A 139,721-nucleotide genomic window follows, 5' to 3' on the forward strand; every position below is an offset into this window, starting at 1 on the left:
ACGTTCACAGTTTGTGACAAATAACTGACTCCCAGCTGAGCCATGTAGTTTCTTAGGATGACATTTCTTTTCTCCTGCAATTTTCTGTGTTGCCTGGAATTAATCGTCTCACTTCTTCACTTGTTTCATTTTCTTTGTAGCTGCGACTAACCCTTCCCTCCCCTCCAATGACTCTTCATCGTGGTTCTCCCCAAGGGCAAGCCCGTCCTCCCAGAAGCCCTTCACCTGCCTGCTGCATCTAGCCGGGGGGGGGGGGGGGGGGGGGGGGGGGGGGGGGGGGGGGCCTCTGCTGTCGCACTGTCGTCTTCACTCTCCTGTGTCACTCTCCTGTGTGGAACGCCCCGCCCCCTGCTCCTCTTTGCGGCAGAGTATTTCCCTTACCCAAAAGGAAGGATTTTACACGTACACACTCTTTTGCACTTTGCTTTTCTCACTGACTACGTCCAGGCCGTTGCTGTGTATCAGTTCAGCGCAAACGTCCTCTGTCTTTTGTTACCGCTGCACAGGACTCCACTGTTATGGATGTGCTGTGATTTCCCTGTTTTTGTTTTTGAGACAGAGAGAGAGAGCACGAGCAGGGGAGAGGGGCAGAGGGAGAGAGAGAGAATCTTAAGCAGGCTCCATGCCTAGAGCAGAGCCCGACTTGGAGCTCGATCCCACCACCGTGAGACCTTGACCTGAGCCGAAATCAAGAGCCCGATGCTTAACCGATTGAGACCCCCGGGTGCCCCTGTTCTGTGATTTCTTTAGCCAGTCTCCCGTGTTTGGGCATTTACGTTGTTTCTAAAACTTTGCTACTATAAATGATGCCGGAAAGCCTTGTGTGTATGTTTTTTCCCATATTGTTGGGGAGGGTGATATTCGGGGGAAATTCTAGAAATGGGATTGCCAGGTCTTGTTTGTTGGCCATTTCCCAGTCCTTCAACACAGGGGCCGTTTTGGACTTCCAACAGCTAGGGGAAAACTTTACTCACTTCTGACCCCAAACGTGCTGGAATGTTCCCCACAGCAACCAATTCTCCAAGTCTCTGTTCACCGACGAAGTGTCCTACCACTCACTCACATCTGTTCTGACCCCAACTCCCCAGTTCGTGCGGACCCCACGGGTTGAGGGCTCGGTCCCACAAAACTAGCCCCCCCCCCTTCAGATACCTATCCTTGGTCCAGGCCTCCCACCCTTCTGACCCAGCCAGCTGTATATTGGGGATTTCCGGGCCTCAGGTTTGATAATTTCCTAGAAGGGCTCATAGAACTCAGGGAAACACAACCCTTCGTACCGCTGGTTTATTATGAAGGATACAATGCAGGAGTGGTTAGATGGGGGGTACAGGGCAAAGCATGTGGGAAGAGGGGTGAAGCTTCCATACCTTCTCCAGGCTCAGCCGGCCCCTCCGTGTGTTCACCAACCTGGAAGTTCCCCAAACCCCTCTGCTTAGGGTTTTAATGCAGCTTCCGTTACATAGGCACCGTCCGTTAAATCGCGGGCCATTGGTGATTAATTTAATCCCCACACTAGGCTCTCTCCCCAGACGTAGGGGTGGGTGGGATTCCATCCTGAGGTTGGTCCCTCTGACAGTCAATCTCATCCTCCCAAGAGTCACCTCATCAGCATACGCTCAGCACAAACTCCTTTCACACCTCCCGCTCAGGAAATTCCCAGGGTTTTAGGAGCTCAGGGTTCAGAACCTGTGGCAGAGACCAAATATATATTTCTCACTATGTCACATCAGCCACGTGTGAGAGGACCTGTTTCCTTCCCGCAGAGCCTCGCCAACAGACTACGGGTCAAGCCTTTGAATTTCTGCCAGTCTGATAAACGAGAACTATGATGCCGGCGTGGGTTTAATTTGCATTTCTCAATGCGTGGATTGAACGTATTTTCAGATCTTTAAAGGCCATTTTCAGATCCTTTTCGGTGTGTGAGTCAAGCGTGTCCTCGTGCCTTTGTGCGCTTTTCTGTTCTTTTTTTTTTTTTTTTTTTTAGTTTTAATTTTAATTTTTAAAAATTTACATCCAAATTAGCATATCGTGCCACAGTGAATTCAGGAGTAGATTCCTTAATGCCTCTTCCCCATGTAGCCCATCCCCCCTCCCACACCCCCTCCAGGAACCCTCTGTCTGTTCTCCATATTTATGAGTCTCTTCTGTTTTGTCCCCCTCCTTGTTTTTATATGATTTTTGTTTCCCTTCCCTTATGTTCCTCTGTTTTGTCTCTTAAAGTCTGCATACGAGCGAAGTCATATGATTTTTGTCTTTCTCTGACTAATTTCACTCAGCATAATACCCTCCGGTTCCATCCACGCAGTTGCACATGGCAAGATTTCATTCTTTTTGATTGCCGAGTAATATTCCATTGTGTGTGTATATATATATATATATATATATATATATATATATATATATATATACCTTCTTTATCCATTCATCCATCGATGGACATTTGGGCTCTTTCCATACTTTAGCTATTGTTGATAGTGCTGCTATAAACATGGGGGTGCATGGGGCGCCTGGGTGGCGCAGTCGGTTAAGCGTCCGACTTCAGCCAGGTCACGATCTCGTGGTCCGGGAGTTCGAGCCCCGCGTCAGGCTCTGGGCTGATGGCTCAGGGCCTGGAGCCTGTTTCCGATTCTGCGTCTCCCTCTCTCTCTGCCCCTCCCCCGTTCATGCTGTGTCTCTCTCTGTCCCAAAAATAAATAAATGTTGAAAAAAAAACCAATTTTATAAACATGGGGGTGCACGTGTCCCTTCGAAACAGCACACCTGTATCCCTTGGATAAATGCCTAGTAGTGCTATTGGTGGGTCGTAGGGTAGTTCTATTTTTAGTTCTTTGAGGCACCTCCGTACTGTTTTCCAGAGTGGCTGCACCAGCTTGCATTCCCAGTGCGCTTTTCTAACAGGGAAGGATTGTGGCAGAAAAAGATGCTGTCTAGGGGCCCATGTACCCTAATGTTTATAGCAGCGCTTTCAACAATAGCCAAATTATGGAAAGAGCCTTAAATGTCCATCAAGTGATGAATGGAGAAAGAAGATGTGGTTTATATACACGATGGAATACTACTTGGCAATGAGAAAGAATGAAATCCGGCCATGTGTAGCAACGTGGATGAAACTGGAGGGTATTCTGCTAAGTGAAATACGTCAGTCAGAGAAGGACAGATATCATATGTTTTCACTCATATGTGGATCTTGAGAAACTTAACAGAAGACCATGGGGGGAGGGAAGGGGAAAAAAACAGTTACAAAGAGAGAGGGAGGGAGGCAAACCATAAGAGACTCTTTTTTTTTTTTTTTTCAACGTTTATTTATTTTTGGGACAGAGAGAGACAGAGCATGAACGGGGGAGGGGCAGAGAGGGAGGGAGACACAGAATCGGAAACAGGCTCCAGGCTCTGAGCCATCAGCCCAGAGCCGGACGCGGGGCTCGAACTCCCGGACCGCGAGATCGTGACCTGGCTGAAGTCGGACGCTTAACCGACTGCGCCACCCAGGCACCCCCATAAGAGACTCTTAAATACAGAGAACAAACTGAGGGTTGATGGGGATGGGGGAGAGAAAGGGAAGTGGGTGATGGGCATTGAGGAGGGCACTTGTTGGGATGAACACTGGGTGTTGTATAGAAGCCAATTTGACAATAAATTACAGTAAAAAAAAAAAAAGACGCTGTCTTTGTTAAAGGTACACGCTCAGCTGCTTTAAGAAAGAGGCCCACAGCGTAGCAGTGTGGTCAGACCAAGATCATTTCTTTCTCTCTCTCTCCTTCTTAATCTGCCCCCTGATATATGAAATGACTAGTATGCTATTATTATAGAAAGGAAACTGGGGTAGGGAGCAGTCAGTTAATTTGTCTGGAATCTCCCAGCAGTAATGAGGGAGCCAGGACAGCCTGTTTCTGAGCAATACTCTTAAGTCGCTATTTTATTCTGCTTTCTGGATCATGTTTAGGTATTTCGAGATCTTGTTTCGCTTCCTGAGACCAGAATTGCCTTTCCTCTACCACATAAATCTGTTTTTCAACGTTCAGACATATGACGTTCATACACTTTTGCGGAAATGTTGTCATGTTTCCCAGTGAAGGACGGCCTTCCCGCAGAGGCGCTGTCTTATGGACCACTCAGTCACCTTCCAGTTCCCACACGGCCTGGCTGTTTGGTGGCTGCGACTCCTGTCCTCCTCCCTTCCCTGTGCGTCCTTATAATAACCCCCACTACCCAAATAACTTCAGTGTGGCTCAGGTCCTCGATACTTTGCAAGATCCAGAGCTCACCTCCTTGTGTGTGAGGCTGGGGGTCTGGCCTTTGTCTCGTGCATGTTGATGTGCCATGAAGTGATCTGGGCTGGGGGAAGCCAGGAGCAGCCCCGTGACTTAGAAGCATCCTTAGGTAGCAGGCGGAGGAGAGGAGAAATAAGGAGGCCCATGCGAGACCTTAAGAGTGGGAGGAGGCAGCAGATTCTAGGGATGTTTGGGAATTTGGGAAGTGACAGGTCACAAGGAAGTGGAGAGAAGTCTAGGGTGGCCTTCGGGTTTCCTGGGTGGGTTGGATGGTGTCATCAGTCAAGTTAGAGAGAAGGGATGCCTGGGTGGAGCAGAGAAGACATTCTTTTGGGGGTGCTGGATTTAGGCTCCTGAAGCACCTCTGGGTGCAGGTGTCTCATGGGCAGCTGTGTGTGAGCTTGTGAAGCTCAGACGAGAGAGGTCTAGAGGCAGATTTGGGAGGCATGGGGTATGGGGGAGAGCCACGACTAAGAAGTGGGAGTTAATGTGGAAGTTGAGAGGGTCAAGAATGGAATTGTAGGAGGGGCGCACGGGTGGCTTAGTCGGCGGTTCAGCCGGTTAAGCGTCTGACTCTTGGTTTCGGTTCAGGTCATGATCTTGTGGTTCATGGGATTGAGCCCCAAGTCGGCTGACAGCATGAAGGCTGCTTGAGATTCTCTCTCTCTGCCCTTCCTCAGCTCACAAGTGTGCACTTGCTCTCTCTCTCAAAATAAATAAATAAACATTAAAAAAAGAAAAAAGTGAACTCTTGGGACCTCATCAAAATAAAAAGCTTCTGGGGCGCCTGGGTGGCTCAGTCGGTTAAGTGGCCGACTTCGGCTCAGGTCATGATTTCGCGGTCCGTGAGTTCGAGCCCCATGTCGGGCTCTGCGCTGACCGCTCAGAGCCTGGAGCCTGTTTCAGATTCTGTGTCTACCTCTCTCTGACCCTCCCCCGTTTATGCTCTGTCTCTCTCTGTCTCAAAAATAAATAAACCTTAAAAAAATAAAAAAACAAAATAAAAAAAAAACAAAATAAAAAGCTTCTGCACAGCAAAGGAAACAATCAGCCAAACTAAAAGGCAACCAAAGGAAGGGGAGAAGATATGTGCAAATGACACATCAGGTAAGGGTTAGTATCCAAAATCTATAAAGAACTTATCAAACTCAACACCCAAAAAACAAATAATCCGGTGGAGAAATGGGCAAAAGGCATGAACAGACACTTCTCCAAAGAAGACATCCAGATGACTAACAGACACATGAAAAGATGTTCAACATCACTCATCATCAGGGAAAATACAAATCAAAACCACAATGAGATACCACCTCACACCTGTCAGAATGGCAATGGCTCACATTAACAACTCAGGCAACAACAGATGTTGGCGAGGATGCGAAGAAAGAGGATGCCTTTTGCATCGTTGGTGGCAATGCAAGCTGGGGCAGCCGCTCTGGAAAACAGTACGGAGGTGCCTCAAAGAACTAAAAATAGAACTACCCTACGACCCAGCAATTGCACTACTAGGCATTTATCCACGGGATACAGGGGTGCTGATTCGAAGGGACACATGCACCCCCATGTTTATAGCAGCACTATCAACAATAGCCAAAGTATGGAAAGAGCCCAAATGTCCATCGATGGATGAATAAAGAAGATGTGGTATATATACACAATGGAATACTACTTGGCAGTGAAAAAGAATGAAATCTTGGCGTTTGCCACACGGGGATGGAACTAGAGTATGTTATGCTAAGCGAAATAAGTCAGAGAAAAACAAATATCGTGTGGCTTCGCTCATATGTGGAACTCAAGGTACACAACAGATGAACATAAGGGAAGGGAAGCAAAATTAATTTTAAAAAAAGAGAGGGAGGGAGACAAACCATACCTAAGAGACTCTGAAATACAGAGCACAAGCTGAGGGTTGTTGTGGGGCGGGGGGGAATGGGCTAAATGGGCCATTGGCGACTGGAGGGCCTTTGTTGGGATGAGCACTGGGTGTTATAAGTAAGTGATGAATCAGTAAATTCTATTCCTGAAAAGAAGAAGAAGAAGAAGAAGAAGAAGAAGAAGAAAAGTCGGTCAAGAATGGAATTGTGGGAGGGGCAATTGGGTGGCTCAGTCAGTTAAGAATCCAACTCTTGATGTTGGCTCAGGTCGTGATCGCACAGTTCGTGAGCTCGAGTCCTGGGTTGAGCTCTGAGCCTGGGAGTCTGCTTGGGATTCTCTCTCTGCCCTTGCCCTCCTTGTTGTCTCTTTCTCTCTCAAAATAAATAAATGCACTTTTAAAAAAGGGTGGAATTGTGGGAACTCGCTGACCTTTATTGAGTTTCTGCCAGGTGCCAGGCACCAAGTTAAGGACTTCCTTTTTATGCCTTCACGTCCTTTAATCCTCAAACAACCCCAATAGGTGGTATTGTTATGATATGTGGCATTAATCATGCCCTGATACGGGTGTTATTATCATAGTCCCCTTTTCAGGATGAGCACACGGGTTCTGCCTCATTAAGTGACTTGCTCGAAGTCTCGAAACAACCTGGTGGCAGAACCGATCACCTGCCAGTCCCTTTGTACGTAGTTTACACACAAATTACACTTAGGTGGGAGGTGCCCAGAGGACAGAGGGGCTCTGCTTTCCTGGTCTCACCCCTGCTCCCCCGGACCTCGTCCCTTCCATTGGATCAGCGCTGTCCCTTTGAGACACAGCTGCTGTGTCTAAGTATCTGATCTCATGGTCCTGGGTACGTCTGACTCCCCCGGACGTTGGGGCCGTTTGTGTGGCTGGGTCAGGCCTCCCTCTGCTTTGGCCAGAGCATCACATTTTTGTTTTTCGAATGGGAGTTTCTTCGCCATCTGCCCCACCTGCCTCTCCAGATGGGTCTTGGGCTGTTCGCCCTTTGCTCATGCGCCCAGAATCCCTTTCCTCCCGGTGCTGCCTGCAAACCTCTTGCTCACCCTTCAAGGCCCAAGGTAAATGTCACCTCACCTGTGATGCCTTCCCCTGCGGTTCCAGACTTCTTCCCGTTCCCCCTGTGCTCCCACAGAACTCGGTACGCACAGCTATTAGGGTAGTCATTGCCCCCAGCTGTAATTGCGTGTCATGTGTGTGCAGCAGCCGCTCCAAAATGGGGGTTGCCCATTTGTACCCTCTTTGTGTCACCCTTTGTTCCGAGAGCGTGTGCATGGTGTCTGGGACAGGTGGGGGCTCAGTCAATGCCAGTGAAGGAGCGGCGGGGTGGCTAATCGCCCAGGCAGGGGCCTCCCCACCTGCACCTTCCGGGCACAACCTCTAGAGGGCAGTCTCGCACCACGCGCCGCTTCTCCAGCTCCTGCCCAATGGCTGCCTTCCCATCCTTGGCAACTGGACAGGCGCAGGTGCCCACCGTTTGTCCAAAGCCATCAGGCCACTCTGCTCTTACAAAAGACCTTTATAAGTACCTGTTTTCACGCACTGAGAGAAGCCCAAAGGGTATCTTTGCTTTTATGAAAACAAGTGAAAACAGCCCTCGCCCAGCGTTAGTTTTGCGGTGAGCTGAGAAGTCTGTCGAGGCAGCGAGCACCCCCAGCAGCAGAGTGGCCCCGCCAAGCTCCCCGGTCCCTCCCAACCACCCTCAGCGTCCCACCACCAAGCCTCCAGAGCTCTGCCCTGACTGTGGGCATCTGCGCTTTATCTCCATTTGTTTTGTGCCTCCGTTTGCAAGAAGTGCCCTAAGGTATCAGAAAGGCGGAAATTCTCCCTATAAATTACTGCTAAGGGCGTCTTCCCTTTATGACATTTTGGCTTACAGAAGGTTTCATAGGATCGTTCCACTTTTGGATAGTGGGGAGAAACCTGTAGATAGATAGATGATAGATAGACAGATAGATGATAGATAGATGATAGATAGATAGATAGATAGAGGATAGATAGATGATAGATAAATAGATACATAGATAGATAGATGATAGGTGGAAAGACCGATAAGACGCATGTGGTCCAAATGGGCTCTGGAGTTGACAAGCTCTGGGACCCAGGATCTAACCAACCCGGTTTAGGCACTGACTAGGGGTAAAGCATGGGAAAATGCGATTGATTTCAAAATGAAAAGAGGACATTGCAAAACGGAAACTCATAGTTAAGTGAATGGCTGCCAAACAGATGGCCACAGAACACCAACCGATCAACTGCAACCCCACTTGTACAGAGGGTGGAGATAAACACATCTCACGTGGGATGTGTGAGGGCATCTTAATATTCTTGACATGAGGAAGGCGCTCCTGAAGTGTCAAGGGCCCTCCCTCCATGCCCTCGAAAAGGCCCCGGGGAGGGAGGAAACCCAACGGAGTGTTCTGCGGAGGCCCAGACTGCCCGCCAGAGGGCTCCGGGGGCTGCTCGTGAGCTCAGCCGCCGAGTGGCCGGCCGGGCCGGGGTCCCCTCTTCCTGCGAGGGCTCTACCGCCAAGCCCCCGGAAGATAAGGGTCAGGAACAACGGCTGCCCCCCACCCCCATCTTGCTTGGTCTTGAGGTAAGATTTAAGAGGGGTGGTATTTCCTGCACTTAAAAGTTCCTCCGCTGGGGAGATGCCGAACAGGAAGAGGTGCTGTCCCTTCAGCCTTCAAGGGGCAGAAGGGACAGGAGGCAAGAACAGAACTGAGGGGGGGCGCCTGGGTGGCGCAGTCGGTTAAGCGTCCGACTTCAGCCAGGTCACGATCTCGCGGTCCGTGAGTTCGAGCCCCGCGTCGGGCTCTGGGCTGATGGCTCAGAGCCTGGAGCCTGTTTCTGAAGCTGTGTCTCCCTCTCTCTCTGCCCCTCCCCCGTTCATGCTCTGTCTCTCTCTGTCCCAAAAATAAATAAACGTTGAAAAAAAAAATTAAAAAAAAAAAAAAAAAAAGAACAGAACTGACGGTCTAGGAATTCGAGTCCGAACCGGTCGGCGTCGGGTAGGGGACACAGGTAGGCTTCTGGGAAGAGGCAGCATTTTGAGGTGGCCTTGCCGGCCGAGTCAGCATCCCACAGGCAGTAGGTGGGATGGAGCAGGACGGAGGGAAAGGGAAACCCCAAGGCATGTCCTTCGGGCCTTACAGAATTCCTGCGGTGTTTTGGTCTCCAATCTATACACGAGGGGACTTCGTGTATTTTTGACAGAGAGAGTGGTAGCAGGGTGGCAGGGGAGGGGGCAGAGAGGGAGGGAGACACGGAATCCGAAGCAGCGTCCAGGCTCTGGGCTGTCAGCACAGAGCCCGGCGTGAGGCTTGAACTCGTGAACCGTAAGATCATGACCTGAGCCCAAGTGGGATGCGTAACTGACTGAGCCACCCAGGTGCCCCCACAAGGGCCACTTGCTGAGCGTTCACCTCCAATGACACCCTGTGCTGAGTCCCTTACCCATAATATTGTCTCATTTAATCCTCTCAAGAACCCTAATGAGAGGGAGAGGTTATTGGATTCGTTTTACAGACGGGGAAACTGAAGTTCAGAGAGGTTAAGGAAGTTGCTGAAAGGATTCAAGGCTGACTTCAAACCCATGCTCTTTATGTTCTAAATGCTTTACACATGTCAACTCATCGAGCTGAAGCAAAGACTGTCACGACCATTGCCAAAGGGGGACACCAAGGTAACTTGCCTAAGACTGTGGCCGGGAGGTCTGGTTCCAGGGTCTGGGCTCTGGACCACGAAGCTCTGCTGGCCCGAGTGCTCTCTGGAGACACAGGTATAGGGTTGTCAAAACTCAGGGCCAGTGACAGACCCCGTGGGGCAGAGAAGGGGCAGGACAGATGTGGCCGTGTGGGAGGCAGGGAGGGGAGGTAGGAGCGGAAGGACAGACCGACCACAGGAGACACGGGGTGTTTTCCTCTGCGGTTTGCTCGCTAGGAATTCAACGCTGAGTTCCCGTCAACACTACTGAATGCATAATTCCCCCCAAATATCTCTTCCTTAAAAGGTCTTTTGCTGGGGCACCTGGGTGGCTCCGTCCGTCCGTCGAATGTCTGACTTCTCCTTTCCGCTCAGGTCACCATCTCGAGGTTCGTGGGCTCGAGCCCCGCGTCAGGCTCTGGGGTGATGGCGTGCAGCCTGCTTGGGACCCTCTGTCTCCCTCTCTTTCTGCCCCTCTCCCCTGCTCTCTCTCTCGCTCTCAAAAAAAATAAAAATAAAATAAAAATAAATAAAGGCGTTTTGTTGAAGTGCTTTTTAATTAGCAAATACAGCCACGTTGAAATAGGGGCTCCTTTGTCTAGGGCCATACCACCCTAGATCTCGTCTGCCAGATCTCGTCTGAAACAGGGGCTCCTTTTTCCCTTGGGACCAGGGCTGCTGGTTCGCTGGAGCTTTCCTGAATGGCTCTCACGGTCCCCCAGTTCCGGTTAGGAAACCTCTTTGTTGAGAGCAGGGCAGGGCTGTCCAGGGGCAGTGGCTGGTGTGGACGCGGTCAGAGATTGAATTGAGTGATGGGAAGGAAACCTTCCTTGGCCCTGGCTCTAAAATATGTGTTTGGGTTCTTTGGGACCCGTTGTAGGTTTCCTGGGTCAAAGGGGAATAAAGGCGGGTTTATGGAGGTGAATACTGCAGGGAGACGCAAAGCGTTAATAATTAAGCATGGGGGCTCTCAAGTTGGACTGTCTGAACTCAGATCCCAACTCCGTTACTGTATGACCTTGGGCAATTGACTCAACCTCTCTCAGCCTGGATGTCCCGTCTGGAAAATGGGTACATTAATGATCTCTTTAATCATTAATTGTTCATACGTTAACGATTCATGGTTTGTTGTGGGGATTGAAACGACCAAATACAAAGTGCTCAACACAGTGCTTACCATACACGCATTCGAAGCCCACGATTTTGCTCAGATCAAAAGGAAATATTATGCGGTAGATGGGGAACAACAACAAAAACAGCCCCATTGTGCGGGATGTATTAACAGAGACGGATGTCTGTCGGCTACAGGAGGAATTTCCCAACAACAAAGGATGTGAAGCCCCGAGCAAACAGTAAAAGCTCCTTAGTTTCTTCTCAAGGGCGATTTTTCATCTCAGGGGTGGTCACTTCTGGAGGCAGGGGACTGGAGGGGTTGCCCTGGTGACGGGCGCTTCCTGAATCCGCGGCAGTTGATAAACAGACGCTCCGTTTGGCAATCGCCCGGGGTTTACACGCAGGAGACGGAGCTCTGGCCTTGCCAAGATGCCCATTTATAGCAGTTTCCTAGACCCGAGTACGTTTCTGTTTTACAAGTACCCTTTGCCGCCCTGCCTAAGTCTCCCCACTGCTTAACAGTAACAGTTGATTTTCTGGGGCCGAGTGGAGGCTGTGAGCTGCAAAAGCTCCCAGAAGGCAGATGGGAAGGAAGGGAGAGGTGGGGTTGGGTGGGACGGCAGGACGGGTCCCCCTGATGGGGATGGCGGACCCGGCTCTGGGCGGCTGTAGGAGGATTTGTCCCGACTTGAAGGTAGGCTGGAAAGCCTGGCAAAGAAAGAGTTACGGGGCGGGGAGGTGGGGGGGAGAGACGTGGTGGGGGGAGGACCCCCCCCCCCCCAGCCCGGCCAAGCAGTTCTTATCTTTGGGAAAGTTTCAGGGTCATTGTCATTTGCAGGGAATTTCCTGGACTATGAACTTTTATTGCAGAGAGGACGGAATGGCTGGTGAGAGGAAGTTAGGCTCAGCTCCACACCCAGCCCTCCCCCTCTCCCACAGCGGGGATTTGCTGTTTCCCCAAACAGGATAGTGTTACAAACCTAAACCCTGGTTCTAGCCCCACCCTTGGCCCCCCGCTGTGTCACCTTTCCTCCCCCCCCCCATCCTCATCCTCATTAAGCCTTGGCTCCCTCCGCTATAAAAAGGGATAGATAGAGGCATCTGGGCAGCTCAGTAGGTTGAGCTTTCAGACTCCTGATTACCGCTCAGGTCGTGATCCCAGGGTCACGAGTTCGAGCCCAGCGTCTGGTTCTGCACTGACCGCACAGAGCCTTGCTTGGGATTCTCTTGCGCCCTCTCTCTCTCTCTCTGCCCCTCCCCTTCCCCCCTCTCAAAATAAATACACTCTAAAATAAGATAAAAAGGGCTTACAGGACTGACTTACAGGAAACACTCAATGTGTGTCGGTTTTAAATAATGTCATAATAATAAACGAGGCGTCCGGGGGTCACAGATTAGCACAGAGGGGAAAGAACAGACTGGCAGAGTCTGTCCCTGTTCTTGGAAGCTGATTAGAGCAATTGGAAAATGCCTTTGCCAGCCAATGTGCGGAGCAAAAACACAAATATTGGGAACGATTCCTAGTTAGGCTTTGCACTATATTTCGTCACATTTCTGCATTGGTTTTTCTCTTCCTCATCTATTTTGAGATGCTGTTCAGATGAAGATGTGTCTCCCAGGGTTCCTTCATGGTGACGGTGGGAAGCAGCTAGTCGGGAAGCAGAGGGGGGCAAGCCAGACATTTGGCTAGACTCTGGGCCCACTGGCGGATACCGGGGGAATTGACCATTTACATCCAAAAGCACAGAGGGACCCGCGGGGATTGGATTGTGCCGGCTGAAGCCTGGGCAGGATCACTGAATTCAACACGAGGCGGCCAGCGTTGACCGGGTACCCGAGTGTTCACCAATCCGGGAAGGCTTCCAGATGGAGGCGGTTCTCCTTGTAATTTAAGAGAGTTTAGTAGCTCAGGCAGAAGCTAGAGGATTTAAAAAGGAAAGAGGATACATGCTGAGCAGCATTGAGGAGGAAGCGCCTCTGCCCTGGGGGCTTGTAGAGAGCTTCTTTGGGGGGGGGCATGGGTGGGGGGGGGGAGACCATGAGGCGGTCCGAAGTGGGAGGGCAGAGACAACACCTCCCTCCCGGAGCAGATGTTGAGGATGGATGACAACGGATGTGAAATATTGACCCGGGGAAAAGCGCCTGGTGTTTGTTCAGGTCAAACAGGTGCAGCAGCTTCCGTGGGAGGAGGTGAGGAAAAGTGTCCCTGGTCAGGAGGGTCACACTCCCACAGGCTTGCAGGGGGCGGGGGGGGGGGGTGGTAGCCTCACCGAGGTCCGGAACTCAGGCCCCCCAGCTGGGGACAGGCCCTCAGGGAGGACTGGGAGAAGGATGCTTACAACAGGAATCAAGGCAGGTGCCTACACGCATCCATGTGGACACACATGTGAATGAACGGTCTTTTTTTTTTTTTTTTTTAAGCTCATGGAAAAAACCGGATGGAAATGTGATTGTGTTTGCTTCATAGAACTATACTTGAACTTCTTAAAATGTGATTTGTTTTTTAATGTTTATTTGTTAAAAAAAAATTTTTTTAATGTTTATTTTATTTTTGAGAGGGAGACAGAGTGCGAGCCGGGGAGGGGCAGAGAGAGAGGGAGACGCAGAGTCGGAAGCAGGCTCCAGGCTCCGAGCGGTCAGCACAGAGCCCGACGCGGGGCTCGAACCCACGAACTGGGGGATCATGCCCTGAGCTGAAGTCGGACGCTCAACCGACTGAGCCACCCAGGCGGCCCAGAGCATATGTGGGTTTTTTAAATGGGAGAAAGTAGACGTGTTTGCATGTCTGTTCAATTCCCAAAGGTGTCTTTCCAGCCCTACCCTCCTAGTATTTGACCCTATTGGGTGAATTCCTTTTCTGAAGCTGTTTCCTCGCTCGCCTTTCAGCCTGCCACTTCTCTCCTGGCTTTTCTTCCCGTCTTGGATGACTGCCCACCCCCTATGGTTGATGTTTTTTGGGGTCCCCACCGTTTCCATCTCCCCTGCCCAGGCTAGTGCCCTCGCCGTGCGGTTTCAGCGAGACTGCCCTATGTCAACAATGACTTTCGTCTCCGGCCCAGCCCTTTGCCGACACATTTCTCCCACTGCCTACTGACTGTCCCCACGAGTCCCTCAGAGTCAGCATGCTTAAAGCTGAAATTCCCTCCCCGCAAGCCCCTCTTTCTTCTGTGTTGTCTACCTTGGTGGCCTGGGTCAGAACCCTAGTACTTATCCTTCCCTACCGTCCGGGAGTGGGTTGAAAGGTGCCCCCTCCCCGGAAAAGAGACGTCCATGGCCCCGAACCTGTGACCGTTACCTTATATAGCTAGAGAGCACCGCCTTATATGACAAAAGATGTGATTATCTTTTATCTTGGACTATCCGGGTGCCCCCTAAATCCAGTGACAAGTGTCCTTAAGAGACGGGCAGAGAACACACACTGAGGAGGTACTGTGACCACGGAGGCAGAGATTGGAGTGAAGCCACAAGTCAAGGAATGCCAACAGCCACTCAAAGAACGGACTGTCTCCTACAGCCTCTGGGAGGAGCGTGGCCCTGCCCACACCACCTTGGGTTTGCACATCTGAGGGCTTCCAGAACCTGAACTGCGAGAGAATAACTTTCTGTTGCTTGAAGGCACCCGATTCGCGTTCGTTTGTTACGGCGGCCCTAGCAAATTAGTAGGCCCTCATTCTTTGGCATCTAATGGGTCACAAAAATCCTGCTGGTTTCAACTCCTTAAATAGCTCTAGTTTGGGGGGCGCCTGGGTGGCTCAGTGGGTTAAGCATCTGATTTCATATCGGGTCATGATCTCGCCGTTTGTGAGTTCGAGCCCCGCGTCGGGCTCGGTGCGGGCAGCTCGGAGCCTGGAGCCTGCTTCCGATTCTGTGTCTCCCTCTTTCTCTGCCCCTCCCCGCTTGTGCTCTGTCTCTGTCTCAAAAATAAATAAAACATTAAAAAAAAAATAGTTCTGTTTTTTTTTTTCCTCCCATGTCTATCTCCAATCTGGTCCAGGCCTTGACTGCTCTCTTGAACCACTGTGGTGGGTGGTCTCCTTCAAAAATAGAGATTAAAAAGGATAATAAAAATTAAAAAAAAAAAATAACAGAGTAGCTGAAAAACCCAGGCCTGCAGATAGCCACCATTCTACATTATGCGGTCCGGGCGGCAGAGTCAGCTTCTAGAATGAACGAGAAGTGTGGAGTCAGAGGCAGAGGAGCAGGATGAGCCGATAAGGGAAGTTAGTTCTGGGCCGCCTAGAGCTCCAGCCCCGGATGCTGGGAGTCCTGAAGCCTGGGATTCTGAGACACTCCTATACCCACCTTGCTCCCGTCTACCCTCACTCCTGTCTCCTGAGCTCCGATGAGCGTGTTAGACATGATCCACCTAGATTACAGTCTTCTGGGACAGAGGCTGGTCCCTTTTTATATTCTAGGGCTTTTGGTTCAGAGTCCTTTGCATTCTGGGCCCCTTCTCTGACTTCCCTTCTCCCTCGCCCTGTTTAGAGACCCTCAGAATACAATCCGGTTTTTGCCTGCCATTTCTGTCCCTCAACCTCTTAGGAGACATCACTAACTTAGGCTTCGATCACCCCTTCATGAACACTCTGGTCCCGCAGCCCTTACTTACGTCCTTACGTTGGTGCGACGGCTTCCCTTTTTCTCTGTCCTGAAATTGCTTTCGGGGGTGGCCGTCTCTTTTCCCCGTCAGATTAGGAGACCCCCGAAACCTGAGACCCTCCGCCAGCAGTTGAAAGGGCTCCCCGAGGACAGAGGGAATGTCTTCATTAATCTCGTAGATACCTCAAGGGAAGAACTTTTCTATTTTTTAAAATCCTGGCCCTGTGCTAGTTCTGCCCACCGTGGGTGCTCAATAAATGTTGATTGACTGAGTCAACAATAGACCGAGTCCCCAGAGTGCCATGTGCTTTCTTTCCACAGGGAGAAAGTAATAACATTAGGCAGAGCAGGCTGGATCCCTTAATATGATTATCTGAAATTTGTGGCTGGTGACTCTCTCCCCCAACTTTATTGGGGACATTCATCTCCACAGAATAGATATTCCCAGAGACCACTAATGCTGCCGGCCAAATGGTGGGCTACTATTAAATGCCCTGACCCCGTTCATCTTGATTCCACCACCACCAAAGCTGCCGCCTGCCTCCAGCCCAAGGTGGGGGGGAGAACCCAATACCGTTGTGGCAGCGGGTGGTACCGAAATAAGCATACTTCGAACCAAGTTCAATAATGTGGACCCAGCTCCCTAGCTGTACTCAAGGTATTCTACCGTGAACCCGCGCATGACCTTCGCAAGCTTTTTAACCTTTGAAGAATATAACAGCTCGAGACAGAATTCGTAGAGCACACCATTCACCCATTTAGAGTGTGTAATTCAGGGGCGCCTGGGTAGCTCGGTCGGTGAAGCGTCCGACTCCCGCTCAGGTCATGATCTCACGGTTCGTGGGTTCGGGCCCCGCGTCGGGCTCTGGGCTGACCGCTCGGAGCCTGGAGCCTGCTTTGGATTCTGGGTCTCCCTCTCGCTCTCTCTGCCCCTCCCCTACTCTTATTCTGTCTTTCTCTCTCTCTTAAAAAATAAACATTAAAAAAAATAATAAAGTAATTCAATAAAATAAAGTATGTAATTGTGCCACTATCTGCACAATAAATTGTATTATTTCAGAGAGAGGGAGAGAGTGCAGGGGAGACGGGCAGGAGGAGAGGGAGAGAAAGGATCCCAAGCAGGCTCCACACTCAGCACAGAGCCCGACGTGGGGGCTTGATCTCGTGACGCTGGGATCATGACCTGAGCTGAAATCAACAGCGGGATGCTCAACCGACTGAGCCACCAGGGCGCCCCTTAAATTTTATTTTATTTTAATTAATTTATTTTAATGTTTTATTTTTATGTTTGAGACAGAGAGAGACAACATGAACGGGGGAGGGTCAGAGAGAGAGGGAGACACAGAATCTGAAGCAGGCTCCAGGCTCTGAGCTGGCAGCACAGAGCCCCACGCGGGGCTCGAACTCACGGACTGTGAGATCGTGACCTGAGCCGAAGTTGGTCGCTCAACCGCCTGAGCCCCCCCAGGCGCCCGTTAAATTTTATTTTTAAGTAATCTCTATACTCAATGTGGGGCTCAAGCTTCCAACCCCGAGATCCAGAATCGCGTGCTTTACCTACTGAGCCAGCCAGGTGCCCCTCAATTCCTTTTTGCTCCCAAATAATATCTCCTCCTCTAGACAGGCCGTTATGTCATTCGCCCACTCGTCAACCGATGGGCATTTGGGTTGTTTCCATGATGGGCAAGTTATTGCTCCACGTTTCAACTTCTTCCTCTACAAAAACGGGAGTTCAGAGCCATTTCAGAGATTACTGAAAGCATGCGTGGAATACGCGAACGCGGCCCAAACGATAAAGCGCTACATGCAGGTAAAGACAATTATATTCATATTTATAGGAGGTCAACTAAGGAGAGCGCTGGGGCTCGCCTGACTTCCCCGAGTGTGTGGCCCCCTGTGGGTCACCTCAGGGGAATTAGGTGAGTGTCTCTTTGGGTTTGATCCCCACGGGAGAGTCCACTTTGCGTCTTTTTTTTTTTTCTAGGCGGGGGACTGCAATCGCTCAGCCGGGGCGGCTCATCGCATTGCCATTTGTTGCTAGGAGACCAGCTTAGAGCGGGCTCGGCTCGGTGCAGTCCCCGGGCCACTGCAAGAAAACCACCCGAAATCATAGAATGATATTTAAACATCAGGGCAGTTTCATTTCATCCCAGGGAACAGGGCTGAAGCTACAGGTGTTCTTAGGGCCCCAGGCTCTCGGACGGCCTCGCCAACACTCACGTCACGGATTTTCACTAGCTTTCTCTTACCACGCTCTCGCACACACGTGTGCCGGGTGACGGAAGCGTGCTAAAAAGTGCAAAAACATCTTCGTATTAAGACCAAGAGCAACTGAGTTAGGAGGGGAAACTGGTTGCCATGATGGGTACGACGATTCTAAAACCCAGTTGGGCTCTAAATACCGTTTGCCCCCGTAACTTCCTGCTATTTTTTGGCGGGGTATCTTACGGCTCTAAAACGAGTTGGGTGCAAGGAGGTGAGAGGGGAAAGGCTGGGGTAAGGAGTGGGTTATAGGAGAATGATTGTTTCCTTTCACCAGGAGCCGCCTGCAGCATAATTTCCCCTTCAAATCCTCGGTAAGAGCAGCTGGGGATAACGAACAGTGGTTAAAGATGCTTTGTTTTACGTCCAGCAAAAAGGATCATTAGCACCTTTTTTTTTTTTTTTTTTGGGTATTCACTGATTTGGATCATGTGCACCACTGCTCTTCGCCATTCATGTGCTTAATTAAGAGCTGATGAGCGCAAAATAAAGGAAATCGCGGCTCTCCGCTGGAACTATCTGGGGAGCGGCAGAATTTCTGCAGCAAGGAAAGGGGTCTGCCCGGAAAACCGTGTTACCACCTCCCCGTTACGTTTCTCTGCCAGAGCTCCTCTTCATGTCACATTGGAACCTTAAGGGGCGAAAGGCTGGGCGTCCAAGAGACAGCTCGTTGAAATGCTGGTAGGGGAGGAGGAGAAGCAGGAGTACAGTTTCATGTTGGTTTTATCAAAGGAGAAATACAGACAAGGAGCGGTGACCGGGGCAATATAGCTGGTCTAGGGCCGAACTCCAATCATGCAGGGAAAACCCCGGAAGGAGGCTGGCTCAACCTCACTCGTGACATCATGTCTTACATCATTCTGAGGTTTTTGTACAAGTCTCTATGGTGACCCGCTGGTGGCCTGCCTGAGAGTCCTTTCCATTTGTTCCGTCCCTGGAGGGGGGAGAGAAAATGGAATTGCTTTCTTGTAGTTCAATTAGGCAAATCTGGATGGAGGGACTAGAACCTGGTTCGCGAAGAGTGCCCGAGTCCACACCGTTCCCTTTCAAAAAGTGCACGGAAAGCTGGAACAAGAAGTCAGAGCCCTAGATTTCTCAAACTAATGCTCCGTCACCTTGCTCTCCGTCTCAAGACAAGGGCCGGGACACTTTTGTTGACTAGTTCAGACAAATGAAGAGAAATCACTGCTGGGGCCTACAAGTCCCATAGGCCTCTTGGTCACCCTTTTCTCCTAAGCTTAGAAATAAAAGACCGCAAACTCAAATTACCAAATTGAAGTTACCCACGTCCCTGCAACAGAGGACTAGTTTATTTTTAGTATTAAAGAGATTAATAGCTCTCATTATTCTGACATCTCCAGATTCAAAACTCACCTGCTCAGAAAGTTGCAAACCCAGTTTCTAACAGGTCCTACTAATCATTACGAAAGGACTTACAACAATAAAAGTTACGTGCATAGGAAAGGTCGAAGAGTAGAAAATGCCAAACAGAGGTATCCAGAGAGAAAGAAGGCCTGTGATTGAAATAATACTTTTGTGTCCAGGGTTCAGGAATAAGATGCTTCTGCTGGGAGCTGTGAAACCTTTGGTCTCCAAATTGGATGACCGAGTTCTCTGCAGTGACATTTTTGCCCAGTTTAATGCCATCAGTGGGAGGAAGGGACCTGAGGAGGAGGAGGAGGAGGAGGAGGAGGAGGAAATTCTCAACCTCTGCTCAATCACCAGCCGCAGGCTTAAGACTCAGAACTGAGTGCAAAACCACTCAAGGCCTGACCTTGAAGGGCGCTGGGACAACTCGGAAAATGAATCACTTAGTACTCGAGTCAAGCCGGTCAGTTCCGTCCCAGGGCCCTTGTGCTGGAGACCCTCGGAAGGCTGGGCACCAGAGGGGAGAGCAGGCCACGGCTAGTTATGGGATTTAAAAGGTAGTTAGTAACCCACAAGGATGGAAGTAACAGCCCTCACCACATAATCAGCATGACTCCACCCTTAGGGCAGCAGGACTGCGTAAATCCCTAATAATTTCACGTTAGGCAGGGTCTTGGGTCGTAACTCCAAGTAGAAGCTATAGGTTCTACTCTATCAAAATCTATGTACGGTATAGATCCAAGAGGCCGGAACACTTAGAGACTGTGGCAGAACACATGGTCTTCGAAGATCTGCTTCTCTTTTGCTGGGAAGGTCTTGTCACAAATCGGACAACTCAGACAGAGGGGCTGTGGGCGTTGCTGCTCCGAGGTGAAATCAAGAATGTCGCCAGCGAAGTCGGATTTGCAGGTGGGGCACTTCCTGACGGCGAGCTGGGAGGAAGGGCAAAGAGGTCAGCACAGAGGCAAGCTCTAGGTAACAGGGGCCACGTCCCGTGTTCTACTAGATTCTCAGCACGGAGCATAATGCTTGGCCCACGGCAGGTGCTCAGGAAACGGACGACGAACGAACCGATTCACGTTTGGAGGCCCTCCCTGGGGCTTTCTCTACCCCAGGGGTGAAAGGACTCACTAGTGCTAAAGCGGTCAAAGAGCTTCCAGCCCAGAAGGCACACGGGACATGCCCTGTTGCACCGGCTGCCTTGTTCGCATCTCCTCCCTAGTTCTGGTACCTCCGCTCACGGGTGGAGATCTACCCGCCAGAAAGCTGGCGGACGAACCGGGCTTTCTTCTCCCTGCCTCGACAGGCTCACTCAGCTTCGGGTTTGGACCCAATCGATCCAGCTGATTTCCGGAATTATCAAAACGAACCAGGCTCCCTACGCTTCTCCCATGAACTTGAGCAGGAAGGGACATTTCTCAAGGATTTGACGTGGGCACTCTCATGATTCACGTACTTACCAGGCTTGGGGCAGAACTTTCCTGGATACCTGAGGATAATAACAAAGATTTCATTCAGTGAAAGAAATACCATCCCCAGGTTCTCCAACCGTGATGCAGCGGCTGTTTTCTGTAACTCTCTTTGTCCCCCTTTCTCCCCACTGCGTCTCTTTCTCTCGCCCATGTACCATTAACTTCCGACAGAGGGGATCTAGGTCGATGATAAAGGGAAAAGAGGAAAAAATAATGAAGTGGCATTTGGGATAGCCATGCATATTGCTATACAGTCAGAAAAAACAAATAAACCTCAGTATGGGAAACACGAGATTTTAATAAAAACAGCCACGATTTAGTAAGGAAACAACTTGAGAATGGGTTTGAAGACTGAATCCGTGCAAACAGGTATTTTTAAAGGAAAGGCTTCGAGAACAGTTTTTAAAGAGGAAAACAAAGGTATACCCCTGCCTGCTGTAAAGATTTGACTGGGGCTCTTAAGAGAACACGGCTGCTTTAAACTGCCCACGAAAAGGCAAGGAGGTCTTCTATTGCTTTTGGAGACAAAGGAGGAGAAGTTCCCTGTTCCCTCGTGCCTGGCAAGGGCACTCTGACCCCTCAGTCCTTGAGTGACAAGACTGGTTTTCACCCCCACTTCTGTCCTCCAAACCACCCCGGGGTCTCTGTGGTGCACGTTCCTGTTACCCTCGGTCAGGCCATCGAGGTGGCCGCCATAACTGCCCATTCCTGGGTGGCATACCCCACCTCGTGTGCTTCCATTTCCAAACCTTAATTAGCTTCCTCAGCTTTGTGTGTGTATATCTTCTACACAGAGACATTTCTCTGATTTATATATTTGGAATATAGCCACGGGACTCAATTTGTGTCTGCTGCCTCTAGGCGAATGATCTGATTTGCGTCTTCTAGATTCAGATTTATTTCTCAATTAACACTTCTCGCCTGGCAATCCTTCTATTGGGTCCTCAGCTTCTGCCCAGCAAGTCTTAACAATGAGACTGGTCTTAATTAGCATCGCAGGCCAAAAAGAATTTTAGTGGGGGGAAAAGGATGCGGGCAGGGGCCTTCGGGCTCAAACGGCAGTTGTCTCTTACCGGAATAGGGGTTTCCATAGATAAGGGCCGGGTTTTGTCCTGCACCTCCTTGATCTGAAGTCGGCACTTGGTATGGCAAGGAGTCAAAATCCAGACCCATGTAACTCAGCAATCTGCTGTTCTCCCTCTTCAAAAGCTAGGGACAGAACGTTGGATAGAGAGACATATTGAAAGACGACGACAAAAGAATGGCCACAAGCGAGTGGAGAGGGGACTGCCCGCTTGGCAAGGCGGGAAGGTGGGAAAGAGGTAGCTCTCGATGAACAGCGGGGCACTGGGGGGGGTCCCGGGAAATGATCATTTGTAATTCTTCTCCAGAGAAAGCAGGGGCCTCAACACACCGAAGATCTCAGTTCTTTAGACCTGAATTGAAATATACGCTGCATTTTGTTTAGATGAACTCAAAAAAAAGAATTTTAAGCCTCTAAATTACATACCAGCTGAGGTGGGGTACAAAAGTTGGGTGCCTACAGGAGGGCGGCAGGAGCTATATTAAGGTTGGAGCTGTTGGATGCTATTGAGGGTAAAATGGTTCTTTTGGTCTCCGTCCCACCTTCCCAGAACGATTTTCTTACACAGTGTGAATACTCATCTGATATGACTTTCCCGTCTTCATGTTTTATCCTTTCAGATGGATACACCAATAGAGAGAGAGAAAGAAGGACAGGAGGGAGGGAGGGAGGGAAGAATGGGAAGAATGAGAGAGAAGCAGCTACGAGGAGGACAGACAGCGTTTAAAGCTCTTATAATTAGTAAACTGCCCCTTGACATCTTAAAAGGGCTTTACTATCGGTTCTTAACCAAACTTTCAAATATCAGATCTTGGGGTGCCTGGCTGGCTCAGTTGGAAGAGCACGGGACTCTTGATCTCAGGGTTGTGGGTTCGAGCCCCACAATGGGGGAAGAGATTACTTACAAAAAAAAAAATCTTAAAAAAAAAATCAGATCTCTTTCCCTGTTGCAAATTGTGTGTCCTCCCTTCTTCCCATGAGCCTACATGGGAAAACAGAGACTGCAAAGTCAAGGTGTATTCATCTAAATCAAGAGGATGAGAATAACAAGACCGGAAACAGACTCCAAAGGTCCCTACAGTACTGAAAGGGGCATAAATGGCGTAATCAAAGCCAGAAAAGATCACTTGGAGGCACAGCCCGGGAGGGTTTCGGACAGGGGAAAGATGGAGAACCACGGGAGGTGTGGATCCAGGAGTAGAAGCCAGAATGCACGGACACCTTTGATGCAAGAGCAGGAAAGTGCCTTTGTGTGCAGCTTCTTTTTAAAAAAAAAAAAAGTTTTGGGGCGCCTGGGTGGCTCAGTCGGTTGAGCGTCCGACTTCGACTCAGGTCATGATCTCGCGGTCCGTGAGTTCGAGCCCCGTGTCGGGCTCTGTGCTGATGGCTCAGAGCCTGGAGCCTGTTTCGGATTCTGTGTCTCCCTCTCTCCCTGCCCCTCCCCCGCTCATGCTCTGTCTCTCTCTCTCTCTCTCTCTCTGTCAAAAATAAACATTAAAAAAATTTTTTTTAAATAAAAAAAAGTTTTAACTTACTGTGCTTAATAATCTCTACACCTAAGGCAGGGCTCGAACTCACAACCCCGAGATCACAAGTCCCATGCTCCTCCGACTGAGACATCCAGGCACCCCCAAGGGCAGTTTCTTTACTGCCCTCAGTCAACAATAACTTGTGTTTAACTCACAGCAGAAAATAAATGTTGGTTGAATGAATGAATGAATGAGGGCACGAATGAACGCACAGCATTTTCTTAAGGGCCCACCAAGGGTCCAGCGATAGTACAGACCATCACTTCTGCCCTGGTTTAGTGGCAGAAAAAAAGGAGAAAGTTGTGCTGAAGGAAAGGGGTCCCTCAACTAGCACAAAAAGGACATAGGATATGATTCCCCAAAAACAATACCTACGATAGGTATGAAGTTAAGAGTAAAATTAATTTAGATCTTGATCAAGGCTGTTCCTTTCTTGTTGATTCCTGCCACACCAAGCGAGTTTCGGTTGGGGAACCAAGAGAGAGTTCATGGGAGGTGAGGAAACCAGATTAAATTTGCTCTCAGGAGCAATGGTCTCACCCACTGTCCCAGAAAGGGCTCTTTTATTTACCTCTTGGTCACCACATCTCCGGGTCACCCTGCTCCCTCCCCTTAAAACCTTGAGGTTTTCGCCCTCCGTACACACTCACATCATTTTCTCTTTCCAATCTCTCTTTCTCTTTCTGCAGAGCATCATATAAAATCTTGTTCTCACTCAGTTTTCTTGACAGGCCAGCGTTCTCGTCCTATCGATAATAAAAAACAATTAGGGTTAGGATCACATACTGTCATCTGGATCCCAAGTGGGGGAAAGCGAGGGGCCTGTAGAGGACCTGCTTTCCCAAACTGGTGGGACTCGGGGGTGGGGGGGGCAAGGGAGCTGGGGCGCAGAGGAGGAGACGCAGGCGGTGTCGACTTACAGAGAAGCGACTTAACAAGGTGCTGGGAGGCCTGGGCCGGCATCGAGATGCCGATTTCTTTTGGGTTAGTGGCAGTGAAAGCCACCAAAGATGGAAAGGGTGATAAGCTTGGGAAGAGCCTCCAGACGGACTTATCAGGATTAGGGTTGGGATTGGGACTTATCAGGATTGGGACCGCACCCAGCCACGGAAATGAGCATCTCTGTCTCGCATGAACATCTCACTCAAGGCGGCGCGGGGCTGGCGCGGCCTCCTCCCAGGGAGGACGGGCCTCTGGGCTCAAGTAACACGGAGGACGAAGGAACCCTGGAAGGCATTCCTCCGCGGCCACCGGGAACCCAGGCTGAGGTCCTGGGCTTCCCAGGATGATGACCTGACCTGTGTTCAAACACCCCACAAAGGGTAGGCTTGCTCCCACCTCCTGCCTCCACACACACACACACACACATGCACACGCCTCACAAAGACACTTAAGCTAGTCCTATCAGTTGCGTTTTTGTTTTTGTTTTTTCCAAGATTTTTTTATTTGAATGCTGGTGCCCGGACGGCTGTGTGCTTCTAGCCGGCCCTGAGGTAGTAATGCGGGAGGGACTACCCGACGACAGTGCTCGCTGCTGGCTCCTGGCTCCCCATCCCCATGGGCTCTTGCTGGCTCTTGTGGTCCTGCTTCACTTCCTCAAAAGGCAGAAATAAGAAAGGACTATCTGAGTCTACGCAGACACCTGCTCGGTGGTTACAAAATCCTTCCCTGAGATCTGTGGCCTGTGGCTGAGCTGGGGGCCGAGATTTCGGGGGGAGCCCCAGACTGGTTTCTGGCCGTCCACGCCTCTTTTTAGCAAGAGATTTTTTTTTTTTTTTTTTTTAGAAATGTCTCTCCTGAACAAGGATGGACAGTCCTCTGGGCTCTGGGCTTGGTCTAAGCACCACAAACCTTCACACCCCTTGCTGCCTGGGCCCCTTATTTCCGTCACCTACCAGCGCAGCAGCCCTGAGTTGCCTGATCTGTTTGTGGAGGCGTTGACACTCTTTGTATTTCTCTAAGAAACAGGCTTTCCCGGCCTCTACCTTTGCCTGGAGGCGCTCTACCTCTTGTACTAACTGCTCCTCCACTGTCGTTGTCTTGTTCCTAGGCTCCTGAAGCATAAGATACACGGTCCTCATAGTTAGGGTTCCTTGGGATAGGTGGGGAATGAAGAATGGAGCGCCTGGGTCTTGGAAAACACTCCCCGAAAACCCAGGGAACCCACACCCGCCACAAGGACCTTCAGACCCCTGAATGGCCACAGGTCGTTTAAACGAGCGATTCCTGGGGTGCCTGGGTGGCTCAGTCGGTTGGGCGTCCGACTTCGTCGGCTCAGGTCATGATCTCGCGGTCCGTGAGTTCGAGCCCCGCGTCGGGCTCTGTGCTCAGAGCCTGGAGCCTGCTTTATATTCTGTGTCTCCTCCTCTCTCTGCCCCTCCCATGCTCATGCTCTGTTTCTCTCTGTCTCTCAATAATAAATAAGCGTTAAAAAAATTTTTTTTAAGTGGGAAATAGTCCCATGTTTAGTGGTTGGTCACCAATTCAATTTCTGAAAAACATCAGCGTGGCCAAATAAAACACTTCTCTGGGCGGCCGATTTGGTTCAGGAACAGAGTTCAGAGAACTTTGTTTTCCTCCTTAGCATGCGAAAATATATGGTCTCTCATATATACTGGGACTCCATAGTTGACCGAGTAATGACTGAGTGAATGCATGATGCCTGTGTCATAGGATTTATAAACCCAGCAGTTGGATACCCTCCAGACATCAGGGTTTCTCATACCCTTCTATCAATTCAGAAAATGGGGCTTCTTGGTACCTATCATCACCACGAGGCCTCTTTTCCAACATTCTTTTTTTTTTTCTCAACGTTTTTTATTTATTTTTGGGACAGAGAGAGACAGAGCATGAACGGGGGAGGGGCAGAGAGAGAGGGAGACACAGAATCGGAAACAGGCTCCAGGCTCCGAGCCATCAGCCCAGAGCCCGACGCGGGGCTCGAACTCACGGACCGCGAGATCGTGACCTGGCTGAAGTCGGACGCTTAACCGACTGCGCCCCCCAGGCGCCCCGTCCAACATTCTATTCTACTATAGGAAAAGATCAGACGGTTAGGCTTTCATTACTATATTATTATAGCTCAGAATAATTTAGAATGCTAATTGCTAATATCATAGTATTTACAACAAAATCTGTTTTGACTGCTGCCATATTCTCTAACCGTACAGCTTAGCGCTACAATTGCTAATTTGTCTGCCCCCATAAGAACTCTTTAAGGAGGGAGTCGGGTTACTCTGGGTCGTAACCTAGTCCAAGGCTGTGTTTACCACAACCTGTCACGTGGTTTCACTTTCGGTATCGCTCTGCCATTCACCGCACGGCAGAAACGGCCACCTCTCTGAGACGTTTTGTGAACGACAGATTCTCTGTCCTCTTCTGGGTCGAGAGCAAAACGTCCGGAGGCGAACGCTATCCCCATCTGTCTTTTTTATCCTTTCCGTCACCTGAAAACAGACCCTTCCCCTTCCTTCCCGTAGGCTCCCTCCCCCCAAAGCCATCCGAAGACAGACATGCCTTTAACGCTTGCTGTTTCTTCAGGGTGGTTGTTTCTTCCTGCTTCAGCGTCTCCTCTACTGTCTGCTCCAGCTCCTTCTGGCGCTCCTTCTGCACGGAAACAGATTTCAGTTCCGCCGCTGCGGAAACACGGGCACACGCGCACTGGGGAAGGGCCCCGCTGAGCGGATGAGCGAGCCAGGATGCAGAGACAGAGGTGAGTCTGCCCTTGCTGGCTTCTGAGAACAGCCACGAGGCCCCTCATTTCAGGTGGCTTCCTCTGAGGCCTTTCCCGGAGCCGGCGATAACCCAGGTAACACGACAGAGTAAAGAAAGAACAACATACGCTCTCCCGCAAGGGCCGAAAAATGTCAGTTTCGCCCGTGACTCTACCTGCTGGGTTAGAGTGAGAAGAAGCTGGCTGTTTTCCTTGTTCAGTCGCTCCAACTGCTCTGTCTTATCTTGATCTCCCTGAACGAGCTTCTCCATTTCCTTCTCTCGAGTTGACAGCTGGGCCTAAAGCAAGATGAGTGAATATAACCAAGGTATGAAGGGACCACTGAAGAGGGAGACCGTGCTATTTAATGAACGCTAACACAAAGGGGTGTGTGTTCCGTAGCAACTCCCAACTGCCAGCCAGACACCCCTGGAACGTCTTCTCTTCAGCTCTGCCTTACACCCTCAGTAGCCGAGACTCGAATGAGGACAATTCAACCAGCCACTCTTTAAGGTACAGCTTCCTCAAAACAAGAGTGATTCAGCTGCTATCTGCTTTACGTTCTAGGCTTTTGAGAAAGACTTGGCTTGCAGGGATTTTATAGCTAAAAGAAAAAAGTCTGGAAACCCCTGGGAGGGCTGACAGTCCCCCATCTATACAAAAAAAAAATTTTTTTTTTTTTTACATTTGTTTATTTTTGAGAGACAGAAAGAGCACAAGAGGGGAAGGGGCAGAGAGAGAAGGAGACACAGAATCCGAAGCAGGCTTCAGGCTCCGAGCTGTCAGCACAGAGCCCGACGCGGGGCTCGAACCCACAAACTGCGAGATCATGACCCGAGCCGAAGTTGGATGCCTAACCGACTAAGCCACCCAGGCACCCCCCAGTTTTTTCTTTAACGTTTATTTTTGAGACAGAGAGAGAGAGAGAGAGCACACGCGAGCAGGGGAGGGGCAGAAAGAGAGGGAGTCACAGAATCTGAAGCAGGCTCCAGGCTCCGAGCTGTCAGCACAGAGCCCAACGCGGGGCTCGAACCCACGAACTGTGAGATCATGACCTGAGCTGAAGCTGGACGCTTAATTGACTGAGCCGTCCAGGCGCGCCTAGTCTGATGTTTTGAAAGGCACGCTTCGGGCACTCACTATGGTGCAACGTAGCTTTCTCTCTCTGGGCCACCAGGCAGGCATGGTGGCAAGGGGAGGACAACGCACTCTGGCAAAGGTCCGGCATCACCTACCTGGAGCTGCTCCACCCTGACTCCCATCTTCTCGTTTTCTGAGGACATCTTCTGGTTTTGTTCTTTCAGTCTGCGGAGGTGAAAAACACGCTGATTGCGGGTCAGATCCCCCAGGCCTTCAGTGATTTAAGGCCGCCTTGGCCCTAGGGCCGCGGAGTGAGTTTAAAATCCACTCCTCTTCCGTCCCGTTTCGGCTTCCTGACCTCCAACTGCCTGCATTCGACAACTTGGTGTTAATACTGGACTTCAGGTCGTGTCTCCTTACCATTCAGATCCTAACTGTCTAACCTAGAATCATTCCTATCACTGTCCTGATGGCAGGACTATTTTCTAGGGAGTTCTGGAGAACCGATCAGAGCCCGGCCAAGGGTGTCTACAACACGCAGCTCCTCCCGGCCGGGAACCACACTTACTGAAGCAGCTCCGTCTCCCAGCCGTCCTTCTGTGCCTTCGCTTCCTGTTCCAGCTTCTGAGCGGTGCTCTTTAGAATTTCTAGCTCCTCCTGCAGAACGTCAAAGGAACCGACCATTTCTAAGCCATTTTTTAGTATCTCAGGCATCCAACAAATATTCACAGAACACTTACTACGTGTTAGGCACTTGCTATGTGTCATGACACAACAGTGAATGCAACGTCCGAGTAAGGGGATTTCCGTATTAACATGTTCTCAATCTGTTCTTTCCCCAAAACGTACGCACCTTAACTTCTCTTCCCCTGGGGCTTGTATCTGTCCATTAATTCATTAAGCAAATGTTCAGTGACTGCCTAGGAAGCACTGTTCCTGCACTGCGGACACAGCAGTGGGTGAAATAAAGTGGCTTTTCTCTTTGAAAGGTGCTATCCAATACATTCATGAATGCTGCGCACGTAATTAAAAGTCAAGTAGCCACATTCAAAAAAGTAAAAAGAAACAGATACAATTAATTTTATTAATGGCATATTTAACCCAACAGATCTAAAATATTGTTTCAATATGTAAATAAAAAGGAAATATTTTACTTTTTTTTCATACGGAGCCTTCAAAATCTGTTATATACTTTATGCTGCCGGAGTATCACAATATGCCCTGTTTCAAGTGTTCAATAGCCACCTGCGGCTAGTGGCCACCGTACTGGTCCCAGACATTTGTTTTTTCTTCCCCAACTTCATTTTGCACTGAAGCCAAGCCAGCGTGTCAATAATAACTCGCTGCTTTTATTTTTTTAATTAATTTTTTGACTCGCTGCTTTTAGCTCCAAGACTTACAAATGCATAGTCTTTTAAAAAATAATTTATGTTTATTATCTATTTTTGAGAAAGAGAGGCAGACAGAGCAGGAGCAGGGGAGGGGCAGCGAGAGAGGACGACACAGAATCTGAAGCAGGCTCCAGGCTCCGAGCTGTCAGCACAGAGCCCGACACGGGGCTTGAACCCATGAACGGAGATCATGACCTGAGCTGAAGTCGGACACTTAACTGACTGAGCCACCCAGGCGCCCCATTTTTTTTTTTTTAATGTTTTATTCACTTATTTTGAGAGAGCGTGAGTGCATGCAAGTGGGGGAGGGGCAGAGAAAGAAAGAAAGAGAGAGAGAGAAAGAGAGAAGAATCCCAAGCAGAGACTCTCCTAACAACACAGAGCCCAGTGCAGGGCTCGATCTCACGAACTGTGAGATCATGACCTGAGCTGAAATCAAGGGCTGGACGCTTAACTGACTGATCCAGACTCACACGCCCCTGAGCTGCCGGGTCATTTTAAGGAGTAAGTGAAGCGATAGGCTTAATTACAGTGGCACACAGTAGGTGCTGAATATTGGCTTGTGTTATCATTACAACTAGTAGCAAGTAGGTAGGCGAGCTAAGCCAAGAACCCAGACCTTCTGATTCCTTGGCTAGAACCTGGCAGGTGAGCTCCTGGCCAGACACTGATGGTCGAAAGAGAGCTTGTGAATTATATACCTACGCCACCCCTGTTACCTCACTGCCTACGATTGGCCAGATCTGTATCTTGGACCTGTCATCCACACTTCTATACCAGCCCAGGGCCGAGGACATCATGGGCACTTGTGTGACAGTGAGGTATAAAGAACAGTCTGTCTGGGAGCGAAGAGAAGTGGGTCCTAACCCAGTGGGATCACTAAATTGACCTCTTCCTCTCTCCTTTGGGCCTCGGGTTCCTCACCTGTAGATCAAGGGCTCTACAGATGGTGACTGCCAACGTCTGCGTGTTCTGGAAACTTCTAAGGCATGACCTCAGGGTAATTAGTTTATGGTCTTTAGAGAAGATTCTCCTCTTTAGCTCCTTGCGTGCTCAACTCGCATTTACCACCTGCTGTTTTGAAGGCTGTTTCAAAAGAGCAGCAGCAAGGACTTAGGAGAACTTGCCACCTTGCCTTCATCCTCTCTTCTCCCTCGATGTCCGGATCTAGCTAATCAGAGAAAATACTTTATATTCTCCGTACGAGCTAGGAAGACGTCACACCGCCTGAGTTTGAATCCTGGCTCCACCATCACTGATTAGCTGTTACTAATCAGTTACTCAGGTTACTCATCTGTAAACTCGGGGTAATAACAGTACCCATTCCAGAGCTGCAATGAAGTAATCCACAGAGAACGTTCGACGCTGTGCCTATTCAAAAATAGGAGTGTGAGGGAGTGAGATCACGGGCCAGAGAGAAAGTGGTGCCGGAGAGGAGACACCACCCGCTTCTGACCTCTGCACTCCAGGTTCATTTCACGTTTTGCTGGTTTGTTGAGTTGGCGTGCGGGTTCGTGGCGAACCAGCGGCCATACCTGCGTCTTGTGGAGCTCAGCCTGCGTGTCTGAGTTCTGCTTCTGGAGGCTGACACAGGTGTCCTTCAGCTCCCGGTTTTCTTTGCAAAGCTCCTTATTGTGCTGCTCGATCTCCTCCACCTCGCCCTACGAAAGAGCATTCCATCAATTCGTATTCGACCTTCCGTAGTTCGACGGACAGTCAAGTGCCTCTGGCGGAACGTTCCCACAGGCTGGGATGCTGAGGGTCTGCTGGCTTCCCACTCACTATTAGGGCATCTGTGAACCTCGAATGGGAACACCTCCTCAGTCGGGAGGGGAAGGGGGCCGTGTGGGCATGTCTGGATAATTGCAACACGGAGCCCGCCGTTACCAAGAAAGGCAGGCAAACAAAATGAAGACCATAAAAAGCGAAAAGGCGGCTCATCTTTCTGGGGTGGAGGGTTGGCTCCGACCGCATCCCCGTGTTTGTCTCTGCGTGCCTTTCCCACTGCCATCACTGCTCTCCGTGGCCACTCGGCAAAGGTGACAGGCTGGGCTTCCCTTGGTGGGCTCCTTGGGAATGTGTGAGGGGACGAGGGAATAATGGCAGTGACCCAGCAGGGACTGGGGACCCAGTCAGGAAGCCCAGAGAGAGGGAGATTAAACAAACAGATGTCAAGACCCACTAACAACACGTGTGACTCCGTCTCAAGGCTGGGACAGGATATGGGGTGCGAAGAATCCAGTTTTGACCAAGTGGTGTATCAATAAAGATGCCATCTCAGTAACTGGTTTATGTTTACGTTCCGCTGACCCCATGGGTGAAGAGACGCTTGACCACTCCTCCGCCTGAGTGTGTCCCAGCCCATCCAATGTGACGTCACCGGACTAAGAGATATGGAGACCAACACAAGGACTTGGAGAGAGGTCTCCCCAGAATTATTAAAAGTCTGGACTAGATCTATTAGGAAAGGTACATGGACTGTAAGGTGCTCGCCCAAGAAACTGCTCAAGAAAGTTTAGGATTATAACCAAGACACATGGGGTTGGGAAGTGGTTAAGGCTTCAGTAAGAACACAAGTTAAATACGTTTCAAGAGTTTATTTTTAAGTGAGAAGCGATTCACTGTAATGACTTTTGAAAATATTTTTTTATGAACCCCAAAATATATTTCTACTTAAAAAAAAAAACGTTAAAAGGGGGAATGACAGAAGAATGTGGATTCTTCTCGCAAATGCTTAGTATCATCGTTGTTTGTCTCTCCTATTGGACGAGCTTCGGGACAGTAAGGGATTTAATCCATTCTTCCCTGCCCGCCACGGGGCTGGATAGAAAGAGGGTATCCTATGAAATAAGTGGGTGAGTAAATGAATCTAATACTCATGTGTACCTGGCCCTGGGCCAGAACTAAGAGACACAAAGAATATTTGGTGTGTGCCTCCTCAGAGGAGCAGATACATTTACTGTGGTGCTAAGATGTGATGACAAAAATTAAGCGATTGGAAAAGTGAAGGGAGTAACTGAACGCCAACGGAGTTACAGAAGTTTTAGAGAAAGGAGAAATCACTTCTTGTGATTCTGTTCAATGTTTCTACGTCATTCCTGAGTAGGTTTCAGTGGGTACTGGATACATTTCTCCCAATAGCATCTGTTAAGGCATTCAGTAAAGGCTTATTTTTTTGATTCAAATTCTACCCTATCCTGAAATTACGATTTTTTTTTTTTTTTAATTAAAGTAGGCTCCACGCTCAACGTGGGGCTTGAACTCCTGACCCTGAGATCAAGAGTCACATGCTCCAGGGGCTCCTGGGTGGCTCAGTCGGTGAAGCCTCCGACTTCGGCTCAGGTCACGATCTCACTGTTTGTGAGTTCGAGCCCCACGTCGGGCTCTGTGCTGCTGACCGTTCGGAGCCTGGAGCCTGCTTCGGATTCTGTGTCTCGCTCTCTCTCTCTCTGCCCCTCCCCTGCTCATGCTCTGTCTCTATCTCAAAAATAAATAAAACATTAAAAAAAATTAAAAACAAAACAAAACAAAGAGTCACATGCTCCACCAGCTGAGCCAGCCAGGTGTCCTGTGAAATCGCCACTCTCAATGGCGGGAAGGGCTCGAGGTGAGATGTTTACAGACCTGAGTGGTAACAACCAGGATGTCCTCTTCATTTTCTGGACGGAACTGGAAAGGGATACTTGCTCCCCGGACCACGCCGTCCTGATCCACATAGCAGAACTGGTAATACTCATCATCCTTGGGCAGGTAATAAGCTGAAGACGCAACATGATTTTTAATCCAAAATTAGGTCTAGTAAGAAAGCTGAAAATCTGGAAGTCTTTTTATCTGCCCCAGAAAGCTTAATTAAGCTCAAGGGAATCCGTGTTGGCCGCGGTCTTCAACACCTTTGATCCGGTATTTATTTTCCTTACCTTTGAACTGGACCTCCTGCTGTTTGGCTGAGTCCCTGTTTAGGTCAACGGGCAAAGAAACCCACATGAAGGTGTAATACTCCCGGGTCGTCTTCCAACCCACCTGCAATGACAAAAGGTTCTCGTTCAGCATCTCAAACTGATCAGGGGAGAGTCCTGATTTGGGCTATGTCTTCTCAAAATACACTTGCTTTTGATTTGTTTATGTTGAAAGTAAAATGAATTCAGTATGATAAGATCCACCCACCATTGGATCAGATCTTTTTATTAGTAAGTTTTTTTAATATTTATTTTTGAGAGAGAGAGAGAGAGCGCGAGCGGGGGGATGGGCAGAGAGAGAGGGAGACACAGAATCCGAAGCAGGCTCCAGGCTCCAAGCTGTCAGCACAAAGCCCGACGCGGGGCCCGAACCCACGAACCGTGAGATCATGACCTGAGCCCAAGTCGGACGCTTAACCGACTGGGCCACCCAGGCGTCCCCAGATCTTGCTTTTTGACTCATGACAACTATATGTGGTACAAGGTCTGATACAACTAGAAACTGGCCTGCACGCCCGCACAGTCCAGAATACCTATCTCAGAAGGAAATGTAAACCGGCCACTCCACACCCAGGACAAGAGTTCCAAAAATTACTAACACCAAGTCAGACAGAGAACGGTGAGTGACTGGGGAAAATCTGGGGTTGTGACTCTTGATCCCGCTGTCTTCTTACAACGCTTCGTAGAACTTCTTAATCAGAAAGCCCTTCTGATCTGCCTTCTCCACTGGTCAGTCCTCTCCTGTGTCCAGTCCAGTCTCGTCACCCATACTGACCTGGTTAGACTAGCACATCTTTAACATGCACTTTTCGAATAATGTGCACGTTGCAGAGTAGAGGGGCCAAAGGGTTCTGAGGTGATGAGGCCCCAGGAAACTGAGCCCAGTCTATAGAATTTTCTTTCTTCAGTGTTTTTCTTAACACGTGCTTAAGGAAGGCCTTTTGGTGCTTCTGGTAGTCATAAAGGCCCCTTCCAGGTATTGAAAGCATTAAGTCATGATATACGGATACTGTAAAATATGCCTCAGAGCAGGAAGCCGGTTAAGTGGAAAATATTCTCAGTAAAGTCGAAGGAGGGTAAAAGATGGCTCAAATCATATCGAGACGGTAAGGGCACACCGGAGAATAGAAAGGGAGCCATTGTGTCTTCAAGGGGAGAACACTCAGCAAATGAGAAGCAAAATTACATCTATTGCCGTATTTTGACCCTGCCTGAGCCCAGTGGGAAGAAGAAGAACTGAAAATAAAATTCCATTTTTATATATGAAGGAATCAGTGCAGGGTTGAAAAGGCGACACTGAACGCTCATCAGAACGTACCAGGGCATGTTTTAGTGTCTCATTAACACGCACCCCATCGCTGGAAGCAGCCCGGAGCCAGCGCGGCCTGTGGTTGGTACAGGAAGCAGGAATTTTATGGAGTCTTCATTCACATCCTGGAGTTTCTTAATGCACTGTGACCAAAATATCTGGGAAGGCCTAAGAATTACTGCGGTCTTGGAACCCGGAGACAACTTCTGGCCGCCTGTGACTTCTGGCCTTGGGTCCCCCACCTGAGTCGCGCTGGTCCGGGCGTGCTTCTCGGACCTGTCCCCTCTCGGAGACCTTGGGCACAGGTAAATGCCCAGGTAAAGGACAGCCCGGAGCACAGGGCCACGCGCTGAAGGCAGGAAAGCTAACACCTGCTTGAGGCTCTATCGGTGTGGGCAGCTTTTGCTTTATTGAGAAGACGAAGCATAGTGGACGCTGAAAACCAGTTCGCGAGCGCCCGCGCCGTGCCAGGAAGGCCCAGGGTCAGGGCTGGGGAGGAGCTGAGGACTATGGTCGAGACTACGCCGCAAGAAGGCTCAGTCGGTGGAACATGCGACTCTTGACCCCGAGGTTGTGAGTCTGAGCCCATGCGGCGTGGGGTTTCCTTCAGAAAGACCTCGTTGCAAGAACAAACACCAGGAGGGCTTTCCGAGGGAGCGGTGAGAGATGACACTACAGGCAGCTCTTTACTCTTCTGCTGTTCGTGTGAACTCAGCAGAATAGCGCAAAGGTTTAGGCGTCCAACGCACTTGTTCCCCACTCACTCACTGGGAGACCTCAGGAAGGTCAGGGTCTTGAGTCTATTCATTTTATTCACCTGTGCACAAGAGGGAACACGCCCACCTGAGGGTGCAGCTGTGCTGTCAGGATCAAAGAGCACACGCACACGCATGCACACGCATGTGCCCCCATGCACGAGACCTCATCAGGGGCCCCTGGGGGGCTCAGCCGGTGTGGCGCCCAACTTCAGCTCAGGTCATGATCTCGCAGTCTGTGGCTTTGAGCCCCACATTGGGCTCTGGGCTGACAACTCAGAGGCTGGAGCCTGCTTCGGATTCTGTGTCTCCCTCTCTCTCTCCCCTCCCCCCGCCCCCCGCTTGTGTGCTCCCTCCCTCTCAAAAATAAACGTAAAAACAAAAAAAACCTCATCAGAGACATAGCACACTGTATGTTCTCAAGAAATTTGTGTTCTCCTTATGAGCCTTACAGCTGTCCTTCCAGGGGCGCCTGGGTGGCTCAGTTGGTTAAGCATCTGACTTCAGCTCAGGCCATGATCTCATGGTCTGTGAGTTCGGGTCCCGCATCGGGTGAGCTCCACTTCTCTCTCTGCCCCTCATGGGATTCTCTCTCTCTCTTTCTCTCTCTCTGCCCTCGTTCACTTGCATTCCTGCTCTCTCTCAGTAATAATAATAAAAAAAAACCTTTCAGGCTCCTGGGTAGCTGTTCAAATCAACAGCTTTATGAACAATGAATATTAGAAGCCATTCTTTGATTAACCATGCTTTCTTCATGGAGTCATGGCAATACCTCTGAGACGCATGAAGCATTCCAAATATAGATGCATTAAAAATATACCTTTAAACATTCGTTTTTAAAAAAGCAGGGGCGCCTGGGTGGTGCAGTCGGTTAAGCGTCCGACTTCAGCCAGGTCACGATCTCATGGTCCGTGAGTTCGAGCCCCGTGTCGGGCTCTGGGCTGATGGCTCAGAGCCTGGAGCCTGTTTCCGATTCTGTGTCTCCCTCTCTCTCTGCCCCTCCCCCGTTCATGCTCTGTCTCTCTCTGTCCCAAAAATAAATAAACGTTGAAAAAAAAAAAAAAAGCATAAGATTTTCACTTGGCTTATGGTTAAGTCCTCACTGGAAGTTGCTAAGTGCTTGGGAAATATAATCAATCTAAGCAAAACAGAAGTATGACCCTGTTGCAAAAAAAGTTACAGATCGCATTTCAAAGGCTAATTTTTTTATTGCCGATGTCTGCATTGTCCAGTACGATAGCCACTAGCCACAGGAGGCCATTTAAATTTCAATTAATTAACTTTTAATGAATTCACTAGTCCCATCTTAAGTGCTTGACAGCCACATGGGGCTAAAGGTCATTGTCCTAGAAGGTGAACGTGTAGCTGAAGGTATAGCTCCCTTGTAGAAAGTTCTACTGGCCAGCTTTGCTACATACAGGGAAGAGAAAAACAACTACTAACTTCTTTTCAAAATGGGAAACACTCTGATGTGTCACTTTTCTGAACATCCTGTATTTTTTTTTGAAGTTTATTTATTTATTTTGAGAGAGAGAGAGAGGGAGCATAGGGGAAGGAGAAAGAGAGAGAGAGAAAGAGAGAGAGAGAGAGAGAGAGAGAGAGAGAGAGAGACTCCCAAGCAGGCCCTGCACTTTCAGTGTGGAGCCTGACTCGGGGTTCAAACTCACAAACCGTGAGATCATGACCTGAGCTCAAGTCAAGAGTCGGACGCTCAACCAACTAAGCCACGCAGGCGCTCCCAGAACATCCTTGAGTCTAACAGCTCAATATCCTTCGGTCTCAGGAGGCGCCATGATGCTTGCCAGGGTCTCTCTGGTTGTCAACTATCCCTGCTTCTAAACACCAGCTTCCATGGCCCCATCAGTTAGCTTGGAATTCCAAACAATTAAGTTAAAGTGGCTCCACGCGGGATGCGAACAAGCGCCAGTTCCTTCCCTGTGTTGTCGAGAAGGATGTCTGATTTCAGGACGAACACTGGCAAACAAGCACATGACATACTGAGATGTCAAAACAAAGGTCACTGACGTTGGAACTCAGCGGTGTAAATTACTTAAAATTTGACCTTTAGCTCCTGTCTCTGGATATAATAGGAAGATCTGTCATTATGATGTGTGTGTGTGTGTGTGTGTGTGTGTGTGTGTGTATGTGTGTGTGTGTGTGTGTGTGTGTGTATGTGATGTGAGAGACAGAGATACAGATGGGGGTGGGGAGAATGGGAGGCAGAGAGTGAGTGGACTATAATAAAAAAGTACCACTTCTGTACTTGAACCTGCAGGGTAATTAGACACTAGAAGAGGTCCCTGAGGGACCTCAGAAAAATTCCTCTCCCTGGAAATCTTTACAAAGAAGCAAGACGTATTTATTCAGGAACAAACTTCTCGGGTGCAGGATGTCAAACCGGGTAACTTCTCAACATCCTTTTCAGATCCGTAATATTCATATTAAAACACTCTACTAAGTTGGAAAGCAATATTTAAGGTCACGGAAATTACGTAAGGGGCCACTCATCCCAGTCAACTCACAGGTGGACATTTCAAAATAGGATTAATTTTAAAACATTTACATTTGGGGGCGCCTGGGCTGGTCGGTCGGTTAAGCGTCAGACTTCGGCTCGGGTCATGATCTCACGATCCATGACTTTGAGCCCCGCGTTGGGCTCTGAGCTGTCAGCACAGATCCTTTTCTGTCCCTCTCTCTCTCTGTCCCTCTCTCTCTCTCTCTCTCTCTCTCTCTCTCTCAAAAACAAATAAACATTTAAAAATAAATCAAGGGGCGCCTGGGTGGCTCAGTCGGTTAAGCATCTGACTTCAGCTCAGGTCACGATCTCGCAGTCCGTGAGTTCGAGCCCCGCGTCGGGCTCTGGGCTGATGGCTCAGAGCCTGGAGCCTGCTTCTGATTCTGTGTCTCCCTCTCTCTCTCTGCCCTTCCCCCGTTCATGCCCTGTCTCTCTCTGTCTCAAAAATAAATAAAAACGTTAAAAAAAATTTAAAAAAAATTAAAAAAAATCAATAAAACATTTACATTTGGTTTTTGAGCACTTACTCTAAAGATGCCAATCCAATCCTTTCGACGGGGAATGAACTGTTGGGTGAGTGTATAATAGCATGTGACGTCCCCTCCAGGGACGTAGAACTTCTCCACGCTGTTAAAGATGACCTGAGAGAAATGACAATGATCCAGCAAGACAGCGGATGTGGGGGAATCTTCTACGGTTTCTTCCATGGTGGGCGTCCTGTTATGAGACAGGGGATAGGATACGGCTCAGAAACGGCTGTCTGAAATTTGTGAGAGATTTCTAGGAACATTCCATTCGAGGCAAGTCAGGAAAAGCAAAAGCCTGACAAGGACTGAGATCATACAACTTGTCTTCTGTTTCACTTTGAGCCATTTTGCATTCAGAGCTTCCTATGCTAGAACTTCGTATGAATGTCTTTGATCTCCACCACCCTCACATACCTTTATTCTCCGCTCGTAGCTAGCTTGTTCTATTTTTTTTTTTTAATTTTTACTTATTTTTGAGTGACAGAGAGCATGAGCGGTGGAGAGACAGAGGGAGGGAGCGACACAGATGTGAAGCAGGCTCGAGGCGCTGAGCTGGTAGCACAGAGCCCCATGCGGGGCTTGAACCCCCAAACTACGAGATCATGACCTGAGCCGAAGTCAGGTGCTCAGCCGACTGAGCCACCCAGGTGCCCCTAGCTTGTTCTACTTCTAAATGCCTTAAATAAGTAAGGCAGCCTAGAGGAAAATAACCTGAGCTGGGAACTATCAAGACCTAGAGTTTAGACTTTGCATCGCAGCAAGTCCCGTGACTTCCAGAATGTCGGTTTCTCAAGCTGGCAGCTTCTCCATTCGGTTGCATTTATCCTATAATTAGTGAGTCTTTGCATGTATTCACTCTGCTAGGAGCTGGGCAGAGGTGCAGGAAGAAAGACAGGGTTGAGAGCAGGGGGTTATTTGACATGCAAGGGGACAAGCATGGGTTCTGAAATGAAGTTCAGATTCCAGCCTCGCCACCGATTAAATGCGTGAGCTTGACCAATTCACTTCATCAGCTGGGCCCTAGGCCTGTTTCCTCACCTGTAAAACGGGGCGAATAACATCTACCTCACTACCAAATGGACAGAATCCGTGCAAAATGCTCTTGGGTTCACAAGAGGGAGATAAATAAACTTAACATTTTTGTTTATTTATTTTTGAGAGGGGGGGGAGAGAGAATGAGTGGGGGAGGGGTGGGGGGGCGGGGAGTCAGAATCAGAAGCAGGCTCCAGGCTCTGAGCTGTCAAGCACAGAGCCCGACGCAAGGCTCAAACTTGTGAATGAGATCACGAACCTGAGCTGAAGTCGGACACTTAACCAACTGAGCCACCCAGATCCCCCAGGAGATAAATAAACTTAAAAAAAAAAAAAAAGAAAGAAAGAAAAAAAAAGGGACGGGGTGCCTGGGTGGCTCAGTTGGTGAAACATCTGACTCTCGATCACCATCGGCTCAGGTCACGATCTCATGGTTCGTGAGATCAAGCCCCGCATCAGGCTCTGTGCTGACAGCGTGGGGCCTGCTTGGGATTCTCTTCCTCCTACGCGTGCACACTCTCTGTCTCAAAATAAATAAACTCAAAACAAAACAAAAACAAAACAAAACCCCACCCAAGTTATCTTAAAACAACAACAACAACAGAGAAACAGAGAAAGGCTGCCCCCGCTTGGAGGACGGCAAGCGAGTTGGATCCCTATCTATAAAATTGGGGATAAAACCTGTATATCACCTTCGCAGGTCACGGTACAGATAAAGATGTACTCAAGGATTAGAAAGTATTTGGGAAGTCAAACAGTATATAAAAGAAACAGAGTCTTTTGAATTGTTGAGACCGGCTATTTCCCGCCTCTCAAAAGTCGCCTGCTCTTTCTTCTAAATGCCACCCTGGTCTAACATTTAGTGAGTCTATCCATGGTCCTCAACCCAGGGTTTCACTGGGCAATGGAAGCATATTCAGCTGTACACAGCACACGAAGGAGAGCTGAATCCACGGGAATGCAATACCTTACAAATTTGGCTGCTGGAACATGCTGGAAGATTGGATACACTCAACTTCTTTTTATTTATTTTACTGTTTGTTCTTGAGAGAGAAAGAGAGACAGCGCGCACGTGCAGGGGGGGGGGGGGGGGCAGAGACAGAGACAGAGACAGAGAGACAGAAACCAAAGCAGGCTCCAGGCTCTGAGAGGCCAGCACAGAGCCTGACGCGGGGCTTGAACTCACAGACCATGAGATCACGACCTGAGCCGAAGTCGGACGCTTAACTGACTGAGCCACCCAGGCCGCCCCATAGATGCACAATTTGTAAAAATAAGTAAAATAACCAAAAAATACAGCTCTTCTAGCCCTGCCTGACCCTATTTATTTCCTGGTTTTATTCTGGACTCTAAGCAACGAGGCCCCTTCTTTCAACTCCTCCAGTAGGCAATTTTTCACAGAGAAGGCGAGAGGACTTCGATGGCACTGAACTGCCTAGTCCTGGGATTGAGCTAAGGAACTGAGACATGTATTGGCTTTCTGGTTTGTGACACAGTTTAGCCACATCCGCAACCTCAAACCTCAGATCAGTTTTTCTGAGGAAGGGGGAGGTCACGTCCCCGTCTAGGTCAGAACCGGTTCCTCTACGATAAGCGGCTGCCTGTGTGATCTCTTGGGTGCTACGGGAGGGTGGCCACGGAGCGCTTCTCTGCTTGCGGACCTCTCTCTTTCCTAGGGGTCTCGAGTCATACTGAGGTCAGCATATTCCCTCGGTCCTCGGCCTGGAACGTTTATCTGAGCTTGTAAAACGACCTAATCTGTGATCTGTGGATCATAAAGAACACGCGGGTGAGAGTGGCTTCAGGGCCTGTCTCTCAATTAACCTGAGTACCCAACTCCCTCTTCTTTTACTTCCTAACACTATCACCCCAATGTACATCACATAATGCCTAGCCCATAGCAATTGCTGATTAAGTATTCACTGAATAAATGAAATGCATGAGATTCATCAAAAAACGAAAGGAAGGCGCTCTGTAGGCAAACAATGGTGTGAATGACGATGCGGCTCATTTTTTTGAGGCCCTGCTCTTGATTTTGTCGGAGACCCTTAGAGAGGCTGCTGTTTCTCAGCTTTCCCTTTTCTGAAACAGGGTGAAGAGATGATTATCTCCAAGTGTTATGTCAATTCTCGGTATGGCTGGTTCAGCTGGCCGAGCTGGTTCAAGAGCCAAAAAAACAAAAGGCACAGATTTGATTTCCTTCAGGACCCATAAAATTCACACTCCATTACCCACCTTCTACACACTCAAACTCTGGCAAGCTGTTTTGCAAATGGATGTTACTCTGAAAGGCAAGACCAGCCAAGGGTAAGAGGGCTTCGTGCGATCTCTTTCCTTACTCGAGAAACCAATCAATCAGTGAGCTTGTGAACAGAACACTGAAGAAAGGACAGCGCGCACACACACACACACGAGCTCATGTTCTGAGGCTTGAGCGTACAGCCGGTGGAAACTCTTAACATTCATCTGAACATAGGGGCGCCTGGGTGGCGCAGTCGGTTAAGCGTCCGACTTCAGCTCAGGTCACGATCTCGCGGTCCGGGAGTTCGAGCCCCGCGTCGGGCTCTGGGCTGATGGCTCAGAGCCTGGAGCCTGTTTCCGATTCTGTGTCTCCCTCTCTCTCTGCCCCTCCCCCGTTCATGCTCTGTCTCTCTCTGTCCCAAAAATAAATAAACGTTGAAAAAAAAAAAATTCATCTGAACATCTAATCATCTGCCTGGAAAAGTCCAACAGTCTTGGCTCCTTGCTTATCAAAAATGTAAGACCCCGTGAAGTTTCCCATTTCAGAGATCTCATCACCTTCCCAAGATGACTCAGAGGGCACCTATGGCTCTCCAGGCATTTGGAACTCAGTTGTTCTCGAAATAGAAAACTCTCCTCCACCGAGACTGAGAAAGGGGTTGAGGAGGCAGGCAGACTGGAGAACAGCAATGGCTCTGTTGAGGCCAAAGCTGAGGACAGAAAAGGCCATGGGTAAATCTAGAGCATAACCATGCCAATCTGAACTGGGTCAGTAAAGAGGTCGCCCATTGAATTTTTCCTGGAAGGAAGGTATCTACCACTAATCCACTAATTTTTAAGGTCAGTGATTCTTTTTTTTTTTTTTTAAGTTTATTTTGAGAGAGACAGAGACAGTGCGAGCAGGGGAGGAGCAGAGAGAGGGAAAGAGACAATCTCAAGCAGGCTCTGCAGTGTCAGCACAGAGCCTGATGCCGGGGTCGAACCCACGAACCATGAGATCATGACCTGAGCAGAAACCAAGAGTTGGATGCTCAACCAACTGAGCCACCCAGGGGCCCCAAAGTCAGTGATCCTTGAACCCTTCCTCCAGGCCACCCCCCCCCCCCCCCCCCCGTGATTAAGTTCCCTGGGAGAAATGGGCTCTGATAATGGCTGGGGAAATTACCTTTCTGACAAAGTAGTCCAGAAATGACTGTTTATAGAAGGGGCAGAGAGGATATGGAAGGAAAAGTAGAATGATTTAAGCAACGGAAGGAAAAGTGGAAGGATTTAAGCATCAACTTCCCCTTCTTTTTATTAAAAAAAATTTTTTTTAAGTTTATTTATTTTGAGAGAGAGAGAGAGAGAGAGAGAGAGAGAGACAGGGTGTCAGTGGAGGAGGGGCAGAGAGAGAGGGAGACACAGAATCTAAAGCAGGCTCCGGGCTCTGAGCTGTCAGCACAGAACCCAACACGGGGCTCAAACTCATGAACTGTGAGATCATGCCCTGAGCCGAAGTCGGACGCTCAACCGACTGAGCCACCCAGGCGCCCCCAACTTCCCCTTCCTTAACCACTCTTCCCCCATAGAACCACCATCATTTCTAATTCTGATCATATCCAGGGAGGGAAGGAGAAAAAAACAGAAAAAACGTAAAAGTTAAACGTAGAAGCCTGGGGGCGCCTGGGTGGCTCAGATGGTTAAACATCCAACTCTGGATTTCAGCTCAGGTTGTGATCTTGTGGTTTTTGAGTTCGAGCCCCACCCCCATCAGGCTCTGGGGTGACAGCGAGAAGCCTACTTGGGATTCTCTGTCTCTCCCTCTCTGTCTGCCCTTCCCCACCTCGTTCTCTGTCAAAGTAAACAAATAAACAAAAATGTAGAAGCCTGGAGGGCTACTGAGTCATTAAAAGCAGTGGGACGAAATTAGGTCCCCTAGAAATCACGGGCTGGTGTTCCACTTAACTCCTTCTTCCTACCCTCACACCAAAGACTAGCCACGTAAGGAGTGACCAAGGCCAAGAAGGGATGAATACAAGCAAACGGTCGAGTATGGGAAGATAACGCAGAGATTCAACAAACCGTCAGAGGCACTTTACTTGGACTGTGATTTTTCAGCTCAGTTTCCGAAAGGATTAGGGTTCTCAGAGGATGTATGCAATAACAGGCAATGTATTTTCAGATGAGTCCCCTGAACTGGCTTCTGGCTTCTAAGAAAACCTGACACGTTTTCATCTAATGAGCTTTTCAAGCCTAATCTACTACTCCCAGGACCGTTCCATGAGGGCATAGATTCTGTTATGCTCTCCTGAAAAGGAACAGCTAATTCTACTTCGGCTCTCTCTGAGTGAATTCATAAAGGACACGGATATGCTTTTTAGCAGAAAAATCTAAAAATACTGCAAAGCTTCCTGGTTCAGATTCTAACAATGCAAATACTCAACCAAATCAACTCACCAGTTTTTCTAAAGATTCTCCCTGTGTACGCCTAACCAGGAAGAAGAAAGAATCTTGAAAATAAAAATAACTAAAAAAAAAAAATAACAAGTTCTGTCGTAGAGTATGCCCAACATTTTTGCATCAGCCTTTCATACCAGTGGGCACATGTTTAGAGAAATAAAGACTATCAGTAGTGTCTCTGGATTAGTGCCCAGAAGGAAACCAAATGTTTCCACAGCGAAGAGAGAAATGCAAACCAATTCTTCATTTGGGAACAGTAAAAACAAAGATAAGCAAAAAAACCAAACCACATTTACTCTAATTCCTTCATTCTGCTTATGCAAGTTTCTAAACTAGTGGCAATTAGCAAAATGCATGAACGGATTTGAATCCCATACGTACTCAAAACTACCCTTAGAGAACATGGACAGCGGCCACTCTGGGTGTAAGGATGGCCATGAGCAAAAGCAAAGACACACAGTCACTGGTCTTCAAACTACTGAGCCACTTGTTGGAATCCAAAATTTCCAAGTTCAGGGGCACCTGGGTGGCTCCACTGGTTAAGCATCTGACTCCTGACTTCGGCTCAGGTCATGATCTCATGGGGTTCCTGAGTTTGAGCCCCATGTCAGGCTCTGCGCTGACAGCACGGAGCCTGCTTCGGATCTGTCTGTCTCTCTCTGCCCCCTGACCGCTTGCACTCTCTCTCTCTCAAAATAAACAAACTTTAAAAAAAAAAAAGACTATTAAAAAAAACAAAACAAAATTTCCAAGATCATTCTAGTTCCTTTCTTTTTTTTAAAGTTCGTTTATTTTGAGAGAGAGAGAGAGAAAAAGAGAGCACACACACATGTGTGCACCAGCAGGGGAGGGGCGGAAAGGAGAGACAGAATCCCAAGCAGGCTCCCGGCCAGAAGCACGGAGCCCTATTCGGGGCTCGCGCTCATGAACCCTGAGATCAAGACCTGAGCCGAGATCAAGAGGCGGGCGCTTAACCGACTGAGCCACCCAGGTGCCCCTCATTCTAGTTCTTTCCCTAAAATCTTTCAGAGTGCCTTAGAAAACTTGTGGACCTCCAGGAGGCTTTTAATATTCCTCATTAACAACGGTGGGGATTAGCTGCCCAGCTTGTGCTAAGCAGGCCCTCCGCCACACCCCACACCAGCAGAGGCGACGGTACCAGGGAAGAAAAGAAAAATCGTTCTGGGACAGGAGATGCAGGCAACCAGAAGAAATGGTTTGAGAGGCTCAAGGCCGTGTCCTTCACCTCTAACTTAACGAGATGGTACACTTTTTCCTTGAAAGGGGTGACCGTGCTGACCCCTGAAATGACATGGGTGGGGACAGCGTTTCAAGTGTAGTGGGAAGGGAGCGAGGCTAGGAGCCAAGGGGCCTGGGTTCCTGTCCTAGCTCTGCGATCTTTAAATTTTTTTTTTTTTCAACATTTATTTATTTTTGGGACAGAGAGAGACAGAGCATGAACGGGGGAGGGGCAGAGAGAGAGGGAGACACAAAATCGGAAACAGGCTCGAGGCTCTGAGCCATCAGCCCAGAGCCCGACGCGGGGCTCGAACTCCCGGACCGCGAGATCGTGACCTGGCTGAAGTCGGACGCTTAACCGACTGCGCCACCCAGGCGCCCCTGCTCTGCGATCTTAACCAACTCACACTCCCTCCTTTTAGGCCTCAGGATCCTCATCAGTAAAACGCATGGATCAGGCTAGAAAATCTCTAAGAAACGTCCCAGCGATCATGGTGATCCTAAGTGAAAGAAAAAGAAAGCGAAAGAGGTCATCTACACGGCCTCTCTTGTCATCCAAGGAAAGAAGGAACCGTGGTATGATATCGACAAGCACAAAGTTTTTAAAGAGCCCTGGATGTACCACCTGACTTGAAAGATAATACAGCTTGTCGACACTAAGTAACTCTCACTGTCTCTCTCGGGGTCCTTTCCACTCCACAGCTGTCATACCTGCTCAAGGGTCGAGTTTCAGGTTAGAGGCCCTTTGAAAATACCCGTGAAAGTGAGTCACCTGGATAGTTCCTAGTCAGGTACTCTCCCTAATCTACAAAGACCGACTGCATTAAAAGTCTTTTGCTTGAAACGGTTTTTGCCAACAGGGGAAGTTAAGTTATAATACATAGCATCTGTGTTATTCTACTCAGCTCCAGCAAAGGCCACTTGTTGGCTTGCATCAGGAACAAAGAATCCAAGTGCTCCGGAAAAGTTAAAACGCCTGGGAGGGGCTGAAATCCTAACGGGGAACATTAGCACCTACACTGAACTGGGGTGAAGGTAGCGGTGAGGAGGGGCTACAGGAGATCAACCGTAAAAAAGCAGGTCACTACGCTCTTTCTTCTCGGCTGCCTAGAATATCTCCAATTACAGAAGGCCTCATCTGAAGGAAAGGGGCTTTGGGGATCACGGACAGGGAAACTGAGGCCCAAAGAGAAAGTAACTTGCCTAGGGTGACCGGGCAGAGCGCCGCCGCGGCCTCGAAGCAAACAGCGATGCTGATGTCGTCAAGGATAGGGATTAAGGAACTGCCAAGACCTCAGCCCACTGGGGGGTGGGGGGTGGGGTAGATGACGCTGTGACGTCAAGACCCTGACTCGCCGTCAGAGGGGTCCCTTCTGCTCAAGGAGCCTGCCACCCGGCCACAAGCACTGAAGCTCGGCCCTCCTCGGGAGAAAACTGCCCCTCAACCCTCCAAGGCCACGGGAGGGGCTCCAGGGGCTCCATGACGCCACTCACACTTACTGTCACCCTAGAAAGATGGAAGCTGGTGAAAACCGAAACTAGCCACATCTCTGCCTGCCCAAGGTGCCTCCTCAGGAGTGGAAGTCTGAATTTGGGGAACCCGAAGGCCCAACTGCCCCTAATTGCCCTCCTTTCACTCCAGGGACTCACCGGGGGTAGCAGCCGGCGTCGGCACAACAGCAACAGGGCAGGGCAAGGGACAGGGGCGGGGCTAAAAACTCCTGGGACCGCAGATCCCGTCTGATCCCGCCCACCACGTCACAACGGCTACCAAGCTCCGCCCTCGCCGCGATGTTTGCTGGGACTTGTAGTGCTCAGGTGACTGAGCCCCAGGGGCGCTCTGCGGCTCTTTGTGCTTTTCGCCCATCCCAAACAGCATTCTCACCCCAAGGAGCCTATTTTTCCCTTAGAATGAGCTGTTTACTTACCTTTAAAAAAAAAAGCCCCAAACTTTACTTCTTCCAGGCCTGAACGAGAAAGGGCCATCGAGAAGTCATCTTCATTTTTCTCCTGCCCCCACATCACACTTCCCTAAGAGTCTTACAGATGAGACCCCCTTTGGCATTTAATCATGCCTCCCGCCTGCCCCTAAATAAAGGAGATCCAGCAAGCTCCCTATGTGCCCCACTTCCTGTGTCTCATCATTCCCTCTCTATAATGAAATTATTTTTTAGTGTTAACTCTGTCAGGGTAGTTCTTACTAAGCATAAACTCAGAATCCTGCAAAGCCAACTTGGAAATTCTCACCCGTGATAGCTGATCGACGGCCTGCCTTCAGCAAGAATTCTGCTAAGGCACTTCAACAGGAATCCCCTCCCACCCTTGATGTCTCCCTTTAGTAATTTTTCATGCACTTGTCCTTATCGTATTTGGAATTGAGCACCATATGTCTCCTCTATTGTAACGGTCCCTGTGGCAATAGTCCTGGATAATGTCTCTCTTACGGGTTTAACAAATGTCAGAATAATTATTTCTTTAACACTGCACATACTTTTCTGTGGACAGGTAAATTGAGAAGTGCCTCTTCTGTAAGGAGTAGCATCCATCTAAATCTGGACAGAAACTTTTGTGTGCAGTCTAACGCGGGGGGATTTATGCCCCTGAAACCACTTTCTTTACATTTCAGGTAGGGGCATGAGCATTCCTTATTCTGTCTTCTCTCAAGACTGGTGGCATTCAACCGAGATGAATGCATGGTGGGGAATAATGAGTAAATCAGGGACTGGGGCTTCTTTTGAAAGTTCAAATCACCTTCTGAGTGACCACAATTATGCTTTTCCATTTTTTTTAATTTTTTTTTAACGTTTATTTATTTATTTTTGAGACAGAGAGAGACAGAGCATGAACGGGGGAGGGTCAGCGAGAGGGAGACACAGAATCTGGAACAGGCTCCAGGCTCTGAGCTGTCAGCACAGGGGCCCGATGCGGGGCTCGAACTCACGGACCGCAAGATCATGACCTGAGCCGAAGTCGGCGCTCAACCGACTGAGCCACCCAGGCGCCCCTGCTTTTCCATTTTAAACTCTGTCTACAGGGATAAGTGCCCTCAGTATCCTGGATACATCTCCCTTAATTTTACTTAGTGGCTTTCTAAAAAGCCCTTGGAACTGAAATCTCCTACCCCTACATACCTTAATGTCTATATTAACACAACTATTTCATGACACTCTTGTGGGGAGGTTAAAAATGCAAATGAATCCATTGTGCATTTTAGGAACTGCCTAAAAGAACCACTGATTCTTTAAGAGAAAGCATCACATGATGATAGACTCTAAGAGCCCTTGGCCTCAAAATCCTTGCTTGGCTGTGTCCACCCATACTAAACTATTATATCATGACCCTTACCCTACCCTAATCAACTTTTGCCTCTAACTTTGCATTGAGAAATCCACCCACCCCTTCCCCAAACCAACTTCAGAGTCTCAATAAACACCACTATTTTGTCCTTCTGCCTCTGTGCTGCGGCTACAACTTTGGCAAGAAAGTATCCTTGTGGGGTGCCTGAGTGGCTCAGTCAGTTAAGCGTCTGACTCTTGATTCCGCTGAGGTCTTGAGCTCAGGGTTGTGAGTTCAAGCCCCACGTAGGGCCCTGTGCTGGGCAAAAAGCCTACTTAAAAGAAAAGAAAAAAAAAAAGACCGTCTTCTTCCTCAGTAAGGTAAGAATAATCTCAGTTTTGTCTTATCAACAGGTTGTTTTGTTGACATTTTGGGAAGCTAAGTTCGATAGCGTGGAATAAAAAACATTGATTAGTTTGTGATTTATTTCCAATAGAAGTGTCAAGGGAAGGCTGCAAGTGGAACCCTTTATAACTGGATATTGAAAGAATGGGAATCAATATTCAGACCTACAGAGAAAATCCTCCTCTCCTATCTTCAAGTGTTAGGAATGGAGACGAAGACTGGGGATGGGGGTAGTTACTCTGCCTGACACAGTGGGTTTTCTCATTGAATCCTTACAAGGGAAGCACTTTTTATTATACCCTTTTCACAGATGAGACAGTTGAGGCTTCGAGACGTAAAGTTACTTGTGCAAACTCACCCAGATAGTAAGTGCCATCAGAAGACTCTGAACTGAGCATTCTGACTCAAATAAATGACTGTGCTCTTAATCATGACTCTCACCATATTTATTCTTCATGAGAGTTCGGTAATCCATAAGGGCAGACAAATGCATAAATGAGTATGATACCCCATGGTAGTGGCTTTAGATGAGGAATTTACATAGTGCTAAGGTAGCATAGAATTCATTTTTCCTAGGGGCAAGAAGGAAGGTTTCATAGAAAAAGTGGTAAAGAAAAAATTATTCGGAGGCCTATTCAAACAGAAAGGAAAACTTTATTTGGGACGGTTGTAATAGGAGCATTACAAACAGAGAGAGATTGTACCCAGTTCCAAAAACAGTAAGGACAAGTGGGGATGTACAGCCAATCAAGCAGAATGAGGGAGTCAGTGGTGGAAAATTACTAAGAGGAGAAGACATCAAGAACGGGGGGTTCTTGCTAAACTGATTTAATAGGATTCTTGCTGAAGGCAGGCTAGGGATTGATCAGATAGGAAGAGTAAGGATTCTCTCTAAGCTGATTTAAGATTTTTGCTGAAACGGGACTTGAAAGAGGACCTCAACTACCTCCATTTTGACCTCAGTCTGTACTTTGTAAGTAAAGTTTTCTTTTTCCTGCTTATCTCTTAATTCAGGCAAAAGAACCCGCAGGCAAATCATCGTGATGGGAACCAAAACTACCCCCTCAAGCAACAACGACTGCCCTGAGCCAGCAAGACCCCACGTGACCTCAAGACAACAATGACCTGACCTTCGCTTTCCACCTGCAGTACTCTCTGACCTCTGTCCCACATTTTCCTTACAAACCCAGGAGTATTTTCGGCACTTTGGAGATTGTATTTCAGAGGGTCCACTGTCTTCCTGGTGTTGCCCTTCCCTGAAATAAATTCCTTTCTTGTTCCGCCACCTGTCTTTGCATTTTGTCAGCGGTGAGTGGCTGAACCTGGTCTGTTTGCCCCCACCCCCCACCCCCTCACCCCCTCACCCAGAGCCAGGTGCCCTGGCACCTCTGCACCCCAGCTGTGGACTTGGCAAAGGCAGATGTAGAAGCCCAAGGTTGAAGCCTCGTCAAGAGGGCTCAGAGGAGCCCAACCAAAGTTTGGTCAAAGAGTCCTGGTCAAAGGTGACATTTGATTTATTTTGAATAACAAGCTTGGCCTGCAGGAAAAGGGATGGAGGAGAAACGACGTGGAGAGAGGGAATAGTCCTCCCCAGTAGTGCTCTCCAGTAGGATTCTCCGCAGCGAAGGCAGTGCTCAGTAACCGTGCTGACCGCATGTAGCTGTCGAGCACTTAAAATGTGGCTAGTGCACCGGGGAACTGGGTTTTATATGGAGTATTTACTTATTTATTTGGAGAAAATCAAAATTTTTTTAAAGATTTTATTTTTCAATGTTTATTTATTTTTGGGACAGAGAGAGAGACAGAGCATGAACGGGGGAGGGGCAGAGAGAGAGGGAGACACAGAATCGGAAACAGGCTCCAGGCTCCGAGCCATCAGCCCAGAGCCTGACGCAGGGCTCGAACTCACGGAGCGCGAGATCGTGACCTGGCTGAAGTCGGACGCTTAACCGACTGCGCCACCCAGGCGCCCCTGGAGAAAATCAAACTTAATAGCATATGCAGGTACGTATGGGGAACCCACACAGACATGGAAATTCCCTATCAAATTGAAATTTAAATAGATATGTGTCAGCACTGTCCTGGCTGGTGCAAAGCTACAGTATCTGGGCGACAGGGGTGTGGACTATGGGAAGGAGAGGCAGGAGGCAGCCTACAAGATGTCCAAGCAGCGGCTCACTTTTACCCCTGTGCTCGCTCCAGTCCTGCCCAGCTCTATCCTGTGGCAATGACTCTGGCGTTTAGACTCTCCACTCCCTGGAAAAAGACAGTGAGAGGAATTTTATCCCTTGGAGCTCGCCGTCTCTGTAACCACCAAAGACTCTGCAATTGGATGCCTTACGGAGTACAGAGAGTTTCTTTTTTAATTTTAACTTTATTTTTTAAAATTTACATCCAAATTAGTCAGCATACAGTGCAACAATGATTTCAGGAGTACATTCCTTAGTGCCCCTTCCCCATTTAGCCCATCCCCCCTCCCACAACCCCTCCAGCAACCCTCAGTTTATTCTCCATATTTATGAGTCTCTTCTGTTTTGTCCCCCTCCCTGTTTTTATATTATTTTTGCTTCCCTTCCCTTATGTTCATCTGTTTTGTCTCTTAAAGTCCTCATATGAGTGAAGTCATATGATATTTGTCTTTCTCTGACTGACTAATTTCACTTAGCATAATACCCTCCAGTTCCATCCACACAGTTGCAAATGGCAAGATTTCATGCTTTTTGGTTGCCAAGTAATACTCCATTGTATAGATAGACCGCATCTTCTTTATCCATTCATCCATCGATGGACATTTGGGCTCTTTCCATACTTTGGCTATCGTTGATAGTGCTGCTATAAACGTGGGGGTGCATGTGTCCCTTCGAAACAGCACCTGTAGCCCATGGATAAATGCCTAGTAGTGCAATTGCTGGGTCGTAGGGTAGTTCTCTTTTTAGTTTTTTGAGGAACCTCCATACTGTTTTCCAGAGTGGCAGCACCAGCTTGCATTCCCAAGTACAGAGAGATTCTACGCCCGGCTTTGAGAAAGAGAAGAATTGAATAACCAATGGCAAGAAGGAGACTACTAATTAGGTTGGGATACCATTAGGCTTTCAACGAATGCAGGTTGGGTGTGCTGCTTTGTTGTTTTTTTTTTTTTAATTTTTTTTTTTAACGTTTATTCATTTTTGAGAGACAGAGAGAGAGCATGAGCGAGGGAGGGGCAGAGAGAGAGGGAGACACAGAATCCGAAGCAGGCTCGGGGCTCCAAGCTGTCAGCGCAGAGCCCGATGCGGGGCTCGAACTCACGAACTGTGAGATGATGACCTGAGCCGAAGTTGGACGCTCAACCGACTGAGCCACCCAGGCACCCCGGGTGTGCTGTTTCATAAACTTTTGGAGAAACAGGAGCCAGGTATGCCTCACGTGAACCCTGTGTTTCTAGAATGTGCGGGCAAACGAAATCACCTATTGAACATTTCAGGGGATATTGTATGGTCCCTGTAAGAATTTGGGAGGCATATCTTTGTTTTAAAAAGTTACATTAAGGGGCGCCTGGGTGGCGCAGTTGGTTAAGCGTCCGACTTCAGCCAGGTCACGATCTCGCGGTCCGGGAGTTCGAGCCCCGCGTCAGGCTCTGGGCTGATGGCTCAGAGCCTGGAGCCTGTTTCCGATTCTGTGTCTCCCTCTCTCTCTGCCCCTCCCCCGTTCATGCTCTGTCTCTGTCTGTCCCAAAAAAATAAATAAACGTTGAAAAAAAAAATTAAAAAAAAAAAGTTACATTAAATAAACTAAAAAGAAAGAGACATTTCATAATCCTACACATATTTTCAAGACTGTTGTCTGTAGAGAAAAATCTCTCTGTTGGACACCCTTCCCTGAATTAGCCAATTTGAACTGATTCTATGGGAAGTATTTTACAACTCCGTAAATTGTAGGTAACTGATTGGCAAGGAATTTCTGTCTGATCTGATAGAGGTTGGACTATTTTGCCTCCTTTCCTTGTGGAAGAAAAAGCAGTTTTGCGTCCATTTGCAATTTCTTTCAACGTTCTTTTTTTTTTTAATTTTTTTTTTCAACGTTTATTTATTTTTGGGACAGAGAGAGACAGAGCATGAACGGGGGAGGGGCAGAGAGAGAGGGAGACGCAGAATCGGAAACAGGCTCCAGGCTCCGAGCCATCAGCCCAGAGCCCGACGCGGGGCTCGAACTCACGGACCGTGAGATCGTGACCTGGCTGAAGTCGGACACTTAACCGACTGCGCCACCCAGGCGCCCCACAATGTTCTTTTTTATCAGACAAATTGTGCCGCTTTTTTGGAACCAGCTGAATCATCTGACTGGCTCCCTACTGAGTTACATAAAATCTTTAACATGCGTTCATTTTTTTATCTGTAGGAGAGTCATGCTTTTCCTTTCCTTAGAAAATTCTCTTAACATTTCTTTCAGTTTTTTATGCATACAAATGCACGTTTGACACGAGTATAGTCATAGCCTTTGCAATTTTTTGTTATTGTTGCTTACTACTGTTGGGTTAAACACCATTTTTTTTAATGTTTATTTATTTTTGAGGGAGAGAGAGACAGAGTGTGAGCAGGGGAGGGGCAGGGAGAGAGGGAGATACAGAATCAGAGGCAGGCTCCAGGCTCCGAGCTGTCGGCACAGAGCCCAACGTGGGGCTCGAACTCACAAGCCGTGAGGGATCACGATCCGAGCTGAAGTCAGATGTTCAACCGACTGAGCCACCCAGGCGCCCCCAAACACCGTTTTATATTGCTATAAACCATATGATTATTGGTTTCCTTTTTGTTGTAATAAGTGATTCTACCATAATTTACTTCACCATTCTATACCCATTGAATATTTAAGTCAATCATTAAACAATTTTGTAAAAAGCAAAGATTCAAGGGGCACCTGGGTGGCTCAGTCGGTTAAGTGTCAGGTCACGTTCTCCTGGTCCGTGAGTTTGAGCCCCACGTCAGGCTCTGTGCTGACGCCTCGGAGCCTGGAGCCTGCTTCGGATTCTGTGTCCCCCTCTCTCGCTGCCCCTCCCTTGCTCATGCTCTGTGTGTGTGTGTGTGTGTGTGTGTGTGTGTGTGTGTCTCAAAAATAAATACACATTAAAAAAATTTTTTTTAATTAAAAAATAAATAAAAAGCAAAGATTCTGCGTGAACATAACTGCTTGTAAGTCCCACTACATTTTTCTGGGCCTCGATTTCCTCTTCTAATTCTTTTTTTTTTTTTTTTAAGTGTATTTTATTTATTTTGGGAGAGAGCGAGAGCAAGCAGAGGAGGGGCAGAGAAAGGGAGAGAGAGAATCCTAAGCAGGCTCTGCACTGCCAGCACAGAGCCCGACGCGGGGCTCGATCTCATGAACCATGAGATCGTGACCTGAGCCGAAACCAAGAGTCAGATGCTTAACGGACTGAGCCCCCCCCCCACCCCCGGGCGCCTTTCAATTTCGTCTTCTAAACACAAGAGAAATACTGGGTGGCCTGTAAGATCTCTTCTGATTGAAAAAGAACTCTGATTCTGTGACTCTCAGACCTTGCAGACTTAAAGCAAAAAAACAGAACAGAACCAAAACCAAAACCTGGGGTATGAGCAAAAAAAAAAAAGGTCTTCTAAGAATCTTTGTCTCATTTCCACTCCCGACGCCATCGTCCCTGGTACAGATACCAAGACTTGCTTTGTGGTTGTGTGTGTGTGTGTGTTTTTTAAGTTTTTTATTTTGTTCGTTTTGCTCTGTTGAGAGAACGAGAGACAAAGAGTGAGCGGGGGAGGGGCAGAGAGAGAGAGGGAGACACAGAATCCGGAGCAGGCTCCAGGCTCTGGGCTGTCGGCACAGAGCCGGACGCGGGGCTCGAACTCACAAACTGTGAGATCATGACCTGGGCGGAAGTCGGTCGCTTCACCGGCTGAGCCCCCCAGGTGTCCTATACCAAGACTTCCTTTGTTTTTGTTTTTTTTTTTTTAATTTTTTTTTCAACGTTTATTTATTTTTGGGAGAGAGAGAGACAGAGCATGAACGGGGGAGGGGCAGAGAGAGAGGGAGACACAGAATCGGAAACAGGCTCCAGGCTCTGAGCCATCAGCCCAGAGCCCAACGCGGGGCTCGAACTCACGGACTGCAAGATTGTGACCTGGCTGAAGTCGGACGCTTAACCGACTGCGCCACCCAGGCGCCCCACCAAGACTTCCTTTGACTGGTACAGGCAGAAGCAGGACTTTCTTTGTTCCCCCATCAACTACTGAGAGGAAGAGTCCCAAACTGAGAAGGAGCCTGTGTGTCAACTGGATAGCAGGCACCATTCTGAGGGGAAACTGTCTTACTATTTAGTCAGGTGGGTGCCTTGGGAACAAAAAGCCCGTGAAAACAAATTTCATACCTGTGCCTGCAGTCTCTCCCTTGCGCACTTTTGCCTCTGAGTTTGAGTTTCGGGGGAGGGGACGCGGTCCCACTTTTCTGACGACTGAAGGAGGCTCAACACGCTGCTTCGACCTTTCACACCCAGGCCCAGAAAAACCCTCGGTGTCTGCCTCAGGGATCTTTCTGTTTGGGGTTTGCCTGGCACAAATCACGGATGCTTTCTGATTTCCTGGCCGTCCCTCCGGCCCTGGAGGGGATGCTTTGCTCTACAGTGGGGGCAGTTCTACTGTTTCACCCCCTTGTCAGCACCCCTGAAAGGACAGGGGTGCCAGGCTCTGGCCTATTAGCTCCCACTGTGGCCAACCCTCTCGTAAATAACCAGTTGTCAGGGATTTTAATGGAAACCCTCTGGAAGTTGTAAATCTTTGCCGCTCCCTCCCGCATCCTTTCCCTCATTTCCATCACAATATCACTCCAGAGGGACCTCAGACCAAAGCCCGAGCTTGGCAGAGGAGATTGGTGGGACACTGGGGGAAAGAAAGAGGCCGGAAGGGGGAGGGAGACAGAGCCGGGACGGTTGGTCTTAGGGAAGCATCTGCTCTTGGCCAGTTGATGACTGGTCACCTGGGCCTCCAGGGCCCCGGAGGTGGGGAGGGGCGCGATAGCCCAGGGCCACCTGGAGGGAAGGGGGACCGAGGGAAGAGGTAGAGGATAGGGTGGCAGGGAGGTTTCTGGAAGAGCAGCAGATGGGCCCCTGGTTTCACCTCAGGCCCTCCAGCGTGAATTTAAGCATCACTAACCAGGCTTTCATTGTCCACTTGGGGCTAAGCCATGCCTTTGCCTCTAGGCTCCTGCCTGGGCAGATCAGCTGGTATAGGGACAGGGTCCTGTGCGGGAGGAAAACTTCCTCCAGCAACTTAGGTCAAAAGGTTAACAGTTTATTTACAGGCATATGAGAGCACTCAGTCGTGAGTAACTGTACAAACAGCTAGGCATAAAGGTTTATTATGTATCAGTTTTATAAGGGGAGGAAGGGTTGGGGGGGGTGATTAGGGCTTCAAAATGGGCTTCTGATGAGACTTGTTTACACAGTTTTTGGAATGTCCAAGTGTCCAGGAACAGAGCCTCCCTGGGGACATAAGGGGTGTGTCAGGGAGAGGGGCAGCGGACTGTTGTAAAGCTCTGCTTTATTCAGATAAGGGATCAGAGGCCAGCAGAAGTCCCAGGCACATGGATTGGACACAATGTTCCCAATGAATCTGCTAAAACCTTCATCCTCTCGGAAACTCTCCGGGACTAACTCCACATCCTCCACATCAGCGAGGATCTTGCCTCTTTCACTAGTCCTTTTGATTACGGCTTCTCTGGGAAGGGCCTGTGTCTCCTCTGTCTCCCCTCAACGGAGGGAAGAGAAGTCTATCCTCAGCGTGAGAGTTAATGTTGCAGAGTCTTACCTAAGTCTTACTCCTTGGGACTGAACAATCCTTTCCCGCAGGAGCAGCTACATTTCAGGAACATCAATTCAAGCATCTGGAAGTCTGCAGAATGAAGAACAATGGATATAGGCAACAAGAAATCCCCGGCGCCATCCATAAGAGAGTTTCCTAAGAACACTGTGGTTCAGGAATTTTATTTATTTTTTTTAAAGTGCTTTTTAAAGTTTATTCATTCATGTCGAGAGAAAGCGCGTGCGAGAGAGCAAGCGGGGGAGGGCCAGAGAGAAAGAGGGAGAGAGAGAATCCCAGGCGGGCTCCATGCTGACAGCGGAGAGCCCCATTTGGGGCTCGAACTCACCGCCCGTGAAGTCATGACCTGAGCCGACCAACTGACCCACGCCCGCCCCCCCCCCCGCCCCCTTTCAGGAGTTTTAAATCGATCCTTTGGTCCTTCCCCAATCCTGAACGAACCCAGGTAGAAACAGCTCTACTGGCCGCCAACCCTTTGCAGGCCCGCAGGAGTCTGGGCTGACACAGGCGGAAACGGAAGGAAACCCCGATCATGTGAATCCAGTCATTACTCTGATTCCCCCGCCTGCCAGAGGACAGTCAGAATGTGGCTGTGCGAAGCCCAGACCCCGGAGCCCTGCGCGGCCGCCTCTCTCGGCCAGGGGCTCGTTCGGTAGAGGGGCCACGACCCCCCCCCCCCCCCACTCTCTGATATGTCATGATTCAGTAAGCCAGAGCGGTTCCTTGCAGGTTTGCGGTATCTACTGTTGGAGAAGCTAAACCCGGAGAGATGATGTCAACTGCCCATGATTACACATGCCTGAGATCTTGACTTGGGTCTCAATCCAATGCTGTCTGCGCGGCTCCCCTCTGGTCCCGGCTTCAGCTATTCACCCTCCCCAGAGCGCCAGAGGACGAGACCACCCCCCTCGGTGCACCCCACTCGCCCCCCCTCCCCCCCTCCGCCTCCCCCTCCCCCTCCCGGGCAGCTGGAGCTTCCGAGGCAGACAATTCGGATCCGCTCGGCCCCGAGGCTCCAGCTGCGCCTGCGCACGACGCCCCGACGCCCCGACGGCGCGGGCGGGGGAGGGCGGGGACCAGCGCAGGGCTAGCAGTGGAGCCGCCCCGAGCGCGAGGAGCGCGGCCCAAGCGTCCTCCGCGTCTCCAGGGACGACCTTGGGCGCTGGCCTCTCAGAGCAAAGGGGCGGTTAATTGGATGGGGGGGGGGGGGGCACGGCCGCCTGCCGCTGGGGCCAATCGAAGACCTGGAAAGCCCTATATGCAAATATATGTGGGCTGGGCGCACCCCAAGTTAGGAGGAGCGCGAGTTGGGCTTAAGGGTTGTGGGGCAGCCAATGGGACCTTGTCTCCTTAACTCTTTTGAGGAGGGGGCCCGAAAGTGTGGCTGCGAACGATACGCGCAGCAGAGCGGGGGCAAGACGGGGAGATAGGAATTGCGGGTAAGAGCCCCCCCAAACCCGATGCTGGCCCTAGATCGCGGCCTCCTAGTGTCTCCCCACGGAAAACCTGGTTCTTCATACCCCCGAAGTCCCCCTCGGTGCCCAGTTCACCAGGGTTACTCCTTCTGTCCTCCCTGGTGGCTCTCTATGGCCAACGCCACTCGCCCTCCCAGTCCCTGCTCCCCCTTGGCGCCGCAGCTCATCACTTCCCAGCTCCGTACTGGCGTTCACCCCGGAAATACCCTCTCTCCCTTTCTCATCCTCAAGACCCCGATGCCAGGACCTTGCCCTCACTCTCTAACTTTTCTAGCTCCATCTCCCCTCCTGTCCCCGCTTCTCACCCGAACCTGGGGCACCCTCACTTCCTGCCCTGGATTTCCCAAACCCCGCCCAGGGAGCTGTCCCTTAGATACCGGAGATCCCTGGGAATCGCCAAACTTTGTCTGCCTCCTCCTTCCCCATCGCCGGGCCTTTCTCCTGATCACCTTTCTTCCTTTGCCTGGAGAAACCTTCCAGAAAGACCCTTCTGTTTTGGATAGCCAGCACAGCCCTCAACAAATGCCCCTGCCCCTCTTTTTCAGCTCCCCCCTTTCCAGTTCCTATTTCTCACCTCCTGAGGGAGAATTCTTCTAGGCTTGAGGAATGTTCTCCTTTGGGATTTGAACCCTAGGAAAGATGTAACTCACATTTGGGAATGAGATGGGAAGGGAGCTAACCTTTACTAAGCACCGGTATGTACCAGGCTGTTCATTCAGTAAGTTATTTAATAGATACACCAATCCTGCTGTTATATTTTCATTTTACATAGCTTTTATTTTAAGCCAAGCACTGCTTTAAGAGCATTATAAATGTTAACTCATTTCGTCTTTAAATAACGCCCCAAGATAGATATTATTTTCCTCATTTTCCTCATGAGGAAACTGAGGTACAAAGAAACTCAGTTTCTCACCCACAGTCACCCACTAGGAAGTAGAGCTGGGATCTGGATCCAGATCCATCTGTCTTTGCTGGTGATGCAGAGTATTGTGCAGAAAATGGCTGGGCGTGAGCCTGCCCTGAACAATGCATCTTCCCCTCAGTTTCTGGCAGAGCAAAACATGGAATCTGAGTCAGCAAGATTCTGAGTGTTTCCAGAGAATATGGCTGGTCACTCTCAGCACTTCTTACTGGCACAGCCCTTACGCACTTGAGTGCCCCCATCCCTCCCTTGTTAATCCACATCTTGCTAAGAACCCATTTAGTCCCTGGGCTGAAATTCCAAGGGCGGCTAGAATGAAAAGGCAAAAGTTCATAAAAAGAATCTCAATTTATTCTGCCTGCATCAAAGCTCAAAGCACTTAAAAATTGTTTTTAATGTTTATTTTATTTTTGAGAAAGAGAGAGAGCACAAGCAGGAGAGGGGCAGAGAGAGAGGGAGACACAGAATCCGAAGCAGGCTCCAGGCTCTGAGCTGTCAGCACAGAGCCCGAGGAGGGTCTCGAACTCACAAACCATGAGATCATGATCTGAGCTGAAATAGGCGCTCAACTGACTCAGCCACCCAGGCGGCCCGCACTTTTCTTTTTAAAATATATATTTATTTATCTTTGAGAGAGAGAGTGTGAGTGGGGGAAGGGCAGAGAGAGAGGGAGACACAGAATCTGAAGCAGGCTCCAGGCTCTCAGCTGTCAGCACAGAGTTGGACGCGGGGCTCGAACCCACAAACCGTGAGATCATGACCTGAGCTGAACTTGGATACTGAACTGACTGCGCCACCCAGGCACCCCAAAGCACTTTTCTAGATGTGAAGTTTTTATCTTCTGGTGGTCCGGTAATCACAGAAAAGATAGGGAATAAAAGATAGGGAATGAAGGTGAACCTGAAAGCAATGTAACATTGTGTGTCAATGACACTAAAAAAAAAAAAAAAAAAAAAAAAAAGGGAATGAGGGAGGCGCTATTACCTGGCTTCTTATGACATACAAAATCAAAGAGGCAAAGCTGAAAGCAAAATCCAGAGATCTAACCTCCCCATCTTCCCCAACCTACTTTCAACCTTTTCCAAGAGCTAGCCACTGGAAGCCTTCAGAGGGATGCTTCTGGTAGAGGAATGAGGACCCAAAGTTGTAAAAGGGAGGAGGTGCGGGAAAACATATTATTTGGGAGAAGAGAAGGTCGTCATCCGGCAGACACAGTAGGATGGCCCTTCAGTGCCACATGTAATTCTACAGACTGAAAGAAAAGTCCAGGCTCTGAAGTTTGGGATGAAAAAGCTTAGTTACAACTTTAAACATGCTCCATGATCTGTTCGTAACCACCAAATAATTCTTTTCTCCAATGTATTGACACCCGTATTAATTCCGCCTTGCCAAAGAAAGCGCTAGATATTTTCCGTGCACCTCTAGGGGGAAGAAGAGGAGTCAGCACGTATAGTCTTTCAGAAGTGGAAACGCTCCCTTGCTGTGAGATTTTTCCAAATAATCTGCAGTGTGTTTGCATGAAGCCATCCCAGGGCTCATTCCCTCCCCCTGGTGGCCAATGAAGGGCATTTTCATGCTGTCTAGCCAGATTTGGTCGGCTTTGCCTGGGTGGAAGCTTCTCCAAGATCAAACCCCACACTAAAATGAGAGGAAACATCACTGTTCGTAAATGGTCTTAACTGTCCTCTTTGGACAGGTGAACTAAATGTTTTCTTGCGTCATTATGTAAAACCGAAGATGGTATTTACTCTGTTTGCTACGTTAGCACAAGTCAGTTGCCTTAAACGTTCTCCAAGGCGCTTAGTCCGCATTGCCTGTCCATTCACCTGGTGTAATGGAAAGATGAGCAGAGGGTGCAGTAGCCAGGGCTTTGGTCCTGGCCCTTCTGACTCGCTCTCTGGCTTTGTGCAAGTCCCCTCCTCTAGCTGGCAGGGGCATTTCCAAACTTCCAAAAAGCAAACAGTTTGAACTAGGTGTTCTCATGGTCCCTCCCAGCTGTAATATTGAGGAATTCAGTTAAGAGCTGAAAAAGTGTTCCGGGGGTGCCTGGGTGGCTCAGTCTGTTAAGCGTCTGACTCTTTTTTTTTTTTTTTTTAGCTTATTTATTTAATTAATTTACCTCCAAGTTAGTTAGCATCTGGTGCAACAATGATTTCAGGAGTAGATTCCTTAATGCCCCTTATCCATTTAGCCCATCTCCCCTCCCACAACCTCTCCAGTAACCCTCTGTTTGTTCACCATATTTATGAGTCTCTTCCGTTTTGTCCCCCTCCCTGTTTTTATATTATTTTTGCTCCCCTTCCCTTATATTCATCTGTTTGGTATCTTAAATTCCTCATACGAGTGAAGTCATATGATATTTGTCTTTCTCGGACTGACTGATTTCGCTTAGCCTCACGACCTCCAGTTCCATCCGCACAGTTGCAAATGGCGAGATTTCATTCTTTTTGATTGCCGAGCAATACTCCATTGTCTGTATATACCGCATCTTCTTTATCCATTCATCTGCCAATGCACATTTGGGCTCTTTCCATACTTTGGCTATTGTCGAGAGAAGTGTCTGACTCTTTTTTTTTTTTTTTTTTGGTGCAAAAAGGTGATTTTTTTTTTAATTTTTTTTTTAACGTTTATTTATTTTTGAGACAGAGAGAGGCAGAGCATGAACGGGGGAGGGTCAGAGAGAGAGGGAGACACAGAATCGGAAGCAGGCTCCAGGCTCTGGGCCATCATCAGCCCAGAGCCCGACGCGGGGCTCGAACTCACAGACTGTGAGATCGTGACCTGAGCTGAAGTCGGACGCTTAACCAACTGAGCCACCCAGGCGCCCCTAAAAAAAAAGGTGATTTTATTAAAGCATGGGGACAGGACCCATGGACGGGAAGAGCTGCTTATTTTATTTTATTTTATTTTATTTTATTTTATTTTTTTTTGGTGAAGCGTCTGGCTCTTGATCTCAGCTCAGGTCTTGATCTCAGCGTCATGAGTTCAAGCCCTGTGTCGGGCTCTGCGCTGGGTGTGAGGCCTACTTTAAAAAAAAAAAAAGTTCTAATTACAGCCCAAATAAGAGCCCACGTACAACGTGGACTTTGGTGACGAGAAGGGCAGCAAACAGAGAAAATAAATACAACCTCGAAACAGTAGACGTGTTCCCAGGTTATGGCAAATCTGGGGAGATCCAGGCCCTTAATGGAGGTGGGAATTTGGAAGCAGTTGGCTTTAAGGAAAATGGGACCAACTGATTGTTAAGGGACTGAGGTCACCAAAACCGCTTCTGGGAGCTGGGAGACCAGTCACTTCACTTTCCGGTCACACCGTTTATGAGTGATCAGCTGAGAGGGAAAGGCGGCGGGTGGCGTGTAGAAGAGAGGTAGGCTGTGGAACCCCAGCTATGTCTCCTGCCTTTGCCCCTCTGTGCCTCAATCTTTTCATCTGTAATGGAGGCAAGAGAATATCTATGACCCGATGGTCTGCTGAGACAGTACATACGGATATAAAATGCTTCAGTACAATGTAAATGCTTAGTTACGTGGTAAGTAGGTTGTAAAAAGTAGCTACAGTTACACATGAGTGACACGAAGTGTTGTAAGTGCCCTCTTCAACCCAAGGCCAGTGCTTGAAAAACTGCTATTTATCTAATGCTCACAACAGCGCTTCTATTATATAGATGAGGAAAACGAACGGTAAGCGAAATGAGTCCGTGAATCTATTCCTTCTTCCAGTCTGATCATTCGGGAAGCTTATAACCCTCTGGTATCTGCCAGACCCGGTAGTAGGAGCTGAGCATTCACAGACACGGTCTTTTCCATCAGGGAAGCCACAGTCCAGGGCCACATAGCTGGTGCTGCCAGGTAGCCTTTAGTGAGCACTTCCTCTGCGCCTGGCACTGTCCTAAGCACTTTGTATTGTATTAACTCCTTTTAATTTCCGTAACTGGCTGGGGCAAACCATTTTACAGATGGGGAAACTAAGGCAGAAGGGGCCATGAAATACATTGCCCGAGGTCACGCGGCTAGAAAGTGGCAGAGCCGGGATTTCAATCCAGGCAGACAGGCTCCAGAATCAGTTCTCAGCGACTTCTCTTAGCAGGTGACTTAAAGTCACGTCTCTCACTGCAGCGGCCCTCACGCCAGGATGTACGTATATCTCGGGATGCCGGCAGCCCCCCTTCACCCTTTTCTATTCTTCTTAGCCCCGTCCTTCGAATTTGCTGCCTCTCCTTCTCTAGTTCCACAAGACTGCGAGACTGCTTTTGACACCCGAATTGTTGGGCGGGAGAGAAGGGACTGGCTGCTGGCACTGGGTAAGAGGAGACTGGTGGAGTCCAGTAAGACCTGAGACTCTCTGGAGGAAGCAGCTTCTGTTCTAACTCACCGCTGCTTGGGGGCCAGAGAGATGCCAGAAGAGGACAGGCAAATCCAGATGTCAAGGGCACCCGGCTTGCGGCCCGGAGAGAAATGACCTGGACGCAGCTGTTTTGTGACTCTGGTGTCACGGAGACCACAGGGACCGGACTGGGGCAGGTTGAAAAATAGCTAATGAGGGAGGCATTATTTGGCTCTGGCGGATTTCTGGCATGAGGCACTGGGGACCTACTTTTCCAAAAGTGACAGAAATCTGGATTTTTCGGAGAAATCCACATTTCCTACGTATTGGCAACTCCTTTATGTACTTGTTCTTGCTAAGTTCTACTTATTTGTTTTGAGAGCGCGCGCCTGCGCGCCTGCAGGGGAGGGGCGGAGAGAGAGAGAGAGAGAGGGAGAGAGAATCCCAAGCAGGCTCCGCTCTGTCAGGCTGTCAGGGCAGAGCCCGGTGCCACGGTCGAGTTCATGAACCGTGACGTCAGGACCTGAGCCGACACCAAGAGCCGGACGCCTAACTGGCTGAGTCACCAGGCACCGCAGCAACGACTTCTATTTAAAAATTTTTTTTTTAACGTTTATTTGTTTTTGAGACAGAGAGAGACAGAGCATGAACGGGGGAGGGGCAGAGAGAGAGGGAGACACAGAATCCGAAGCAGGCTCCAGGCTCTGAGCCATCAGCCCAGAGCCCGACGCGGGGCTCGAACTCACGGACCGCGAGATCGTGACCTGAGTTGAAGTCGGACGCCTAACCGACTGAGCCACCCAGGCGCCCCTACTTCTATTTAAAACTATAACAACTACACACTGTGGTGGGCCAAGTAAACATTTCTGCAGGTGGATTCAGCATGTGACCCCAGGCACCCCCCCCCTCGCCCCCCCTTCCTCCCCCTGGCAAACTTTGAGCACCGTATTCTCTATCAGGAACCTTTGAGAGAAGTCAGCGGGATTTAGCCTTGGGGAAGAAACAGGACTGAGAGGGCTGGGGGAGGAGGAAGCTGGGAGACCAAAGGCAAAGCAAAAATAGACACATGGGGCATCGACGGCTCTCCGCCACCTTGCACCTGACTCAAGCACCATTCAGCTGGCTCTCGGGTCATAGATAGCCTAGAATACAGGGGAAAGGCAGGTGGGAACCAATGCGGTGGCGATCAGTTCCCTGAGAAGTGCAAGGGTTCGGTTCCCTGGTCCATGTGCCTGAGGCCCTCTGGGACAAGAGGAAACAGAATTTGATCTTGTTGTTGTTGTTGTTGTTGTTGTGTTTTTCTCTTTGAGGCAGGCAGACAGCGGCAGCCATGACTTGTTCTTACCACTTGGGCAAGGACTCGAAAGACAGCAGAGACAACTCGCGACTCCAGAGGCCACGTTCAGGGTCAGTTTTGTCTCCTCGAGTTAACATTAACCTTTGGGTAAACGGAGCCACTCCTCCACGGCTTGGTAAACAGAAGCCGTTGCGGAGGGCTAGGGGAGCGGAACGGGCCGTTTATCTGAAATCAAGGAAGCAGCCCCAGGTCAATATTTCACGTACCTCGGTCCTCTTGGACTTTGCCAAGAATGTGCCTGTCCACTGGGCAACACGGGCTCACGAGGCCCAGGTTTCGTCGGGTGGTTGTGCCGAGTACAACTCTGTCTCCCCTTTTCAGGTGTCACCATAACTGGGCTTGGGAATAAGTGACAGCCCCCCTTCGGCAAGAGGGAAACTAGGGGCAGTCCCTGGCTGACTTAATAATTCTGCCCTTCCTCTTGGCGACGGCTGTGAGCTTTCAGTGTGATGGTGGGTGTGATAATTCTCTGAAAACACTAAAGAAGTACACACGTATAAGGGAGGCTTTTTTTTAAATTTTTTTAACGTTTATTTATTTTTGAGAGGGAGAGACAGAGCACGAGTGGGGGAGAGGCAGAGAGAGAGGGAGACACAGAATCGGAAGCAGGCGCCAGGCTCCGAGCCATCAGCACAGAGCCCGACGCGGGGCTCGAACCCACAAACCGCGAGATCATGACTTGAGCCGAAATCTGACACTCAACCGACGGAGCCACCCAGGAGGGCGGCTTTATTACTGAGTTATTCATACGTAGCCTCCAAGTGAGAGCCCTCTACTCCCCAATTTTGGTGTGGGAAAGGGGCAGAGAGACACGGAAGGATGCAGTAATGTTAAAAATGTGGCGACAGGTACAAAAAATTGTCTAGAATTAGCAAGTTTGGGTATGGAGGGAAAGTGATTCCCATGAGATTATGTGAGTTGGTGAGCCAGCTGTTATGGTATATTGCTGGAGGTAGGCCAAATTGTTGGGAGTCCTTCTGGGAAACAACATGGCAAGATAGATAGGTAGATAGATGATAGATAGATAGATAGATAAAATAAAACTAGAAGCTAATTTCTATATTAACCTAGTAATCCTGGCTCCAGATATATACCTTACCGTGTCCTTTTCTAAACTTTCTTTAAAGAGGGGAAGGGCCCCAGAAGATTGGCTTTAGGGTCATAGAAATCTTGGAGGTGAAGGTGATGAATCAGTTCATTGGATCTGGGCTGTTCTGGGTCACCCCAAGCAAACTAAGCACATTCCTAAGGATTATTGAAACAAAGGCATTAAAAATCATTTGAAAACCTTGGGGCGCCTGGGTAGCTCAGTCGGTTAAGTGTCCGACTTCGGCCCAGGTCATGATCTCGCAGTTGGTGAGTTCGAGCCCTGTGTCGGGCTCTGTGCCGACAGCTCAGAGCCTGGAGCTGCTTCAGATTCTGTGTCTCCCTCTCTCTCTGACCCTCCCCTGCTTGTGCTCTGTCTCCGTGTCTCTCTCTCTCTCTCTCTCTCCCAAAAATAAATAATTAAAAAAAAACATTAAAAAATATTGAAATTCCCAGCAAACAACGAAGAAGTCATCATGGGGATAGGAGGAGGGACAAGAACTCTGCTGGACTTCCTTAGTGATATTTTACCGTTTGGTCTTGTTTTTACGTTGAATCGCAGGGGGCGGGAGACACTGTAGCCTTTTCTGTGGTTGGGATCTCGGAAGGGCTCCCTCTGGCCCTGAGCTTGGTATGTGCTCAGTCAGCTACAAATTGACCCTGTGCTCCGCTCCCTTTGCATTCACGGTCAGGCAGCAGGTTGGGCGTGGGACATTCAGCGTCGTGGGGAGCCAGTTAACGGACCTCCTCAGAGCGCCTCATCTACACCCACTGGGACTAACTCCCTCAGCTAGGAAGGCTTAGGCCTTGGTTCCGAGGCGGTCTCCAGGCACTCGCTCACTTTAATAAGATTGTTTACCAGGTGCCATGCATAGCTTCTCAGCCTACTCCTGAAAAATCCCAGGAGGGCAAAACCAAAGCCAGGATTGGCTGAGCGAGTCCCCAAGGTCAGAGTCAGTGGCAAAAGGTGGAATCGGCTCTCTCCCCGAGCTGGCACCCACCGTGGAGGTGGGGTGGCATTTTATAAACTGCAGTCTGTCCCCTGGTCTCCGAGTGGGTCTCCCACCCGCATGAGCAAGGGAGGGGGTCCCCCTGCAGGTGGATTCAAGTAACTGCCGCTCCTTCTGCCCTCTCTCCAGGGTGGGCCCGGATTTGCCCCCAGCCTCCTCCCAGGCTGGGGAGATGCTCCAGTGCCTGCCTTTGGAGGGCGGGGAAGGGGCAGACTCAGAAGAGCAGGAGGACAGCTCCCCAGAAGAGTCGAAAGAAATCGTCACCCTGGTTTTCATGAGCGAGAACGCTGGGGTACAAGAGAGGCTTCAGAATGCCCCGCAGCAAGGCAGGAGGAGGAAGAAAAAAAGGTTAGGACCAAAAGATGGGGAATGGGGTTCCGTGTTGTTGGGAGCAGAGGGGACCCGGAGGGGAGGGGGCCTTGGCCGCTAATGAGAGGGTAAAAGACGCTGTCAAAATCACACCCCTTTCGGTTCAGATGGAAAGGATCCACTTGATGACCTGTTTCATAGAACCAAACGATGGTGTTTGTAATCTTAACCACGCTTTGTCCTAATCGTCATTCTATTTGTTGTTTAGCATGCCTTTTTTTTTTTTTTTTTTTTTTTAATTGTGCGGAGGGAGACAGTTTCCTTGTTTTAAGGAAGTGCTTATTGCCTTGGGAACTTAGTACATTTAAAGAAAATTTTAAGGTGTATTTATTTTTGAGAGAGAGGGAGAGACAGAGCACGAGTGGGAGAGAGGCAGAGACAGAGGGAGACACAGAATCGGAAGCAGGCTCCAGGCTCTGAGGTGTCGGGGCTCGAACCCACAAACCGCGAGGTCATGACCTGAGCTGAAGTCGGACGCTTAACCGACTGAGCCCCCCGGGTGCCCCAGTACATTTTAAAAATAACAAGACTGATGCCGATTTCTGGGATCCGACTGTGGCTTCTGTGTTCTAGTTCCCATTTAATATTCTGTCACGCTTTGCCTCTTTTGGGGAAAATGGATCAGTCCTCAGACTCACTGATGTGTGACAGCTTGTCCACTTTCTAACTCACAACTTCCGTTAGTGGGGGCGGGGGGGGGGAAGGCAAGAGGTGGGCGACCATGAAGTCATTTGGCCGAAAAGATTTTTACTTCCTGCTCCTGATGGGCCGCTGGAGTCGAAGGATTGAGGAGGCAAGGTTCATAGGGAGCCAAAGCAGAATTCGTTGCAACCACAATGCCGAATTTCGACCTCGTGGGCTGAGTAATGGTAGCGCCCGTGTTTTTTCTGCCTCTCTGCAATCCTTTGGATTCGTGTCTTCAGTAGGGGTGTAGTCAAACCAGGCTGGGTACGACTGAGTAGGCTTGGACCCACCTGGGGTGGGATGCTTCTGGGTGCGGCCACGTGTTCTGGCAAGTGCGTCTGTCTCTGTCTTGCTGTTTTCCTTCTTCTCTTTTCCAGATGATTGGTGATCAATCTCTCCACCTGCCGATACGAGAGCGGTGAGTGCCTGCATTCGAGGGATCCACAATGGGGACCCAGTGGATTGCCCCCAAAGGGTTGGGAAGGGTCACCTTGTATCTTCTTGGGGGTGAAAAGGGAGTGTCTCCAAATCCTCACGTTTCCTTCACCCAGCTCAATTAACTATTCGAGGAAGGGAATCTCACTCCAAGAAAACGTGGGTTTTGACCATGGTGGTGCCATACTTCAGTTCTCTGTAGTTCTGATGTAGGGTTCTTTGGGAATCTGTAGAAAAGGCAGGGGTTGGTCCTTGTTAGAGCAGAAGTTAGAGACTGGCAGCCTACAGGCCCACGTTGGACTATAGAGAAGTGTTGTTGTCATTATATAATTCCGAGTTTGAATAAGTCTCAGCCTGGTCCTGCCTTTCCTGGTCACTTGCAGGCACTTCTTCCTTTCCAGGCCTTTTTTGTGTGTGTTTGCATTGGAGTGAGCTCCCAGTTCCAAATGCTAACAGGGACAGAGAAAGAAGGATGTGATAGCATATAAGTGTGGGTTTTTTTTTTTAATGTTTTATTTATTTTTGGGAGAGCATGCACCCGCAGGGGAGGGGCAGAGAGAGAGGCGGACAGAGGATCCGAAGCGGGCTCCGAGCTGACGGCAGAGAGCCCGATGTGGGGTTCGAGCTCACGAGCCACGAGATCATGACCCTGGCTGAAGTCGGACGCTCAACCGACGGAACCGCCCAGGGGCCCCAGCCTATACGTGGTTTTGAAATGCACTGTATACTTTTTTTTCCTGTTAGCTTCCTACTTAAGCTTGACTCTGGCTAATGTTAAGGATTAGTTTACATTCCCTGAACACAGAGTGCTTAGTGTTTGGAGGAAGGCCAGAAGCCTACTTCCTGGCAAGGGAAAGCCAGGGCAGGTAAAACATTCTTCCCAGATAAACCTTCTGTGGGGTTCACCGGGTATAGGCTGTATTCCTCAGTAGATCTCCCTGTTTCTTTCTTGGCAAAGGTATGTCCAGACCAGGCAAGATGGCTGCCAGTTCCAACGAGCTAAGGTGTCTCTCTTCAGCACATGGTCTGACATGGTCTGAGACCACCTAGAAACATAGCCTCCCCACCCCATGCTCCTTCCCCACTTCCGGGGCTAACAGGCCTTTCTTTCTCCAACTCCATGGCAGTGCGTAGGGCTGCCCAGCGGTATGGCCTTCGAGAGGGAGGGGAAACCAATGACTGGACTCTCTACTGGACAGACTACTCAGTGTCGCTGGAGAGGGTGATGGAAATGAAAAGTTACCAGGTATCTGGGGGCAGAGCTGATCCTCCGTACAAGTGTGGCATCGCTCCAGCGGGCTCCCCCTTTTAGGACCGTCCACCAAGGGGATCTCATGGGTTCTCCCGTGGCCCCCGTTATTCATGAACTCTGGCTTCCTTCACAGAAAATAAATCACTTCCCCGGGATGAGTGAAATCTGCCGAAAGGACTTGCTGGCCAGAAATATGAGCCGCATGTTAAAGATGTTCCCTAAGGATTTCCTCTTCTTCCCTAGGACCTGGTGTCTTCCTGCTGAGTAAGTGCCCACCTGGGCACCCTTCTCCACCCTCCACCCCCAATTGACATTTCCCTCTTGCCCTTGATTCCCTGGTGCCACTTTCCCTTCCCAAAGGATCCCCCATCTATCGCTCTCCTTTTCAGGAAGAGAAGGGGTAAAGGGTGTGTCCGAGGTTGAGAAAACACAAAGCTCTGCTATAAAAAATTAGATGACATCTCGGGGCTGGGTGCCTTGGAGCTTGTGCCTGTAGTTGGGATGAGAATGGGTTCTGACCCTGAACGCTGTTGATTTTGAACTCGTTCCAACCTTTTAAGTGTGCGGTTTCTGGATTTTGAAGGACCATGAACACTTCTGGAGGGAGTGAGATAATGGTTAGTGCCCAGGTTGGGAGCAGGGAGGGACGCCTGACCTCTGTCCCACGGCAGGACTATGGATGGCAGGCAGCCTTTCCCCATCCCCCACCTCACTTTCTCCATCTTGAAACTGGGCATCCATTCTCGGTACACAGATTGCTCTGGACCACACCACCAAGGAACAGAAGAAATGTGAGATGACATAAATGTGACCTGGGTGCCATCTGGTCTTTGGGATGAGGTGGAGGGGGCAGAGAAGCGTTGCCATTGGAATTATATTCACACAGCGAGAATCCTACTCTGTCCTCTGCTCCTAGTGCTTTTCCTTTTTTTTTTTTTTTTTTAATGTTTATTTACTTTTGAGAGAGAGAGAGAGAGAGAGCATGAGCAGGGGAGAGGCAGAGAGAGAGAGGGAGACAGAGATCCCAAGTGGGCTCGGCACCGAGAACGGAGAGCCTGAATGCGGGGCTCGAACTCACGAACCGTGAGATCATGACCTGAACTGAAGTCGGACGCTTAACCCACTGAGCCACCCCGGCACCCTCCCAGTGCTTTTCCAAACCAGGAGCTCCAAGATTCCCAGACTTCCTCAGCTTGTCTGGAACAACTTTCGGGACTTAGTCACAACTCAGAAGGAAACGTGTTTGCCTTTAAGCCACCGGGCACATCCAGATTTCATGGCCCCTAAGGAACTTGGCAGTCAAGTGACTTCTCTAGTGGTCACAATGCAAATGAGTTAAAATGCAAAACAAGTGTAGCAGGACTGAGATCTGTAATGCATCACCTTGGCTTCTTTCTTCCGGATACGCTTTCTTCAGAGCGGAGAATACTGTTTGCACCTTGATGCTCTGGCTGGAGGAGAGGTGTTATCCGGGAAGAGCTGGGACCTAGAGTAGGGAGGGAGACGGGTTGATCCGAGGTCACAACACTTGTCAGGGCTTGAGCCAGATGCAGAACGCCACATCTCCTGTCTGCAGACCCGCAAGGCCAAAACACTCGGGTCCCAGCTCCCTCCGTGGGGCATGCAGTCTGTGTTAACGCCTTGCATGCCGTCTGTCATGTGATCAACCACCGTACAAGCCAGGTGTCATTACCCCACGGTGTAGGTGATGGGAGTAAGGCTTAAAGAGGTCAAGTCCTTGAGAAGGGTTACACAGCTATGAGCGGTGTCGCCTGGGTTTAGATCCCAGACCAAGTTCCCCCCAAAGCCCGCCCACCCTCCCTCCACCGTGTGCGCGTGTGCACGGCCGTCTCTCCTATTGCCAGGTCTCGTAGCGTGCGTCTGTTAGCTCGAGGGCTTTTTCACATTAGAGAGCTTTAGTGTTTCTGTTTTGGTTTGGCTTTTGATGTTTTTTTTTGTTAATAGAGGGCTAGGCTTTCTTTGCACTGCTCCCCCTCTAAAGGCGTATTTCGTTCCCTTTCTGCCGCTCTGGTAGCTGGGGAGATTTGCAGAACTACAGCAGGTCAAGAAAAAATAAGACGTACATTTGTAAGCCGGATTCGGGCTGCCAAGGGAGAGGTATATTCATCACCCGGACGGTGAAAGATATCAAGCCAGGCGAGGATATGATCTGTCAACTCTATATTTCAAAGGTACTTCTTCCTTGGGATTATTTATTTCTTGCTACAGCAACCTCATGCTCTAGCTTCACTGGACTGTGGGAAATGAGGGGACGGGGGCTGGCGATGGGGGCCGAGCCGAGTCGTGTCTTCTGCCCTGGAAGTTGTCAGAGCAGGCCTTCGGACCAGGGATGTGATGTGTGTCTGGGCAAGCGTCTCTCACCCTTGTGCCCCTGTAGCTGGTCTAGCGTTACTAGGCTGGCCCTTGTCCTCCAACCGATGGCAGCTGGAGGGCACCTTTGGTCTGTGGGTGCCCCGCTTCATTTGGGAGAGGGGAATCGTCCTGGAGGGATCATGGTGACCGGCTCTACTCCATGGCTGGAGGTCAGAGGTCACAGTGGTATAGCCCACCACAGGGAGGGAGCCCTCTGGGAGCGGGCGCGGATTGGGAAGGCCCTGCCAGCCCTGCAGGAAGCACTCTGGCAGAAGTGACATTGGTGACAGCATGTCCCTCATCACAGGACTTTATAATGGCACTTTGTTTGGTGGCACTTTGTTTGGTTGCCTGGAGATCTCCGGGAAGTGGTGAGTTGTGCTGTAGAAAACGGAGGCACAGCGTGGTTTAGTGACTTCCACAGGGCGAGTCCCCCCCCCCCCCCCCCCCCCGCCGTCCTCCTCCCCAACCCGGGCCAAGCCTGGCACTCCGTAGTGCCTGGCGATGATCTTCAAGTCTGCATCTCTCTTCTGAAGCCTGTGTGACTCCTGTTCCCTCCTCACAGCCCTTTATCATTGATGGGTTCAAGTTTGACCTGCGGATTTATGTGCTGATGACGTCCTGTGACCCCCTCCGGATTTTTGCATACAACGAAGGGCTAGCACGCTTCGCCACTACCTCCTACTCCCACCCCTGCGCAGACAACCTGGTGAGCTCAGGGGACGTGCCTCCTCCCCCGCTCCTCCTTAGGGGGACGAAAAGCCCCCAGTTAAATCCACGTCCTCAAGACGCTGTGGCTACGGGCTGTCATTTGTTGAACACTTACTACGTGCCGGGTTGCATCCGTCCCTTCACTTGGCCCTGTTAGGAGCCCTTGGAAATAGGGATTATCATCTCTCCATTTCACAAACGCGGAAATGAAAACTCAGGGTGTAAGGGACTTGGCGGAGGTCGCGGAACGAGGAAGAGAGGAGGCTGGGACCCGTGGCCAGAGCTGCCCTGCTTCAAAGCTAGCGCTCCAGATCTGCGGGAGAGCCTCCGCCCACACCTTCAGGACCCCCCCACCCCCCACCCAGGACTCCTGAAATGTCCCTCAGGCAGTGAACCACCCAAATGCAGGAGGGGTTGGACTCTCTTCTGCCCTAGGCTGCGGGATACCACTTGACTTCCTCTGTTTTGCCACTTGAAGGAAGCCCAAGGCCTCCCCTGTCTCTTCTTTAAGACCTAGGGGCCCCGGGAGGGCAAGGAGAGGAAGTGGGAGACCCCACAGAGTTGCATGTCTCTCTCTCTCTCTCTCTCTCCCCAGGATGACATCTGCATGCACCTGACTAATTATTCCATCAATAAGCACAGCTCCAATTTCGTTCGAGATGCTCAGGCCGGGAGCAAGAGGTAAGGAAGCCCCTTCACTTCTCTTGTCTTGCCCCACCAGGCTCGGAGCCACGGTCTGCGATTCTACCCAAGCCCCGTCAGTCCCCCTCGGTGGTTCCATCTTGGGTCACATGGTCTCAGAAACTATTTCTTGGCCTCCGTAGTCTCTGCCCTCTGGCTGTTAATCATTAAAAGCAGGCTACCTCGTAAACCCTAGGAGGTTGGGAGGAGGAGAGAGAAATGCGTACTGTTTCCCCAGCAGGATACACACACACACACACACACACACACACACACGTATGCACGCGTGCACGCCAAAACATACGCCTGGTACGTTGGGCCCTTCTGAGATTTACAAACCAATAGATATTTATCGATTGCTGGTCTGCCACGCTAGAAGGACAGGTCAGGCAGATGGTCCTTGGGCCTGTGGTTTCCTGGGGTGTTGTTCCAGCAGAGATTCTCAAATGATAAGTCACGATGTGTGTGGCGTGTGTTGACAAGACTGTGGCTGGCCAGCTTTGAGAACCCCCCCCCTCCGCCCCACCTCCTAGGAGTGGGGAAATGAGAGGAATGCCTGAGTATCTTCCCAGTTACTACATTCGTGTGATCGGCTAATCCTGTCTCATTGGAGTTTTCGGAGAAAGGGGGAGCTGAAGGAAGGGAGCCTGCCAGGCACCAGGGGAAGGGAGAGTGGTGCCTCCTGTGTGGTGGGGGCCGTGCCGGGCAGGGGGGGGGCTTTGTTTACAGTTTTCCCCCCCACGCATCTTCAGAGCACTACCACAGAGGCGTTATAATCTGCCCTTTGTAGGTGGAGAACTATGAGTTAGGTATTATGTCCATTTTACAGACAAGGAAACTGAGGTCTCTGAGAGGTTAAGCTGCCCAAGGCCCCACAACTGTCAGTGCTAGAACAGGATGAGAAGGTAGGTCTGCCAGATTCCAAGGCGCGTGCTCTGCCCCCTGCCTGAGGCTTCCGAGGGCTGATAAACACGCAATCTGTTTGGCTTTGGAGCCTCAGGGAGGCACGTGAGATTTCACAAGTCCCTTGGTGGCAGAGTTCCAAAAAGCAAACGGAAAATCACTAGCTGAAGCCTGCTCGAAGGGGAGGCCTCCCCTGTTTCCGAGGGCGCCCCCCCTCCCCCCCGCTCCCCACCTTGACCGTGGACGCCAGCTCAGCCTTGGGCGCCCTTGCAGGTTGAGTGACGGTGCTCAGTGAGGCCTGGCTTTCAGTCCTGGCTCTGAGTCTCGCCAGCACAGTCAGCGTGGGCAGCGATCTTTGAGCCTCGGCTTTGTGGCGTGTAAGATGTGGGCAGTGAGATGCCCGGCCCACCTCCCACAGTCACCCCCATGAGACTCAGATGACCTGTGGGACAGTGCTCAGGGTCACCGTGACTTTCCCTAAGGGCCCTCATTTCCCTCCTCTTATGAGAAGGCAATAGGCTTTGCGCCCTCGGGCCATGACGGAGGGGTGGCAGGGGGTGCCGGGACTAAGGGGAGAGTGTGTGGTATGGTTCTGCCACCTTGCACCCCCCTTCCTCCTTCCTCCTCTGTTTCCTCAACTCTCTTTCCCCCCAGGCCAGGCCTCGCCCCTCTGCTCCGCTCCCCCGCCCTCCCCCCTGCCCTCTCTCCCTGAGTTCCGGGCTCATCCCTCCCCAGTGCACCTGGACATGTCCTGTTGCCTACAACTCAGCATTTCCTCACCCCTCGCTCCCACCCCAGCATTCCAGAATGGTTCCCCTGCCCAGCTTCCCCATCTCTCCCTCCTGACCTGCAGGATTAGGGAGCTTGGTGTCCTTGAATCCCGAAGATTCCTCCTTCAGAGGTCCCTGTGTCCCTTCCTTTCCACCAGACCCAGACCTCAGACCCAAGGGCTGCTCAGCCCCCTGGCTCTTCACCCTAAATCCAGACTTTAACTTCTCCGTACCTCCATTTTCTCATCTCTAAGATAACTTAGTAATCAGGGCGCCTGGGTGGCTCAGTCGATTGAGCGTCCGACTTCGGCTCAGGGCATGATCTCCACGTTCACGGGTTCGAGCCCCACATCAGGCTCTGGGCAGACGGCTCAGAGCCTGGAGCCTGCTTCCGATTCTGTGTCTCCCCCTCTCTCTCTCTGCCCCTCCCCAGCTCGCACTCTGTCTCTCTCTGTCTCAAAAATAAATACACGTTAAAAAAATAAAAAATAGGGGCGCCTGGGTGGCTCAGTCGGTTAAGCAGCTGACTTCGGCTCAGGTCATGATCTCGCAGTCCGTGGGTTTGAGCCCCACGTCGGGCTCTGCTGACAGCTCAGAGCCTGGAGCCTATTTCAGATTCTGTGTCTCCCTCTTTCTCTGACCCTCCCCTGTTCATGCTCTCTCTCTCTCTGTCTCAAAAATAAATACACGTTAAAAAAAATAATAAAATAAAACGACATGGGAAACTACGAATACTGGCTGGCCAGCCTCAGATATGCCGTCAAGGACCTATTGAGATGACGTATGTGAATAAGCTTCAAAAACAATAACCCCCACGCAGGTGGGTGCTGTTATTCTGTATTCTGTATACAGTACTCCCCCTTATCTGTGGTTTCCCTTTCCGCGGTTTCAGTTACCCGCGGTTAACTGTGGCCCCGGGAGCAGATGATCCTCCTGATGGAGGATGGTCAGCCTAATGATGCGTCACAACGTCCGCGTCACTCACCTCATTTGTCTCATCGGGGTAGGCATCGTATCTCACATCAGCTTCGTAAGCCGGGTGAGCGCAGGAAGGTGTTTCGAGAGCGTGCAGGAGAGACCACAGTCACACAACTTTTATTATGGTATATTGTTATCATTGTTCTATTTTTCCTTGTTGTTGTTCATCTCTCACTGTGCCTAATTTAGAAATTAAGCCTCATCACGGATGTGTCTGCAGAGGGGAGAACATAGTACCTGCAGGGTCTGGTGCTCTCCACGGGTTCAGGCATCCCCTGGGGGTCTGGGAATGTATCCCCTGTGGATAACGGGGTGGCGGGGGGGGGACTTCTCTACTCATTACTGGAAAATGGTAGAGCCAGAGTAAAACTCCCGTGTCTACCCTGAACCCCTAGGCCATGGTCTGTGCTATTCGCTCCATGGGGTTCTACCAGGACGCTCTTTGGCTCATATTCCGTATACAGGCCTTGCTCGTTCCCACTTCTCCATCTTTGCTCAGCTCCAACCAAAACCATGGGGGAACATCCTCGAAGGCCCTTCGGGCTCGCTAAGCTTCCATACTGCCTTCTCCGATCTGGTTCTAGGTTCTGGTACAGCCATATAACTAACCACTGTGAAACCAGTCGTCTCTATGGGCCTCTGTTTCCTCATTTAATCAGATGAGAGGATTGGGTTCCATCTCTGAGGAGGCCCCACAACTGTCAGTGCTATGGGATCTGAGTCAAGCCACCCACCTTCCCGTTTCTGGACCCCCACCACCCTCTGGTCAACGTCCGCCGTAGCCCGTAACTGCTCTGGGTTTGGTGCACATGTCTGTCTTGTGTCCTTGCTTGTACTTAAGTTCCCTGAGGGTTAGAGCGATGCCCTGGCCTTCTGGGCGCCTCCCGTGTTGCCGCGCAGAGTCCTTCTTTCCTTCTGTCCCTCCTTTGTCCTTCGCTCTTCTTCCTCTTCCCCGCCTTCTGAGGTGATCTGCTTCTGACGCTGACTGCCTTACCCGCCCCCAATTCCCCTGTCCCCAGCTTGAGGCCAACTGCACCCCCGGTTAAGTCCCCCACCAGGGGTACACTCAGCAGGAACAGTGGAGGGGAGGACAGAACAATGGGAAACCTGGCAGGGCTCAGGGTGGGGGGGGGGCAGAGACCAGGCCCTCTTCATCTTTCGAGGTGCCTGGCACATAGCTGGTGTGTTAAATTGAATTGGCTAACCACTGGGCATTATGAAATTACACGATAATGGATATTCATTGTGATGTGCCTGAGTCATCAAGAAGAGGTTACACCATGATTTGCAATGTCTGTTATAAGAAGTGTATAATCTATTTGGGGAAGATTTATTTCCCAATTAGGCAAATTAAATACATTTTTTTTTTTTTTTTACACTTGAATGGATTGGCTTCAAGCGATCTGGAAAATTCATTTATGGGCAACACTTTATACCCTGACAATGGCAGGGGGCGGGGGGGAGGTGGGCTTCTGTGTTCAGTGGCCTTTGCTAATCTGTCTTTACATGAATGCATCCTTGGTTGGTCGTTTTCATACGTGGGTTGACTCCCCAGATGGTCCTTAGCTTCCCATGGCCGCGGGATCGTGAGTTTCACATGTTCAGCAGACCCTCAGCAAATGTGCGTTGACTGACTGCCCCCGCTTCCTCCTTTTTGGCCCCATTGGCTGGGGTCCCGTGAGCTCTTTGCACTGCCTTGTGAGCCCCTGTCTCTTGTCTTGTCTTCCCCTCTGCTCTTCCCGCCCCTGTGTCTCTCCCTCACACATTCCCACTTCAGCTCCGTGTGCGCATGCGTGTGCATGTGAGCGGGTGGCTGTGTGTCCCCACCGCCGCCTCTTAGACGTGTCAGCTCTGCCCTTTCTCTGGACTGCCCAGCTCAGAGCTGACCAGAGCAGCCCTTCAGACGTTTCCTCACGAACCTCTCCACACGGGGTAGACGTCCTCTGATCTGTGTAATAGGGTGACCAGCGGGTGACAGAGGCGTTTTCTGGGATGTGAGACTCTCAGTTCTAAAATCAGGACAGTCCTAGTTTGCCTGGGACAGTTGGTAACCCTCTCTGTGGCGGTGCCCTGGGGCTGCCTTTTCCCTGTGGATAGTCCTAAAGCAAAGCTTCTGTGAATCTAGTGTCCCCAGAAGCCCCTCGGATGGCTGGCGTGGGACCCAAGTATTGGTGTTCTTAGAAGGCTCCCTACGTGTTTCTAATGAACACCAAAGGCTGAGAAACCATTTGCCATCAAAGCCAAACCATAATGTAGGATGTTGGGTGGTTTCTTTTTTTTTTTTTTTTTTTTTTCACCCATTAAGCTTTCCACCCAGAATACCTTGTCCCTGCCCCGGCCTCACGGGTGTTTTCTGGGTCACAGTGAAAGTGCCCAAGCCAGGTCTTATGTGTCATTTTACCTGCACCCACTTCAGGGCCGCAGAGGCTTGAGGCCTGTGGCCCTATATCTCCTGCAGGCCCCTTCTGAGCTGACACAGCCCTGTTGTCGCCCTGCATCCCGGGCGTCCATCCCCGTTAACTCCCGGGACCTCTCCAGAAGTTTCTCGGTGCCGGCATGAGATGGCCTTAGCTGACCAGAGGGGCTTTTGCCTCACGGCCTGTGGTTTCCTTCCAGGAAGCTCTCCACCTTCAGCGTGTACATGGAAAGCCACGGCTACAACACGGAGCAGGTCTGGAGAGATATCGAGGACGTCATCATCAAGACGATCATCTCCGCCCACCCCATCATCAAGCATAACTACCACACCTGCTTCCCCAACCACACACTCAACAGCGCCTGCTTTGAAATCCTGGGCTTTGACATTTTGCTGGACCACAAACTCAAGCCCTGGCTGCTGGAGGTAGAGGGGTTGGGGCGAGGGGCGAACACTGGCCGCTCTTACTGGGGTCGGCGGGGGTCAGGCTCATGCCTTCATCCCCCCCTCCGCTCAGCCAGATCCTCGCAATCAAGCTCCCGGCCAAGCCAGTTCATCTGCCCGGGGCTTGCTGCCCGGGGCTGAGAAGTGGCCACCAGAGGGGGTAGACGGCCAGGGATTAGCGAATTCCTTGTGGCTTCTTGAAATCCACCCAGAGCGGGGGGTGGGGAAACCGTCGATCTCAGGCGCAGAAAGCCTCCAAAGACAGCTTTGTCTTTTGTAATAGAATCATCTCCCAGAGAGGGGGTGTGGTTCATCAGAACTGGGTGATGATATTCGAGATCAGACAGGAGCTGCCGGGCCTGGCTGTCGGGGGCTTGGGCCACTGGGTTCCAAGCACCAACAGAGAGTGGGCTGGTGTCTGTGGCCGCGGGAGTGGGTGGAGAGCCGCTCAACGAGTTTCCTGTCTCCCCCAGACCCGTGGCAGGGTGCCCCGCAGCACGTTACATAGGGCGTCTAAACAGGACGGACTTTTCCGCGAGCAGGAATGAGTTCTCTCCCCCTCAGTCCTGCTCAGGGTCCCGAATGCATCGCTCTGTTTTCTTCCCCACCTCCCAGCCTGACCTTTGGGACTGGGTCTGGGTCAGCCAGACCCTCTGGCTGGTCTCCCAGCCAGACCCTTCCATCTGTCCTATGGGATGGCATGTACCTGAGAGAGCACGCACACCGGGGGGAGGGGAGACCAAAGACAGGGCACCCCTGATGCTTCTCGAGAGGAAAGGCCTGATGGGACGGGCGCCTGGGTGGCTCAGTCAGTTCAGCGTCAGACTTCTGCTCAGGTTGCGATCTTGTGGTCGGGGTTCGGGGGACGGAGCCCTGCACCAGGCTAGGCACAGTCAGTGAGGAGCCTGCTTGGGATTCTCTCTCCTCTCTCTGTCCCTCCCCTCCCCCCTCAGAATAAATAAACTTCTAAAAAATCATAAAAGAAAAAAAAAAGAGGAAAGGGCTGAAATATACGCTGAAATATACGCAGGTTAAACCAGAGGATATTCTCCTTCCTCCTTTTCTCACTCTGGCTGCAGTGCGGACTCCCCCTCCCTGTCTCTCCCCCCTCACCTGGTAGCCAGGGCCCCAAGCTGCTCCCTGGAGGTGGCATTTTGGCCTCACTCCCTGCCTCCGCTCTGGACAGCCCAGCCCTCCCCCTCCCCCCGGTGCCTTCACAGGTCAACCACTCTCCGAGCTTCTCCACCGACTCCTGGTTGGATAAAGAGGTGAAAGACAGTCTGCTATATGACACTTTGGTCCTGATCAACCTGGGAAGCTGTGACAAAAAGAAAGTCTTGGAGGAGGAGAGACAACGGGGGCGGTTCCTGCAAAAATGTCGTTCTCGGCAGACCAGGTACAGAGGTGCCCCGAGACCCTGGAGTCCCCACTCTCTGTGACTTCCCTGCTCCCAGTAACACTGGCCTGGCCTGGTCCTCGACAGCCTACTGGTTACGTGGCCTTCATGTCACTTCTCTGAGCCTCAGTGTTCTTTCTGTGAAATGGAGCCAGTGATACCTAAGTGGACTTAAATGAGATAAAGGTTCATCACAGTGCCTGGCACGATAGGGTGTGTTAGAGACCGTGAGGAGTCTTGCCTGCTGGGGGCAGGCAAAATGAGTGAAGGGGGTTAAAAGCTACAAACTTCCACTTATCAAATAAATAAGTCATGAGGATATGATATAGGGCATGGCGACTATAATTAGTAAGACTGTATTGCATGTTTGAAAATTGCAAAGAGAAGCGCCTGGGTGGCTCAGTCGGTTAAGCATCCGACTTCGGCTCAGGTCGTGATCTCACGGTTCGTGAGTTCAAGCCCCACGTCGGGCTCTGTGCTGACAGCTCGGAGCCTGGAGCCTGCTTCCGATTCTGTGTTTCCCTCTCTCTCTCTCTCTCTCTCTCTCTCTCTCTCTGCCCCTCCCCTGCTCATGCTCTGTCTCTCAAAAATAAATAAACATTTTTTTTAAGTTAAAAAAATAAAGAAAGTTGCTAAGAGAGTAGATCTTAAATGTTCTCATCACAAGAAAAACATTTTTGTTAACTGTATGGTGATAAATGTTAAGTAGATTTATCGTGGGGATCGTTTCATGATATATAACAATATTGAATTGTGTTGTACACGCGAGAAACTAACAGGGTGGTATATGTCAATGATACCTCAATTAAAGCAAGTAATTGCATTTAAAAAAAGAATCTTGTCCCGAGTTGGTGGGGAGGGAAGTCAATTCTAACAAATGATAATCCTATTTGGAAAATTAGCTTATATGTGCAGAAAGGGGCCTTTTGAACAGTTTTACCGTGAGCATTTTTTTTTTTTTTTTTGTACTTAAAAATAGGAGATTGGGGCACCTGGTGGCTCAGTCGGTTAGGCTCCCGACTTCGGCTCAGGTCATGATCTCACAGTTCGTGAGTTCGAGTCCCGCGTCCGGCCCTGTGCTGACAGCTCGGAGCCTGGAGCCTGCTTCGGATTCTGTGACTCCCTCTGTCTCTCTGCTTCTCCCCCGCTCACGCTCTGTCTCTGTCTCTCAAAAATAAATAAATGTTAAAATTTTTTAAAAATAGGAGATTTAGTTATAGACAGAACTATATCCCGGGTATCAGTTCATTAAATATAAGATGAAGATTCAGGGATCACCAATCCCCAAATTAAAACCATTCCTTCATTTTTGCTGAAAGACCCATTGGTCTGTCCTACCCCATGTTACCTGTTGGCAGGAGCGAGCGCCCCCTGCTCCCCGAGGGGCAGCATCTGCCTTTAAACAGGGGCCTTCATTCTGCGGAGCGATTCTCGTGTCTGAAGAGCCTGAACTTGGTGGAAGAAATGTCTTTGTGGCTTTTCAGATCCCCCTGAAGCCCCTCTCCTCCCATGAGCAGAACCAACCCTTGGGGGGGGGGGTTGGGCTTCTGACGCGGAGGCAATAGCATCTACTTTGTGACAGCACTGTGTTTCTCAGGGCACTTTTGCGGGTGCCCCGTCTTCCTTGTGAAGACAGGTGGGTAGCGGGGGGGTGTTATATGGTCCTGTCGTTGGAGCTAAGGAGACCAAGCGTCTGGGAGGGGAACTGACTTGCACGAGGTCGCCCCGCCGGGAAGTGACAGGTCTGGAGCCAAGAACCCAGGGAGCGTGCCGCTTGGGACTCCTCCGGGCTGCCTTCCACTGAGCCGGCTCTGTCTCAACTTCCCCAGGAGGAGGCAGCCTCCGTTAGGGAGGAGCCCTGAATCATCCTCTTGGTCATGGCTTGGCCCCCGGATAAGTTCCGTGCTCTCGGTCTCCCTGCTGTAAAAGGGACTCATCATTCCTCCCTCTCTGACCTCCAGCTCCCCGAGGGGCTGTGAGGGAGAATGAGATCATCGCAGCTCATAAAAGCTCAGCCAAAGAAGCCCTCACATTTAGCAACCTCTCCAGAGGAGGGAAATCAGGGCTGCAAAGGGGGAGGTGGCCACAGTCCGCCTCCTCCGACCTGAGCCAAGGGGAAACTGGGATCTTGTATGACGAGAGACCTTGGTGAGCAGCCGGAAAGACTGTCCCAACCAGCGTTTAGTGCCTCATGACAACGGCTGTCCCGAGAGGGCTAGAATCAGTCCCGCACATTTATTTAGCAAATACGGGTTGACCGCCGTCGTGTGCGAGGCCTCCGCCTGGCCCCAGGTGACATCCAGCTTGGCACGTCCCTTCCTAGAAAATCTACAGCAGCCTTGCATTCTGTTTCCCAACAGGATCGAGGAGGTCAAGGGTTTCCAGGCTGTGTGGTTAGAGAAAACTGAGAAGTACGAGAAGGAAAACTGTGGAGGGTTCCGCCTGATTTATCCTACTCTGAATGCGGAGAAGTATGAGAAGTTTTTCCAGGGAAACAACTCTCTCTTCCAGAATACTGTTGCCTCCAGGGCTCGGGAGGTGTATGCCCGGTAGGAAGGCTCTGGGTGAGGTGGGTGGGTGTCGGGGTGGGGGGGACATTATACTTGACCTTTAGGGTGACTGGCCTGGCACAGCGAGGAGGGTCTTTTATTTATTTACTTTTTTAATTGTTTAATGTTTATTTATATTTGAGAGAGAGAGAGACAGCGTGAGCAGGGAAGGGGCAGAGAGAGAGAGGGAGACACAGAGTCCAAAGCAGGCTCCAGGCTCTGAGCTGTCAGCCCAGAGCCCGATGTGGGGCTCGAACCCACAGACTGTGAGATCATGACCTGAGCTGAAGTCGGACACTTAACCGACTGAGCCACCCAGGAGCTCCCCCTCTTTTTTTTATAAAGTTTATCTATTTTTTTTTTAATTTTTTTTTCAACGTTTATTTATTTTTGGGACAGAGAGAGACAGAGCATGAATGGGGGAGGGGCAGAGAGAGATGGAGACACAGAACCGGAAACAGGCTCCAGGCTCTGAGCCATCAGCCCAGAGCCCGATGCGGGGCTCGAACCCACGGACCGCGAGATCGTGACCTGGCTGAAGTCGGACGCTTAACCGACTGCGCCACCCAGGCGCTCCTAAAGTTTATCTATTTTTGAGAGAGAGTAAGAGAGCGAGTGGAGGAGGGGCAGAGAGAGAAGGAGAGAGAATCCCAAGCAGGCTCGGCGCTGTCCACACATGGAGCCCCATGAGGGGCTCCAGCCCACAGACTGTGAGATCACGACCTGAGCTGGAATCAAGAGTTGGACGCTTAACTGACTTAGCCACCCAGGCGCCCCACGAGAAGGGTCTTTGAGCTTCAGTCCCCAACCTGGGAGTTGCCAGGGATACATTTGCTTTGGTCTCACAAGGACCAGGAATGCTAAGATACCCCGGTGTGGGGCGTTAAGTGGCTATGTGGCTGTTTCTAGAAACTCGTCCCTGAGAGAGGCACCCTCACTCCTCTCCAGAAACCCCAGTCCCTCAGAACTCCTGAATCCCCACAGGTAGGAAACCTAAGAGCTGGAAGGGACTCATCCTGTCCCGTCTAATCCCTACCCATCACTCATTTTATGGAAGGGGAGGTCAGAGCCCAGAAGGGGTCACAATAGCAGGTGATGGCAAAAAAGAAATTGGAATCTCTGTCTCCTGACCCGGGTGACCGAGTTAGTCCCACTACGTCATTGGCCAGAGAGGTGTAGTGGTCCAACACGGGGGCCCCTTGGTTTGGCCGCCTACCCCGACCCTCTTCCCGGCACCTGCCACGCGTGGCCCGCTGGGAAGTGGAGACAGAGACAAAGGGGTGGAGCCTCGTAGAGCCACTTGCTTTGCATGTCTCCCTGGATGCTGTTCCCCAGGCTGGGAATGGTCTGGTGGGAGGAATGCCTCCCCCCCTCCCCCCACCTCCTGCTCTGTGCCCTGCAATGTCATGGATGCAGGCCGGACACGCTGGGGGAAGGACATGTGGAGCATTGCCCTTCTTTGCCGAGTCTCATCCCCCCCCCTCGGGGGACAATAGCCCGCATTTGCAGCCCACCCCTCACCTCCCTGACGCTCGCTGTTCCTCACGGACAGGCAGCTGATCCAGGAGCTGAGACTCAAACAGGAGAAAAACTCCTTCCAAACGAAAGAGAAGAAGGCAGAGACGCAGGGGGAGTCGGCCGGCGAGCGAGCGAGGGGCAAGAGCGCGAGGAGCTGGCCACAGAAACCACAGCAGGAACACAAGGCCACGGCCCCCGTCTCCAGACAAGTAAACCCGGCGGGGAGGGGCGCCCGTGTGCCCAGCACCCTTCCTCGGCTGGGGCCGGTCCGTGGGGGGCTGCTGAGGAGGCCCCTGCTCAGAGCCCTGACGCACTGAAGGAACGGGGGGGCTGCACAGAGGGCTGGGCCCCAGGAGGCGGGGGGGCCTGGAAGTCACAAGGAGCCCGGCGTCCTTCAGACGCTCACCAGCCCTCCAGTGGGAGTGAAAGCAGCTAGGAGGCCAGGCATGGTCCCCACGTAGGCTGCGGGCTCCGGGCCCACTTGTACTCATAGGTCCCACCTCCAGCTTGGGTTGGAATGCTCGCCTCCAGCAGGCCAGGGGCACAGCTGGGGTGGGGGTGGGGGTGGGGCGCAGAGAAGAGCATTAGGGACGCAGGACCCTCCCCATTACATGGGGTGACTGACCACAGCTGGGTCCTTCCAGCCTGCCCGCTGCTCAGAGTGTGTGGCCCAGCCCCGGCCTGTGGGCCAGCTGTCCCTTTGACCTACCGTCTGAATCTTTGGATTCCCCCTCTCTGCCACACTGTCTCTTCTGGCTCGGTGGAAGGACTCACGCTGGCTTTTTGGACCATCTCCTTTTTCTCCAACACTCGCCTGAAGGGGCAAGATTAGAGCAGGATCTTTTTTTTTCTTTTTTCTCTATGTTTTTTATAACTTTGTTAGGGTCGTAGGCCCTTTGAGAATCTGATAAAAGCTATGGAACCTCTTGCCAGAAAATACACAAAGATACAGTTTTAAAACTGCAGTCTTTGGGGCGCCTGGGTGGCGCAGTCGGTGAAGCGGCCGACGTCGGCTCAGGTCACGATCTCGCGGTCCGTGAGTTCGGGCCCCGCGTCGGGCTCTGGGCCGACCGCTCAGAGCCTGGAGCCTGTTTCCGATTCTGTGTCTCCCTCTCTCTCTGCCCCTCCCCCGTTCATGCTCTGTCTCTCTCTGTCTCAAAAATAAATAAACGTTAAAAAGAAAATTAAGGGGCGCCTGGGTGGCGCAGTCGGTTAAGCGTCCGACTTCAGCCAGGTCACTATCTCGTGGTCCGGGAGTTCGAGCCCCGCGTCGGGCTCCGGGCCGATGGCTCGGAGCCTGGAGCCTGTTTCCGATTCTGTGTCTCCCTCTCTCTCTGCCCCTCCCCCGTTCATGCTCTGTCTCTCTCTGTCCCAAAAATAAATAAACGTTGAAAAAAAAATTAAAAAAGAAAATTAAAACAAAACAAACTGCAGTCTTAAGTGGCTCAGAGATGCCATGAAACTATCCAAGAGCCTTCTAGAACCACGGATTAGAGACACTTTGGGACCAATTGCTTTCCTTCTCTTCTCCTTGGCACCTACCCTGGGTGCAGATGCATCTGGAAATGGACACAGCTGGGTTCCCACGGGCCGTGTTTGGTTTCCTCCCTTCCCAGAATCTCCAGCCATTGACGTTAGTGTCCTGCACACCTGAGTTGCTCTTGAGTGTCAGAGATGCAGAGACAAATGAGACAGACAGCAGCCTCGCCCCGGAGGCCCCCACAAAAGAGGCCGTCCCTGCACGGCGGCACACCTCTGCACCTGACCTGAGGCACTCGAGCCTTCTCGGCTGCCCGGGGCTGGAGCTTGGTAACCCCCTCTCCAGAATCAAGGAGGTCAAGTCCGCCTCCGCAGTGAACATATTCACCAGCACTGAGGTGAGTAGAGTCCTCTACCTCCCCAGAGGGCTGAGCTCAGGGGGCGGTGGTAGGAGGAGTCTTGCTTTCTGGTGCCTTCTCTACCCCTGAGTCCTCACTGTCTGTCTCTGAGTGAGCCGCTCAAGCCTCGATTTCCCCACCTGGGAAGCCCGAGTTGTGGAATAGCATCCCTGCTAGGAGAATGGAGAACGGACCCTTACTTCTAGGGCTTTTCAAATGTTAATCACAGGCCCACCAAACGCTGGGTCACGACTATACTCTAACTACTGGAAAAGCTTCAGCGTTGTTGGGCCTCAGCTCGGTCCAAGTGCAGTATAGAGCGGTGTAAGTGTTTTTCAAGTTTCTAACCATAGCCCACAGTAGAAGTCCATTTTATTTCATCCGTACGTAGACACACACTGAAAAAAAACTTTCCAGAAAAGTGCTTAGGGGGGCTCCTGGCTGGCTAAGTCGGGGGAGCAAGCGACTCTTGATCTTGGGGTTGTAAGTTCGAGCCCCATGTTGGGTGGGGAGATCACTTAAAAGTAAAATCTTAAGGGGCGCCTGGGTGGCTCTGTCGGTTGGGCGTCTGACTTCGTCTCAGGTCATGATCTCGAGGTTTGTGAGTTCGAGGCCCGCGTCGGGCTCTGTGCCGACAGCTCAGAGCCTGGAGCCTGCTTCGGATTCTGTGTCTCCCTCTCTCCGCCCCTCCCTTGTGCATGCTCTGTCTCTCTCTCAAAAATAAACATTAAAGGGGCACCTGGGTGGCTCAGCCGGTTGAGCGTCCGACTTCGGCTCAGGTCATGATCTCGAGGTCCGTGAGTTCAAGCCCCACGTCAGGCTCTGTGCCGACAGCTCAAAGCCCAGAGCCTGTTTCACATTCTGTGTCTCCCTCTCTCTCTCTGACCCTCCCCTGTTCATGCTCTGTCTCTCTCTGTCTCAAAAATAAATAAATGTTAAGAAAAAAAATTTTTAAAAAACGTTAAAAAATTTTTTTAAAGGTTAAGATGGTAAATCTTGTGTGTGTGTGTGTGTGTGTGTGTGTGTGTGTGTGTGTGTTTATTTTACTGCAATAAAAAAATAAGAATAAAGAGTATGCATTGGGATCTGGCTGCCTCTGTTTGGATACTTGGATCCTAGAGTCTCCTATATGACTTTTGTCTAGTCAGTCTTATCTCCCCAAGCCTTAGATTACTCATTGAGAAAAATGGTCATTTAATAATAATAACTACAGAGGATTACTTTGAGTGTTAAATGAAAGAATTGACGAAAATGTTTAGGGGCACCTGGGTGGCTCAGTCAGTTAAGTGTCCGGCTCTTGATTTGGGCTCGGGTCATGATCTCGTGGTTCATGGGATCCAGCCCCACGTCGGGCTCTGAGCTGACCGCACGGTCCCTGCTTGGGATTCTCTCTTTTCCCTCCCTCTCTTTCTGTCCCTCGCCAACTCGCACGAGTGCTCTTGCGTGCATGTTCTCTCTCTCAAAATAAATAAACTTAAAAAAAAAAAAAAAAAAAGGAAAAAGAGGTTTAGAGTGGTGCCTGTTGCACAGGACTCCGGAAGCATTAGCTGTTATTTCAATATTCGTGTGACTTCTTAAGACTGCCTCTGTTCTCTTCTCATTAATTAATTAATTAATGACTCGTTAATTAATTAATGACTCATTAATTAATTAAGACTTAAAGCGATACTGCTTAACTCTAAAGAGGTTTTCAAAAAATAAGGCAACAACATTTTATTGTCTTTTTTTTCTTTTTTGGAGTTCATATGCAGAGGGCTGATTCAGTACAAATCCTTGGTTCATTCAAAGCCTTTGTGTCTTTCATTTACTTATTTTTTTTCCTTTTATCTCTATGTTTATCCACCATGTTTGGTTAGTGTGTTTCCTGGCAAAGTAGAGATTTTTTTAATGTTTCTTTTTGAGAGAGAGACAGACAGAGTGTGAGCAGGTGAGGGACAAAGAGAGAGGGAGACACAGAATCTGAAGCAGGCTCCAGGCTCTGAGCGGTCAGCAGAGAGCCCGACGCAGGGCTCGAACCCGTGAACCGCGAGATCATGACCTGAGCTGAAGTCAATGCTTAACCCACTGAGCCACCCAGATGCCCCAGTAGAGATTTCTTTTTTTTTTTAATGCATGCACTTAAACTTTATTTAAATGTGATTGGGTTATTTATCTCATTCTATGACCCAGTCTTTTTCTTGTTGAGCTCTGTTTTTGTTTTTTTTTTAAGATTAAATTTGGGTGCATTGAAATGCTCAAAAATTTTTGAAAAGTTTATGTACTTAAGTAATCTCTCCACCCAATGTGAGGCTTGCACTTGAATCCAGAGTCACATGCTGTTCTGACTGAGCCAGCCAGCCACCCTGAAATGCTCAAATCTTAACTGTACGATTCTGACAAATAAACACATCTATGTAATCTCTATCCCTGTCCCAGTGTAGAAGTTTCTGACATCTCCAGAAAATTCCCTCCTGCCCTTTTCCTGGCAATTGTCCCCCTCACCTCCCCCCCCCCCCCCCCCCCCCGTTCCCTGTGTCCGTCATTCAAGGACAAGGGATCCTGACCCTGGCTTTTTTGACCTTGGACTATTTTGCCTATTCTAGAATCTTATATAAATGGAATAAAATAGTACATACTCTTTTGTGTCTGTCTTCTTTAGCTGAATATTATATCTGAGATCCATTCATGTTGTTGGGTCTATCAATAGTTGGTTCTTCATTGCTGAATTATAATCTATTGTACAAATCTACTGCAGTTTATCATTCTCCTGTTGATGGACATGTGGGCTGTTCCCAGTTTTTATTTTTTTATTGCTACTGTGATTAAAGTTTCTATGAACATTGCTGTACAAGTCTTTGTGGACATATGTTTTCGTTTCCCTTGGGTAACTACCTAGAAGAAGTTTGCTAGGTCAAAGGGTAGATCTGTGTCGAACTTTATAAGAAACTCCAAAATCTTTATTTAAAGTGATTGTATCATTTGTACATTTCCACTGACAATGAATGAGAGTTCCATTTGTTCCCCTGTCCACGTTTGGGGTTATCTGCTTTTTAAATTTCAGCTACTCTACTGGCTATTTGTGATTTCACTTTGTAGTTTTAATTTGCAGTTCCCTGGTCGTTAACGGTTTTGAGACTTTGTCAGGTGCATGTTGGTCATTCGTATTACCTTTCTTTGTGAAGAGTCTGTCAAGTTTTTGCTTCCCTCTCTTTTAAAAGTTAGGATTTTTTATCTTTTTCTTATTGACTTGTAGGAATTCTTTGTATATCCTGGAAACCTGCTTATTCTTTTTCTTTCCTTTTTTTTAAGTTTTTTTTTTCTTACTCTTTATTTTTGAGAGAGAGGGAGGGACAGAGCACGAGCAGGGGAGGGGCAGAGAGAGAGGGAGACACAGAATCCGAAGCAGGCTGCAGGCTTTGAGCTGTCAGCACAGAGCCCGACGCGGGGCTCAAACTCACGAACTGCGATATCATGACCTGAGCCGAAGTCGGACACTTAGCTGACTGAGCCCCCTAGGGGCCCCATGGCTTCTTTTTCTTACTCGTGCCTTTGATTAGTGAAAAATTTTAATTTTGATGAAGTTTATCAATTTTTCTCTTATTGCTTTCTGTGTACTATTTAAGAAATTTCATGTACTTCCAGGTCATAAAGATGTTCTCTTAGTTTTTTCCTAAAAGCTTTATAGCTTTAGCTTTGTGTATAGGTCCATGATCCATTTCAAATTAATTTTTGGGTATGCTTGGTGATGGGAACCAGGGTTTGTTTTTCCCATATGTGTTGCTATTTTGAACACTATTTTTAAAAAAATTTTTTAAAGACTTTTTTTTTTTTTTTTTTTTTGAGAGAGAGAAAGAGAGCAGGCAGGGGAGGGACAGAGGAAGAAGGAGAGAGAGAATCTTAAGCACCCTCCATGCCCAATGTGCAGCCTGATGTGGGACTTGATCTCATGACCGTGAGATCATGACCTGAGCCGAAATCAAGAGTCAGACACTTAACCAACTGAACCACTCAGGCACCCCTCTAACACTGTTTATTGAAAAGACTTTGCTGTGGGGCGGCTGGGTGGCTCAGTCGGTTAAGCATCTGACTTCGGCTCAGGTCGTGATTTCCCCATTTGTGGATTCGAGCCCCGTGTCAGGCTCTGTGCTCTTTTATTAGGCACACGTTTGCAGTTATTTTGTCTTTTTGGTATATTGACCCTTTTTTCAATCATGAAATGATAAAATCCTCCTTATCCCAGATAATACTCTTTGTGTAAGGATCTATTTTGTTTGACATTAATATAACCACTTCAGCTGATTATGGTTAGTATTTGCATGGTATATCTTTTATTTTCAACATTTTTTTCTCATTATATTTAAAGAGGATCTCTTATAGGCAGACATAAGTGGATCTTGCTTTTTTAAATTTTTTAAGGTTTATTCATTTTCCAGAGACAGAGACATAGTGTGAGTGGGGGAGGGGGAGAGAGAGAGAGGGAGACAGAATCTGAAGCAGGGTCTGAGCTGTAAGTACAGAGCCCTGTGCTGGGCTCGAACTCACGGACCATGAGATCATGACCTGAGCTGAAGTCAGACGTTTAACTGAGTGAGCTACCCAGGCGCCCCGGATCGCATTTTTTTTTTATCCAGTATAATAACCTCTGCTTTCTAATTAGGGCATTTACTCCATTGTCATTTAATGCAGCTATTAATACCATTGAATTTACAGCTGAAATTTTGTTGTTTGTTTTCTATTCATCTCTTCTGTTTTTGCTTTTTTTCCTTGTGTTCCTCCTTTTCTGCTTTCTTTTGGGCTAGTCGAAAATTGAATTTTTGTGGGCTGCCTGGGTGACTCAGTTGGACATCCTACTCTTGGTTTTGGCTCAGGTCGTGATCTCATGGTTTGTGAGTTGGAGCCCTGTGTCAAGCTCTGTGCTGACAGCATGGAGCCTGCTTGGGATTCTCCCTCTCTCTCTCTCTCTCTCTCTGTCCCCCTCTCTCTCTGCTGCTCCATCATGCTTTCTCTCTCTCTCGAAAACAAATGAACTTAAAACAAATAAAGGTTTTCTTTAAAAAACTGAATATTTATGGGGTGCCTGGGTGGCTCAGTCGGTTAAGCATCCGACTTCCGCTCAGGTCATGATCTCGCGGTTTGTGAGTTCGAGCCCCGCGTCGGGCTCTGTGCTGACTGCTCAGAGCCTGGAGGCTGCTTTGGATTCTGTGTCTCATTCTCACTCTGCCCCTCCCCAGCTTGTGCTCTGTCTCTCTCCCTCTCAAAAAGAAACATCCAAAAAAAAAAAAATTAAAATTAAAACCCTGAATATTTGTTAGTTTTAATTCATTCATTTAGTTAGTTAGTGATAATTTTTGCATTTTTTTAGTGGTTGTTCTAAGGATTGCAAAATGCATCTCCAGCCTGTCAGAATCTACTTAAGAGGCGATGGATTTCATTCTGAATATAGGAAAAGTATTCCCTCTTTTGTGCTAATGTACATTATAAATCCCACAACACAGTGTTATAAATTTTGGTTTTTTTAGCTTTACTTTTTTAATTAAATTTTTATTATTATTTTATTATTTTTTAATGTTTATTTACTTTTTTTATGTTTTTGCTTATTTTTGAGAGAGAGAGAGAGAGAGAGAGAGAGAGAGAGAGAGAGAGAGAGAAAGACAATGTGAGCAGTGGAGGGGCAGAGAGAGAGGGAGACACAGAATCCGAAGCAGGCTCCAGGCTCTGAGCTGTCAGCACAGAGCCCGATGCGGGGCTCAAACTCACAAACCGCGAGATCATGACCTGAGCCGAAGTCAGATGCTTAACTGACTGAGCCACCCAGGTGCCCCTAAACTTTATTTTTAAGTAATCCCTACCCCCACTGTGGGGCTCGAACTCAACCCTGAGATTAAGAGTTCCATGCTCCGATCACCTGGGTGGCTCAGTTGGTTAAGTGTCTGACTTCACCTCAGGTCATGATCTCATGGTTTGTGAGTTCGAGCCCTGCATTGGGCTCTGAGCTGACAGCTCAGAACCTGGAGCCTGCTTCAGATTCTGTGTCTCCCCATCTCACTACCCCTCCCCTGCTCATTCTCTGTGTCTCTCACTAAAAAATAAACGTTTAGGGGCTCCTGGGTGGCTCAGTCGGTTAGGCAGCCGACTTCGGCTCAGGTCATGATCTCGCGGTCCGTGAGTTTGAGCCCCGCGTCGGGCTCTGTGCTGACCGCTCAGAGCCTGGAGCCTGTTTCAGATTCTGTCTCCCTCTCTCTCTGACCCCACCCTCCCCGTTCATGCTTTCTCTCTCTCTGTCTCAAAAATAAATAAACATTAAAAAAATTTTTTTTAAATAAATAAACGTTCAAAAATTAAAAAAAAAAAGGGTTCCATGCTCCACTGACTGAGCCAGCCAAGCGCCCCTAAATTTTGCTTTAAACAGTCATAATATTTAAAAGAATTAAGAGGAAAGACTTAAAAAACAAAGTTCCATTATCTTCCCATCTTCTTTTTCTTTTAAAAATAATTTTTTTTTTCAACGTTTATTTATTTTTGGGACAGAGAGAGACAGAGCATGAACGGGGGAGGGGCAGAGAGAGGGAGACACAGAATCGGAAACAGGCTCCAGGCTCCGAGCCATCAGCCCAGAGCCCGACGCGGGGCTCGAACTCACGGACCGTGAGATCGTGACCTGAGCTGAAGTCGGAGGCTTAACCGACTGCGCCACCCAGGCGCCCCCTCTTTTTCTTTTTTTAATGAGACGTCAACGGTATCCATAATATTGTCTGCTGTATATAATGTATATACATATGTATATCCATACATATGTATATCCATAATATTGTCTGCTGTATATAACGTATATACATTTTTCTCTGGCTGTTCCCTTTATCTCCAGATTTCAGCTCTTTGACTGTGATGTCTATGGGTATCATTTCCTTTTGGAAGAGTTTCTTTTTTTTTTTTAAAGAAATCTCCACCCCCAGTATGGGGCTTGAACTCACAACCTCGAGATCAAGAGTCGCGTGCTCTTCTGACTGAGCCAGCCAGGCGCCCCCCCATCTGGGTGCCATTTTATTCGTATTCGTTCTGCTTAGGAGTCTTGAGCTTATTGGTCTTGTAAATTGCTCTTTCACCAGGTTCGAGAAGTTTATGGCTACTAGTTCTTCAAATGTTTCTTCTGCCTTGTTTCATTCCTCTCTATTTTACTGCCTCTGTGACCACTCGAGGTACCTCAGAGAAGAAGAATCATACAACGTTTATACTGTTGTGTTGGGCTTATTTTACTTAGCATCACATTTTCAAAGTCCGCGCATGTTGCAACATATATCAGAATTTCTTTCCTTTTTAAGGCCGAATAGTATTCCATTGGATGCATGGGCCACATTCTGTTTCTTCTTCCCTCTGTTGGTGGACAAACGGGTTATGTCCATCTTTTGGCTATTGTGAATAATGTTGCTGGGAACATTGGCGTATACACTTTTTTTTGAAAAGGAGTTATCTAATAACTCATTCGGTATGTATACCTAGAAGCAGAAATGCTGAGTCGTAGTGCATTTGCAACCTTATTAACTGTTTCTAGATGGTTCACCAAAATGGCCGTACCAGTCTACCTTCTCATCGGCAGTGCCTGAGTGTCCCTGAATACCTATTTTTCGGATGAGCAATCTCGAGTGTTTAAAATCTCTCGTGTATTAAAAACAACAACAACAAAGAAAGTTCTGTGGACACCCCTCCCTCCCCGATCCTCTGCCCTAATGTTTGTTTAACCAATTCCTGGTGAGGAAACCATTTGACTTAATCTTTCTTGCTGCTGATGAGCTTGGCTTACTTTGTTGGAATCCAGAAGGCATAGGAAGGAGCCCTAGGCTTCAACAGTCTCATTTCGGGCTATTTTCTCTTCCAGCCCTTAACCTCAGTGGAAACCTCCCCAGATTCCACCGCCCAGGACTCAGACTCCCCAGAGTCTCTGCCTAGCATGACCGTGAAAACCAGCTCTGAGTACAGTAGCCCCAAGACGGTCTCCTTGAAATACAGGCAGCACCACATCTCCCAGCACCTCCTCCAGGGGAAAATCTCGAAAATTTCTCTGCCGACAAATTCCCAGAGCTTCTTAGGACATCTGACCCAGAGCTGGGCTTCGCCGAAGAGTGACGCGAGGAAGCAGAGTCTGATGTCTGAGCTATTCACCAAGGTTCCCCTGAGGGAGAAGCTCTCCCTGTTCCCAGCTCCCGACAACCCAAAGCTGGTGCTGAGTAACAAGTCACGTGAGTGCCAGCGCGCATGGCATGTGCCTAGGGGGTGGAGCCACCAAGGGAACCAGTCCTCATCTTTGAGGAGTGGCCATTCTGGGGTGGGGGATGCAGCCCCTGCCCTCAGGCAGATGGGAGACCCCAGCCTGATGGTGGAGACATAAGCCATGTCCTTAAGGAGTCTCTAGTCTTACCAGAAACACAAAAAAAGGCAAAAAAAAAAAAAAAAAGAATTTTTCTTTTAAATGTTCATTTATTTATTTTGAGAGAGGGACAGAGAGGGAGGGAGAATGCGAGCGGAGGAGGGAAGAGAGAGAAGAGAGAGAGAGACCCCCATGAACTGTGAGATCATGACCTGAGCTGAAATCAAGAGTCTGATGCTTAACCGACTGAGCCACCCAGTGCCCTGGGATCTTTTTTTCTCCTTTTAATGTCTTATTTATTTTTGAGAGAGAGAGAGAGAGAGAGAGAGAGAGAGAGAGAGCAAGTGGGGGAGGGGCAGAGAGAGAGGGAGACCAAGGATCTGTCTGGGCTGACAGCAATGAGCTCGATGAGGGGCTCGAACTCTTGAACCGAGAGCTCATGACCTGAGCTGAAGCCGGATGCTCAACCCACTGAGCCACCCAGGTGCCCCGCTCCCCCCTCCCCGCCCCCCAATAGAATGCTTTTGACAAGTACCCTGTTCAATTTCCTGCTTCTCATTCAAATGAGTTGCATCCAGCCGAGTCACAGGGTATTGGGTGAGGGGCATTCAGTCTGGCAACAGGAAGAGAAACTACTTGGAGGAGAGGAGCAGTGGCTGATTCGGATTGAGGAACCTCAGGCGGTTTGAGGCCGGGGGACCCTAGTGGGAGGTGTGCCGAGTCCAGCGGCACACGTTGATGATGCCAATGACTTTGCCTTTCCAGAAAACCACTCCCTGCCCTGGGAGTGCTGCTGGGGCGGCCAAAGCTCTGGCAGGAAGAGGCGGCTGCACGTGTCCTCCCTTGTCCTCCTGCACCATCGTCCGAGCTACAATGTTTCTCTGAAGGATCTGCTGGTGGTCGCCACCCCAGCCCGACTGGATCCGAGGCCTGGCCGAAGCCACGGGGGAAGCGTACAGTCACTGCCCAATCGCGGGCCCAAGAGGATGTGAGCGGAACTAGGTAGGTCCGCCCATATTCCCTTCGAGTGCTTGCTGATTGGCGGGCACCACAGGTACGTATTTCTGGAATGTCGGATGGGCAGGTGGATGGCCGGAGTGATAAAAGACATACGTACTAGAGCAGAGGTCCGAGTTCTGGGGCTTTCTTTGGTCAGTGTCATACCTTCCACACGTCAAGGCGATGCACCATATCTCACGTGATCCTCAGGTCACATGCTGCGAGGTTGGCACGAAGACATCATTACTTTGTCCTCAACTTGCAGATGAAGAGAATCAAGGTTTGGGGACATTAGACGACTCGCCCAGCCTCACACAAGTGATGGGTTCTGGACAAATAACCCCGTGTTTCTTCCTCTCTACCGCTCTGCTGTGAACGTAGAGCCCATCTTGACCCATGGGAAGAAAGGAGCCCTGCCGTGTTTCTACTTAAATCACTATAATCTCATCATCCTGCCTCTGGAGCCACTTTCACGGTGGATGGGTCGCTGAGTCGAGGCCTTCAGAGGTGTCAACCGTTGAGTTTTTGGGAGACATGTAGCCCCTTGTGTAGATTTTAAGATGATTAAGAGCGGGGCGCCTGGGTGGCTCAGTCGGTTGAGCGTCCGACTTCCGCTCAGGTCATGATCTCGCGGTCCGTGAGTTCGAGCCCCGCATCGGGCTCTAGGCTGACAGCTCAGAGCCTGGAGCCTGTTTCAGATTCGGTGTCTCCCTCTCTCTGACCCTCCCCCGTTCATGCTCTGTCTCTCCCTGTCTCAAAAATAAATAAAACGTTAAGAAAAAAAATAAAAAAATAAAAAGATGATTAAGAGCTTGCTAGCCTGGGGTGCCTGGCACCCCGCTGAATAAATGGTAGCTGCAGCGACGATGGTGACATGAGTAGGATGATGATGATGACACCGTGCTGATGGGGACGAGGCCCAAGACACACGTGCCTCTGATTACTAACCGCTTTGCAAACATTTTCTCAGTCGCCAAAGCAACTCTCCGTGGTGAGTACCATCGTGGCTCTCTTTTCTCACAGGAGAAAGCCAAGGTTCAGCGAGGTTAAATAACTTACACAAGGGCACTCAGACCTCCCATGCCTGGGCGCTTAGCCACCGGTCTCTCTGACCGGCCACGTCGGCTGCTCTTTAATGACCCGTATCAAATGTGTGGGGCTGTCAGGACGCTTAATGTTGTGCAGGTGAAATGAGTTTCTGGTGACTGTGGCTGTGAATCACCTGCTACTGGGTAGGCGTGGTGATGATGAGTTAATTGACTTGAATATTTTAGAGGCCGTTTTATTTTTTATTTATTTTTTTTCAACTTTTTTTTTATTTTTTATTTTTTTGGGACAGAGAGAGACAGAGCATGAACGGGGGAGGGGCAGAGAGAGAGGGAGACACAGAATCGGAAACAGGCTCCAGGCTCCGAGGCATCAGCCCAGAGCCCGACGCGGGGCTCGAACTCACGGACCGCGAGATCGTGACCTGGCTGAAGTCGGACGCCTAACCGACTGCGCCACCCAGGCGCCCCTAGAGGCCATTTTAAAGGAAATACATAGGGATGCCTGGGTGGCTCAGTCGGTTGAGCGTCTGACTTCGGCTCAGGTCATGATCTCACGATCCGTGAGTTCGAGCCCCACGTCGGGCTCTGTGCTGACAGCTCAGAGCCTGGAGCCCGTTTCCGATTCTGTGTCTGTCTCTCTCTCTCCCCTCCCCTGCTCACTTTCTGTCTCAAAAAAAAAAAAGTCAAAGGAAATATATATATATCTTTTTTTTTTTTTTTTTTTTTTTTTTTTCAGAATCAGACCGGATCTCTGCCATTGTTTCCCTTTCCACGTCGTATTCCCAGGAAATGATTTATCTTTTCTTAAAGTGTCTACAACGTCCATAGGATCAACGGAAAGTTTTATTTCCTCATCTAGATATCCTGGTCTTACAACTGCCTCCCATTAACATCACTGGGCCAACAGCCTTGCCTTTTGTGCCCTCCCAGTTAGCTTCCGGTGCTGAAGGACCGTGACTTATGAGTATTGGAGCTGCCCCAGGATCCACCCCAGCTGCCCCACCAGTGGCATTCCTACGGGTCCCTCAGATGGCATCGTCATCCAGAACACTCCCCCCCCCCCCCCAGGTAGAGCAGTGTGAAGGTTGGCATGTTTCAGGGAAGGACTCAAAGCTTCCAGGGATGCAAAGCCCCCAGTCCACCAACAGGCCTGTGTCAGTTGGCTTTCAACCTCGAAGAGAAAAGACAGAGAAAGGGCCAGGCGTGAATGGAGAATTCTGAGCCCTGAATGGAGAATTCTGAGCCCTGAGACCAGACCTCCTCCCACCCCAGCCACCTCTGTGCCCAAACACCTTTGTGCCACCTCCCTCACCGGCCCACATCGATCCTGCTGACGGAGAAAGAAGTGAGGCGAGAGTGCCCAGCGTGCAATGTTTCTTCCGTCAACCTGCAGAAATGATGCATCTTCCCCTCAAGTGTACATTAATAAATTGCCACGCTCAATGCCAGGGTGGTGAGCCTGATCCAGAGGGGGGATGGGAAGGGGGAAGGGGGAAGGGGGAGAGATCGTTCCCGCAAGCAACTCCTTGGTAAGAAAGCTCCAAATTCACTGAAAATGCATCAGGAGCCTTTGAAGAATCTCTTTGGACGAATGGTAGGCCCCGCCCTCCTTGCTGGGAGGCTCGTGCCCAAGGTGGCCCTTTGCGCAGTGGGGGGGGGGGGGCACGGTGTCTGCCGTGTGCCTGTCCAGCATCAGTTCTGGCTAGACTCCGGGTGTAACATTTCATTCTGCCGGTTCATTCTCTACCCTCTCCAGGAATGTGATCCGAGATTTTGCCCCTCTTGTTCTTCCTGAGTGAGAGCCCAGGAATGAGGACCTTTGGAGGCGGGGCGGGGGTGGGGGGTTGGGGCAACGGTGGGAGAAGGGTGAGGTCCCAAGTCAAGAACCTGCCTCCCAATGTTGATGCGGCTTTGCTTTATGAATTCCTACTGGCACGAATTTCTGGCCTCAAGGATGCCAGGGGGTTCTGGGATACTTGAAGCGCACACAGCTCTCCTCACTCAGTTACCCAAAGGAGTGAATGGAGAAGCCATTTGGGTCCGGCTGTGAAGGACACACATACACAACACCTTCATCCCCGCCTAGGCGCCTGGCGGGCTCACTCAGAAGAGCATGCGACTCTTGATGCCGGGGTTGTGAGTTTGAGCCCCACATTGGGCACAGAGATTATTGAAAAAAAGATTAGGGGCGCCTGGGTGGCGCAGTCGGTTAAGCGTCCGACTTCAGCCAGGTCACGATCTCGCGGTCCGTGAGTTCGAGCCCCGCGTCAGGCTCTGGGCTGATGGCTCAGAGCCTGGAGCCTGTTTCCGATTCTGTGTCTCCTTCTCTCTCTGCCCCTCCCCCGTTCATGCTCTGTCTCTCTCTGTCCCCAAAATAAATAAACGTTGAAAAAAAAAATTTTTTTTTTTAAAAAAGAAAAAAAGATTAAACCCCCTTGGCCCGCCCTTCCCCAATCCCATTGAGGACCCTCCAAGTAGACAGGCTCAAGGCCAATTTTTCCATTGTCAATTTTCAGGCTATACGGATCATAGCCTGGCCCACACAAAAGATGTAAGCCTTGCTGAGATAGGGCTTTCTGGAACGTCTACAATCTCTCCCCTTTTCTCCCTAGTCACCAGCCCCAGCCAGTCAAGGTTCCTGAGCTGATAAAAAAGAAGCCTTTTAAGGAGGTGAAGTCAGAACGATTTGTCTTTCTAGGGGACGATTTGGTGCCCGCACCTTTGATCCCAGAAACGGGCTCAGCTTCATGGGCGTGCAGTCTGTGTTGTCTCACGTGGCCTTGCACTTGGTTAGATGCTCTGTTGTCACCCTCTTGAAATTCTATTTTTTTTTAATTTTTTTAACGTTTATTTATTTTTGAGACAGAGAGAGACAGAGCATGAACGGGGAGGGGCAGAGAGAGAGGGAGACACAGAATCGGAAGCAGGTTCCAGGCTCCGAGCCATCAGCCCAGAGCCCGATGCGGGGCTCGAACTCACGGACCGCGAGATCGTGACCTGAGCCGAAGTTGGACACTTAACCGACTGAGCCACCCAGGCACCCCTTGAAATTCTATTTTTAAAAAATGTTTATTTATTTTGAGAGAGAGAGAGAGTGAGCAGGGGAGAGGCAGAGAGAGAGGTAGACAGAGAACCTCAGACAGGCTCCGCACTAACAATGCAGAGCCTAATGCGGGGGTCAAACTCATGACCCGTGAGATTGTGATCTGAGCTGAAATCAAGAGCTGGCCGCTTAACCGCCGGAGCCACCCAGACGCCCCTGAATATTTTTATTTTATTTTATTTTATTTTATTTTATTTTATTTTATTTTTGGGACAGAGAGAGACAGAGCATGAACGGGGGAGGGGCAGAGAGAGAGGGAGACACAGAATCCGAAACAGGCTCCAGGCTCTGAGCCATCAGCCCAGAGCCTGACGCGGGGCTCGAACTCACGGACCGCGAGATCGTGACCTGGCTGAAGTCGGACGCTTAACCGACTGCGCCACCCAGGCGCCCCTGCCCCTGAATATTTTTGAACAAGGAGGCCCGCATTTTCATTTTGCACCCACCACGTTATGTAGCCAGTCCTGCTTAAGAGACTTCAACAGCTCTGGGTTATCCAAAGAGAAGGCAAAATGGCAGGCCCCACCCACTCCTGCCGGTTCACCCATAGGGCCCCCGCCGAGCAGCCGTCCGCCAAATGCTCGTGGGGGACAAAAAAAATGCTGGTGGCAGACGTTGCCCCCGTGGAGTGTGCAGTGGAAGAAGACAAGCCCCCAGATAGCTAGCCTGACTTCAGTGCCACTAATAAAGAGTGTCATTAGATGAGAGGGGGAAATGCCCTCCCACCCAGCAGGGAGGATCAAGTCCCCTTCTTTGGAAGAGGTGATATTTGAAATGGCAGGAAAAGATGAAGATGTTTTTGGGGCGCCTGGCTGGCTCAGTCGGTAGAGTATGCGACTCTTCATCTCAGGGTCGTGAGTTCAAGCCCCACGGTGAGTGTGGAGCCTACTTAAAATCAAGGGGAAAAAAATTAAGGGGGGGGGGGAGATAAATATGATTTTTAAAAGTGGAGCTGAGGGGCGCCCAGGTGGCTCAGTCGGTTGAGCGTCCAACTTCAGCTCAGGTCATGATCTCACAGTTCGTGGGTTCGAGCCCCGCATCAGGCTCTGTGCTGACCGCTTGCTCAGAGCCTGGCGCCTGCTTCAGATTCTGTGTCTCCTTCTCTCTCTGCCCCTCCCCCGCTCATGCTTTGTCTCACTCTGTTTCTGAAAAATAAATGTAAAGAAAAAAAAGGGGGAGATGAGGTGTGGTACTGAGGCACAGCAGTGTGGAAGAAAATAAAAACACCCCCGAACGTGGTCAAGAAGTAAAGTCTAGGGGCGCCTGGGTGGCTCAGTCGGTTGAGCGTCTGACTTCGGCTCAGGTCATGATCTCGCGGTCCGTGAGTTTGAGCCCCGCGTTGGGCTCTGGGCTGACAGCTTAGAGCCTGGAGCCTGTTTCAGATTCTGTGTCTCCTTCTCTCTCTGCCCTTCCCCTGTTCATGCTCTGTCTCTCTCTGTCTCAAAAATAAACGTTAAACAAAAATTAAAAAAAAAAAGAAAGTCTAGTTCAATCTGGCTGCATCAGAAAGGGAAAGTGGGAGGTGACAATGGAAAGATCGTTTATGAGACCAGGTTGGAGATCCAGGGGCTCTTGTTTCCATCACTAGCATCACTCTCCTCATGATAGTGAACTTGTGTCCATGGCTGTCTCGCCAAGGGATTACATGTCTTTACATCTTTATACTTTTAGCCTAGTGCCTAGGACATACTAAAAATTCAGTAAATATTTGCCGAATGGGTGAATATTGAGGGTCTAAAATGTTATCCTGGGTAGGGCCACCTGGGTGGCTCAGTCGGTTAAGGGTCCGACCTCAGCTCAGGTCATGATCTCACGGTTCACGAGTTCGAGCCCCGCGTCCAGCTCTGTGCTGACCGCTCGGAGCCTGGAGCCTGCTTCAGATTCTTTGTCTCCCTCTCTCTCTCTCCCCCCTCCGCTTGCACTCTGTCTCTCAAAAATAAACATTAAAAAAAATTTTTTTTTTTTTTAAATAGACATCTTGGACTGGGCAGCTTGTCCAGGCTCAGAAACCACCGGGGCAGCTTCAAAATATGTGTGCTCCCACCCCCCCCCCCCCGAAAACCAGAGTAGTCAGTTGACCTGGAGGGTGTTGACCTGGATTAGAGAACTCCCTCGGAGGGCTCTAGTGCATCGCCGTGTTTGGGAACCACTTCTCTGGCTCACCCCACACTGGACAGCCCCTAGCCCACCTCCAACAGGCCAGGCGGGGAAACCTCTCCCGTAGATTCCAGTTCTCCATCCACCCCAGCAGGGACTGGAAGTCAGGCCGATTGGCAGCTGGCTCAAGCGTCCTCCCCACCCCCGCACTGGATGATTACACGAGCCGAATGTAATCATTCACAACCCTTGTCTTTACAGCTGGCATGTCGCTTAGTTTAATTACAGCACACAGCGGCATTTCAATTCAAGGAATCGAAAAAAGCAACGAAATGGGTTTTGCAAATTGTTAGGAAGGCAATGAAGCCCGTGGAACTGCAATTTACGAAGCATTGCTTTCCATTATTTTGCATTCTTCAGCCATGACTCTACGTTATTAACCAGCAGCCTGGGAAAGCCAAGCAGGCAGTGCGCCGCGGCCAGGCTATTTTGTGACTCCTGCGTGCGCCCTGCGGGCTGGGGAGGTGGCTGGAGGCTCCAGGAGCTGCCTTGCGGTGGGAGGATCGGGACTGCTCTGAGCAGATGTTCTCCCCATCAGGTACTTGCTACCCACTTGCTATCCGACGCTACTCTCCAGACGCTCTGACTGGTGACCTTCAGCAAGGGTCCCCCTTCCTCTTTACTCTGGAACCGTCTACTATCCTCAGAGAACACGAGGAAAGGAATGGGGAGAAGCAAAACAAGTCCTTTCTTTCTTTCTTTCTTTTTATAATGTTTATTTTTAAGACAGAGAGAGAAACAGAGCATGAGCGGGGGAGGACAGAGAGAGAGGGAGACACAGAATCGGAAGCAGGCTCCAGGCTCTGAGCTGTCAGCACAGAGCCCAATGCAGGCCTTGAACCCATGAACCCAGAGACCATGACCTGAGCCGAAGTCAGACATTTCACCGACTGAGCCACCGAGGTGCCCCTGATTTCTTTTCCTGGCTTACTTCCTGATTTCCTCTCAATCCTTGAGAATGTACTTCCTGGGCCGCCATTTGAAGTTTTTATTGTATTGTATTTTCTTAGTTTATTTATTTTGAGAGAGAGTGAGAGAGGGCACGAGTAGCGTAGGGGCAGAGAGAGAGGGAGAAAGAATTCCAAGCAGGCTCCACACTGTCAGCACAGAGCCGGATGCGGGGCTTGAACTCACAAACCATTAGATCGTGACTTGAGCCAAGATCAAGAATTGGACACTCAACCGACTGAGCCACTCAGGTGCCCTTTATTTTATTATTTTTGAGAGAGAAAGAGAGAGAGAGAGAGAGCGCTAGAGAGAGAGTGTATGTGTGAGCAAGCAGGGGAGGGGTAGAGAGAGAGGGAGAGGAAATCCCAAGCAGGCTCTGCAACAGCCTGACGTGGGGCTTGAACTCACAAACCCTGAGATCATGACGTGAGCAGAAATCAAGAGTCAGATGCTTCACTGACTGAGCCATCTCAGGCACCCCCCCACCAGACAACCATTGTAAAGGAAAGACTGTGGGGCTCGTCAGATCGAGCCCCGTGTCTCGCTCAGCGTGGAGCGTGGAGCCAGCTTGGGATTCTCTCTCCCTCCCTCTCCCTCTCCCCCTCCCCTGTTTGCTCACTCTCTCAAATATACTTTAAAGTTTAAAAAATAAACTTAAAAAAAAGGGGGGCGTAAGACTATGCCGTCTCTCCACCATCCTGCTTTCCCAAGTCTAGGAGTCTTAGGAATGAGAAGGGCCCCCCCATCCATCTGCAAAGCGGGGAGTGGAAGCGGCAGGAAGTCAGGCAGGCAATGCTGAGACAGATCCCGCTTGCCGTGAGCAACACTGGTTAGCGGGGTAATTGGGAACAGAATGCCAGCTGCCTCAGCAGTCATGCCAGGCGGGAGAGCAAACACCCAGATCCTGTTGGCAAACCCAGCAGGGCCATCACGACCTGGCCAAAGCAAACAGGGGCTGAGGCAGGCCTGCCGCGACGGACTCTCGCTTCCCCTGGGATCTGGCCGAAGGCGAGACGGAGCCAGCAGGGTCACGTGTCAGGACATCAAGTAGCCTTGCGGACGTTCATACCATCTCTGGGTGAGGGCCCAAGCTGGATCCTCGTTTTCCTTGCCGTGATCCCCTTTCAACTTGGGAGAGGCCAAGAAAAGTCTGATAATGATAAAGCTTTTCACGTGTATTCTTTTGTACAGCCTTCACAGAGGTCCTGTGCGATCAGTAGTATCCCCATCTCGCAGATGAGAACACTGAGGCCAGGAGCCATCAAAGGCACAGAGCCAGGACTTGGGCTCCGGGCCTCTGACAATGCATCTGTTGCATTTCCCATTTCCTCTGTGCTCCCACCTTTCCACCCGGAACCCCTCGATATCAATTCCCACAGTCGAAACGGGACTTGAGTTCTTTCCATTTTCTAGCTGAGAAGCAGAGGCTCAAAGGAGGTGTGTATGTGTGTGTGTGGGGGGGGGAGGATATTTTGTTTTTCAGACCAGAAAAATAGCTAGTTGACATCCCTGATTCTGTCTGCCACTCCCACCAACCAAACAGAGGCCTGGGGAAATGAATATATTTATGAATATTTCCAATTATTTGGATACTTCAAAAGTGTTTTTCCCTTCTTTATTTAAAAAAAAATTTTTTTTAATGTTTATTTTTGAGAGGGAGAGAGAGAGACAGGGTGTGAGCAGGGGAGGGGCAGAGAGAGAGGGAGACACAGAATCCGAAGCAGGCTCCAGGCTCCGAGCTGTCAGCACAGAGCCCGACGCGGGGCTCGAACCCGTGAACCCTGAGACCATGACCTGAGCCGAAGTCGGACCCTCAACCGACCGGGCCACCCCGGCGCCCCTTCCCCTCTGTATTTAAACATAAAAGATCTGAATGAAGATCTCTGGTTTCCATGTTGTAATTTTGTTGTATTTGGAGGTAGCCTGAATAGACCCCCTTATGGCCTGTGGGTGGTTTTAGGGCTCAGTGTACCTATAAAAATTCATATTCCTTGCAGCCTGGCTGGGAAATTTATATTTCACGGAAAGATGCACAATATTTGTATTCATATCTGATGGAGGGACTGGGCTCCTATGGAAAGGGGAAAAAAAAAAAAAAAGCCAGCTGTTGGATTGCTTGTTCCCTTCTGGGTCTCCATGCCTCAGCAAATTTCCTGATTCTTCGAACATTCCGGATTATTTTCCAAAGTGCCTGTCTGAGGGGAGGGCAAGATAGGAGAAAGAAAAAGGAATCTTTCATTAGTCTCACACCCACAACGGGTCCTCTTTCCCTGGCATTGTCAATTGCCCCGCATCTGGGGGCCCTGCAGGGAAATGTGCACCAGAAGGGGCCTGGCGAAGTGGAGGTGGAGGGCGTGACTGGAGCATGGCCTCCATTTCCCATCTCCGGAGAGGGGGGCTTAGCGAGCAGGGTGGGGTTGGGGATCCCCTGGGGAGAGAGAGAGAGAGAGAGAGAGAGAGAGAGAGAGAGCGCGAGAGGCCTATGCGCAGCTGGTTTAGAGGTTCCTGTTGGAGGTGAGCGCGGAAAAGGCGCGTCCCGGTGAATCTGCACGAACTTGGAGTTGAGGACGCACGCAGAGGAAAACCTCGCTCACCCAGGAGCCAGGTCCGCCTTCGTGCTCCAAGCGACCGGAGGAGTTCGGCAGATCCCGGGCGCTGAGCCCCGCGCTCTTGGTTGGGGAGAAACCCCGGGGGGACCGTTGCTCCTTGCCTGTCCCCCCCCCCCCCCCCCGCCCACCCCGACGCCGCTGCGCCTCCGCGCGCTGCCCTACCGAGCGCATCCCGGCTCGGGCGCCAGGACCAGAGACCCGGCTCGGCCGTCCGTCCACCCAAAGGGAAGCCGACCTTCGTCCCAGCGGGGTCCCAGGAGGATCCGCTCCAGTCTGGAAGAAGTAGGACGGGGGTTGGGGGACCTGCGCCTTCCCCTCGCTGCTCTACAGGCTGTGGGCAACCCAGCGTCTCCCGCTCAGATACCCCAACGCCAACGCCGCAGGGGTAAAGCCTCCCGCAGGGGGGCGTGCAGTCAGCTTCCTTCCTCCGGTATCTACTTAGGAATCTACGTCCCTGCTGTTTATTTAGTGCGGACCAGGTGTCAGGCACAAGGGCCAAGTGCTCTAGGAACTTTATTATACCCAAACCACCCGATGGTGGTGGTGCTGGTGGTGATGTGTGCCTGTGTGGGGGGTTCAATCCCCCTTTACAGATGAGAAAACCAAGCCCTGGGAAGCCGAGTAATGTTAGAAACAATATGGGTGGGAGGCAAGATTGAACTCCGCCATGACTCCAAGGCCACTCGAAACCTCAGTGAGATCCTTCCAGGGCCACAGTTACTTGAACTTGACCTGCACCCTTGCAATTAGTTTCCGGCGTGGAGATCAATGTAATACCACGCAGGGGAACAGAGCATTCGGTGCAGTCACCTCCACTCTGTCACTGTTCCCATAAGGCCCCCCCCCCCGGAGGAAGACAGGGTAAGAATGGCAGTTACCCCAGGTTTACAGGGTAGGAGCGGGTTCAACCACATCCAGGCCATAGCTCGTTTGGAGACCAGCTCCCAGAAAAGTCTTCTGCTGTCCTAAACCCAGGAAGAGCTTTCAGCCAGTCCCTCTCCTGAATTACTTTCATTTTAAAAGGAAACAGGGTGCTGAAAACAGGCTGCGGAGTGTCTCCGGACTTTAGTAGCTAAGACCTCCCTCTTCTCAGAGCCATCGGACTCCTTGGTGTGGAGCTCAAGGGAACTGAGCCGCCCCCCTTGGGTGGGTAGCGGGAGTGGGGGGGGGATGCTGTGGCAAAGGAGTAGAGTTGAGTATGACTTCTTGAGTCCAGCATCAACTCTGTAGCTGTTAGTATCAGCCCTCTTTTACAGGCAAGGAGACTTTGCTCCCCGGGGGGGGGGGGGGGGGGGGAGGGAGACACTTGCTGGGGCCTGAAGCCAGTGGGCACTGGGATCCAGGTCTATGATGGACCTGTGTGACTCCACAGCTCCTCTCTACCCGCCTAAGGATGGCTTTGAATTGGGAGCCCTACACAGGCCTGTTCCACGCCGTCTTAGCATTAACAAAGGAGAGCTGTGGCGACCACACGGTTCTTAAGGTTTAGTGACCCCCCCCCCATCCCTCCCGAAGGAGTGAGGATGTCATTTGCACCCTGCCCTGCTTCCATCCATAACAGCTCACAGATGCCCCGTATCCCTTCAGAGGGGTATTCTTCCAGTGATCCTGGGGGGAATGGGAACAGGGTGGGCGCCTCTCAGCCCCTTCCTGCTTTCCTTTGCCCCCCCCCCCCAAGTCTGGGACCTCTTCCAAAGTGGCATTCCCAAGGTTTGAATGAAGGGATTCTTCATCCAGCAGGATAGAAACATCGCCCCACGGGATGTGCCTTCTTCGGCCTCCAGGAGGCAGCTCAGCTGACACCCCCTGCACCACCCCCCCCCCGCCGCCCGCCCCCCCAGGAAGACTATCCCTGGATTCCTGGCTGGACACAGGATTTCAGAACCTGCCCGTCTCTGGGCCTCTTTCCTAACCCGTTCCCTCTCCCGGCCATCCCCTCGCCTTTCTGGTCCCACCAGTTTGCCAAGTGCCGAGGATGTTTACCCTCCGGAGCGCGGCGGGCTAGGGGCTGAGGTCAGAAGCCTGATTCACCGCAGGGAGGCACCCCGGCCCGGCCCCCACCCAGCGGTCCCCGGCGAGCGCGGCGGCGGGTGAGGCGATCGAGGCTGGGAACCGCCACCCCGCCCGGCCCATAAATGCCTCCGTGACTCCCCAGCCCCGAGGGCATCCCTCCGGCGGCCTGCCCTTCCTCCCGCCTCGGGCCGGCTACGCCCCGGGGGGCGCGCTACCCCGCGGGAGAACTCGGGGGGGGGGGCGGAGAGGGCTGGGTGCCCCTCACCCCCAGTCCCCGTCCCGATTGAGATCGAAGGCTGCGGAGAAGGGGTGCCCATAATCCGCTCCACCTCACCCCCAATCCACTAAAAGACTTTGGTGATCCTGACCGAGGCGCCCCCTGCGGAAAGGCTAGAGGTCTCTGCTCTCAGCGCCCCCCACCCCCACCCCGCCTCGGGCTGAAAGGCTCTTCACTCTGGGGAAGGAGGAGCCGGGAGGCAGAGGAAACCCGAGAACTTGCACCTTCCCACGCGCCACGGGTTGGGGGTTCAAAGGCTTGGATTTGAATCCCAGGATGCGGGGGAGAAAGGGGAGCAGCGTCTCCCCCCCCTTTCTCCACGTCCTCCAAGGACCGATGTCCCCATTTCAGAACCCAGAAGGGGTTAATATTTCACCAGCTCGCCACCCCCCCCCCCTTCCTTCCACCTGGAGGCCGGGACCACAGCCGCCACGCGGTCCCCAGCGTGGGGGCGGGGCTCCTCACCTGCGCAGCCCCGGCCCCCGTCTGACCCCGACGCACCGATAAGCCCCCAGACGGCCAAACATCGTTAACTTCTTTGCCTTTCTAGACTTCTCTGCCTGTCCTTTCTCCGACCTCGGGCCCAGGGGTCGCCTGGGTGTGTGGCAGTAGCTCCTCCAGGAATCCTACACACCACACATCGGGCCTTCCCCACCCCCCCCCCCGGCCCCTCCCCGCCCCGCCACGCAATCCCCTTCCTCCCTATCCTCAGGCTTTTGGCCCAAGGGCCGACTTTCTGTGCCACTCGGTGGGTCTAAAATAGTGTTCCCTCGCCCTCTACTCCGCCACAGCTCCTCTTGCCTCTTTGGCCCCTGTCTTAGAAGACTTCCAGGAAACCGTAAAAATCAAGAGAGAGAAAGGGGGAGTTGATGTCTCGGAGAATGTCAACAACGATTTCAGAAACTGAAACTTAGTTTCAGCTCAACCCTGAATGTGAGGGGCCGGGACGAAGGGTTGGGACCGCCCTGCCGAATAACGTTCTGTTTCCCGTTTCCCTTTGCCTTTAAAAAAAACTTCACGCACACGCGCGAAAAAGGAGATCTCAGACGGATCAGAGACAGGGTCTACACCCCAACTACCGGTTGCTGGGAAGCAGCGGGATGGTAGTTTTCCCCCGGTGTGGGGGAGCACGGACAAAGTGTGGGTCCCGCCCCAGGGCCGCAGACCATCTGTCCAGGGTGGAGGGAGCCAGGCTTAGAAAGCTGCTCCTTCACGTAGCAGCCACTGCCACTGGCGACATGGCTTCTGCCTTCAAATCCTTTCTTAGCTGTCTTCTCCCCATCCCTTCTCCCAAGAAAGAGAAGGCTCCTGGAAAAGACCCTTGGAAGACAGGCTCTGGTCACAGAGGCCAGGTGGGGGTGGGGTGGGGGAAGTGGCATCCACGGGAGAGGGCAGAGGGGTGGGGATGGGAGCTCGCCCTTCCTGGAGGGGCCACCTCCCTTTCTCCACAGGAACTGAGGTCTTAAGTCCAAGTGCGAGGTTGATACCAATTCCAGCAATTACTTGGATGCATTGGAACATTTTCTAACTTGAGTTTTTTAACATTTGTTTTTGAGAGAGAGAGAGACAGAGAGCACACACAAGTGGGGGAGGAGCAGAGAGAGAAGGAGACACAGAATTGGAAGCAGGCTCCAGGCTCCGAGCTGTCAGCACAGAGCCCGACGCGGGGCTCAAACTCTCCAACCGTGAGATCACGACCTGAGCCAAAGCCGGACACTTAACCGACTGAGCCACCCAGGCGCCCCAACAGTTCCTAACTTAAAATAATGCAGTCGTAGGACCAAAGAGTGAAATGTCGTTTGGCCAGAAATTAGGTAATAAAAGCCCTTAGACTTCTCCGGAGAGACAGAGAGAGATCTTCTGACAAAAAGAAAAGAAAAGAAAAGAAATAGATAACAAGTTATTATCCCATAATAACGTTCTTAAAAACCTTCAACGTTTAACACGCCCACTCTAGATGTCACTTCCAACAATTCTGAGGGGATCAAACTTAGTAACAAAACCTTGGGGGAACGTAGATCTCATTGTCAAACCTTAAACACGGCCCTGAGGCATCTGGATTGGAGACCCCGCACCCCCGAAGTTGTTAGCAAGTTCCTGGCATGCTGTAGGCGCTCAGAAAATGTTTGCAATATCCTCTCCTCGCTGCGCCCGCCTGGCTCCTATCCACGCAACTCTGCAGGGTCTGAATTCTCTGTTGACCTTTCCTCTAAAGATCTGCTAGGTTTTTTGCCCAGTTTCTTGACTGCTGTCTTAGGTACCATAAAGGGACGCAAACCATTCTGTCTTCCAAAAAATTCCTGGAAGTGGTGGGAGTGCGAGGCTGAGCAGTGACACCCCCCCCCCACCGCCGCCTCCCCCTTCCCCAGCTGGCTACCGCTCCAAGGTTCCCGGACGACTGCGACTGAGCCTGGGACAGCCGAGTTGTGTGCGGCACAATGGGGGAAGGGGGAGGCTGGTCAGTTCACTGCAGGGACCCCGTAGCTGAAAGAGCTGTCTCTACAGCCCCTCCGATCCCTCTGACTCCTCCTCGCTCGCCTCCCTCACCCCTCCCAACTCCAGCCCCACCGACCCTCCTGTCCCCAGCCAGTCTTTGCTGTCCCATGTGTTCTCCGGGGTCATAACAAGCTTGTGGCGACCACTGGGTCATGGGAGGGAGCGGCTAAGTGCCCTGGCTGCTTTTTCTCAGTTCCCCAGAAAACTGAAGGCTGAGAAGGCAAATCATCACCCCTCATGGAAGGGTGGAACTTCCAGAAGCCCATCTGCCAGGTGCCTGGAGGAGCCATATCTTAGACCCCACCCCCACATTCTAGTGTCGGGTGAGAGTCTGAAGACCTGGGTGGGGGGTTGCCCTGGGCTTAGAGGGAGCGAGGCTGCTGCGGCGACACTGGGCCTGAGGTCTCAGTTCTGCAGTGCTGAACCTTCCATCACTGTCCAACTTGGGACTTTTCTGTGTCTTCTAATCTGAAGGAGAGTCAAAGAAGAGGAGATAATGATTAAGAAAAAAAAAAATCTCCCTCCATTTTCCAATACGGGTGGAATTCTGCAAGAGGAAATCCAAGTGGGCAATAGTCCAAAATCAACACCCCATTCCCACCATTCTGTCCTGAATCTCCAGGAAAAAAATGTCAGGAACGCTCTGATACCTTATAGATGGAAAAACTTTAAATCCTCTGTCACATTTATAACCCTACCAACAGAACAAAACCAGAATCTTACATTGTAATAAAGTATCGTAAAAACAAATTAGTAAGACTCTAGATCAACAAAGAGCAATAGAAAATGGGGAGGGGGGAGACAGGAAAAGATAGTTCTCTGGAAAAGGACATGCAAATTGCTTGTAACACTGTGAAAATAAGTTCAAACTCAGAGCACATTAAAAATGCACAAGGCTTTTGATCCCACCCGTCTCCAAGAATATATCCTACAGATACACTTGCGTAGATACACGGGGTGGTGTATATTTCATATAGCGGCAGAAAAAAAGGGGAAGGGGACATTGGAAACAATTTAAATCTCTGTCAATAGTCACCTGCTTAAACTAGTTATGGCACATCCATACAATAAAGTGGAGCCGTTAAAAAGGAGGCGTTAGTAAAGATACCGAACCATTATCAACATGATTAAAAAATAAAAGACAAAAATACCAAGCCTTGCGTATTTACCAGCTGCCGCCCTTTGTGTTAAAGGCTATATTTGTAAGGGTACAGAAAACTCCGCACAGCGGTTGCTTCTGGGAAGGAACCGAGGTAAGAAGCGGGACAAAGAACTACTTTTCTTTTCAACGAACGTCCTTTGGTCACTTCTGAATTTTTCCTTTAGCCAACATTATCCATTGAAAAAAAAAAAAAAGATAGACAAAAATCCGGAAATTATTATTTGCGATAGTGTTCCTTTTTAGTTACACAGGTAATAAAAGCTCATTACGAAAACATTTTGAAAATAGAAAAACTAAAAAACGAATTACTCTTCTGTTTGTGAGGTCTCGTGTACTCAATCTTGGCAATCACTAAAGAAAGGGTGGACTTTTCTCAGATAAGCAGAACTGACAAAAATCAGGTCATTGACTTAATTCCTTACAAAAATATAAAAACAAAGTCATTTGTTTCTGAAGCAAGTTTGCAGAGTTTAATGCAACGAGGACGATGCGAAAGCAGCGACTTAAAAGACGCATTCGGTGGGGGGGCGGGGGGTGCAGGGTGTAGAAGAACTCACTCTTCGCTCCCAGGCCAGGTCTACACAGCGGAGGCCCTCCGAATGAAGAAGGGAAAGGAAACACCATTTGCGCCATTCAGACCAAGAATGAAGCCAAAGTCTAACCGTTGGTTTTTAAGTGGAAACCCAGGCACTGTGTGTGTCTGTTGGGGGGTTCCCCGACTTTCCCGGGGCGGCGTGGCTCTGTAGATCTCCCCACCTTCCGTCCCCCTCCCGGGCCGCGGGGATGCTGCGGCGGCGGCCACTTGGGCCGCTGGGCCACGGGGGGTAGGGGGCCCAGGACGTCTGCGAAAGGAGCCGGGGCAGGGAGAGCGTGCCTCTACCCCTGACGGAAAGAAATGCTTCCCCTAGGGAGATGCCCCCGCTCCGCGCCCCTCTGCGCCCTCCCCGACCCCCCAGGAGAGAGGTGAGCCCAGCTCTCCCCGACGGGCCCCCGCTGCGGCCCGCCTCGGGCAATCTCACCGGGTTGGGCCGGTTCCCGCGCCTTATTGGAAAGGGTGGGGGACGGTGCGGGTTTTCCAAGGATTTGGTGAGGAAGCCAGCGGGCCCGAGGTTCTCAAGCTGCCTGTGCGGAGCTGGGAACCCCCGCCCCCCGGATAAACGTGGGGCGAGCGAGGGGCGCCTGTGAGTACGCTGCTCCCACCCTTTTCCGTTGGGGACGACTCTGGGCCCTTTCTTCTTCTCCATGTCCCTGGAGCGACCAGCGACCAACTCCGACCCCCGTGCGCGGGCCTGGGGTCAAACCCCCTCCCCACCACTCGGCCCACATCTTTCCTGCCCAGACCGACGACGCCTCGGCTATCTTCCGGGTCTCCCTCGCTAAAAATAGAGGGGAACCGAGGCACAGAAGTTGAAAGAGATGTGCTGGAATTGGGTTAGGAGATCTTGGGGATGGGTTTCTTGGTCAGCGGGATCGTTGGCAAGTCTGGAAGATGCATTGGGTGAAGGGGAACAGACAGGTAAGGGTGGGCCATGTTGGGGGTGAGGAACATAAGGGCTGGGGGGGGGGGAGGAGGGACTGGAGGACAAAGAGATCCCACCCCCAGGAGTCCCGACAAGGAGCCCTGGGGAGGAGGACTCTGACTTGAGAGCCAGCAGGCCGACCTCCCTGGCTCCTGGTGTCATCTCAAAAAGCAGAGGCTGAAGTGACCCAAGCATTACAGGAATTGTAAACGGACTGGACTTACCCTCAAACCAACAATTTCCTCTTTCCTCCTTTCTCTCCCTTACTGGGGATTCTGCTCTCCGCGGTCCGTTCCCTCCAAAGAAACTGCTAAATGAAGGAAGATTGGCTCAGCTGAACAGGGCCCTTGGAATCTTCTTCCTCTGTCACCTTCCCCTCCACTTCCCCCCCCTTCCCCCACTGGACTGGTGTGGCTAAAACTGGGAGCAGTGGCGGTGGAGGGGGGCGGGGTGGGGGAAGCTTGGAATCTGAGTATTTGCCCAAATGCTCCGGCTTTCTTTGGGTAAATGTGGTTGGGGCTGTGTCACAGTAAACAGAAAGAGAGGATCAATAATGAGACTAATACGAAAAATAAAAACAAAACCGCATCGGCTTTGGGGGACTCTAAAATTGTGGGTGGGCCTCTGGTCTTGCTTCTGGACACACGATCAGAGTTGATAAAACCTCAGGATCACTCTGGATGGTTTGGTTTATGGGCAACGAACTTTCTCTCGGATGTTCAATCAGTAAAGGTGAGAGATTTCCCCCCATGGGGGTGGGTGGGGGTGGGTCTCCTCCTGGATAAGGGCGACGGGTGGGGGGGTGCTGATCAACTCCCCTGCAGGAGTTAACAACTCAGGTAAAGGGAAGATTCCAGCCGATCAATTATTGTTTGGTCAAAGAAAAGCCAAACAATGACTCCCTGGCTCCTGCACTGGGTGGCTATGTTGGCATCCTAGAAAGCCAGCCTAGCGGGTGCTGAACTGGGTGATGTGTACCTGTGTCAACGTGGGTGCTGGACGATCCCAGCCCCTGCCGCCCTCTCGTCCAGCTTGCTAGGACGTTCCTTTGCTCAGGGTGCGCTGAAATTCCCTGATTTTTTAAACGTCAGTGTTCATCCCACCCCGCCCCCCATATATGCTTCTATCTTTTCCTCTCTCTGTCTGTCATAGACTGAATCCGTTTCTCTGGGGGTGGGGTTCCTCTGGATTCAGTCCCTCGGGTCTGGTGAGGGAATTAAATGGTTCCTGGTTAATTGGCTCCTTCAAATGCCGGGTCAGGGCGTCTGTGTGTGAGGACGCAGCTGCTGTCTGTGGTTCTGTCTTTTTGCGGGGGGGGGGGGGGAGGGGGGGTGCTTGCGGGTAGGGCTTGTCTTCGTGGGAAGGGTAACCCACTACCACCTGCGTTTATTAAACCCCCCCACACTTTGAAATGACCCCAAAATTTCTTTTCTCCTGAAGCGAAAAACTCGAGCGAGCCAGAGACGGAAGACGATTTTCTTTTGTTCCCGTTTGTAGCCGCGTTGGCCTGGCCATGAATGGGGAAAAAAAAATGTCCAGGCCAAGACTCCAGCTGAGATGCGGACTTTGCCTGCCACTTGGAAGGACGCGGGGGACCTGTAGGGACCCGCTAGGGCAGACTTCTGGGGGCCAGAGGGAGCTGAGGGGTTTTTGGAATCCGGTCTCCCTTTTACTGAAAAATACGTACATTCTGGCATCCAACTCAAGGAAGGAAATTAAAGGAAGCAAGAGGGAAAAGAGAACCGGGAAGAAAAAAGCTGGGGGCGGGGCGGGGGGGGGGCGGTTGCTTTCTCAGCCCAGAACTGGCTCAGTCCAGGGCCCCTGGCAGGGCCTTCCGCACTCAACTTGGGGGCCAAAGACTGAGAGAAAGTGTCCTCAAGTCTCTCCTTCCTTTCCCCCCCTCAAAGACCCAGACTCTTCTCTGGGGCAGGAACCCAAGACACAATGCCTGTGTCTCCCACCCCTTCTATTGTTGAACTCTGGCTGGCTGGCTTGAATCCCTGCCCCTCTCTTACATTTTCCCCCCACTCTGCACTGCCTTGGTCAGGGAGAAGGAGCCTGGCCCACAGGGGTCACGGCCAAGAGTCCCTGGACTGCCTCTTCCCCCCCCACTCTCCCACCCCCCGCCACTGTATTTCCAGATTCTCTTTTTTTATCCTCTTTTTTTTAATGTGTATTTATTGATTAAAAAAATGTTTTTAATATTTATTTTTTGAGACAGAGACAGAGCACGAGTGGGGGAGGGACAGAGAGAGAGGGAGACACAGAATCGGAAGCAGGTTCCAGGCTCTGAGCTGGCAGCACAGAGCCCGATGTGCGGGGCTCGAACCCACAAGCCGCGAGATCGTGACCTGAGCTGAAGTCGGATGCTTAACCGACTGAGCCACCCAGGCGCCCCAATATTTATTTGTTTTTGAGAGAGACAGACAGACAGACAGACGGAGTGTGTGCGCCAGTGGGGGAGGGGCAGAGAGAGAGAGGGAGACAGAGGATCCGGAGCGGGCTCCGCGCTGACAGTGGAGAGCCCGATGTGGGTCTCAAACTCACGAACCTTTGAGATCCTGACCCGAGCCGAAGTCGAGTGCTCCACCGAATGAGCCACCCCAGGCGCCCCCAGATTCTCTTTAAAGAAATAGCTTCAGCTTTCCAACCCCAGCAAGTCCAAAAAAGTTTTAAAAATGTAGATTCCCTGATTGCAGGAACCATCCCTGCAATGCTAATGGCTCTATGGGGATCCTGCCCTCCTTGAGGAAGGAGCTTGTTTTGTAGATGGGGGGGGGGGCGAAGGAGTAAAGAGCATTTAAGTTAGTTGGAAAGGAGTTTAAATCCCAGGCAGAGACTCCACGCTGAACAGCCGAGACCTTTGTGATGTATGGCCGACGTGAATCTTGAATGATAAAGACCCAGAGGCCAGAGGAACTGCTGCCACCAGGTCAGCAGAAGCAAAATTCAGCACAAATTTCTCTTCTGCAATGAGATGGCTACGCGTGTCCCTTGCAGATATTGCAAAAGAAGTGAATAAGGAATATAAATATATGCGCGATATATATACATATATATATCTCACCAGATTTTCTTTTTTTTCTTTTAAAAATGTTTATTTATTTTTGAGAGAGACAGACTGCCGGCAAGGGATGGGCAAAGAGAGTGGGAGACACACAGAACCCGAAATGACCTCTGAGCCATCAGTACAGAGCCCGAAGCGGGGCTCGAACCCACGCACCACGAGATCGTGACCTGAGCTGAAGTCAGACGCTTAACGGACTGAGCCACCCAGGTGCCCCATCACCAGATTTTCTAATAAAGAAATCCTATGAGATAAGTAGTCGAGAAAACAAGACTCAATGTCTTAATCCCCTTAGCCAGCTATGTAAACTCGTTCTCCCTCGCTCAGGCATTCTCTCTCTCTCTTTTGGCGTCACTGCTGCTGGAATGAGTAAGCTCTCTCTAAGTTAAGTCACACTTCTATTTCCCCCCAAGACTTTCAAAGGATAAATACAAGCTGTGTCTGCGGATCACAAGCAGCCGGTTACTCAGGATGGATTATGTGAGATTCAGTTTATGAGGGCAAATTGGGTCTCACACATGAGTCACCTTGAATAACCCAATAATTAATTAAAACCATGTCCTCCAGGGGACAATTTATTACATTCTCTGGTTTTTTATGAGCTAGGTGTAGTTTGGAAATGAAAAATGTGAGTGCTGTTCCATGATGTCTGCCCTGCCTTCTGCACTGGACTCTCGGGGACTCCCTTTCACCAGGTCCCAGAGGTGGTGGGAGGGACGTCAGCCTGGAAGGGTAGATCGGAGCAGCCGGGTTGCCCTCCTCCCCCCACCCCTTTCAGCTTCTGTGGCCAGGGTCCCAGCCAGTGTTTTCTGGAGTTCTTCCTGGAAACAAGTCGAGGTGTCGGGTTGGTTGATGCAGCAGAGGTGAGAGCCTTGGAAAGACGGAAGGGGGCGTGGGCTGCAGGGAGGGAGCCCAGGGATGAGACAAGATCCTGGCTCCGGCCTCCTCGGCAGTCCCTGGGTACGTGGAGCAGGCGTTCTGATACTCTTCTCCAGGCCTAGAGGTCACAGCTTCTCTGACTGGACACCACCAAGCTCAGGTCTCTCTTCCCAGCCGGGGAGGTGGTGTTGTGTGGGTGTGGGGGCAGTGCCTCTCCATGGGCAGGAGGCCAGAACAAAGTTGTAGGCTGGTTCCTCTTCTCCCAGTAGAAATCATCACCTTCCCAGACGCCGCGGACAAGGAGAGAAACGACCCGTTATTTACATATCTATAGTCTTCTTTTCAGTCTTCACTCCCTTCCTCTTGGTCTCCCAGCAGCCTTGGACGGAAGGTGGGGCAGAGAAGATCGCTTCCACTTTGCAGATGAGGGCACTGAGGGTCAGAGAGAGGAGATGGCTAGTCCAAGGGCACGCAGCTGGCAACAGGTGACAGAGCAGGGACAGAAGTTCCAGCTGCCCCCGTCAGGGATGCCCTAGGGGCAGAAAGGAGGGAGGGTGTGGCAAAGCTAGTCTGGCTACCCCACCTCAGAAGCAGACCGGGGTCTGGTTCCCTTGGGAAGCCTGGAGGTCTCTGGGGACGTCCCCGTGGAAGGAATTGGACAGTCCTGCGCCAATGGCAGCAATTTCGTCCCTAGGCCTGGGACTATATACTCAGTCTTTGACACTCTCTGAAGGCTGGATAAGCCAAAGACTCATCAGAGGATCCTATTCTCGGCTGGGTGGGAGAGGGAAGGGGGGCTGTCTCCCATTCCGAGAGCAACAAGGGAACCAAATGCAGCCAGGAGGTGGGGGGAGGGGAAGGGGAGTCTGCCTGGCAGACTCCTCTCTCTTTGGGAGGGAGCAGAGGGAACTATGTAGCTCTCCTGTCCCCAGCCAGCTGCCGTGGACAGTGGGGCAGGAGCCTATAAGAATAAGAAGCTTATAAGAATATATGTTGGACCTTTGTTTGGTCCAGCATAGAGCAGTAATCTTTTTTTTTTTTTTTTTTTTTTTTTTGAGAGACACAGAGAGAGCATAAGCAGGGAGAGGGGCAGAGGGAGAAAGAGAGAATCTTCAGCAGGCTCCAGGCTCAGCACAGAGGAGCCCGACTCAGGGCTCGATCCCACGACCCTGACATCATGACCTGGGCGGCAATCAAGAATCAGATGCTTAACCCACGGAGCCCCCCCCCCCGCCCCGGGCACCCCTAGAGCAGTCGATGACCAATACCTTTGAGAATGGGGTTGACCCAGGTCTTAAATGAATAAACGACACGAGAAAAAGGAGAGGAAGCTGTTATCAGTTATAAGCCAGTTGAGAGATGTATCAGCCGAATGTAAGGCGTGGAGTTTGTTTAGGTCAGGATTTTGTTCGAAAAACTAATTGTAAAAGGAACCGTGAGACAGTTGAAGAAATTGAAACATGGATAGTATTAAGGGATTATTGGCAATTTTGCTATGTATGATAATCACGTGGAGGTTTTGTTAAAAGAAAAAAAAAAAAGAAGAAATCCTGATCTGTTAAACATCCAAACAGAAGTGATTTTGGGTAAAATGACGTGTAGGATTTGCTTTAAAATACTTCGAGGGGCGCCTGGGTGACGCAGTCGGTTAAGCGTCCGACTTCAGCCAGGTCACGATCTCGCGGTCCGTGAGTTCGAGCCCCGCGTCGGGCTCTGGGCTGATGGCTCGGAGGAGCCTGGAGCCTGTTTCCGATTCTGTGTCTCCCTCTCTCTCTGCCCCTCCCCTGTTCATGCTCTGTCTCTCTCTGTCCCCCCCAAAAAATAAAATAAAAGCGTTGAAAAAAAATTAAAAAAATAAAATAAAATAAAATACTTCGGAAAAAAAAAAAAAACACCCTGAAATAAGGCTGGCCATGAGTTGATCATTGTGGACGCTAAATGAAAAGTATAAGGAAAGCATTATTATCCCCTTCTGCATATGTGAATTTTACTTTTTACTTTTTTTTTTTTACTATTTACTTTTCTGATATGTGAAATTTGCCACTAGAAAACAAGTCAGCAAAGTGTGGATCCCTATCCCAGAGAAACACATACATGCACCAACTTTCACCCCCCGATTTCAAGGCGTGAGCCCATGGAATCAGGTTTACAGTCTTCGGGCTTACCAGACACCTACTTTCCTCCGGGGACAGGAGAGAATTGGAAAATGATTTAGCGGCAGAGCAACGACAGAACGTTCTTCTCCCCAGTGCCGCGGGTGTGGGCGGCCCAGGTGTCCTTAGCCCAGGCGCTGAGGAGTTTGGGTTCAGACATTGGGGTATAGGTGAAAATTTCCCAGCACGGCTCTGTTGTTGCTCCTAGAGACTCAGCTCTGAAGTGAGACAGAATGGTGAGAGCGGGGTAGAAATAGGGGAGTTGAATTTCGTCCCCACCTTTGTAGTTTTAAAAGTCAGGAGGGAGGAGGTCGGTGTCCCTAGTCAACCTTTACCGTGTGTGAACGAGTTCTTCCCGAACCCTTTATTTCTCCCTCTGCCCTTCCCTAACTTCCTCAAATAGCTTCTGTCTATTTTCAGGATCCGTTTGTACTTTTTAATGAGATTTATTTCCATTTCAAAACTTGGAAACAGCGTGGCGTTGAAACAGGGAAGAGAGAGCGAAAGGGTCGGAGCCTGGATTTGGTGCCATGAAGGCACGCGTTGGAGGCCAGCCTTCATCATCCATTAGCCTCTAGAAATGGGACACAATAATCTCTTAAGCCTTAGTTTTCTTATCTACAATAAAACAGAAATGAACAAACAAACAAAACAAACAAACAAACAAAGAAGCAAAGCTCAGGTAGTAACAATCGCCCTCTACCCAGTTCTATTGTTGGGGGGATTAAATGAAAGTGACATACAGGGCACTTACAGTCCCCAGCACAGGACACACTGGGTTAGGATCCTAACAAGAATTCTGAAGCGGCCGCCCCACCCCCACCCCCGAGAAGCAGCGGGGCAGGGATGTAGGGGTCTGCCCGGACGGAAGGTGCTGGCCAAAGTGGCGCCCCGGGGATCGCGCTGCTCCCGTGCACCGCTTCCGACGAAGCACTAGGCAGGTTTTGGTCTGGCGGGAACTTCCGTCTAGAGGGAGAGCCTCTGCCTCAGGGTAAGGACTCCCTATTAGGAGGGCGCACCCAAAGGCACAGAGGTCTCTGGGTGGGTGGAAGGAGGGTCTGGGAGGAGGCTCCCACACTCTGCAGCTGCGCCCTCTGAGGTCAAAACGACCCATCCGCGCGGGAAGCTTTGCCATCCAAGAGCGGGTGGGTAACCCTCGCGGGACGGGTGTGTTTGGCCACATTACTGAAAAATCTGCCCGACGGGGTGCCTACACCCACGTCAGTAAGGGAAGAAAGGCTCTTGGACTAAAGGGGGAAAGTCTTTAGGCCACCCCTCCTCTCGATGGAGAGTTGTTCCTATGAAATTTCCTTTCTGGAGGGAGGATCCACCTAGCCCGCATCTGAGACCACAAAGGGCCCCTGGCGGAGGAGCTAGTCTACCGTCCATCTTTGCCAGCCCTGGTTCCAGCCTTGGCCAGCACCCCTGGGACCGGTGATTGCTGAGGCTAGAGCAGGGGGGGAGATTGCAGAGCAGGGGGGGAGCAGGGGACAATGAATGATGCAGAACCTGAAGGTAGGCTGATATGGGGGATTCCAATCCAAGGCTGGAGGGCACCCTTCCCCCCCACCCAGATCCCTGTCTGCATCGGCCAAAACACACACACACACACACACACGTAGCCAGAGATCTGAACTGGGCCTTGCCAGATCCCCGGGGTTATTAAGGAATTGGTGGTGGCTAAGACATGGGGCGAGGGTCTGCTTACCATGGCTCTTCCCCAGGCCTCCATCTGGGCCTCTAAGGCTGAGCCCCGTTCTAAGGGAAAATTTCCAGGCCAACCCTAGGAATAGGAAACCGAGAACCCTGGTCTTGCTCAGTGGGGCTGGAACAGCCCGACCAGCAGTCCCTCAGCCTGGGAGGGCGTGCCTTTGTGGCCAAGCTTTGGCCCTGTAGGACCTGGGTAGATAATGGAGCCAAACTTGCGGAGCTTCTCCATAATCATGTCCCAGTCAGCCTGGCTTTGGGGGCTCCCCCGGGGCAGGCGCCGAGAGGGACAGTCAGGGCGTCACTGGAAGTTCCCACATTGCATCCAGCTGCCATAGCTGTCTACCTTCTGGTTTCATCTCTCCGTCCCGCTCCCACCATGGCAGCTCGGAGCTTACTGGAACCAGAGAACCCCCAGTTATTCTGAGGTCAGTTCATTCTGGTGTGAGCAAAACTGCTTCTTTCGCTTGGCCTCTGCTGTCCAGCCACTTGAGCACACGGCTGGCAAAAACTGAATGCTCTCTGAGGATCCTCCCCACCCCGAACACCAACTGACCAGTTCGAGTAACTACAGAATTTGGGACTTCCGATCCTTCAAGGGGAGAAGAGAGAAAGGGGAGCCCCCCCCCACACCCCCCAATCAGAGATGGCCCTGATTAATGATTCCTTGGGAGAAAGCTTTTCTACCCTCTTAAGCTCCTAGATCCTTAGCCCCTGGTGTTAGTTTTTATACAGTAGCCTCCAAGATCAGAATCCGCTCCCAAGCCCTCCCCCAGCCATATAAGCAACTTGAAGGGAGAGCAAAGTTCTTCAGGTCTCTGGGGAAAGATTTCTGGCCTCCAGGGCCAACAGCGGATACCAGTCTCCTCTAATTGTGGACCAAGCCATAGACTCTGTGGAGACCAAATGAAAAAAAAAAAGTTGTTTTTTTGGCAGGAGAATTTCCAATTTAAAATGAAGGGCATCTCATCCACCCTCTCAGAGCGCTTAGAAAACCCCTGAAGGAAGCTGGAGAGGGAGAGGTACTAGTTTAAGCTGGTGATCCAGAGCTCAGAGCGCGGCTCCAATCCCAGATCTCATGTTAATGGAGGGGTTCCCTGTGTATGGCCCAGTACTGGCTCTGGACCTTGAGGGTCGGTGTAGACGGGCGGCAGACAATCGGCCAGATTCCTCCCGATTTATAACATGCTGGTGTCTGGGGTAAATGGCTGGCCCAGAACCTTGGCGGCCTGTCCAAGATGGACTTTCCTGCAGGTCAGAGTACTTAGGTAGTAACCAGGAATCATCTGACTGTCATCTCAGGCTAGGGCTGAGATTCAGAGAAGCAGATGGTGTGTGTGTGTGTGTGTGTGTGTGTGTGTGTGTGTGTGAAATGCCTACTTTTCTCCTCCCCCAACTTTGTTTCTTGGAACAAATAACTTAGTGGAAAGCAAAGGGAAAATCTTTTGCTATAGAGGTGGGGGAGAGAAAAAAGAAGGTGGGGCCACAAGACGGTCAAGTTCTGGACCTTTGGAGGGGGTCTCAGGCCTGTCAGCAAGGGAAGTGGGGGAAATCAGGGCAAGAAGTTAAATCTCTCAAACGGTACTCTCCCCTAAGCCTCAAACCGACAGCTCCACTTCAGGCCAAGGAGGTGGGTTTGGATTTGAAGGGGCCTTGGTGCTGACTTTCCACTTGACTGCCTGTCCACCAGCAGCCCTGAGAGTAGCCAGCCATTTATCATCTAGAACCACATGCACCTGATAGAAAAAAAACAAGGTGGAGATGGGGTGGGGAGGTCGTAAGCGACTGAAATTATTTTCTTAAATTTGCAGGTAAGCTTTTTTTTTTTTTTTTTTTTTTTTATGTTCCTCATTCCTGAGTCCCATCCAGGATCGCAGGGGCGGGAACAAAGGAAGCCGAGTCTCTGGGGACCCGGGAAGCCACTGCAAATCCCAAAGACGTTGGTTGTGCCTCTCCGTTTGAGGATGTCACTCTTGTTACTCTACTCCCAGTGGGTGCATCATCGAGAAGGTTAGAGGGCTCCGCAGGGCATTACAGGATGAGGGGTGGAGGAGGTGATCTCCCACACCAATTTGGTCCTATTTAATGGGCTACTGTGGAGTTTATACCCTGGGGCTGACTGTCCCAACTGAGTCAGCCTGAGATGGTCTCAGGGCAGGGCTCCCTCAAGGACCTAACTGTGCCCCACCCTAGATCCTCTCAGAATAATCAGTGGCCAGCCCAGTGGCCTGTTTGTGGCTCTCTCCAGGGTTTCCCTCCCCACTAACCTCCAGGACCTCCAGGAATGGTCCCTTTTCCTGTTCGTGCTTCTGCCCAAAGTGAACGCTGAAGCGGGCCTAGAGATTTGTCCAGCCCTCCTCTCCTTACACAGGCAGAGGAGAAAACAGAGGCTCGGAGAGGGGAAATGATTCTGCCCACCCAAACCTTGCTCTGCAGTGCCGCCCTCTAGGCCCCAAATTCCTAGTGGTTTGGGCCAGATCCACACTGGGCTCTTCTGGGTTGGGTGCTGGGGTGGGTGCCGGAGGTCGTTCTCCCCAGCAAAGCCCAGGGTGGGAAGAGGCTGGGGACTCTGGGGGCCGGCAGGGCCTCCAACTGGACACACAGCACACAAGGCAGGCAGGGAACAGCGTGCCTCTGGCCCACAGTTGCAGGACCAAAGGACTGGAGGCTCTTGGTCTCTTTTCAGCCACCCTCAGTTTTGCCCCCTGGCCCCCTGCTCCTCACTCTCTCCCTCCCTCCCCCTGCTCCAGACCCCCACTCACGGTTCTTGGGCTTGGCTAAGCGCTTCTCTGGTTTCCAGGCGCCATCAGGGCGGGCGCGCCGCTCCTCTTAGCAGACCGTCTTTTGATCAGTCCTCAGATCCAGTGTTCCGTGCCCGAGGCCGTGATCGGCTCATTTTGTAGCTCTCTCCTACAGTCTCCGCTTCTTCGAAAGCACTTGAGTTTGTCCTGAGAGGGTCCTAATCCCCGGGGATGTCTCCAGGCTTCTCTGGGTGGGGAGAGACAGTGGAGGTGGCCGCGGCCTCCTTCTTAAGAGCCGTGCCTCCAATCTCTGATTCTTGTAGCTCCTGGACAGGGCTGTCAATTTGCCCGAAAGACTTTCCTCTAAGGTCGGGAGAGGCCCAGCCTGACTTCAGTTCCGAGAGAAGGGCCTGGGCCCCCTGTCATCCCCAACCGCCGGCAGGGCCCCGGAAGCCAGTGACCCACTCCAGGCCGCCCTGCAGACCGACCTTGCCAAGGGCCGGCTCCGGCCGCCTGCGGAGAGGCCCCTTCCAGACTCCGGAGAAGAACAATGGAAAATTGAGAGGATCCGAAAAAGAGAAACCGAGTGTGTGCGTTGGGGGCAGGGGGCAGAGGCAAGTAAATCTGAGAGAAGAGAGAAAGAAATTGAAAAAAAAATAAATAAATAAAGACATAAAGGAGAAGGAAAGACAGAAAGGGAGGAAGGAAGGAAAAGAGAGAAGACGAAAGAAAGAAAAAAGAGGGGAGGAAAAAGCAAACAAAGGAAAAATAGGGTAAGGGGCAGCTAGGGAGAAAGGGACCGAAGGCTACATAAAGGTACACGGGGATGGGGAGGGGGGCGAAGGGAAGCAACACAGACAGAAAGAAAGAATGCGGGAAAGAACGCACGAAAAGAAAGAGAATTAAAATCGAAGGAAAGAAAGGCAGTCAGGACAATACAGACGTAAAAAAAAGATCCCAAGAGACTAAAGACAGACGAAAAGAAAATACAGATGGAAAGAAAAGAAAGGATGTTAGAAAAGACGAGAGAAAAGAGCACACACCCCATTAGGCCCTCTTCATAAAGGAAGCGGCTCCAAGCAGCGTCGCGGCAGCGGAGCCCTGACCTTTGCAGAAAAAGAGCTGTGGCCACCAGATAAATTCGCCTTACTCTTCACGGCCGACCTGAGGCCTTCGGTCGTCGTGATCATATACCTTGTTCCAGGTGGGAGCTTTACAAAACATAATACATAATTTAACCACTGCCCCAAGTGGGCCGAGGGGGCGCCGCTCGCCCCCTCCCCCTCGCCGGCGACCCGAGCCCGGGCGGGGGCGGGAGCTGACAAGGAGGTTCCAAGTCCCCGTGGCCGGAACCCCTGGGGGCGCGGCGGCCGCGCTCAAAGGCCCGGCTGTAAAGGTCAAAGGCGGTCCGTGGGGCCGCGCTGAATGGGCTCCCGGAGGTAAACAGACTCTTAACTTTCAACTTGGCCTTGACCTTCCCGGAGGTGTCTGGGCGGTATGTAAAGGAGCAGCTGAGGCTTTCAGCGCGTTTGGCTGGGTCCGTAAAGGGACCTGGGGGGGTGGGGGGGGACGGCTGGGGGGGGGGTCCTGGAGGGTCTGCATGGAGGCTCCCAGCAGGACACAAAGGAGTCTGTGGGGCGGGGCGGGGTGGGGGTGGGGTGCCCCGGGGGAAGGGCTGGCTCGGCCTGGGCCGGCTGGGAGGTCAGGAGGCCCCCCTGAGACCTCAACCGAACTCACGTCCGGCTGGAGGGAGGATTTGGAGGCTCTGAGCCTCAGTTTCTCTTTGTGGAAATCTCAGGCGTACACAGCGCTGGGAGAGGCAAGTGAGGAGAGGCCGGTTGTCTTTAGGACAACTGTCCTTTTCTCTTCAAATAAGAAAAGGTGGCTGTAGTTCCTTAGACACAGATACACATACAGAACTCGTAGGTGTTCGGTTTATAAAATGCTCTCAAGTGCATTCCATTTAAATTCCATTTAATCTCCACACCATTTCTGTGAAGTAGGAATTATTGTCCCCGTAAGGAGACAGATAATTTTTACGGATGAGGGAGTTCGTCGCACCTTATCTGAATTCACTAAACGTCGATGACAGGTCACAGAGAGGCGGACATGCATACACGTGTACAAGAAGCGGGAACATATGTCATATGCTAATAAATATGACATCCAGAAGGATTCCCTGGGATCTAGTAGATACTAACTAAATTGCAGAGCGTAACAAAAACAAAAACAAAAATCCTAGAGTATTTGTATTGAAATGTATCTGTTTACACGGGAGTCTCTAGCACAGCTGGAGAGCTTCTCCCCAGCAAGGTTCCAGTGAATCATCTCTGCGTTCCAGAATAATGCTGAGCTCAGTGCATTTCCGTGGACACGAACCAGAGCACTACATATCCCCAAATCACATATATCTGTGTGATTCATCCATGTTGTGTGTAGCAGGGGTTTTTTATTGCTGTGTAGTACTCCCTTCTTTAATTATAGCACGGCGTATTTACCCATTGTACTACCGATGGACATTTGGATTGTTTTTGTCTTTGAACTACAATGAATTAAGCTGCTTTGGACATTCCGGTACCTGCCTTTTGATGGACATAAACATTCGTTTCTGTTGGGAATATGTCCAGGAATGGAATTGCTGGGTCATAAGGTATGACTAGAATTATGTACTTTGGGGGGCGCCTGAGAGGCTCAGTCGGTTAAGCGTCCAACTGGCTCAGGTCATGATCTCACAGTTCGTGAGCTCGAGCCCCGCGTCGGGTTCTGTGCTGACAGCTCGGAGCCTGCTTCGGATTCTGTCTCCCTCTCTCTCTGCCCCTCCCCTGATCACACTCTCTCTGTCTCTCAAAAATGAATAAACATTAAAAAATAAAAAAAAAAGAATTATGTGTTTCTAAGTTTAGGGATCTTATACCTGTACTGTCACCTACAGTAAAAACCAGTGACAAGAGGTGCCTGGCTGGCTCAGTCGGTGGAGTGCGTGACTCTTGATCTCGAGTTGTGAGTTCAAACCCCAGGCTGGGTGTAGAACATACTTAAAAAAAAAAAAATTGAAAAAAATTGTAGTCTTTAGGTAAAAATCCTGGCAGTTCTGTCTTTCATTGTTACACAAGCAAGAGGCTAGGAGAAGAAACTGGAAAGCATCCAAAGAGATATCTCCTCCCTTTTCTCTCATGTTGTTTTCAAATAAAATAAAACCTAGTGAGGATTTTGTGCTTGGCGTCTTCTGTTATTAGCAATGTCCGTCGAGGGCGAGCTATGATCTCCACTACAGCCCCACAGCTTGGGGGAAATTCCAGTTTGTATGGGTGCTTTCCTGAGAGATGGCTCAAGTTCAGGTTCAGGTTGGTACGGTTGGGCATGGCTGAGCCCACCGAGAGTCAGGGTGGATTGTTTCGTATAATCGCCGTGACGCTGGTGTGGAATGGAAAAGTTCCTGCCTCCTCCAGAAAAACTGGGGGTTCTAGAAGAAGTGGACCCAGAAGGATTTGATTTGGGAGGGGTAGCAAAGGAAACAGAAAAACCTCTGAGGAACTGTGAAACAAATTGGTTGGAGTCTTCTGAATTACACTGTACAATAGGGCCCAACGGAGGGACCTCCAGCAATCCTTGCGGTGTTCCGGGCTCTCTCTCTCCCATCCTGCTTTCCAAGGAAATGTAAATCCTGGAGGAAGCCAATAGGGGGTCCTGGGCTTTCTGGACACTGAGCTTGGGTAGGAATGTGCCAGGGCCACGGTGCGTTACCTGGGCCTCTTGGGAATTAAGAGGAGAACCGCAGGGCGGAGAGGCTGGACATCTTTGCACAGGGCAGGCTCCTTCTTCCTTGGGGCCCAGCAGCCCTGCAACTCGTGTGCTTAGCCAGTTAGGCCTGGTTTCCTGGAAATTCCTTAGATCCCAGCAAAGGGGGAAAAGAGACCCTCTTTTCTGGCTGGTACTTCGGGGTTTTATAAGACCCGTTCCCACTGCTGCAACCCAATTCTCTCTTTCCCCCTTGGTGCTGTCGTCCCTCGGCCTCTGCCTCTCTCTGAATATACAAGGCATCTTTGTGCTCTCTCCATACTTCTTTCCCCACCGTGAAACGGAAATCCGGACCCCCTTTCGCAGGCTACAGCTAGAAACTCCATTTCCCTTTCAGATCTGAACGTGGCACATCCCAGGCTCCAGATCTCCCGTCTTCTCCCCAGCTCCTGTCCCCCTCCCTCTCTTGCCCCACCCCACCCCCGGAGCCTGCGGGGCGGGGCGGTAGCTGAGATCCCGGGGTGTGTGTGGGGGGGGGGGGGAGGGGAAGGGCTTCCCAGGCACTTCCCTGGGCAGTCTATTACGCGCATCCGGAATAAAGTGAACTGGGATGCTTGCCCCCCCCCCCCCGGGACCTAAAGCAAGGGGCTCCCAGAAATGCCCTCTAATCCCCATTTCCCAGCCTCTTCTGGTTCAGGCACCTTCCCAGGTTCCCCTTTCAGGCACAGAGCGGCCTCCTCCGGGCCCCACCCCCGACTCCCCTTCCCCACCCCACCCCCACCATGAGATGCACACTTTATAGGGAGAGCTTTTTATTCTCTCGTTAAACCTGCCAAAGCACCGGAGACAGAGAGCCAGGGAGGGAGAGGAGGCTGCGGAGGTGGGGGGCCGGCTCCTTGTCTTCTCTCCCTCCCCCTCCCGCTTCTCCCCTCCTCCCGGACGCGGAGCTGGGTAGCTCCAAACTGGAAAGCAGAGAAAGGACACTTCCTCTCGGTTCTTTTCTGGTTTCCAAATGCAATAAAAGCGAGGGAGAGGGAGAGAGGGAGAGAGGGACTTAGGGAGGGAGGGAGGGAGGCGCGCGGAGGGAGAGAAGGAGGGGGAGGAGGAGAGAGGGAGGGAGGGAGAGGGAGAGAGACACACTGGGAGAGAAGCAAGGGTAAAGTATTTTCGCAATTTCTGCCATGAAGATTTTACTAGCTTCTCTCCCCAAGGCCACAGCCAATCAGCGCGCGTGCCCTGGCACCTGCGTCTCCTGCGTCAAGACGGCCGGGACGAGCGAATGCAGGCGCCGGGCGAGCTGGGAGCGATTTAAAACGCCTTGGATTCCCGGGGCCTGGGTGGGGAGAGCGAGCTGGGTGCCCCCTGTATCCCCCACCCCCGGCACCCCATGAGCCGACCCGCGGCCCCATGGAGCCCGGCAATTATGCCACCTTGGACGGGGCCAAGGACATGGATGGCTTGCCCGGGGCGGGAGGGAGTCGGAATCTAGTCGCCCACTCCCCACTGACTAGCCACCCAGCAGCGGCACCTACGCTGATGCCCGCCGTCAGCTATGCCCCCCTGGACCTGCCGGGCTCTGCGGAACCGCCAAAGCAGTGCCACCCTTGCCCCGGGGTGCCCCAGGGGGCGGCCCCAGCTCCGGTGCCTTACGGCTACTTTGGAGGCGGGTACTACTCCTGCCGAGTGTCCCGGAGCTCGCTGAAACCCTGTGCCCAGGCGGCCACCCTAGCTGCCTACCCCGCCGAGACTGCCGCGGCCGGGGAGGAGTACCCCAGCCGCCCCACCGAGTTTGCCTTCTATCCGGGGTACTCGGGACCCTACCAGCCTATGGCCAGTTACCTGGATGTGTCGGTGGTGCAGACTCTGGGGGCCCCAGGGGAGCCTCGCCACGACTCCCTGCTGCCTGTGGACAGTTACCAGTCCTGGGCCCTCACCGGGGGCTGGAACAGCCAGATGTGTTGCCAAGGAGAACAGAACCCGCCAGGGCCCTTCTGGAAGGCAGCATTTGCAGGTAACTTGCCCCACTACTTTGGGTCCCGTTGGTGCTGAGTGTGGGTTGTAGGCCCGGCCGGCACTTGCATGGGAGGAGGTGAAGGGAAACTTGGGGCTGGTGAGGAGGAGCCTGTGGTCCTCTGTTGGCTATTAGGACCCTGAAGGAAGGTTTTAGGCGGTTGAAGAGCCTGGTGGAGCCCCAGAGGGTCAGTGTGCGGGGGTGGGGGTGGCTGAGCTGGGTGTTTTCTACAGCCTTCGGGCCACCAAGCCCCTTCACCTCCCTAGGAGGCTTTGGGACCAGCTTCTCAATATGTCAGAGTGTTTGGTTCCCTTATCACCTCTGAGGGGCTCAGGCTGTTCCTACCTCAAAGATCCCAGGTTTACTTCTGCCAAAAGGCTAAATGACTCTCAATTTAGCGAGTATGGGGGTGGGGTGTGTCGGAACAGAGATAATGGATGTTCTGTAAAAAACACAAGCCCTCCTTTTCTGTCCAATGAATTTTCAGTTTCCACAGGAAAATTCAGCTTTCCTGCAGTCATAACCTAGGGGTATGTGTGGGGTGTGTGTGTGTGTGTGTGTGTGTGTGTGTGTTGGGAGCGGGGACAGAAATGTGTTCCCTTCTGTACATAACTTGGCTGTAGACTCTAGGAGAGTGGCCAGGAGTGTGAAAATGCATGTGAGGGTGGATGTATGTATGTGACCCTGGGCAAAGGTCTGGCCGTGTGTGATGGGTGTGTTTCCAGACCTGCAAGTGTGAGGACAGTGTTAGGTAAGGGTGATCCGTAGGATCCTGGTCTTTCCAAGCCTCAGAGGTCATTAGAAAGGAGCCGGAAGTCGAGGTGTCCCGCTGTGCTTTGGGGGAGTGGGAGCCCGCGTGTGTCTGAAGGGCGATCTGGGTGCTCCTGGAGAGTTACTTAGCTTGTAGGGCCTGGGTCTGCGCGTGGGCTTGGGGGCAGAGGTCTGAGCGTGGCTTTCTCTCCCTCCTTCCGTCGACGCGCAGATACAAGCGCGCAGCACCCTCCAGAAGGCTGCGCCTTCCGACGGGGCCGAAAGAAGCGCATCCCGTACAGCAAGGGGCAGTTGCGCGAGTTGGAGCGCGAGTATTCCGCTAACAAGTTCATTACCAAGGACAAGAGGCGCAAGATCTCCGCGGCCACCAGCCTCTCAGAGCGCCAGATCACCATCTGGTTTCAGAACCGCCGGGTTAAGGAGAAGAAAGTCCTCGCCAAGGTCAAGACCAGCACCACTCCGTGAGGGAGATCCCTGCCTGGGGAGGTGGGGGGGGGGGGAGAAATGGGAGTGTCCTGGGGAGACCGGGAGACTGCCAGTGCCAGGCTGGAGCGCAGGACTCTAGTGAGGGGCTCCCACAGGTTACACTCGTCACAGGCCACACCTCTTGGGCTGTTCCTCAGGGATGGTCTGCTGTACCCCCATATGTTCTAGGGAGCCAGTGAGGCCCAGAGTTACAGTCCAACCCACCAGAGTAAGCCACCACCTACAGGACCTGTCGCGGTCATAATCATTCATCTTAGCGGTGACAGTAATTACTATCACCAGTATGAGTTCCCATGATAATTAGTCTCCTGTTTTCTATCTAGAGCTCTGAAAAGCACCTTAGAAACCGCTTGCATGGATTGAGCTGATTATGAATAAACTTGGAAGGAGACCCCTGGCAGGGAAGCTTCCTCTGGATTCCCTTCCATTTCCAAATCCCATCCCCCACCCCAGTGACTGCGGCAGAGAGGAGAAAAGGCACATTCATCCCTGCGACTACCTACCCCTACCGTTGCTCATTTAGTATTTTTCTCAGAGGACACACGGGCAAGAAAGACAACACGGGTGGGCACCACTCCCTCCCTTCCCCGCCCACCCCCTAGGTTGTACCGAGGGGGTCTCAGAAGTCCCATCCTCAACGCTTAGATTTTGTCCTTGTGTGAAAATGAAGCCAGCGTGCTGCCCTCCCGAGTCCGTCCTCCTTCCTGGAGAAAAACTGAGTTCGAGAAAGCGCCCAGATAATTCCCCACCTCTCATTTCCTCCCCCAAACTTCCCAAGTCTTTCCTTAGCGTTCCCGGTGGTTCTGTCCAGGTTACGATCCATCGGGCGTTTGGAAGCCACATGAAATAGGTATTTGTGGCCTTGTAGATGTGCCCCACCCAGGCACAGAAGGTTACAGAACTAGAGAACCGCATCCCGTCCCACCCTACGGGGCAGACACGTCCCAAACCTGCTGGACTAGCCAGGCTGGAGAGAAAACCAAAAAACGGCCCTTCACCACCCGCTTGCCCCCACCAAGAGAAGCGTGCGGGTCTCAGGCTTGGGAGACAAGGCAGGCCCTTTGTGGGTAAAAGAACAGTGGGTACCAGAAACCCAAAGACCCAGGATCAGGCATGTTCAGCAACGGTGGCTGCAGATTTTTCCCCCCTTTTCCCTTGGCGCTGGCTCAAGTACCCTGAATCCTGGGTGGGTGGAGGATGAGGTTGGTGCTCGTGTCAACTCCCTTTTCTCCATCCAAGTAGACAGAGACTTGGCATGTAGAATCCCACGAGCCTGGGGCAGACTGGCTGCTCGAAGAGCTGCAGAGCCAAGGACTTCCCCGCTGTGCCTGCTCCCTCGCGTCGTACCTGGGCTCAGTGCCCTGCGGGATTCACCACCTTGGCCGTGCAGCAAAGGGGGCCGGTTTGCCCTGGGTCTTCCTGCAGCCTGGGCTGGGGCATCCTGGCGGGCACGCTCCTCGTGATCCAAGTGGAGAGGGTCTGCACCTCCCATGATCCCAGACGCCACCAGGAGCACCCTGTGGGGGCCGCAGTCATGGTTCCACTGGCCTCTCCAAGCAGGCTCAGGCTCATAGTTCTCCAAGTGTAGACAAGGGATTGGGGCGTTTACAGCCGGGCGTTCGGGTGAAATCCCAGTTCTGGCTCCGCTCCTGGGAATGAGTTGGGAAGCGACCCAGATTCTTCTAAATCTATGTACCAAAGAGGAGCCCACGGTTGAGGGGAAAGGCCCCAAAGGTGGCCGGTCGCCCTCCCCCCCTTGGGTCTCCTTAGACTGTGTCTGCTTGGGGGAGGTGTTCCTTTTGTGATTTAAAAAAAAAAAAAAAAAACAATGAAAAAACCCTCCCAAGCCCCGTGGTCAGTTTAAGCTCTTTGGTAGGACGCGCCTAGTGGGCCTAGGGGGAGGCCTGAAGGAGTCAAGAGGCTTCGAGACTCTGCAGCCCCCGGGGCTCTAACTCTTCCACGCCGCTATAAGGGACTTAAAGTTTCGGGGGCTCCTCTATTATTCGTTAGCGACAATTTCCGAACAAAAGATAACGGGAGTTTAGAGATTTATTTCTCTACCAAGGAGTTTGTGCACGATTAAAAAGGCAAGGACGCCCCCTGCCGGCAGAAGTTTGCTATTTCAGGGAAACCCGCTGGTCGGCTCGGCCTCAACCCCCCCAGGCCGGGCCGCTGGCTTTCGGATGCCTGGGGGTCTCAGGCCTCCGGAGTAAGTGCAGTTTAAGGCTGCTTGTGAGGGCGCCGGGACCCGGAGTCGCCTGGAATGGGGCCAAGGTATCGTCAATTGTATCGGTCCGGCCAGCGAGAGACCCAGGAGGAAGGCAAAGTGAGCAGCAGCATTGATCTTAAATATAGACAACATTGGGTAGCAAGGCCGCGGCGCCATCTGTCCTGGGTCTGGGTCTTCGTTCCACTGGAATATTATTTATCTTCCTCTGCGGACCAGTTCGCGGCGAAACCCTCCCCCCACCCCCAACCGGAGTGATTTACCTAAGGAACCTGTGCAAAACAAAACAAAACATTTTAATTGCGTTTGGCTTTAAAGCCTCTCATGAAATCCCTTTGCAAACACCCTATTTTACTCCGAGGCAATTTTACCCCCTCCCACCCAGACCGAGCCTTTAAAAACAACAACAACAACAACAACAACAAAAACCACCTCTCCCCAATTTGTGTTAACTGACGACAAAATCCATACACCTACGTTAACTTGTCTGCAGCGATTTGCTTTTAAATCGGGCCATGTTTAGATACCGGAGAGCGGGTTTTGCAAAAAAATTATTCAGGCTGAAGCATGTGAACGCCACGTTCCCAAATCGGTAAATTAAGACATTTGCACGAACAAAGTACATGTAGGAGCGCACAAATACACTCCCGAAAACACACCGGGTGTGTTTCCGCCAACGAGGCGGAATTCTCGGAGCGGCCCTCCACGCCCTGTCCGTACTCCCGCAAACACCCGGGCTGAGAGTCTCAGCAGCAAGCGTCCGAACGGGATCGTAGGGTCGCGTCTACGCTGGCTCCAGGACCGCAATCACTTCTAACGCCAAAGCAGTTGTATTTTATTAGGCTTCCAGAGGCCGAATTAGGGGGTCGTGGTGGAGAAGCGCGTAGACGCAACCTCCGGAAGCTCTTTTCGAATCTAAATTCCCGAAGCCGCCCAGAGGAGGGCCAGGCCGGGCTCCAGCCCTGGGGTCCTTCACTCACGCTGGGAAACGCTTCCGACCGCTCCGGAGCCCGAGAGGCTGCGGCGGGCGGAGAATCCGCACAGCGGCCCCCGGCCCCACACCCCAGCCACCCCTGCTCTGAGCCGCTCCGGAGCCGGAAACTGCCCTTTGCAGCAGGAGAAAGGCTCTGATCGAGCCCCCCCAGTTCTCCCAGCGGCCCGGCTCCCCTCCTCCGACGCGAAGAAGACTGCCTCCCCCCCCACCCCTTCCTCCCCGTCATTAAAGTTTTATCCGAGGTCCTAAGTGCTGCACTTTAATTAGGTTTCCTTCGGGAGAAACTCTCGGTGTCCCGGGCCGCGTCCGGTCTAGTAGAAACCCCGGAGCTACAATCATGGATTGGATACTCAAACCTCACTAAAGCGCGGCTCCGCTGTTGTGGAAGAAATTTACATCATAGTCTCACCCACCTGAACAGTTCCTCTCCAGGAAGGGGGCGGGGGGAGAAAGCACCAGAGTGGCCCTCGGCCTTTCACCCGAGTCGGACACCCCTCCGCTCCCCCACCGCCACCCCCAGGCATTGATCTGGGCCTGGAGAGAGATTTAAAAAACATCCAGTGGGGAACTGATGCGGGCCTTTCCTCTTTTGTCCGCTACAAGTTACCTCTGTGTGGAAAGGGGGTGGGGTGGGATGGTCCAGCAGACAGAGAAGGAAAGAATCCCGCCACTGACTCCCCTCCCCTAAATTGCCCCCAAGGTGAAACAGGGGACGCCGGCAGCTTGCGTTCAGTCGCCCCTAGAATGATTAAGAGGGAAATTGAGTCTGTGGCACCCGGAGGGGAGGGGAGGGGTGAGAAGGGTCAGGGGCTGCCGTTGAACTTGAAGTTTCAGGTTGGTGGTCTCCACTGCCTCGGCCCCACTCTCCTAAACGCTTTGAGGGAAGAGGGAGGAAGGTGGGGGGAAGGGCGGGGGGGCACCTCCGGCCTTGGGAGGCAGAAAGTTAAACTGGTGGGGGGCGGGGAGGAAGGCCGGAGAGACCCGGAGACCTGCTGGGGACGCCGAGGTTGGGAGGTTGGCGGGCAGGCGAGGAGGCCTCGGTCTGCACTGGGAAGGAGATACCCCAGCCTTCGCCCGCAGTGGGGAGCCCTCTCCCTGAGCCCCGCCCCAGACTCTGCCTGGAGGGGGGCACCCGTCCTTCCTTCTCTAGCCCAGAGTGCGCAAACTGAGTCCTGCGCCACTCGGGAGGCTGAGCCTTCAGGTCGGCGACTGCCGAACTCAGGCCCTTGACGCCAGCTGAATTCCGGGCTTGGCCTTTGCAGAGAGAACAAGAGTGTTATGCGCCCATTTCTCAGACCAGGGACCGGCCGGTTTCACTACCTTCAAGAGTGCGTTTCTCCCTAATAAGGTGAACTAGCTAATCTGTGGGCCAAAGGCGTCACCGCTCTCACAGTCTGGGACCGGCCTCAGGAGGCCCTGGAGGGGTCTTCCCAGGAATGTGTGGGCCTCCACGGTCTAGGTGGGCAGGGAAAGGGGGGTAGAAGGGACTTGAGACCAGAGACCGACCACCTGGGGAGGGCACCTCCATGTTGGTTCCTGGCGAGACAGCCGCACAGCTGCCTGAGCGGGAAGGGACAAAGAAAGTGCTTCGCAGCACGCGGGACGGACACGGCCCCGGGCCGGGAGAGGCTGGCAGGTGGCAGTAAGCTCCAGCGCTGGGGCCCCCCATGTGACCTATGTCTGTCCCTGACTGGGTGGTGTCCTGGCACAGACAAAATTAATATTATTGTTAATGCTATTGTTATTGTTATGTAAAATCATAATTCTTTACAACACGTCTAGTTTTGGAAACTCCGTGAGGATGAAATGTAGTGATAACACGGATGATTGACAAACTCACCCTAAAGGGCAAGGCTCTGGCCCTTTAAAAAAAAATAAGTCAGCATACCATTGTCTGGGGGTCCCCGTTCCTGCGTCTTTTTCAGAAGCCTGGCGAGTGCCAGGATCCCAGAGGCAACTGGAGGGGACACATGATGCTGCTGGCACACGTGCACAGGGGCTCAGAGCCCCAAAGGACAGCTGCGGGAGGTGGGGCCCATGCCCAAGACCTTAGCCACTGACACTGCTAATTCGTTGGTCTTGGGGTGGGGGGCAAGGACTCACCTGCCCTTCTTCCCTCCACCCCAAGCTGACCCCTGCTCATGTTTCCCTCCGGAGCTACTACCGTCACAATGACAAAACCCACAACTGAGTATATAGCTTATAAAATGAGGACATTGAGGGGTGCCTGGGCGGTTCGGTCGGTTAAGCGTCCGACTTCAGCTCAGGTCACGATCTCACGGTCCGTGAGTTCGAGCCCCGCGTCGGGCTCTGTGCTGACAGCTCAGAGCCTGGAGCCTGCTTCACATTCTGTGTGTCTCCCTCTCTCTCTGCCCCTCCCCTGTTCATGCTCTGTCTCTCTCTGTCTCAAAAATAAATAAACGTTAAAAAAAATTTTTTTTAAATGAGGACATTGAGATCAAGGAGGGTTAAGTTACTTGGTCAGCGTCACCCAGCCTGCAGTGGCAGGGGCTCTTAATGTCTAAGCTTCTCTGTCTACATCCCCAACATGCCTCTTTTCACAAGGTCCCACTAGACACTGACAGACGCCTGTTTCCATCAGGAGCCCAGCCCTGATGTCACACAGGTGCACTTAAACTCCCTAGACCTGGCCCCTCTTGGGTGCACCAGGGAGATTTGCATAAATGCAACAAAACAAAACCGCACCAGGATTAAAGACAAATAGAAATTTGGTTAAACCCACCACTCATTTACCGGGTGCCTACAGGATGCAAAACCTTCCACGGGGCGGGGGGGGGGGGGAGGCTGGAGGAGAGACATTGGAGAGGCCATCTCCCATCGCGTTGAGCCCTGCCTCTTGCTTATTGCCACATCCTGGGTCTGCTGCTTCCTCAGTTGTGACCTCTGACATTGTGTGGTGGGGTAAATGATCACAACCAAGACAAATGGAGGGAACAAGGAGTGTGCGAGATTCGCCCCTCATCCCCTGGCATCTGGAGTGTCCCAGAAAAGGGCCTGTTGGAGTAGAACCTGGGAAGATGATTAGAATATCAAATCCAGGAGGGAGGATGCCAGTAAAACTCGGGGAGGGGGCCGGAAAACGAAGGTCGTGGCCAGAGAATGGCCTGGTCTGGGCTCTGGGTGGGTAGAGCTGGCAGGGGCCTTAGCACTGGGTCCTGAAAGGTGGGCGTAGCCGGAGTAGGGATCAGACAGCTACTTGCCATTCAGACTGTGACCGCCCCACTGCAACCCAGGGGGACACGCACCAAATGTTGGTCTGGGGCTACAGGCTGCACACCAGAGGCCCCAGGCAGGGGACAAAGAGATCCATACTCTTTCTGAGGGCCCTCAGCTCCCCGAGTCTACTTGGGCCCAGCCCCACCCCCCCACCCCCCACCTGCGCTCTGCCTTTGTCTTTGTCTGATGGAAGGTTGAAGTTCGGTGCCCCTCCCCCTCCAGGCAGGGTTTTGTCATTGAACTTGAGTCAGGCTATAAACATTCCTTCACCCCTCTGGGAGGTGGACCTGGAAGCGGAGCCGGTGGAGAGAAAGGGGCCTGGGGAGGGTTGTGGAAGGATCCGGAACGCGAGAGGCCTGGCTTCTAGCCAAGCCTTCGTTGCTTTATCAACGAGTATCTGTTGTCTTTCTCGGAAAACTCGCCTGATCTGCGTGAAAAATCCCGGTTACTGAGGCTGCACGGCAAGTTAGAGCAATATTTCAGTCAGGATCAACATAATGTAATTTTTTCATTTTCGCTCTTTCGTAATTCATGTTTTCTTACCTTATTTTTAGGCAGCAAAATCTCCAATTTTTTTTTTTTTTTAATGAGTAGGGAAAACAAATGCATAAATAGCCAAAGAAGGGCACCTGGCTGGGTCAATCGGTAGAGACTGCAACTCTTGATATCCGGGGTGTGAGTTCGAGTTCCACACTGGGCATAGAGATTACTTTAAAAAAAAAAAAAAATCTCAGGGCCCCTGGATGGCTCATTCGGTTAAGCATGCCTCTTCTGCTCAGGTCAGGATCTCCCGGTTTGATGAGTTCGAACCCTGCTTTGGGCTCTCTGCTGTCCACGCGCAGAGCCCGCTTCAGATCCTTAGTCTCCCTCTCTCTCTCTTCCCCTCCCCCCCCCCCCGTTCTCTCTCTCTCAAAAATTAACATTACAAAAACTTTAAAAATTAAATCTTAAAAAATAGCAAACGAATAATGGCGGAAAAAGGTGAATTATTAAAGAACGTTCCAGTAGGTCATGCCGCGACCTATTTTCAAAGCGCCCCTCCGTCGGCGGGGTCATTCCAGCGGGCGGTGGCCGAGGCCCCAAAAGCCCGCGGTCCCCTCAGGCTCTGGAAACTTGAACTTGGTAGATGGGGCGTCCTCCCCACGCCCGCACCCGTGGCGGAGGAAAGCCAGGCCTGCCGCGCCGCCAGAGCCGGGAAGGCGGCGCGGACTTGCCAGCCACCCGCCGGCCGACGCTGCGCAGAGCGGCCTGGTGAGACGGAGTCAGTTACTCTTTATTTCCTTCTTCTGTCTGTTTGTTTTAAAGACTCTGGGATCCCGGAGCTTGGGAGGATCAAAGACTCGATCTGCGGGCTTCTCCCGGCTTCGTGAGATCCAGTGTGATGGGAACAGCGCGCCGGGAGGCGCGGCTCTTCCGGGTCTTGTGCGCGGCCGGCGTCCCTTCCAGCGAGGAGCCCCGCGACCGCCGAGAAGGCACCGCATCCCGGCGAGCCAACGAAAAGCCCCTGGCCTCCCGATTTGGGCCAGATGAAATGCCCGGAGGCAGGTCCGCAACTGGCAACCCGGAAAAGAGGCCTGAGGGGGTTGGACGGATAATGCTCGCCAAGTTCTTCCCAGCCCTTCCATTTGGCTCTACCTGCTCCTGGACGTGGATCAGAGGGGTTTGTTGTTTTCTCTTTCTCTCCAACCTGGAATCCCCAGGCTTTCTGGGCCCTGGAAAGAACCCAGCCAACCCTTCTCCCTTTGTCTAACTTTGGGGGTGGGGGAGAGGCGTGGCACCCGGGGCAAGTGCACCGACCCGGGTCACATCTCACTGAGCTGGGCCACGTCTTTTAGAGCAAGTGGGGCCACTACTGTCATCTGGACCAAGAGAACCCTAAATTGGGACTTTGTGTGTGTTGGGGTGGGGGTGAGGGGTGGCGGGGAGGCCGAAGCTGCGAGAAAGAAGGGCTTCTCAATTTTAGTTTGTTGGGTTCTCACATCCCTGCCCTCCCCTCCACTCAGCTGTGTTTCCGGGAGGAATCACCCGAGCCGAAACGAAAACGTTTAATTGAAAAAAATAAATGCAAAGGTCTAATGGAGTGAGCCTCCCAGAAATGGCATTAATTAAGTCTCTGGCACTTGGGTAGTTTTGTGTTAGTTCGGCCCGGCATTTGTGAAAATTAAGGATTTAGAGTGTTCCCGCCCGACCGCTTCTGTGGAATCTGATTCAGAGTAAAAGAGGCCACATTTACAGCTCCCCAAAAGCTTCAGACTAAAACACATTGAAATGATTACCCCCGACATTCCTGGCTTAAAAAAAAAAAAAAAAAAAAAAAAACCTCAACGTACCAAAAAAATATATCCAGATCACAGAAATAAATATATGGGGCTTTAAACACACATTCTTTAAAAACTTTTAAATAAACAACCCTTTTCTTAAAGTTTTTTTTTTTCCATTCATGATTTCAATGTTCATGTTCTACAATTTGCAACCACTGTTTTTAGTCGTGTCTCCCGTTCCCTAACTTAGTTATA

At 51.0% G+C, this 139,721-nt stretch overlaps 3 protein-coding genes and 2 long non-coding RNA genes across 13 annotated transcripts; 3 read left to right on the forward strand and 2 right to left on the reverse strand.

Moving 5' to 3' along the window:
• Positions 1-19,117: 19,117 nt before the first annotated feature.
• Positions 19,118-47,254, reverse strand: CALCOCO2 (calcium binding and coiled-coil domain 2). Of its 6 annotated transcripts, XM_006940233.5 has the most exons (14): positions 47,144-47,186; positions 45,901-45,993; positions 38,543-38,732; positions 33,398-33,500; positions 33,105-33,238; positions 31,016-31,141; positions 28,658-28,746; positions 28,245-28,314; positions 27,186-27,308; positions 26,814-26,903; positions 23,948-24,043; positions 21,758-21,893; positions 20,673-20,701; positions 19,118-20,144 (listed from the first exon to the last, which is right to left on the reverse strand). In XM_006940233.5, the coding sequence occupies exons 3-14, from the start codon at positions 38,720-38,722 to the stop codon at positions 19,968-19,970; spliced, it is 1,353 nt and encodes a 450-aa protein (XP_006940295.3). In that variant the 5' UTR covers positions 38,723-38,732; positions 45,901-45,993; positions 47,144-47,186; the 3' UTR covers positions 19,118-19,967. The 6 variants fall into 6 exon arrangements, with proteins under 6 accessions (XP_006940295.3, XP_003996773.3, XP_019673305.3 ...); XM_003996724.6 differs by lacking the exon at positions 45,901-45,993 and having other exon boundaries at positions 47,144-47,254; XM_019817746.3 differs by lacking the exons at positions 45,901-45,993; positions 47,144-47,186 and adding an exon at positions 46,697-46,829.
• On the forward strand, positions 46,919-50,459 carry LOC109494340. 2 transcript variants are annotated; one of them, XR_006589444.1, is made up of 3 exons: positions 46,930-47,056; positions 47,999-48,119; positions 50,189-50,459. It is a non-coding gene; the product is annotated as an uncharacterized LOC109494340 (long non-coding RNA). The 2 variants fall into 2 exon arrangements; XR_002149153.3 differs by lacking the exon at positions 47,999-48,119 and having other exon boundaries at positions 46,919-47,056.
• Positions 50,460-56,514: 6,055 nt separating this feature from the next.
• Positions 56,515-57,066, reverse strand: LOC123381981. The gene is made up of 2 exons (XR_006589673.1): positions 56,980-57,066; positions 56,515-56,654 (listed from the first exon to the last, which is right to left on the reverse strand). It is a non-coding gene; the product is annotated as an uncharacterized LOC123381981 (long non-coding RNA).
• A 1,136-nt stretch (positions 57,067-58,202) lies between these two features.
• TTLL6 (tubulin tyrosine ligase like 6) lies at positions 58,203-98,352 on the forward strand. Of its 3 annotated transcripts, XM_045044678.1 has the most exons (17): positions 58,203-58,430; positions 65,026-65,118; positions 67,294-67,512; positions 68,598-68,635; positions 69,780-69,898; positions 70,038-70,168; positions 71,940-72,096; positions 72,843-72,986; positions 73,584-73,669; positions 78,937-79,162; positions 80,401-80,576; positions 82,937-83,125; positions 84,678-84,852; positions 86,260-86,520; positions 94,373-94,733; positions 95,627-95,863; positions 97,646-98,352. In XM_045044678.1, the coding sequence occupies exons 2-16, from the start codon at positions 65,042-65,044 to the stop codon at positions 95,851-95,853; spliced, it is 2,586 nt and encodes an 861-aa protein (XP_044900613.1). In that variant the 5' UTR covers positions 58,203-58,430; positions 65,026-65,041; the 3' UTR covers positions 95,854-95,863; positions 97,646-98,352. The 3 variants fall into 3 exon arrangements, with proteins under 3 accessions (XP_044900613.1, XP_044900615.1, XP_044900614.1); XM_045044679.1 differs by lacking the exons at positions 58,203-58,430; positions 65,026-65,118 and adding an exon at positions 66,602-67,101 and having other exon boundaries at positions 68,595-68,635; XM_045044680.1 differs by lacking the exons at positions 58,203-58,430; positions 65,026-65,118; positions 69,780-69,898 and adding an exon at positions 66,601-67,101 and having other exon boundaries at positions 68,595-68,635.
• A 30,272-nt stretch (positions 98,353-128,624) lies between these two features.
• HOXB13 (homeobox B13) lies at positions 128,625-131,156 on the forward strand. Its single transcript, XM_003996743.5, has 2 exons — positions 128,625-129,490; positions 130,473-131,156. The coding sequence occupies exons 1-2, from the start codon at positions 128,887-128,889 to the stop codon at positions 130,724-130,726; spliced, it is 858 nt and encodes a 285-aa protein (XP_003996792.1). The 5' UTR covers positions 128,625-128,886; the 3' UTR covers positions 130,727-131,156.
• Positions 131,157-139,721: the final 8,565 nt, after the last annotated feature.

The sequence above is a fragment of the Felis catus genome, chromosome E1 (assembly GCF_018350175.1).
Source record: "Felis catus isolate Fca126 chromosome E1, F.catus_Fca126_mat1.0, whole genome shotgun sequence".
In the NCBI taxonomy this organism is placed as follows: domain Eukaryota; kingdom Metazoa; phylum Chordata; class Mammalia; order Carnivora; family Felidae; genus Felis; species Felis catus.

Bases quoted from the DNA above. Each gene is read 5' to 3' on its own strand.
- CALCOCO2 (XM_003996724.6), bottom strand. From the start codon at position 38,722: ATGGAAGAAACCGTAGAAGATTCCCCCACATCCGCTGTCTTGCTGGAT. The intron at 26,904-27,185 runs GTAGAGTCACGG...GTTTCCGTGCAG, and splicing joins TTCTCACTCTAACCCAGCAG to AAGGAGCGCCAGAAGGAGCT. The intron at 20,145-20,672 runs GTAAGTACGTGA...CCTTCCTCCCAG, and splicing joins AAAGTTCTGCCCCAAGCCTG to CTCGCCGTCAGGAAGTGCCC.
- HOXB13 (XM_003996743.5), top strand. From the start codon at position 128,887: ATGGAGCCCGGCAATTATGCCACCTTGGACGGGGCCAAGGACATGGAT. The intron at 129,491-130,472 runs GTAACTTGCCCC...GTCGACGCGCAG, and splicing joins CTGGAAGGCAGCATTTGCAG to ATACAAGCGCGCAGCACCCT.
- TTLL6 (XM_045044678.1), top strand. From the start codon at position 65,042: ATGACTTGTTCTTACCACTTGGGCAAGGACTCGAAAGACAGCAGAGAC. The intron at 67,513-68,597 runs GTTAGGACCAAA...CTTTTCCAGATG, and splicing joins AGGAGGAGGAAGAAAAAAAG to ATTGGTGATCAATCTCTCCA. The intron at 73,670-78,936 runs GTAAGGAAGCCC...GTTTCCTTCCAG, and splicing joins GCTCAGGCCGGGAGCAAGAG to GAAGCTCTCCACCTTCAGCG.